This window comes from Trachypithecus francoisi, unplaced genomic scaffold (assembly GCF_009764315.1).
Source record: "Trachypithecus francoisi isolate TF-2019V2 unplaced genomic scaffold, Tfra_2.0 Lachesis_group10, whole genome shotgun sequence".
In the NCBI taxonomy this organism is placed as follows: Eukaryota; Metazoa; Chordata; class Mammalia; order Primates; family Cercopithecidae; genus Trachypithecus; species Trachypithecus francoisi.
This window is the reverse complement of record NW_022681455.1, coordinates 116,354,642-116,498,820: the sequence shown is the minus strand read 5'-3', so window position 1 is coordinate 116,498,820 and position 144,179 is coordinate 116,354,642. Positions and strand designations below refer to the sequence as shown.

At 38.5% G+C, this 144,179-nt stretch overlaps 2 long non-coding RNA genes across 3 annotated transcripts; one reads left to right on the top strand and one right to left on the bottom strand.

Annotated features, from left to right (window-relative positions):
- Positions 1–40,585: 40,585 nt before the first annotated feature.
- LOC117088076 lies at positions 40,586–93,147 on the bottom strand. Its single transcript, XR_004438988.1, has 3 exons — positions 92,868–93,147; positions 50,564–50,605; positions 40,586–40,908 (listed from the first exon to the last, which is right to left on the bottom strand). It is a non-coding gene; the product is annotated as an uncharacterized LOC117088076 (long non-coding RNA).
- Positions 93,148–108,425: 15,278 nt separating this feature from the next.
- Positions 108,426–136,675, top strand: LOC117088077. 2 transcript variants are annotated; one of them, XR_004438989.1, is made up of 4 exons: positions 108,426–108,603; positions 122,018–122,153; positions 134,598–134,746; positions 135,468–136,675. It is a non-coding gene; the product is annotated as an uncharacterized LOC117088077 (long non-coding RNA). The 2 variants fall into 2 exon arrangements; XR_004438990.1 differs by lacking the exon at positions 108,426–108,603 and adding an exon at positions 115,867–115,938.
- Positions 136,676–144,179: the final 7,504 nt, after the last annotated feature.

Here is a 144,179-nt window from a genome sequence, read left to right as displayed (position 1 = left end):
TGGGCATTTGGGTTGGTTCCAAGTCTTTGCTATTTTGAATAGTGCTGCAATAAACATATGTGTGCAGAAAACATTAGAATGTTTTTACCCCCGGTCTGTCACTATGTAGGTGACAGTCCAGTCCCACCAGTATAGACCTCTGTACTATGTTTCTCTCAGGTATCTCACCCACCACCTCTTGAGTTTTGCTGAGATGATTTTAAAACTTCAGTTCCCATCTCTTAGTTTTCTCTTTTAGATTTTCTTATTTAAAATACACTTAATATGTTTATTATACACACACGTGTGTATATGTGCATGTGTGTATATATATCCAAGTCATATTATCCTCACCATTTTAGATTACTCAACCCATTTTCACTATACTTGAATAACTTATATGGAACATATGAATGTACCAACTGAATCCCACATTCTCTCTCTCTCTCTCTCTGTATAGATATAGATATAGATATAGATATAGATATAGGACTAAGAGAATAATGATTCCTTGGCTATATGTAGGATCCTCTGAGTTCTGTCATTAAGCTAAATAATAAACCACATGTTGTTCTCATATTTTGCACTTGATATTTGGGACCTTACTTCCAACGCTGTTTGGGAGTCACCAAACCTTTTTTAATTTTACATTTAAGTCTTTCTTCCACTCAGGCAAAAGTTCTATTGTTTCTTTCATTAACGTCTATTCTCTATTTATTCCCTCTTCCTTTTAATCATCAGCCAAATACCTTTCTCCTCTCATTTCCATTTATTTTTGTCTGTGTTAGATATTCACTCCATTTGGCTTTCGAATATAATATTTTAATTATTTTAAAAAGTTGTAAAATCCAGAAAGTAAGTTTTGTTGTTACTGATCTACTTGGTCTACTTGAAAGCTTCTTTTTTTCTGCGCTAATGCTCTGTGTTATTTCTCCATTGGTTTTCCCTCCAAATGAATCATCTCTTTTAACTATTCAGTGTGGCCATCCTAAGTAACGTTAAATGAGTAACATGCAACCCCAGCTGTATATCAGAAGCACAGGAGAAGATTATAAGATATGCTGATGCTTGGACCCAGCTCTGTTCTAAAACATCTGCCCTCTTCTGCCAGCAAAAGCAAGGCCGGGGTCATGGGCCCAGATAATTAAGTCCTCTGAAGTCCCTTCAGAGATATCTTAGGAAATCTCACCACCAGAGACAACACACCCTTCAGGCTCCCTCTGTGTGCACTGCGTGGATCCTGAGTGGGAGTTCTCACAAAGGAGGGGTCAGATGTGAGTTTCAGGCCACTGTCTTTCCAGAATCCTGCTCCTTAGGTGTGGCTGCGCATGCCACATGCCACAGACAATGCCCTACTCAAACGTATTCAACAAATCCTTTTTTTTTGGACTAAAATAGAGTTATATACTCTTTTTTTAATTGACAAATAAAAATTGTATATATTTGTGGAGTACTACATGATGTTTTGAAATCTGTATACATTGTGAAATGGCTAAATCAAGCTATTTAACATGCACATTATGTCACATACTTATTTTTGTGGTGAGATCACTTTAATAAATCTAGTGTCTTAGTGATTATCAATAAATCTTTTATTATAAATTAGATGTGAGTCATTCCTATCCTACAGTCCTTGAATCCTGGAAATATTCCAATTCCAAAGTGATATAAGGATTGTTTTAGAAATTAATTTAGATTATAAATCAGGCTGGGTGCAGTGGCTCAGGCCTGTAATCCCAGCACTTTGGGAGACCAAGGCAGGTGGATCACTTGAGATAAGGAGTTCAAGATCAGCCTAGCCAATATGGCAAAACCCCCAAAAAATTACCCGGGTGTGGTGGCACACGCCTGTAATCCCAGCTACTCAAGAGGCTGAGGCAGGAGAAACGCTTAAACCTGGCAGGCAGAAGTTGTAGTGAGCCAAGGTCATGCCACTGCACTCCAGCCTGGGTGAGAGCGAGACTCCGTCTCAAAAGAAAAAAAAGAGAGATTACAAATCAATACTGATAGTTCTTTGCTTATCCTTTTACTTCTTATTATAAAATATATTCTTTTCTGCTTATGTGTTGGTGATCTCCACTCTATGAGATTGTCTTAACCATTGTTAAATTCCCAAAGTCCTTCATGACACTACACATAAGTGATCAATTGCATTTTCCATTGAACACCAGCTAGCGGCATTGAAGGATTTTGTAAGACAGTACATGTAAAACGCTTAACACTTTTTGCACAGCTTAAATAGTAATAAATAAACTGGAGCCCTTGTTTCACTTGAATCAAACTCCTACTTCTTTCAAACAGACCTAAGCATTTCACACTATTTTCTCTTTGCTATCCCATCATCCCTTTCACTAATGATGATCATGGAGAGTTAATATTCAATATATATTCATCTTATTTCACAGTAATCCTCTATACTATCTTCCCAGCTCTTTCTCAGTATGCTTTAAGTGTAATATAGTTATTTAAGAAGAGAAAAGCACTTTGCATTTCCATGCCAATTATTTTTACAGTGGTCCCTAAATTTTGTAGACATTAAAAAAGAATGTCAGATTAAACTACGTTGTATACATGCCACACATGAGCTTTTCTATAGTGATGGTGCAGAATGTCAATAGAACCAAGGTTGACAGTAACTAGGTAATTCACAAAGCTGACTCTAAAGGATAATAAACTACTCTAAAACTTCCTTCTGGCCACATCTTTCTGAACTAAGCAAGGTGGGATTTTAAAAAATTAAAATGAAAATAAATTATATACAATATTTTTACTGATTTTCTGTCTGTTAACATCTCAGTAGAAATCTTACAGAAAGTTAAAAAAGATGGCTCAATTTATTGATATTCAAAATATCTCTCTGGCACTTTGTGATAATTATGTGAACTACTAATGGCATTTAAATTGTATTTAGTCGTTAGACTTCTTTAGAGATGTAGCTCCAGAATCCAAAGTGCTTTACGAAGAATTGGTAAGCCCCATTATTCAGAAAGAAACAAAAGAATTCGTTTAATTTTATGTAACTGTGTATTTATGTTTCTACCTGTATTTGTGAAGGGAGGAGGTCAGAATTCCACTAAGTATAATTTCACCAGGAGCAACAGTGGGATTATCATCATAAAATAATAAAACCATCATTTACTGAGCCCCTACAATAAGCCTGACACCATTCTAGATAGTCCTATCACACTAACGATAGCACAATAACCCTATGAGCCAATGATTATCAATTAAAATTTACAGATAAGGAAATTGAGACTCAGAGAGTTTTAGTAACTTGCCCAACTTTGCACAACTACCAAGTACTAGAGCCTCTGTTTAAAGTCAGGTCAAACTCCAGCACTTTCCACTGGCTAAGCTAACACATGTCTATGTATATAAGACATCTTTAATGTCCCTACAGCTGTGGCAACTAAAAAAAACTTACAATCGGTAACTCTCTTTCTATCAAAAGTTTCCATGCAGAAGTGCCCAAGCTTGTCTAGGCTACTGCAAAAGGGGTGCCTCCTACTCAGCATACCTGGAATAACAGGGAGGGAAGAAAGGAAGAGGAGGCTAATGGAAGGAAATATGGGAAAAGGAGGAAGTGCTGTCAAAGAAAAACAACATTTTTTTCCCACAACTTCACCATAACTTCAACTAGCCAAAAAGTTTTGCCCATCTAAAACCACACTGGTATAACATACCATTAGCACATCAGTTTGTGGTAATTGCTTCCACAGTGTTCAAAATCATTTATAAGTCATTCAATATTCTCATTGCAGGATTGACTCAGTCAATAATTTGCTCTAGAAATTTTCTTTATATAGTTGGTACAAAGCTCACCTGTTTGCAAACTCCTATCTAAAGGATTACACGTTTCAAGTCATCAGATGTGGAAATAATGAATCTGGGAAGGAAATGATATCCAATTATACTTTTGCATCATTTGGGAGCTCCTAAAAATGTTGACTGGAAAATCAAGGTTCTTATGACATATCTTGATTATAAAGTTGGTGGTGTTGGGCAAAGGCTGAGCCTCTGAAACCAAGTGATTGTTACCTAAACAGTCAGTTGCTTCAATTGGGACTTAACTTACATTTAAGTTAAGCATTGCAATCACCCATATAACCTGCAAATTGTCATCATGGAGAATGATCCTTTGTGCTCTTCCTAGACAATGTTTTCTACTCCAAGAATTAGTAACTCTTCAGTCTTCTGCCCTCAATTACTGTTGATTAGTTTTGGCTATTCTTGAACTTCATATCCATGGAGTCATACAGTATGACCAGATTCATGACTGGATTCCTGAGCCCATTATTATATCTGTGAGATTCTTCCATTTTATTATGCATAGCAAACAGTTTATTATTCCCTTATATGAATATACCACAATGTATCTATTCTCCTGTTGATGGACTTTCTAGATTTAAGGTGTAATGAATAAAATTGCTGTAGATAATTTGTACTCACCTTTGGGTGAACTCACTTCTCTGTGGCGTATACCTATGAATGGGTTTGTTGGAACATAGGGTAGGCCTAAGTTTAGCTTTAATAGATACTTCCATATAGTTTCCAAAATTGTATCAATTTATACTCCTTGAGATTTGTTTTATGGCTCACCATCTATCTCTTGAAAGCTCCATGTCACTTGAAAATAATGTGTATTCTAGTTATAGGATGTCATATTTTATAAATGTCAGTAAGATCAAGGAGGTTGATAGTGCTACTCATAACTTCTACTCTTTGACTAATATTTTAATGTAGTCATTGTTATAAATTACTGAGAAAACATCTGAATATGTCTACGTGTAATTTTCTATTTTCCTTGTAATTCTATTTTTGCTTCATAGAATCTGAAGTTCTAGCATTGGGCACATATATAGTAATTATTATTATGTCTTTGTAATGAATGGAATTTCTTCACTTAAAAATGTCCCTCTTTATCTATAGCATTCTTCCTCGTCTTGAGGTCTACCTTGTCTGATATTAATATAGTCCTTCTTTTTCATGTTTATTGTTTGCATAGCATATCATTTTTCATCCTTTTGTTATCACTCTTCCTCTGATTTTATTATGACAGAATGTCTCTGTAGACAGTATTTAATTAGATCTTCCTTTTTTCCTACTAGCTGACAATTATAACGTTTCAGCTGGCATATTCACCGCATTTACATTAAAGATAACCTTAGCTATAGTTTGATTTTGGTTTATCATTTTACTATTTGATTTCTAATTGTCCCATCTGTTTCTCTCTTCTCTGTCTCTTCTGCCTCATTTTGAGTTAATCAAATATTTTTGATACTTCATTTAATTTCCTTTATTGGCATTTTGGCTATGTATCTTTGCATCTTTTTCATGATAACTTAGAGGTTACATTACGAATAATAAAATTTGAATTATAATGTTAATATTGTACCATCTCACAGGAAATGCATGAATGTTCCATAGTATATGTCTATTAACCTCCAGTCACTACTTTTTGTGCTGTTTCTGTGATACATGTTCCATCTTCATACTTTATAAACTGAAAAATTTAGTTATAATTTTTGCCTCACACAAATATGAAAAATGCCATTGTCTCTTACACAGAACGCAATAGTATCTTCTCAGTTGATTTTCCACTTTCATTCTAGTCTCCACTTTTAAGTTACATTTTATACAACAGCCAGAAATGTTTGCTTTCAAATGTAAATTGGATGGTGCCAGCTTCCCAAGCTTCATTTGCATCAAGGGCTTCCTAGGTTGAAATAAAAACCCCTGGAAGTGGCTTAACAGTAGTCTGATAGAATTGCTCTAACAAACACCACATTTAAGACTGCACGGCTTAAACAATAGAAATTTATTTTCTCGCAGTTCTGGAAGCCAGAGGTACATGATCAAGGTGCTGGTAAATTCCATTTCTGGTGAGACTTCCTTTCCTGGTTTGCAGATAGCCACGTTCTCACTGTTTTCTCACATTGTCTTTCTGTTGTGAGTATGAAGAGAGAATGAGAGGGCTCTCGCATCTCTTCCTCTTCTTAAAAGGACACCAGACCTACAGGATTAGGACCACCTGCTTCTGGCCTCACTTAAGCTCAGTTACCTCCTTATAGACCCTGCTTCCAGAAACAGTCAGAGATTGGGGCTTTAACATATGAGTTGGAGGATGGCAGATACAATTCCGTCCCCAGTAGACCTAAAATGGTGTGGCCTGAACCTAAGGAAGGATGGGTCCGTCTCACTTGTACACAACATAACACACAGGCACAAAGACAACACACAGGCACAAACACAACAGCTTGTGCCTACTAAAGAGCCTGTATCAATACAGGATGGACCACACTAGGCCTATCTGTGTATGTGTAACCTTTGATTCTCAGATTCTGCCTCTTTAAGTAATTTATATGCTGAAAAAAAGGAAATCGTATTTTGAACAAGTAAAATTACAATACAATTTAAACCTAAGCAATGATCCAGGCACCACCAGAACCTCTGTGTGAGGCCTGAGTACACTTACAGTTTTGCACATTCAGGAGGACCTTCAATGCAAAGTCTTAATGTACAACTAGGAGATCCTCAGGATCCCCAAAAAGAAGACCCAAGAGAAGGAGAAATAGCCAACTAAAAGTAAGTGAGCTAAAGGGCTATATTCAAGCACTGAGTTTTGTAGAAGATTCAATTAACTTTGGAGATAAAAAGCAAAGGAATTGGTACAAACTTAACCTAATTGCTGGGTACCTCAAGAAATCTGATTACAATGAATATATTTACATATGACATTTACCCAGAAACAAGAAGAGGAATCATTCACTAACAAAATTTGCAAATTATTTTTTAAAACACCTCAACAAAAAGGCTGTGTCTCATACCTCCTAGGCCTGTCTGAAAATGAAAAGCTCCATTCTCTGATAATAAATAACAATTCTGGCTATTGTGTAGATGTGCCCTTTTATTCATTATTTTAATCTGGACGTTTGCCTAAATTGTCAATGCTTGTTTTCAAGATGTAAGGGCAAATGTAGCATTGCTTTATTCCACCTACCCAAATGAGACGTCTCTTGATCTGTAACCATTTGTATGCATTTTCTATTGCTGCTCTAACAAATTACACAGCGAATATAGGGACTTACAGTTTTGCAGGTCCGAAGTCTGATGCGGGTCTCACCAGGCTACAGTAAAGGTATTGGAAGGGCTGTGTTCTTTTCTGGAGGCTGGACAGATTTCTCCTTGCTCGTACAGGTTGTTGGTGGAATTCACTTCCTTATGGTTGTAGAACTAAGACTTCCATTTCCTTACTAATAGTTGGCTGAAAGCTGTTCCCAGCCTCTATAGGGTACCCACATTCCTTGGCTGGTCTCCCCCGTTCCTCCATCTCTAAAGGGAGTAAGAAAAATTCCCTCCCACACCTCGAACTTCTCCCTCTGTTTTTATTGCACCTCTTTATGACCAAACCAGGAAAATGTGTTTTACTTTTAAGGCTGGGTGTAATTAGATTAGATGCACCTGTATAATCCAGGCTACTCTCCTTCGCTCAAGGTGCATCCCCTTGATCACATCTTCAAAGTTCCCTTTGCCATGGATGGTAACGTATTCACAGGTTCCAGGGATCAAGGTGTGAACATCTGTGGAGGGTCGTTATTCTGCCTGCCACACAATTATGAAAAGGACTTTGTCGTCTACGTATAGGGTATCTCACTGCTGCAGCGTTTTCAGACTCTCTCCTCTCCTTTCCCCTGGTTGTATGCAGATTGCTCCAAAGTAAAGAGCAATCTGCAAACAATTCTGTCCATTATTATGCACAGAAAATCAGTGTCAATCCACAAGGGCTATCATTTTCCCCTGTACTGTCATTTTAGCCTCTGAAATTTGGCAGACATCTGAATGGTGTGACTTAGACCCTGTTCCTCCAGGAAGATCAGCTTTTGTCACCACTGCAGCTGTCAATCCTCCTCAAAGGGTCCAATTCTATGTTTGTATTTTGTCACAAAGTAAAAAAGGTGAGAGAACACAGCAATAACTCTTCGTGTTGATTACCTCTGGGAAAGGTGCTTCAAAAACAACTTCAATTCATGCCAAATAATTTTAATGAATGAAGGAATTAATGGATGAACATTATAAAGGGAGTGGAGAGGAGAATGAAAGATTCATCTTTAAAGTAAAATAGGTTTTAAATAAACAGTTTGTTACCTGATCTTCTACCACTTGAATTGCTATTAAAATTGTATGCAAAGATTTTGTTTTCATGTTAAGAAACAGAGCTAGGCTGGGCTTGGTGGCTCACACCTGTAATCCCAGCATTTTGGGAGGCCAAGGCAGGCAGATCATAAGCTCAGGAGTTCGAGAACATCCTGGCCAATACGGTGAAACACGGTCTCTACTAAAAATACAAAAATTAGCTGAGCTGGGCGTGGTGGCGGGCACCTGTAGGGCCAGCTTCTTGGGAGGCTGAGGCAGGAGAATCGCTTGAACCGGGGAGGCAGAGGTTGCAGTGAGCCAAGATTGCGCCATTTCACTCCAGCCTGGGTGACAGAGCAAGGCTCCATTTCAAAAAAAAAAAAAAAAGAGCTAATAGATACCCTTTCTTATGTCTGAATTCTTTCTAGCTATATATAAAGATGAACCTTGTAATTCAGTTAAATTATAGAAAATGGGTTCAATATGTATCCCTTTACATTGGAGCAATCTGCATATAATGAAGGGCATGTAAAAAGGGGGAAAATGTCTCCTTTCCACAATTGTGACCTCATTTTCTTAGCGTTTGTGGCTTTGCCTGCATCTGCTCCATATGGTGGTGTGATTTAGTATATAACTTGCAAACTCAGAAACTATGTTTAAACTCAGATGTTCCTATGACTAAAGTTTTCACCTGTCACCAAGATTACCTTTTCTTCTTTTTCTCCCTAGCAGTTTTTATTTGACATACTGTATAATAAACTTATATACTTGCTTAATAATAAAAGTATTGCCATTCCATTCACACGTAGAGAATTGGTAGCTACATTGGCAGATAACAAAGGGAGGTTCCTCACCCTTGGAATTAGCATCAGCTCTGCAGGTCGTGCAGTACGGATAAAATAGTATTGACATGACAAAGTGAAGACGAGGGCTATGACATTTATTTTGAAGGAAGCATTATTCTTAGAAGGTTTTATTTGACTCCTTCACCTTCCTTTCCACCTTAGGGGAAAAAATGTTTATTTAATTTTTTTTTTTTTTGATTGTCCACATATCTTCCATTGCTCAGTTCAATTTTCTCCCCTCAGGTGAACTGAACATAGCAACAGGAAAGACCTGGTAATAATGTGACAATTCTGAGTAAAGCAGCCACAAGAAAGTAGTTGGTGTGTGTTTTTCAGACGCACGCTCACAGACTGACCTCCCTGCCAGATTTGACTGCAGTGGGAACAACCAGTCACCTCTGACAAAGAAGGCAGACTTGTGTTAAATGTTCTACCTGAAATAAATGCCCAGGAAAAATGAGTAACTACCGCCAAAAAAAGCTGTAATACTGTGGTAGAGCTCAGAAGCCATGGACTTTCGTCCCAGATAAGCTGATGGCCCTGTGGCCTGGAGTAAGTTCTGAAATTCTCAGTCCTCGTTACTTATCTGCATAATGAACATTCTCCAGTAGAAGAATTATAAGCTTCCTTCTGTCTGGAACATCTTATAATTTTAGTTATTAGAATGTAATGGCCATCCTCCAATGAAATAAAATATGCTCGGAATTCAAAGGCACAACGAAGGGATCATAACCTAATCAGGGAACTGGTTATGTTTTCTAGGTGGTATCTTGAAGTGCAGTCCACACCTGCATCTCAAGAACAAAGAGAATGGCTGAAGAGGAAATCCCTATTTCAGCCTCTCATCCATTCTATAGATAAAAGGAAAACCTGAGAGCAGCAGACAGTCAATGCCCCTTCCCAAACAGCCTCAGGAATGAATATTTAACTCACCTTGCCCATCATTTGTTGAACTCCTTGTACAATAATGTGCTGGCTGGTACAACCACAACGAGAAATTAGTCAACAGTCTTAATATTAAGATTAATCTAATCAAGAGACGAGGGAAATATTTTTAAAAGACTACTAGTAATACAATACTCTAAGGATGATCATTAATAATTGCTGGCACAAGTAGTGTAGGGATCAAATGTACCTTATTTTGACACAATGTCTACATTTCCAAGGAAATAGTGTCTGTGTACTAAACCCATGCAGTGAGAGAAGATAAAATTAACTGCCTCTGAATAGCTGACACTGAAACAAGACTGAAGCTTTTGTGCTAAATAAAGACATCAATTTGTCCACTCTTTATACATAAGGTAAAAATCATGACGGAATGTAAAGGGAAATAAAAGTTAATGATTTTGGAACAAAGCTGCATGATGCAAGTGATCCATAGGGAATAAACAGACCAGGAGCAAGTTGGAGGGTTCTGCGAGATGAAGGTCAGTTTCCAGTCCATTCTGCAGAATCAATACAGTTCCTTGGACTTGCAATAGGTCTCATAAGTCATAGATTGACTGGGCCATGTATCAACTTCCACAATGCATAGCTCTCAATGCCTCTCATTGGCAAGCATTGCTGAGCAAAAGTCTGTGATTAGAATTTGCAGCTGGAGTGGAATGCTGCCCACATATAGACTGGCAGCGAAACTAGAGTGGACAACCAACAGCAAGTAAAGTACCATCGCTTTCAGAAGACCATATGTCAATTCCACAATTGATTTCCAAAGACAAAACTGAAATTGCCATCAGCAGGTTTCTCTGAACATCCATTTCATAGATGAGGTTTGTCTCAATGAAAACTGACATTATGCACAAGTCCACAGGTCCAGAGAAGCATATTAATGTACAGCCTTCTTTTTGATACGGTTTTCACATGAAAAAAATATTTGAATAAATAAGGTAAGAAACAAAGAAAAGGAACAATAAGTGCCAGGAAATATCATTTATTCCCCATAGTTTGACTGAGTCAGGCACTCTTCCAGGTGCTAATAGTAAGTTTAAAAGAAATAGTAAAAAAATCCCTACTTTTTAAGGTAGAGCTCAGGAGACGGAAAGTAAACAAATAAATCAGCATGTCATAGATGGTATGTGAGAAGGTGACAAGCACAATAAAGAAAACAAAGCAGGGAGGACAAAGGTCATATTTAAAGGAGTGGCGCTTTATCGGGTTTCATTGCTCTGAAAGTGCTCACTGCCCCGCGAAAAAAATTGCTTCACCTCAATGTTTGTAGTTTGACCTCTTTGGGCTAGCAGTCAAAATCCATGCAAAGTAGGTATGCTTGGGAAACAATCCCCAATCCCCTGTCTCCATCTAGCAATCGATCTGATGGGCCAGAAACAAACAAACAAACAAACTCTGACCTCTGATTGTAATTATAGATAACATTGACATCACACTTTCTAGGATCCAGCCATCATCCTAAGTGCTTATATACGTTAACTAATTTAATTTTCGTGTCACTTCAATAAAGTATGTTTAGTTTCATCCTTATTTTTCAGGTGAGAAGGCCAGGACAATCAAGTTCAATCTGTGAGGAGTGGAGTTGAGATGTGAATCTAGATGGTCTGGTTTCCGGAGACTGTGCTCTTAGCTGTCAGTGCACAACCTCTACCAATGCTCTGGTCACCTAAGTGGTGCTGATCTCCAGCCCTGTCCCTGCATCACGTATTCTACCTGACATCTCCATTTGGACAGCTAATGGGCAACATGAGACTAATGCATTCAAAATAAAAGCTTTGATCCTTAATACATCCCTCCCCACCCCACCCCCAACTACTTTTCCTCCTCTGCACACCTGCTCCCTGCCCAGGCTTCCAGAAGTGTCTTAATTACTAGGACACCATTCACATAGCTGCTGAAGCTCAAAACTTAAGTCTTGACTTTTCTATTTCTCTCACATTCATTACCTGATTTGTTCAACAATCCTCCAAAATATTCCTCAAATCCAACACCTCTGATCAAATTCAGGCCACTGCCAGGTCACACCTATAAGACAGAAGCAGTCTTCTAGCTGGTTTTCCCACTTCCCTCTTTTCACCAAGAGTCTGTTATCCCTGCTAGCAATCTGTGTGATCATTTAAAAATGTTAGTCAGATCATGTTATGCCCTGCTCTGATCACTCTGATAGCTTTTTTATTAGTCAGGATTCTTCAGAGACACAGAACCAATCAGTTGTATATATGTAGAAAGAGATTTATTTTAAGGAATTGGCTCATACAATTGTGGGGGCAGGCAAGTCCAAAATCCACAAGACAGGCTAGCAGCCTGGAAATTCTGCCAAGAGATGTTGTAGTTTTGAGTTTGAAGGCTGGAAACTCAGGCACAATTTCTATGATGCAGTCTGGAAGCAGAATTCCTTCCTCTTTGAGAGACATCTGTCTTTTCTCTTATGGCCTTCAACTGATTGGATAAGACTCACCCATATTATGGAAGATAATCTTCTTTACTCAAAGTCTGCTAATTTAAATGTAAAAAAATCTAGACTACTGTTTGACCAAACAACTGGGCACCAAGCCTAGCGGAGTTGACACGCAAAATTAACCATCACAGCTTCTTATAACATTGAGTATAAACTCCATTTCCTCTGGGCATCATTCTATCCTTCATTCTATGGAGAAAGGTCCTTTCTCACTTTCTCCAATCTCTGGGTCACCTGGCCTTCTTGTTGTTCTGGATATGTGACACGCTCCCTTCTATCTGCCAAAAAGGTCTTTTACTGCTGTTTCTTTTACCTGTAATACTCTTCCTCTAGACCTCCATATGGCTCCCTCTCTTGCTTAATTTGGATCTCTGCTCACGTATCACCTCCTCAAAGAGGCCACGCCTGACAACCTTATCACAAACAGGCCAGGCTCCTTGTTTGCTTGCCTGCTAGGCCCTCTCTCAATCTGCCATCATAGTACTTACCAGTGCCTGGAAGCACATCACTTGTTTGCTGTCTCCCTCTCCCCACTAGAAAATTAGCTCCAGTTTTGTTTGTTGTCCAGCACAATCATTGCTGCTCTATTGTAGGTGTTCAATGAATGGAGCTGAATGAATGAATGAATAAATATTTTTTAATCCTTCTGTAGAAAGGAACTGTGGAAATATTAAGAAATCTTAGAATCTCTTTTTAAATATTTATGATGTAAATGAATTTATAAGTGATATTTCTTATTTGACATAATTTATAGTCCATGCAACATTTTTTAAATATTTTTTCTTGTTTTCTCTTCTGTCTGTGGCTCTTGCTAATTTTTTGTGAGTGATTTTTTTAAATGTTCTCCTCCTAGAACATTATACCTGAATCAACCTACCTAACAAAAGCATGCTGCACGGAATAACCACCTTTTAAAAAAACAGTAAGCTCCCCTCCACCACAGAACTTTGGTCTCCAGGCTAACTAGATTATAGCTCAGTCCATGCCACACACACCTCTTTCTTCATCTACGTATTGTGAATTGTTGTAGCCCATTACATAGTGAAAAGACAGCATTCAAGCTGGGACCGGTATTTAGACAGAAGGATGAAAAAATTAGTGGAGCCAATAATAAAACTTATTCGTAGAGTGACTGATAACTAATGTTCATTGTTTTCCAGGAAATTGCTCATCACTCATTTTAACGAGCGATCCAAGAGGATTTTGAATGTTCTTAATTCCAGTTTGCAAATTAGGTAACCAAGAAAACAAAATTAATTCTATGAAATTCTGCACTAAGTCAAAGAAATATCTTCTGGAATTTGAGGGAAATGAATGCACATTTACTGTTCAACTCCTCTGTGTTTGGCAGAAAACGCCATTACTTGGCATTCTATATGCTGTATCTCAGTTTTTCGCTACAATAAATAGAGATCCAGAGAGTTCAGTGTTCACTTGCGGTTACAAGAATAGCCCTTTGCAGAGGTAAAATTGAAACACAGAATGTTCTGACAAGAAACCCGTGTTCTTCTCAGTCGCCTGGCTGCCCTGGGGTAGAATCCTGAAGATTCCAGGAACTCAGCACTTCATAGGTGGATGCTGGATACCTGGCTTAAAACTACAACCTCTTGTTCTCAGAAACATTTCCAGGAGGGTTTTCACTACCAGACTATACTGTAAGAATCTCTAGCATCCAGCGAGGCCCTCAGATTCTACCTCTGTAAGCTGCGTGATGAGTGAGACGGTGTAGCCTCTGAGGAACCCAGGAGTCCCATTTCTCTGGTACCAGGGCTGTGGCCACAGGACAAAGCCTCTCTCCCCAGTGGTGAAGACTTGGGGGCTCAGCATTCAAAATCATTCGAATGTGTTGTGAATACTGATCTTTCATCTTTCCTCCGGGAATTTAAAAAAAAATGCATATATACATAAATGCAGTGGGCATTTTATTCATTAAGTGGGTATTTAGTACATAAATACCTCCGTGAGCCTTACTTTCCTTAGTTGCACAACAAGACTGGGATTCTGCAAAGTCCATTCCGGCTCTAGGGGTCTGTGAGCTACAATTAGTCAAAACCTTGTTGTTTTCCTCTCAAATTTCCCTTCACTTTATTTATTTTTTTCTCAATTAAATATAATAATACTCTATTGGAAACAAACTTTTTCCCCACATTTAAGAAACATTTAAAACCATCTTGTCTTTCCCTTTGTGCCTCCTCCTCATGCATCCCAGCAGTCTCCACTTTAGATGCAGCTGTTTTGTGCTGAGTTTTATTTCCTTCAGCTTTCCTCTTTTTTTGAACAGCAGGTGCCAGAATAACAAGGCAGTATGAAATTTACAGAAACAATGTGTTTATACAGTCGGCCACCTTATCTAAAATGTAATGCTCTTCAACCCTCAATCAGATGTCTTGCCATACACTGCAAGGTACAAAGAATATTGTGCAAGGCTAGTCCTTATTATTTTTTGCACCAAAGTATGGGGCTCCAAAATTACTTCAGTAAAGTATAAAAATTTCTATGAATCCATTTGCAATATCTTTAATGAAAATGAAAACACTCAAACTGAAATTGTTTCCTATTTACACAACAGGGTGTTTAATAAGGTCTCAATTAAAAACTAGTCATGGCATTAAGAATCTTTTTATTTAAGCATATTAAAAGACTTGCTTCATATTGGAATTCCTCATAGAGCTGGGCTATAAAATGTAATTATTCTTTGAACAAATAAATGACATTTCAAGATTACCACCTTTCCTTGTGAAATTTGCTTTGTTTTTTGTTTGTTTGTTTTTGTGAGAGCCCTCTTGCAGATAGATTGTTCTATTTTAATTAAAGTTGAGCAGAAAATGTTTTCCTTTCAAAACATATATCTGAAGCTATAAAAACTTCCTGCTTGATTCTACTGAAAGATGTGTATGATCCTGGATTTGGGGTATTAGCCATTGCTTGTTTCCCACAGGTGAATGGTAAAAAGCTAATAAAGTAGTTGTACTTTTCTGTTTTCCTGTATCTGACATTTTTGGATCTCTCTTCCCCTGTGATGACATGACCCCACCAAAATGGAGTTGGATTTGTATGTTTGAGTAAAGGCAAAATAGAAATAGTCATTTCCTGGGTTCAAATTCAACCAATGCTCCTTCAGTGTAGACACATTTGTTTTCAAACTTATTCCTGCATCACAGGTTTCTTATTAGCCATGATAACTTTCAACAAAGTAAGTTCTCTGCTTGGATTTAGCTTTGGGCAGAACCCACAGTAAACAGGGGGAAACAGATGGCCTAATAATGCATCAAATTCAATACATTTACTGTCACCGATTCCTCACTAGGCATCCTGGTGAGCAACAGAGGTAGAGTTGGGAAAGACACATTTCTTATCCTCAATGAGTTCATTATCATTTTAGGAGACCAGAAATCCCTCTCTGATCCAAATTCTCCCAAATGGCCTACCATAGGGTCTAGGATTCCCACAATCCCCATTCTTTAGGAGTGAGGCATTGACGGCTATTGTGAGAACACCAGCAGACAAGCTCACTAACACTTGCCAGACCCAGGAAGGTTCACCCTCAACAATCTCAGGATTTTCTAACCCACTTATCGCCAACCCTGCTGACAATTAGAACCACCTGAAGAGATTTGTATACATTTGATAGGCTTGATATATGTTAGGGTCAAGGTCTGGTTCCAGCCCATGCTGAGTGAGGTCCGAGGGGAGTGGGTGGATGAATGGCAGATAGCTGAAAGAACACTCAGGGGGTCGTAGGTAGGTGAAATACAGCTTTATTCAGCAGCTCTGTCATCAGCAGCTCTCTTACACTGTCGGCTCTGTCTCGGCTGCTTGCTCCAGCTGCTCCCATGCACACCTACGCAGCCAGCTCTCCCTTGCCCTCAGGGTCAGCAGCTTAGCTCTTTCTCTCTCTGGGCTACATGGCTGTGTTTACATTATACATGAAATTGTGCGCCTACATTCCAATCCCCCTGTATCACGCAGGATGTATACATCCTACCTCAGCCCATCCTTGACCAAAGCACATCCATTACTTTACAATAGGGAGTCCAGGAATCTATATTTTTCAGCCGGGGACACGAAAATCTCAAGTTTGTTCTCTCACTTTCTCTTATTTCCCTTCTTCCTCTTCTCCCCTTCTCTCCTCCTCCTCCTCCTCTTCCTCCTGCTCCTCTTTCTCTCACTCTACCCTCTCTTGCTTCTGTTCTACCTCCTCCTGCTCTTTCTCTCCCTTCTTCTAATACATAAATAACAGAAATAAAATACGGTCAAAGAAGTGTTCTCCTAAATTATAGGTGAAGATTCTATGTGTGATGGCCAGAAATATTTTGCATCTGCACACTTTAACATCCTTTTATGCCTGTCTTAGTTACTAGGCATAATCAGATCACATGTGTAAAATGCTGAAAAAAAACCTGGTAATTGATTATATACAGATACCAGGCATAAGCTTTGATTGTTTTAGTGTGGGCACTTTACCATAGACAGAAACAAGGGTATCTTGGAGTGCTTAGGTGGTTCTACACCCAGGAAATTTGAGGTATTTGTAATACTCACTACATTTACATTCTAACAAGCAGTTGTGGCTCTTTAAATACCTTCTCTGTTACTTCAGACACACTTAGCTTATATATGTGTGTACAGTATTTTAACAACCCAAGTTGAACACAAAAATTAATGATCACAGTCAATTAGCACACGATGTGTCCATCAGAAAAGCCATGATGAGGATAAGAATGACACAATGGACTCTGGGAACTCTAGAGGAAGGGAGGGAGGAGGATGAGGGATGAGAGACTCCGTATGGGGTATAGTTCACACCGCTTGGATGAAAACTGCACCAACATCTCAGAAATCACCACTGAAGAACTTTCCTATATAACCAAAACCCACCTGTTCCCCAAAAACTATTGAAATAAAATAAAAAAAAAAAATAAGCCATGAATATATGGCATATTGAACACAGGAAATTAATATGTCCTACAATTACATTTGATTACTGTCAAATTAACTGTCACAATAATGTACTTTGAAAGGAATGATTTTTTGTGTGTTTTAAGAAGAAAAACAGGAAATATTAGATTTATCTTGGGGAATGGTTACTGGATGTTAATTATGAGAGAATAATGATCACAAAGCAGATAAAGGAATAATGTGCTAGAAGAAAGACATCTTTTTTATTTTTTTGAAAAATATCTTTTAATAAAATAGGAAAAATTATAAGGTTAAGTTAGATGTATGAAAACGAGATTTTATTTGTGGTCCTGCATGTTTAGAAATATGCTGTATACTAACCTTTGTTAACAGAACCAGTAATAACTAGAGAAAAATATACACACTAGCACTATGTTTCTATTGGGAGCATATTTGGGGGTGTAAAAATGAAGCTATACAATTTTTGACATTTCTGTCCTGCATTAAGAGAATCGGGAATTTGTTTTTCTTAGGGAGAGTTGTTTCCTGCTCCTGTTGTTTCCCTTTGAGCTCTTTCTTCAGACTCAGCAGAGACCTCAGAAATTGATGTCACTTTTATTCCTAACTCTAGTTTGGGGTATTTTCTCATTTCACATTTATGCCACACAAGAGCTAGAAAAACCAAGATTCTAACTTTTTTTTTTGGAGACAGAGTCTTGCCCTGTTGCCCAGGCTGGAGTGCAGTGGTGTGATCTCAGCTCACTGCAACCTCTGCCTCCCAGGCTCAAGTGATTCTCCTGCCTCAGCATCCCGAGTAGTTGGGAGTTAAGGCACACACCACCACACCTGACTAATTTTTGTATTTTTAGTAGTAATGAGGTTTCACCATGTTGGTCAGGCTGGTCTCGAACTCCTGACCTCGTGATCCTCCCACCTCGGCCTCCCAAAGTGCTGGGTTTACAGGTATGAGCCATTGCGCCCGGCCACTAATTTATTTTTTATTTGAAGTCTATGTTAGTTCATTCTCACACTGCTATAAATAACTACCTGAGACTGGGTAATTTATAAAGAAAAGAAGTTTAATTGGTTCGTGGCTCTACAGGTTGTACAGGCTTCTGCTTCTGAGGAGGCCTCAGGAACTGACTGTCATGAGAACAGCATGGGGACAGTCTGTCCCCATGATCCAATCACCTCCCACCAGGTCCCTCCCCCAACATTGGGAATTACAAGTCAACATGAAATTTGGGTGGAGAAACAGAGCCAAACCATATCAAAGTCCTTCTCTCCCAAAGTCTATGCAAATGGCTGTAAGCAGACAATCAGCAGCTTTTTTTTTTTTTTTGAGACAGAGTTTCATGTTTCGCTCTTGTCGCCCAGACTGGAGGGCAATGGTGCGATCTCGGCTGCCTTAGCCGCCCAAGTACAAGCGATTCTCCTGCCTTAGCCTCCCAAGTAGCTGGGATTACAGGCACCTGCCACCACACCCACCTAATTTTTTTGTATTTTTAGTAGAGAAGTACTAGTAGAGAGTAAGGCTTCACCATGTTGGCCAGGCTGGTCTCAAACTCCTGACCTCAAGTGATCCACCCGCCTCAGCCTCTCAAAGTGCTGGGATTACAGGCGTCAGCCACCGCTCCCGGCCCAATCAGCAGCTTTTTAAGTCATTCTGTGGCTTCTGAGAAACGGGACTGCTGCAATTGATCACTTGGCCCCTAAATACCAAATCCACTCAGAACAAGGCAGAGAGACGAGTGAAGCACGGGGGGCCTCACAGCTTTCTTGGAGTATAACTGAAATACAAAACACTGTTCATATTTAATATATATAATTAGACGCTGAAAGACTTTAAATGTCATCGTGCTGTGGGCCACGTCCTCCCAAATTGTTATGTTGAAGTCCTAGCTCCCAGTACCTCAGAATGTCTCCCTGCTTGGAAACAGGGTCTTTAAAGAGATATTTAAGTTAAAACGAGGTCGTTAGGGTGGGCTTTGATCCAATTTGACTGACAAGAGGAAACTGGGACACAGACACAGAGGAAAGTCCATGTGGCCAGGCAGGGAAAAAGACAGCCATCCACAAGCCAAGGAAAGAGGCCTCAGAGGACTTGCTGCCGCAGAACCACAAGAGGATACATTTCTGTTGGTGAAACTACCCAGTGTGTGGTACCTCATTAGGGGAGCCCTAGCAAACCAACACTTACAGATATACCCAGAAACAGAGCTCACCATCTTCCCACACACAGGGGAGATGTTGCCTTGTATACGTGATTCCTCAGATCGGAGAAAGGTTCCACAGGCTGCTGGACTCTTAACTCCATGTGACAGTATTGACAGTATCTTTAGCGTGACTTCTAGAAGAGTCATCCGTGAATAAGCCTCTTGATAAAGAAATAACATCCAAATAAAATAATGTGTATTTTCGCAAAAGCCCTCAATTGCCCGTGAAAACAGTTCTCATCACTTTTCCAACAGAGGAATATTATAAGGACCAAGTTGAAAAATACTTCACTGTGTGAAGTAGCTTTGGTTCAGCTGCAAACCTAGACTCTCACCTCAGTACTAAATCGGAATTGGCTATGAAGGATTACAAATGAAATGTTGTCATTGCTGAAGCATCTTATCTGCAACAAAAGACAAGAACTGGTATTTCTTAGTATTATTGTGTTCCAGCAAGTGGTTTATGTCGTTGGGTTCCTGAATGCCTTTCTGTGCCTTGTTAAATTTATTGCTTTTCTGGCATCTACAATAGAAAAATCACTTCAAGAAGATAAGCTCTGGGCAGTACAATGACAAACTTCTGTACATATATACTTTCATCTTTTTTCTCTGAACCCATTGAATTTGCTCCGAAAATTAAAAAGTATTACCATTATCCTCCCTCTTGTCTATATCATCTCTTATTTGGATTAATTCCGTTTATATATTTGTCTCAAGATTTAATTTATTTGGAACTTAAACATTTAATGAAATACAGACATCATTTTTTCTTGATTTCATGTTACAAAGTACTTGGCTTAGCATACAGGAGGTGCATACACAATTTTACTTTTACCCATATTTCAATCTTTGGCTCCATTCTTGTTTTTATGTCTATATCTACCCATCGAGGAACCAAAAACAATGCAAAATATAATGCAATATCAGAACTATGAAGGAAAACAAAGAACATGTTTACAGGTGAAAGCATCCCACACAACTATTAGAGTTGGGTAAAAAGTCTGCCTCTGAACCTCCTAGAAAGCACAGTATGAAAGAAAACACATTTGTTTGCAAAGCAAAAAGTGTAAGTAAAGAAAGAAAACCTGTATGACCTTAAGCAAACTAAGTAACCACCTTGTGCCTCAGTTTTCTTATATGTTAAATGGAAATGAGAGAAGAAACTTTTTCATGGCATGTTACAAGCATTAAATTAAATGCACCAGTATTAGTAAAGTATTTAGAACAGTGGCTGGCACAAAGTAAACACCATTTAAGTGTTTTTAAAATAAAAAATGAAATAAATGCTAAGGGAATTTCTCAAGGAATGCAGTTTTACCCAGTACCTAATTTTAAAAGATAGTTCTCATCAGGAACTTCACCTTATCTATAGGACAGTGAGAGGTAAGGCAAAACGTTCTCTGATGACTCCTCTATTGCAAACACATTTATGGGATTCATGAAATGTTTTCTTGACTTATCCCTCAATAAGCACTAGGAACAGAACGCTGAACTCAGGGAAAGCAATTTTGTAGCAGGCCAAGATAATATGTTCCGAACTTGCAATGTTCTGGTGATCAGGCTTTAGCTCTAGATTATAAAGAAATGAATGGGCTCATTTCATTCAAATAACACTTTATAAATATCAGTTTTCTTATCTGGGCATTTTATAAGTTGTGCAGTGGAAGCACGGAGTTACAGTCTCAGCTAGGGCTGAAGATACTGCATCCCACTGATAAAGCCAGGGATGCTTTTATAAAGCCAGTATAGCATTTGCTGGTCAATAGCAGACATACTTGTTTTCATATCCTGGCTATACCACTGGATGGCTATGTGACCTTGGGCAAATTATTCCACTCTTTATATCCTCGGTTCTCTGAGTATCTCCAGTCTCATAATAGTGCCTCGAAAGTGAAGGAGACGATGTACCGGTAGCATTAACACACTGCGTGATGACAAGTGAGGACTCAGCCTTTTGCTAGCTTTCTGCGTTAGGCTCCTCAGCTGTAAGTAGGAGTGGTAATGATACCTTTCTCATAAGACTATTTCAAGAATTCAATGCAAGCACAAAACACAGTGATTAACGTATGTGAAGGGTCTAAGGAAGGTTATCTGTTACCATGCTTTATTCAATCTTCTCTTAAATGCTGCACATAATACATTTTAATTGAATTCACACTTGGTAAAAACGGCATTATGGGGAGCAGGGTTTTAGAAAAGATTTTTCAACTGTTTTCACAAACGAAATGCAAGTTATTCATATAAACTTTTTTTATTATAAAAACAGTACTTGTGCATTTTACAAGATTAGAAAATAAAAAATAAAAAATAATATTCTCAAGACAGAGATTACCACAAAAACGCTCTTAGAGCATATTTACCTACATTTTTCCTACAATATATGTAAGCAATATTTTTAATAGTACAAGATCATACTGTGCAAACATTTATAATATGCTTTTTCAGTTGACTATCTTGGTCTTTACAGATCAATACATTTTTATCTTATACCTAAACACAATGAAATGTTCTCAAATGTCCTAATTATGTTTCTTATAGCTAGTTTGTCCAAATCAATATCCAGTATAGAACCAGTACAGGTGCTTGTGCTTCAATAATTGTTTTTGATCAGTTCTATTTTAGTCTAATTTATGTACAGAAAAAGTTAAATATCTTAAGTGTACAGTTTAATGAGTTTTGACACATGTATAAACCTATGAAACCAACATGCAAATAAAGATGGAGAAAATTTCGTCCCTCCACACTTTCCGTGTGCCCCATTTCAGTCCAGTGAACCCCCAGAGGCAACTGCTCTTCTGATTTCTATCACCATAAGTTAGTTTTGACTATTCCTGAACCTCGTATAAATTGAGTGATTCAGTGTTTACTACTATGATTCTACCTTCTCTCACTAAACGTAATGTTTTTGAAATACTTCCATGTTATTGTATGTATTAGTATTCCATTCCTTTTTATTGTTAAGTAGAAATATACCATGTTGGTATACCAAGGTTTGTTTACCCATTCTTTTATTGAGGGGGGTGTAATAATGATCCCCTAATTCTTTGACACTCTTCCATTGGGAAATGAGGTTTATGTCTCCAACCTCATACTTAGGTTCTGTGGCTGCTTGACAATAGAAACTAGCAGCTTCTACTTCCTGTCTCCCGGGACACTTGCTCCTGGAACACTGCCACCATATTATAAAGAATCCCAAGCAGCACTGTGGAGAGGCCCACCTAAAGAGGTCTGGATGGAAAAGAACTGTAGCCTCTAGAAGCACTCAATTATTTTTTCAAAATTAATTTTTTAAGTAAGATTATTTCAATTGTATTTTTTACATTTACAGGTCCCTCATAAAATCCACCATTTCATAACTCATCCAACCCATCTTTTTATTTAAATTCTTTAACATATTTATAACAGTTGTTTTCACGTCTTTTTCAGCAAATTTCATTATGTGAGTCATTAGTAGTTCTACCTTTATTGAATTATCTTCTATTTTATAGGTCAAGGTATCTACCTCTTTACCTATCTTATAAATATCCCAGTCATAGTGTTTTAAAGAACAGTGGAGAATGAAATAATACCTTTTTCTTTCTTTCTTCTCTTTTTTCTCACAGTGTACAAGAACTTTCTTCAATCAGACAGTCAATGTGAAGTCTGTTCTTTTAAATTCTACTTACTTTGATTTGAGTTAGGGCTGGACTGCAGCTGCAGCTTCTCGGAACTTATGACTGATTTCTAATGTGATTTAGGACATCTCAGTTTGTACTTCACCTTAACCCCGACCCCCAACTTTCTTCACTACTATTGCTACAACTGAGGGACAAATAAAGCCCTATGGTCTTCCCAAGATATGAACCTGAATGACTTCGATTGATAGCTTAGTTTGTTACGATTCACTTACGGATGCAACTTTGGCAGAGCCCTGAGATCTGAGCACCATGAAATGGCCAAAATTTATTCTACCTTCTAGCCCTGCCTCCATAACCATTTCTGCTACTTTCTTAGGGAAAAAATGCTCAGGAATTGGGATGTGTTGACCTGAAAAACAATTTTTGCATTTGAGCAATCACAGATTTCATTTTCTTTTGCTGGCTCACACTGCTGTCAAAGCCTGGTTGGTTTCTCCTCCTCCCTTCCTCTTCTATCCATGACAAGTTTACTGCTCCACATAACCACAGTAGGGTTGGACATTTGCCCATATGTGTGGAAGCATCTGTGGCTCTTTGCTCATCCCTCTCTGAAATTTAGCTCATTAAGGTTTCTATGCATCCACTGCTCTTTTATAGCATTATAGAAAAGTGGGGTTTTTTTCCCCTTATTGCTACATTCAGAAATAGTGGTCCTTTGCATCATTCACATCCTAACCAGAAACTGAATTCCAAAACAATTTTCCTATTTTAAACTTTGGCTGGGGTCAATTGTGTGATTTATAATGTTTGCATTAAAGAAATCCTTTAAATATTAAGCAGAGAGTAGAAGGGTATTGGATATGCAATTGGAATTTCTGAAGCATCAATCTACCACTTATTAGTTTTGCAATCCTCTGCATGTTTTTCAAAAGGGAGAAAGTGATTGACAGTGAGATATGAAGAGACCCAGGCAAAGAACACAAATCACTTTAAAGTAAAAGACAAAGGACTTAGCCACATGGTGATGGCTATACTACGCTAGAGACTCCACAGCACTCTTCCCTCTAAGAAGTAGCTTCCATGGCCTTCAGCACCTAGGACAGTGATTCTCCACCAAGGACATGGCCTGTCTGTGGAGAGGATATTCTTAGTCAGGTTCTTTAGGAAAGTCAAGCTGGGTCCAAGGCCATTCTACCACTATGGACTTTATTTTCCTGTGACTGCACAGAGAAGCACCTGTCTTTCTCACTGTGTTACGTGCTCTGGAGAAGACAGGGAAAAACAAGTGAGTCCTTCTGGTTGTCTGGGGATGTGATGTCCATCTTTTATCACTTCACTACTAGCCCTGTCCTGGGAACATACAGTGCAGTGTAACAAATCAAAGACCACTTCTTTCACCCCAGGATTTGATCATCACATATGGAAATAGACTTCAGATCTTTCTTTAGCTGCACCTTAACGAACGTGTAAGATATTTAAACTCTCTCAGCATCTAACTGTATATATGAAATGTGAGCAGGTTTTTTGTATATCTGTTGTACCTCAAGAAAGCTGTAAAAAAAAAAACTCAGCATCAAATGTCTCACAAATAAAGTGGGCTTGATAACAATAATACTTAACTCACTGCTGGCAAAGGTAATACGTGTGAGCTTTGTTTGAAAAATGTGGACAACTCATCATGTTGAGATGTAAGGGGATGGAGATTTCATAGGACTTTGGGTTTGAAGGTGACACAATGATTGTATTACTCATTTGCAAACAGTATTATTTCAATGAAGCCTTTTGGTAATACTAATAGATTTGACTTTGCAGGTTCTTAGATTTCAGAGGCAGTTCCTCTCCATTTATGAGAAGACATTCAATATGAGGGTTGTAGAAGTAAATGCAAAGAGATAAGGGGAGAAATTTGATCTGCTCCAGATTTGGTCAAAGTTTTTGGTATGGTAAGATAGTTTACTTTATGCTTTATGTACAGTACACCCCCTTATCGGCAGGGCGTATGTTCCAAGACCCTCAGTGGATGCCTGAAACCAAGCCCTATATGTGCTATGTTTTTCTAGTACATACATACATACCTAAGATAGGGTTTAATTTCTAAATTAGGCACAGTAAGAGATTAACAACAATAATTAATAACAAAATAGAGCAATTAAGTAAAATAAAGGTTACTTGAACACAAGCACTGCAGTACCATCATGGTTGATCTGATAACTGAGAGGGCTCCTAAGTGACCAATGGGTGGGTTGAGAATTCCACATGGATACTCTGGGCAAAGAGATTATTCACATCCCAGTAAGATGGAGCAGGACAGTGTGAAATTTCAGCACCCTACCCTACCCAGAACAGGTGGAATTTAAAATTTATGAATTGTTTATTTCTAGAATTTTCCACATAATATTTTCAGACCGTGATTGACTGTCGGTAGCTGAAACCATGGAAAGTAAAACCTTGGATAAGGGAAGGACTGCTATAATTGGAAACTGTTGAAGGATTTTAAGAGAGGAGTTTCCTACTCTCTAGCTTTTTTCCTAAGACAGAAGTATTTTTGTCATGATTCTGTGCCATACCTATTCTTTCTGCATCTCACAGCAACAACATTTTAGAGTTAAATTAACTAAGTTTAAATTGTATTTCATATTGACAAAAGTTTGATATTGCTATTTCTTGAGGTTTGTACATTTACCTAACTATTGTAATATATCTCTAAAAATCATCATTTTGTAAGGTTACATTGAAGGGCATTTATTTTGCAATCTGCTTTCAACATGTAATATTATAGAGAAAAATGTAGAGACACCCATTCACCATGCTATCTGAGGAAGTATTTCATGTCCTCCAGCTTCAAATAAGTTAAACTCTGAGATGTAAACTGAAGTAGATTCAGGCACTGAAGACGTTAATATCTATGTGTTGATTCACAGGTTCAAGTACATGCTTCTGTAGAGAGATCACTGTTAGATGTTGTCGGGTTTTAGGTTAGTCCCTCTCCTCCTGGAGGTTACAATCTATTAGAGAGTGGTGGTGATGTAACCAGGGTGGAATCACAAGTGGATCCCAGAGGCTATTAATTTTTTCTGCAAATGAATCCCAGTATATCTTTGTTCTTTTGCATATAGATGTCAACGCAAAAATTGCACAGGATAAAATCAAGTAGGCAAGGAAGTCTTTATTCAAAGCTATTGCAATGGGAGAGAGGCCAGAACTAAAATCTGAATTTAACTCCCCTGAAACAGAGTAGGAGAGTTTTTCAGAGCTGAAGTGTAGGGGGATCACAGGCCATCGGTATTTGTTCACTGGTCTTAGCCAAAGGAAAAGTGAATTTTCTCTAATCTTCATGATAGGAGGTAGTTTTACAACTTGGAGCAAAGTGCCCAGGGAAGTGAGACTTGTACCCTCCCACAGAAACTGGAGATAGGGTTGCTATCTCCCTTGATGCTTACATTTCAAAGAGATGGCTCCTGGGTCCTTGCGGAAGATATTCCTGGGTTATAGAAACAGGCTTTTTAAAGGATTTACATGTTAAAGAGGCAGAGAAGAATCTTGCCCGACTGCAAGTTTTCCAAAGAAAATTCTCTAAGGAAAGGGAAGTCAGTGCCTCAGTCAAGAATAAGCCTGCGTAATGTTTAATCAAGCTGAGGAAAACCTTTAGGGCCTCTTGGTCATATTCATGCTTGAAAGTTTTTCATAAACCACATTATAGTCACATTTTATGTTAATTCAATAATAAAATACTAACAATACCAGCACTGAATAGAACTTAACAGTTTGCAAAGCATTTTCCTCTAGGCCATTTCTTTATGTCTTCACAGCCACCCAGTGAATAGTACAGGTTGAGTATTCCTTACCCAAAATATTTGGGACCAGAAGTGTTTCAGATTTCAAATTACTTTGGATTTCAGAATATTTGCATTTAACCTGTTGAGTATCCTGATCTGAAAATCCAAAATGCTTCAGTGAGCATTTCCTTTGAGTGTCATATTAGCACTCAAAAGTTTCCGATTTTGGAGCACTTTGGATTTTGAGTTTTTGGATTAGAGAGGCCCAACCTATATATAATTAGTATATTGAACACATATATGAAAAATGTGATTCTGAGAAATGTTGAATGAATGAATTAACAGAATCAGGTAGCTGGTGAATGGCAGAGGATGTGTTTCAGGTCACCTGACTCCTATACCCTTTCCAACCTGCACTTTTTTTTTTTTTTTTTTTGAGACAGAGTCTCACTTTGTCGCCTAGGCTGGAGTGCAGTGGCGTGATCTCGGCTCACAGCAACCTCCACCTCCCGGGTTCAAGCAATTCTCTGCCTCAGCCTCCCGAGTAGCTGGGATTACAGTCGCCCATCACCAGGCCTGGCTAATTTTTTTGTATTTTTAGTAGAGATGGGGTTTCACCATCTCTACTACCATCAGGCTGGTCTTGAACTCCTGACCTTGTGGGAAACTTGCCTCGGTTTCCCAAAGTGCTGGAATTACAGGCGTGAGCCACCATACCCAGCCTCCAAACTGCACCTTTTATTTAAGGAAATAGGTGACAGATTCTTCTGAAACAATGGAAAAAATTGCTCTATCATTGTGTTTTGTGAATTTAGGTTTCTATATTTTGTTTGTTTGTTTGTTTTCTTTTTTTGAGATGGAGTTTCGCTCTTGTTGCCCAGGCTGGAGTGCAATGGCGTGATCTCGGCTCACTGCAACCTCTGCCTGCCGGGTTCAAGCAATTCTCCTGCCTCAGCCTCCCGAGTAATTGGGATTACAGGCATGCACCACCATGCCCAGCTTATATTTTGTTGTTTTTTTTTAATTTTATTAACGTAGTAGATAACCAATGTAGATAACTTTGGGAGATAATAAGTAGAGAGATAGGAATGTCAATTCCCTATAAAATATGAACCTAATAAACCCGTTACCTTAGAAAAGGTAACTCATGAAAACAAATTTTTATTTATTATAAATACCTAATAGGTCAATTATTTCTTCTCATGCTTACTAAAAATATTTCCTAGAGCTTTTGAAGTTCCTAGGGCAAAAATCTCCTACAGAATATGCCCTAAAATGTAGCACAAATAAAGGAAGGTGGAGATTTTTAATTCAGGTGTGAGTTTTAATTTCATGAGCTGTTTAACAGATTCCAAATGGAATTTCTCTACAGCCAGAATCAAAGACAAAGGTTTTCTTTGCCATTATTTCCAGTTAACTTGAAAATAATTTGAATGAAGGAGAGAAGGGCTTGTCTAAACACTAATGCCTGGAACCACTTGAATTATTTGCACCAGCTTTCTAAGTGTTCCCTAGTTCACCAGCAGTCAGCCCAAGGTCATTCCCTATGCAGAACTGTCATGGCCTGAACTGCTCTCTTCCTTTTTATGTGCTGAGCATCTTCACACTGGAGATTTTCTCCATTTCTCCTTCATCATTCTTCTTTCTTAAAATTTATTGCAGTTTTGATTTCCTGCCATGGTAATGGGTTATCTTTTATGACTGTGCAGATGAGCGCTTTCATTTGGGGAAACTCCACACCATTCCTGTCGGCCTCCGGATAGCAGCTTAGAAGCTCTGTTCGTCGAGTTTCTTAGCTGTGTCAATAGTTTAGAACGCCTTGTCATCTAGTTTACAGGGTCTGAAGATGTTTTCCGTTCCTAATCAGTACAGGTCTGGAATGTTATTAAACAGCTCAGCAAGTTTTACAACTGGGCACAGAAGAGGAAGGCATCTATAATTATCAAAGTTGTTGAAAAGGTGCGATGGGACAGCTTCAGTATACAATGTTGTCATATTCTGGTATCACAACATACTTGGTGCTTGACCTGGATAGAGTTGGAGACCATTACTCTAAGTGAAGTAACTCAGAAATGGAAAACCAAACATCATATGCTCTCATTTATAAGTGGGAGCTAAGCTATGAGGAAGCAAAGGCATAAGAATCATACAATGAACTCTGAGGACTTGGAGGGGAAAAGTGGGAAGAGGGGTGAGGGACAAAAGACCACACACGGGGGGCCGGGCGCGGTGGCTCACACCTGTAATCCCAGCACTTTGGGAGGCCAAGGTGGGCAGATCACAAGGTCAGGAGATTGAGACCATCCTGGCTAACACGGGGAAACTCCATCTCTACTAAAAATACAAAAAAATTAGCCAGGCGTGGTGGCAGGAGCCTGTAGTCCCAGCTATTCAGGAGGCTGAGACAGGAGAATGGCGTGAACCTGGGAGGTGGAGCTTGCAGCGAGCCAGATAGCGCCACTGCACTCCAGCCTAGGAGACAGAGTGAAATTCCGTCTCAAAAAAAAAAAAAAAAAAAGACTACACATTGGGTACAGTGTACACTGCAAGTGACGGGTGCATCAGAATCTCAGAAATCATCACAAAGGAACTCATTCCCAAAACTACTAATATAAAGTAAAATTTGATGCTGGAAGTTATTCTCTAGTGACTCTAGTCACAATGGTTCTCAACTGGGGGTGATTTTTTTTTCCATGGTAAAGGATTTAAAATCCTTTAAATGGCATTTACCATTTAAAGTGGTAAATATAAATGATAAATAACTCCAAGGATATTTGGCAATGTCTTGAGACATTTTGGGTGGCCACTGGAGGGGACACAGCACTGGCATCTAGTGGATAAAGACCAGAGAGGCTGCAAAACATCCTCCTGTGAACAAACAAACCCTCCATGACAGAGAATTATCTAGTCTAAAATGTCAATAGTTCCAAGGCTGAGAAACTCCAAAAATCAGCTATATTTTCATACCACTATTTTATTACAATATTATAAATAGCACTCTTCATAGCACTAGTATGTCTCCTATTGACATAAGATCTGGGGAGTCATGTTGATATTGTGTTCGGCTGTTCTTGCATTTCTATAAAGAAATATCTGAGACTGGATCACTTATAAGGAAAGAAGTTTTATTGGCTCAGAGCTCTGCAGGTTGTGCAGGAAGCATAGTGGCATTTGCTTCTGGGGAGGCCTCAGAAAGCTTTTACTCATGGTGGAAGGCAAAGGGCAAACAGGTACTTCACATGGCGAAAGCAGGAGCAAGAGCAAGGACTCTGTGAACTCAGAGCGAGAGCTCACTCATCACCAAGGGGATGGCCCAATCCATGCTTGAGGGATCTGCCCGCATGATCCAAACACCTACCACCAGGCCCCACCTTCAACATTGGAGATTACAATTCAACACGAGATTTGGGCAGGGACAAACATCCAAACTATGTAGAGATTTTTCTTGCTAATTTTTCTGTGTATATTTCCCCATTTTGCCTGAATTAGTCACTTCCATTTTTTCATCACACTGAACTGTGTGCTCAATAAGAATTGTTTTAACGTTATTAGTTCCACTACTGCTGTTTTAAATAGGAAATAGGAATATTTCTATTTTAAATAGGAAAGAAACTGAAGTCAAAAATGGGCCAAAAGGTTACAGTACAACATGCGAGTCATACTGAGATCTTGGTGTTTTGATGTAAAAGTCAGTGTCTCATCCTTTCTGGTGTTTTGAATCACTTTAGGAAGGGCAATTTGGAATGGTGGTTTGTTTTTAAACATCCAAGTGAACAAGGCATCTTTTCTTCTGTACTCCTTCTGTTTCGAGAGACCATTATATTTCTTGCCAATATTTTCCTAATAGCATTAAATTAGATGCCTGGTATAAAAGAACTATACCCAATTCTCCAGTTTATTTCTCAGGAACATAATATGTCCTGTGGTAGTAGAAAAAAATAACCATGCAAATTAAGACTTCATAATAACCACCGAGTAGGTAAATCTTTATTCTCATAGACCATTGGTAATTTGCTCTAAGAAATTTGTAGACATAGTTTATGCATCTCATCATTCTTTTTGTCTTTTTTCATTTTAATCAGACATGCTCACTGCTAATGAACCACAGTTTAACCTTGAATTTTGGTGACCCATACTAGATGGTGAATTTTTCCTGGAATCTTACTAATGTTTATCTTGATTGAAATTCTTAGAAAAGGTTTCTTTTTTCTTTCCATGTGATATATGTAATTAGAAGGGTTAGTAGCCAGCAATGGACCATCTCTTCTTGAATCAGACAGTAAGGTACAGTTTAACAACTTCACTGTGGAATAAGCCAGTAGGATACAACTTTCTAAAAACTGAGCAGAAGCACCATGGGATCCAAACACCATTTTGGATAAAACTTCCTGTTTTACTTTACACATATATTTCATATTGCATTTGCTTAGTGTTTTGTGACTTAGAAAGCATTTTTATTCTTAATCTGTACGACACTCCTTTCAGGTATATAGGGAAATATATTCCTAATTCAGCATACTTGCTTCTTTATTATGCAAATTTATCTCTGAATAACCCCCAACCAGACTGTAAGCTTTTGTAAGGCTGGAAGAACATTTTATACTTCTTTGCATCACATCAATGCCTTTAATAGGAAAAAGTAAATGTGCTTTTGTTGATGTATCCATTGTAAAAATGTAATAGAGGAGAACTCAAACTACCTAGACAGCATGCCAGATTTGGCAAAGTCTTTTAGGATTAAGCAAATTCTAAATTTTAAGGACCTCAATTAATCAATTCTCAATGTATGTTTAAAGACGTAAAATTCAGAGAGTTGATATTATTAAATATAAGTCTGTCCATGCCTGGTTAAAATTCAGCTTTGTTTCAATTCTTGAATTTGGTCTGTTCCTTGTAATGTCAAGGGTAAAATCATAGAGAAAGCTCCCTGTTATTTACAAATATAAGAAAAAGCAAGAATTGGCTGCCATCTAGTCTCTCCAGGAATTGCTTTATTATGACTTTTTAAAATTTTATAAGAACATATAAATGTATAAAGAGATAGTCAATCTGGAAACAAGCAAAGAACCAATGCTGTTAGTTTTTCTATTATCATCTAGTGTTTTTTAATAGATACAATTTCTAACTACTTAAAATATTTTGCCACATTTGAGAGACAGCACAGTGTCAAAGGCCATTGTGTTGGAGTAAAATGACATGGATCTAGGCCCTATTTGGGATATTAAGCATTTGTCTCTGTCTCAGGGATTCATGATAATTATACTTCTTCACATGATATTTATAAAAATCAAATGAGATAATCTATACGATTGTACTGTATCAACTGTAAGAGCATTTTTAAATGTTAGCTATTATTACTTGGAAATTTGGAGAAATTGTAAAAAAAAAAATGCTTTTCATAGATTTATTCAGTTACTACTGCTACATAATAAATTACTCTAAAACTTAGTGGTGTAAATCAACAACCATTTTATTTTTCCACACTTCCGTGGTTCAGGAATTTGGAAATAGCCTCACTAAGCAGCTCTTGTTTGGGATCTCTTATGCAGTTGCAATCAGATGCCGGTTGTGACTTGCAGTCATCTAAAAGCTTGACTGGATGAACTGCACAAGATGTGACTATTCACATGGCTGGGAGTGAAGCTGGTAGTAAGCTAGGACTGTGGCTAGAGCTACAGGTAAGAGTTTCTTCTTGTACATTCTCCAGTATAGGGATCTCTGGATAGTCATTTAATACATGAAGGCTAAATTCCTCTAGAGTGAGGATCCCAAGAGAACCAGATAGAAACGGCATCATCTTTCCTCCCTTAGCCTTTGAAATCACTCAACACCACTTCCCCTGCATCCTAACTGGTTACAAGCAAGTCACTCATATCCAAGGGGTGAAAGGAGAGATTCCCATCTTTTGATGGGAGGGCTATCAATGATATCGCAGACATGTTTTAAAACCACCTCTTGTCATTAAGAAATTCACGGTAGACAGAGAAATAAAAGAGAGTATATTTTGGAAAGTGAGTTGGACCACATATCGACCAACTATATTAGGAATACTTTTCTGTTTCTAATTATATTCTGTACCAACATCACTATTTTGGTGGTTTGGTGATAGTCGGGGGAGGTTCCCAATTTTTGCAAAGATCCATCAGACTCTACATGAAAGTGACCTTTCCCTAAGTATATTTTTTCCCACCTAACAGGATCCACAATACCTTCCTGTAGACCTACATTTTATTAATTTATTTGAACTTTGATGGCTTTTCATCATCAGGAATTCCCTAATCCATAGGCAAATATTCCTAACATTTTAAGAGTTTAATTACCTAGTGACTTGATTCTATTATTAGCATATATCCCTTTCAGAGGCCAATTATCCCAGTAGATGATTAGGTGTTATCTCAGGCAGCCCAGGTGGGGATTTTCCCAGTCTGCTTTGTGGCAGTCCCCCAGGTACCTCACAATCACATCTTCTCCGTCTGGCACGCCTATGAGCTGACTTCCAGGTGCAGCTTGCTCTTCCAGAGAAGGATTAGCTTATTTGCATCCATATGTGCTTTGTCATGTAGAAGGATTGGCAGGGAAAATTGCTAGTGATACGATTTCCTGCCCCCAGGTGAAGCCAAACCTCTCACTGTGAAGTCCAGTGGGCATATTTTCAGTAGGTAGCCTGCCAGACAGAAAGCTCTACTGCTGCAATGTTCCCAGCAAAAAAAACAAAAGCATGTCTTTCCTGTAAGAGCCTCAAATTTTCCAGAATTGGATTAAGGAAGTTGATGGAACTGATGGTCCTTGGAAGAAAATATGTCAATATGTATGTTTCATAAAAGACCCAGGAGAATACAAGGAGTATGTCTCCTAGTGACGTAAGATCTGGGGAGTCATGTTTTTGTGGTGGTGGTGGTTGTAAATCCTGATGGGCGCGATCTTGGCTCACTGCAACCACCACTTCCTGGGTTCAAGCAATTCTCGTGCCTCAGCCTCCCAAGTAGCTGGGATTACAGATGTCCACCACCATGCCTGGCCAATTTTTGTATTTTTAGTGGAGAGGGGGTTGCACCATGTTGGCCAGGCTAGTCTCAAACTCCTGACCTCAATTGATCTGCCCACCTCGGCCTCACAAAGTGCTGGGATTACAGGCGTGAGCCACTGTGCCCAGCAGCTAAATCCAGATCTTTAGTCAGCCCCTTGTTAGAGCTTTCCTGACTCTTCCTGTATACAGACATACTCCCTGTATTCTCCTGAGTCTTTTATGAAACATACATATTGACATATTTTTTTCCAAGGACCACCAGTTCCATCAACTTCCTTAATCCAATTCTGGAAAATTTGAGGCTCTTACAGAAGGAGGCTCCTTCTCCTGGCAACCATGGTGTCAGCTCTCATGCCATTTCTGAAGACACATATCTACTACCAAAAACTGGCTGGGCAAACTTCCACAATGTCTGGCAAGGAGGGAAAGACTAAGAATGCTGACACTGTCACAAAACATTGTATAGTGTTGGTATACAAATGGTATACAATCCTACCATTGTGTAGTTGGTTGGTGTAGTGTTACCTTACATTGGTTGGTATACTGTTACCTTACATTGATTATCAAAAATGATCATAATGACCACTCTCCAACATTACTTACAAGTCATGGTAAAAAAAAAAGTCAGTTAACACGGCAGAAAGGGTTTGGGGGTTTGGACATTAACACAGTATCTGATTTGATTTCAAATTCCTATCCTTCCTGGCTGTGAAACCTGGGACAAGTCATGCTGCATCTCTAAGCCTTGATGTCCTCAAACATAAACCGAAAATTATATTAAATGATTGATGGTATCACTGTCAACACTCAGTGACGTGGTCCATGTGAGGTACAGTGCTCCGTGGTCAAATGGATGCAGATCAATCAACCAATCACATGATCACATGATTCCTGATTGTGTCAGAGGATGAAGTATGTTTGGAAATGACCACGATTATCTAACTTAGTAGGAACATTAATTGTCACCATAGTTGTTTGAGTTAAATAAAATTTACTGTTTCACATTTTAAACATCATAGCAGTTGATCTGAGAATAATTTTTATTCCTTATGCAATTGGTCGAAATTTAGTTAGGCGAATGGAAATGACACTAGGTATTTCAAGCTGATCAGGAATTAATATACGGAATTATTAAAGTCTTTCAAAATGAATGAAGGAGTCAAGAGAGAAACTGTCTCTAGTAAGTTCAGGAATTTTAAGGCGCCTCTGCCAGCAAATTCGTTTGCCTACATCCCTGAAGTTGACGATACGGGGGAGAACATTCTGAAATCTTGGCAAATTGTCAGGTCTGCCATTTGCTAAAACCCTCCCTCTGTCCACTATTGCTACATGAGAATTATTGGCTCTGTTTCTTTTCCACCTTCCAAGTCTCTGTGGAATACCCCTCACTTAGACCCAAAGGACAAACAAATTGATAAGCATTCTTTGGCAAAACATGTACATGTGAATTAGTTATCAGTTTAAAAGTTTGCAGATTTGGACATGCTGTATTATAGATATTTTGCTAAAAATTAGAGTCCTCCTTTGCACCACAAGGTTCCTCCTTCAGAAAAATTCCACAGGGAAAGAGCAGACTGAATTTTTTTTAACATAGGTAGATACATTGATTTTTTTATTACGTATTCTTCAAACTATTGCTTTGTAGTTGACAGAGAGCTGCTACCGAAAGCTTTGCTCTGAGTGGGGTGGCTGAGGAAACACAGCACCCTCACAAAGCAGTATTCTGCTGGCCTTTCTGAAGGATAGATTCTCGGAATCTACAGCTCCTGGGCTTTGCTTTCACTGAAAAAACTGTGAGATAATCAGCTCTGAGCTAACAACTCAAATCCAGCAGGCATATGAGAACTGCATCTCAATCTGTGTTGATCGTTTGATCAACTGCCAATACGGTGCCTTTTAATCTATAAGACAGTGAGAGCAATTCATTAAACAAAATTCTACTGGCCAGGCACAGTGGCTCACGCCTGTAGTCTCAGCACTTTGGAAGGCTGAGGCAGGAGGATCACCTGAGGTCAAGAGTTTGAGACCATCCTGGCCAACATGGTGAAAACCAGTCTCTACTAAAAATACAAAAATTAGCCAGACGTGGTGGCAGGTACCTGTAATCCCAGCTACTCGGGAGGCTGAGGCACAAGAATCGCTTGAACCCAGGAGATGGAGGTTGCAGTGAGCTGAGATTGCTCACTGCACTCCAGCCTGGGCGAAAAGAACAAAACTTCATCTCAAAAATTAAAAAATTCTACCACTTTAGGTCGTTTTCCTCTTAGGAAGCACTCTCTGTATATGGGGAACTGGGGTGGGGACAAGGCATAGAATCTATAAATATTCTCTTTTTGACTTTGATGAATAAGATTTTCTTATTTAACTTGTGCTAACCTCTCAGGGTTAGAAAGATGAGTCCTTTAAGAAGAGAAACGCTTTGTGAAAAAATCTGTATCCATGTTAGACGAAGCCACCTTCTTTTTCAAGCGGCCCATGATGTTTATTAAGGCATTCCACTGTGCTCCTCCTTCTGTCTGCTCTTTAAACATAATGTACAATCCACTATGTTCTCCCAGATTCTCTAAGGAGACTGTTCCTTTCCCTATTTCCTTATGTTCTTTATGTGTATCTATAACGAATTAACTGTCTCCTTGGATTGTCCTTGAAGGGCAAAAAGAAACTTAAGGAAACACGCCTTTGTCACTGGGAAATTGTAGTCCAATATAATTTGGCTAGAAGTAATGATTGTAAATGAAGTTTTGAGCCACTGAAAAGATGTGGAACCATTTCACATATTTGTCTTTGCGTTAAGACATCTGAACCAGTCTTTAAAGCCCTATTAATCAGCACTTCTTTCCATCCCAGCCCTGACTGTTGACCCCGAGCTGGCAGTGGAAGTTAAGTCCTTATGTGAAAGTGATTTAATGTTACTTCTGCATGGATAAAGGCACAGAATCGTGGATAAAGACAGAAGTGGAAATCTGAAAGCTCCCACAAAGGAGAAGTTAAAATTGCTAAAAATTTTTAGTGCTAGATAATATTGTATGTGTATTTCCAGTCCTGTATAAAATATAGGCAACTGAAGCTCTATAAAGAGTAGATATTATATATGCATATATATCCTTTATATGTCATCTATATGTATTTATTGCATACTATATATCTTATATATCTTCTTTATATAAAATTATCCATAGACTCACATTACTAAAGAAAATAAATTTGAAGCAATAATATTACTCCTATACTTTGGCTTTTCTTTGAGATTTTTTGAGGCGTTTGCCACATATTTAATGTAATCTATGTTTTCTGTATGACAGGTTCAGATTTGGGGCTCATGGGAACTCCAGAAAGTCATATTTATCAAAGGGTATCCATTGGCCTTCACCGTCCATGAAAGAAGTGACCTAAAGCTAATGGGACAGTTGTGAGGCACATAGTGTGTCTGAATGCATGGTAGCAAGAATGCTGTGGGGGAAGAGAGAGAGAGAAAAGGAATAGCCTTGCCGGGCGCGGTGGCTCAAGCCTGTAATCGCAGCACTTTGGGAGGCCGAGACGGGCGGATTACGAGGTCAGGAGATCGAGACCATCCTGGCTAACACAGTGAAACCCCGTCTCTACTAAAAAAAAATGCAAAAAACTAGCCGGGCGAGGTGGTGGGCGCCTGTAGTCCCAGCTACTTCGGAGGCTGAGGCAGGAGAATGGCGTGAACCCGGGAGGCGGAGCTTGCAGTGAGCTGAGATCCGGCCACTGCACCCCAGCCTGGGCGACAGAGCAAGACTCCGTCTCAACAAAAAAAAAAAAAAAAAAGAAACAGCCTTTATTCTCTCCCTCATCTTGCTTCACAGTATTGTGTTTTTCACCTTCATTCAACTCCTCTAAACTTGTGTCCATATTTACTTTTCCTACTGGATTATAATATCCTTGGGGGCAGAGTTAGTTTATCTGTTTTTTCCTGAAAGCACTTTGCAAATGCTCCTTGTATACATTTCAGCCAATAACTCAGGAGCAGAAAGTGACTTTATTATTTGTCATACTTAAGCTGAATGATGAGTATGCTTTGTAAATCGTCATGGTTAGAGGAAAATTCAGAGAATTCGATTACCATGGCACTGTTAGAAACCTGATGTAGTGGGAGTTGAATGACGGCCTGCAAAAAGGTTCGTGTCCAAATTCCCAGAACCTTCTGAATGTGACTCTATTTGGAAAAGGGTCTTCACAGATGTAATTAAATGAAGGACTGTTAGATGAAGAGATCCTCCTGGATGACCTGGATGGGACCTAAATTCAAATGATGTTCCCTTATAAGAGATGCATAAGGGAGATTTATGTGTCAGAGAAAAGAGAAAGAGGCACTATGATCAAGGAGACAGAGATCAGAGTCATGCAGCCATAAGCCAAAGTCCACCAAGGATCCAGGAGAGGGTAGGCAGCAGATTCTTCCCTGGAGCGGCTGGAGGAAGCATTGTCCTTGATTTTGGACATCTGGGCTCTAGACTATGCAAGGACAAAGTTCTATGAAATCACCAAGTCTGTGTATTTGTAACAGCAGTCCTAGGAAACGAATACATCTTAGTTCTGAAGAAGTCTCCCTAGAGACCACCCACCCTGCATCTGTAGAATCTGGGAGGGGAAACGGAGCTGTGGGCTTCCTGGTGTTTCCCTCTCAAATCCTTCTTCACCAACACCACATTAGAGGACCACTGCTCCACACAGGTTCTGGGGATGGGGAAACGTATCCTCATTGAAACCAAGACTTTAGCTGCTGCACTATCCAGAGAACAGCTCAGCCTGAGAGTTGAGGATCAGGGCGGGGAGGTACTCTCTCTCATAACCTCCTGCTTTTGAACTATCTGCTAGAACCCTGAATTTGTCATCTTTGGGAATGTTATCCCTGTAAGGAGACAAGGTACCCTTACACAACAGAAACTGTTTCAAAATAACATCAGAACAAATTTATGACATTGCAATAGAGGCGGAAGGTATAGTGAAAGAAATATGTGTATGTAACCAGATGTTTCTTGGAGAAAGTAAGCCTTTAGCTGGACTGTGAAAGAAAATAGAGGATTTGAATAAGTGACAATTGAAAAAGTATACATTTTAAATGGCAGTACAGGGGGAAGGATAAGCAGGAGGGACAGAAACTAGTATTGCTTGAAGGGAAGAGCAAGAAAACCATGCTGAATGGTAATTAGGGCATTCGGTTGCCATCAAAAGAATTTGGATTTATTATTCTGGGGATGCTTTGTAGTTTGGTGAGCAAGGTAACCAGGCTACAAGCTTTCAAGGAGTTATCACCAGCAGGGTGGACAGCATTGTAGATCCCCTACCACATTCAAGTTCCCCTCCTCAGGAAATGTTTGCTGACTTGTTTAGGCAAGGAGGAGGGTCCTCATCTTCATCTCAGTGTGTTACTCCCTGTGTGTTACTCTAGCCTACAGTGGAATATCTCTCTATGTGATCTGGATTCCTCCTAAGTCCAAAAGGCCCCCAAGACAGCTGGGTGCAGTGGCTCATGCCTGTAATCCCAGCACTTTGGAAGGCCGAGGCGGGTGGATCGCCTGTGGTCAGGAGTTCAAGATCAGCCTGGACAACATGGCGAAACCCTGTCTCTACTAAAATTACAAAAAAATTAGCCAGGCGTGGTGGTGGGTGCCTGTAATCCCAGCTACTAGGGAGGCTGAGGCAGGAGACTTGCTTGAACCCGGGAGGCAGAGATTGCAGTGAGCCGAGATCGCGACACTGCATTCCAGCCTGGGCAACAAGAGTGAAAGTCCGTCAAAAAAAAAAAAAGGCCCCCAAGAGAAATGTGTGTCAAGTACAGGCAAGTACAGAGCACAGTGTGGGCCTGACTTCTAGTAGGTACTCCAGCACCCCTTCTATCGAACAAATCGAATTTTAGGAGTGACTCCTGTAGAAGATTAAAGACCTGCACTCCAGCCCTCCCAGTTATTGTCTCCTCTTAGCCAGGAGCTGTACAAAAGGGTATTTTAATAATTTTCACACTTGGGCACACTACGGCAATGGTTTCTAACTCGCCTGGCTCTCCTAAGGGGAGGCGTATCTTCCTTGAGTCAATGTAAGGTTGAGGAAATGCATAGACAAAGAGCAGAGAATTGCCCCTGTTTGGTGAGGACCTGACTATATTTTTTGACTTGGAAATGCTGAGCCTGTGTTTTGTCTACCTTCTTCTAGGTGAGGGATGGAAGGAAACTTCCTTGAACCAAAGATTTACAGGAAGGGTTGGTAGGAAACATGCTAATTGCAGTAATTAGCATGTTTGAGACATGGATGAGAGGTTCCTCTTACAAGGGAATGTGTGGGAGTGGGGGCGGGGAAGGGAGGAGAGAAAACCTAACAGTCGCCTTGTGTGCAATCCTTGCCTTGTAAACTACTGGCCACAGATGAATGGAGAAGACATTTGTTACAATGGACACATAAAGCATAATTGCTACCTTTAAGGTAGTGGATGAGAGAAAGGAAGTGCGTTTAAGCATCTGTGCTCTACGTTGTATTCTCTTGCTTTTATGTATCTTAGCAGTTTGCAGGTACCATCTCCGCAGCCTGGAGAGCTAGCTTTATTTTTTTCCTCTCTTGCCATGGTTACCTCTTCATTCTTATTAATAATTCAAATGCATTGCCTAACAACGGGTTCTCAAATATCAGGATGTATTCAATGCTCTAGAAAAACAGAGAATAGTTGAAAGATGAGAAAATTTGATGCCAGCAATGCCACATTTCACCCATGTCACTGCCCATGCTGGGCGATGATATCTGAGTCTTTCTGCCTTCCTAGTTGGAAACTTTAGGGCATATAAATATTTATTTTAGAGCCTGGGCTTAACCCATCCCTATACAGAGTGATTTGAAAAGCAATCTGTCTGAACACAAGAGAACTGTGTCTTATCCAGAAAAATCGTGTCCTTATAATAGTCCTGTGTCATCTTCTCATTGGAGGTAATCCAGGCTTGATTCTCAGTGTGACAGAAATGGCTGTACACTTTTCTGCCCATTGCCTTTGTCTTGTCCTGGAATGGGAATTAAAAGACCATTGGTTTAAAGTGTCTATTTACCTTTTAAAAGAAAAGCAGGTTTTCTTTATATGTCTCACAAAATCACACACACAAAATGGTTCCGCAAAATACAAATATCCATATAATGCAGTTAGTAATGTACATTAAGCATAGTACAAATGTTGCTACTATAAGCATTCTGATAGCTGTCTTTTAGTGAATATGCATAAGCATTTCAGTTGGTTATATACCTGCAATAAAATTGCTGGGCTAAAGGGTGTGCATATGTTCAGTATAGTAGAAACAAGAAATCACCCAGATGTCTATTAATAGCTGCATAAATAAATATTCATACAGTGGAATATTCTAAAACAGTAAGGATATTTTGTTGTAGAATAGCAAAAATAAAACTACCAAAAGTAGCACTGAGTAAATAAAAGCCAGGTAAAAATATACATTAAATAAAGTTTTTTAAACCAGGAGAACAAATGTATAATTTTAGAAGTCAGGGAAGTGCTTAACTTGAGGTGATGGTAACTAGGAGAAGGCAACTAGTGAACAGGAGAAGGGGTGGCTGGTAAAGTCTCAGATCTTGATCTGAGTTGGGGTAACAGGGGGATGTTCAGTTGTGAAAATTCATCAACCAACAAAGAGGACAAAAAGCAAGATAATTTAACTAAATTATCTTTTAATCAGAGTAATTGCTTAAGAATATTCCCAGATGGGGAGTGAGATCCTTTTCATGCTAAAGTGAAAAGTGTTCATGTTGATGTCTACCGAAAGATTCCAAAGTGTTTAAGAAGAAGTTAAAACAACACTATCTGACAAGTTTTAGGGAGACAAATAACATGCTTTCACAAAAGACAGAAGAAAACAATAATTCAGAGTAATCTTGTTAAGACAATAGATAATGCACACTTCCAGTTTGTAATGACAATTAGGTTTATAGTATATGTAATACTTACGGGTATAATAAATATTTGCTATGGAAGGTAAAGTGCATCAAATCGAAGTGAGTGAGATATCAATTTTGTTTTAATCTTAAGAATTTGAGGAAAGAGTAATTAGCAGTTAGACTTGAAGACATGGGAGAAAGATGATAAAATCAAAATAAGGAAACAATAAAATAAATGATAGTAGAACATTTTCTAAAATAACTTGCATATATTGTTTTCTGGAGAGACAAAGCAAAACAAAGCAGAATCCAGAGCACCTTCATAGAATATATATTCAAATTTTAAAACTTTAAAATCCAGGTGCAAGGCCATGAACATTTACAAAATGTGGCTTGATAAATGTTATTTATTTTATTTATATTTATTTATTTCTTTTTTTTTTTTTTTTTTTTTTTTTTTTTTTTTAGACAGAGTCTCACTCTGTCTCCCAGGATGGAGTGCAGCGGCGCGATTGCGATTCTGTGCCACCTCAGCCTCCCGAGTTCAAGTGATTCTTGTTCCTCAGCCACCCAAGTAGCTGGTATTACAGGCATGTGCCACAAAGCCTGGCGAATTTTTTTTTTTTTTTAAGACAGAGTCTCGCTCTGTCTGCTAAGCTGGAGTGCAGTGGCACGATCTCCACTCACTGCAACCTCTGCCACCTGGGCTCAAGCAATTCTCCTGTCTCAGCCTCCCGAGTAGCTGGGATTACAGGTATGTGCTACCACACCTGGCTAATTTTTGTATTTTTAGTAGAGACAGGGTTTCACCACGTTGGCCAGGCTGGTCTTCAACTCCCGACCTCAGGTAATCCGCCCACGTCGACCTCCCAAAGTGCTGGGATTACAGGTGTGAGCCACCGTGTCCAGCCTAATTTTTGTATTTTTACTAGAGATGGGGTTTCACCATGTTGGCCAGGCTGGTCTTGAACTCCTGACCTCAAGTGATCCACCTGCCTCTGCCTCACAAAGTGTTATGATTACAGGCATAAGCCACTGTGCCCAGCCAATAAATGTTTTAAAACCAAGCAACTGCTGAAATTAAGCAGAGATTTTTAAGAAGAGCCGTTGAGAATTCCCTTTAGAGCTCTCAGAACTACAGTAGTCCCCCTTATCCTCAGGGAATACATTCCAAAACCCCCGTAGATGCCTGAAACCCTGAAGAGTACTCAACTCTAAATATACTTCGTTTTTTTCCTATACCTACATACCTATGATAAAGCTTAATTTATAAATCAGGCACAGTAACAGACTAACAATGACTAACGATGAAATACAACAATTATACAATATACTATAATAAAAGTTATGGAATGTGGTCTGTCTCTCTCAAAATAACTAATTGTACTGTACTCATCCTTCTTCTTGTGATCTGTGAACCTGATAACAGAGATGGCCACTAAGTGACTAACAGGCAGAGTGGTGTACGCAGCGTGGACCCACTGGAAACAGAGTGGGACAGCACAAGATTTCATCGCGCTACTCAGAAGGATGCGCAATCGGAAACTTACGAACTGTTTATTTCAGACATTTTCCATTTAGTATTTTCAGACCACAGTTGATTGCAGATAACAAACCATTACGGAAAGTTGACTGCAAATAACAAACCATTACAGAAAGCAAACTGTGGATAAGGGGAAGATCCCTGTACCACCTAAGTCTGATCCTTGTTTTCTATTTTCAACATCACAGTAGATCCTTAAAATGCTAATTACATTATGAAAAAAACAAAACAAATGGAGGCTTGTCCTGTCTCTTTCTACTCCAAGATTTAGAGCCAGCTACTTTTGAAGGTGCCTAGATTTCGTGTGTGTGTGTGTGTGCGTGTGTGTGTGTGTGTGTGTGTGTGTGTGTATTTAGACGGAGTTTTGCTCTTGTTGCCCTGGCTGGAGTACAATGGTGCAATTTCCGCTCACCGCAACCTCCACCTCTCGGGTTCAAGCGATTCTACTGCCTCAGCCTCCCAAGTAGCTGAGACTACAGGCATGAGTCACCACGCCCAGTTAATTTTTTGTATTTTTAGTAGAGACGGGGTTTCTCCCTGTTAGTCAGGCTGGTCTCGAACTCCCGACCTCAGGTGATCCACCCGCCTCAGCCTCCCAAAGTGCTGGGATTACAGGCGTGAGCCACCGCGCCCGGCCGAAGGTGCCTAGATTTCTTTCACTGAAGAACACAAAGGTCACTGGTGCCAGCTACATCCCTGAGATTGTTTCACTTGAACAGTGTTTGGAATGAGGGTCACAACAGGGTTAGCTTGACCTTTTTAAAATCATGGGGTCAGGTTTGCGTTTCTCACTTTAACTCCAACTATACTAACTCTTCTCTTACCTGTTCTAGTGTCAGTTTTAAAAATCAATCTCAGCTGGGCATGGTGGCTCACACCTGAAATCCCAGCACTTTGGGAGGCCAAGGCAGGCAGATCACTTGAGGTCAGGAATTCAAGACCAGCCTGGCCAACATGGTGAAATCCCCTTTTAACAAAAAATACAAAAATTAGCCAGGCGTGCGTGGCAGCGCATGCTTGTAATCCCAGCTACTCGGGAGGCTGAGGCAGGAGAATCACTTGAATCCGGGAGGCGGAGGTTGCAATGAGCCGAGATCACGCCACCGCACTCCAGCCTGGGTGACATAGCAAGACTCCATCTCAAATATATGTGTGTGTATATATATATCTTTCCCAGTTTGAGCAACCTTTCCTTTTCTAATCCCATCCTAGAAACAATGATGTTCTGGGCCATATGTTGTCATACCAAATATGCATTTAAAACATGTTGGCCAAAGCGTTAGGAAGTATAATTTCTGATTTTTTAATATGTAACTGCCATATGCTTTCTTTTTTGTCCTTCAACTCAAGATGGATGACTTTTGTACCAGGTTGTGAATGGCTATCCTTGTCTGCATGAGTATAGCACAAAAATGCTAAAAAGAAAATACATTTTATTCTTGCCCCAAAGGAAACATTGAGAATTTAAGGGTATACATCACTATTACAGTATTGCAAATAGAGTCTGCATGTACTTAGTGCTCATGATAAAAGAAAAAATAAAGCTAAATTTGAATATCCTGACAAGATCAGTAAGGACATTTATTTTTTTAAAATACAAAGTTATATTAAGAAATACATACATAGAAAACGCACATTACCAAAATCTCTCCACTGTTACACATTGAGACATATCTGGTTCGATGGATTTGCTTTAAAGAAATAAAACATATTGAAATAGAATTAGACACAACTCAGTTTACATCTTGAAGATGCAGACATGAAAAATAGGTTGGGAAGGTGTGGCTCTCGAAGTCTTAAGACCTCAAAAGGAGGGAGGAGATGGGGTGAAGTTTAGAAAGTGTTTTGTGTCAATGATAATAGCTGGAGTCATATTGATAAGTCTTTGACACTGTTAACCAGTTATCAGAAAAAGTGTTCAGCCAGAGAACTTACATACGTCTCAGACTTGGTGTCAGCCTGCTATTTCTTTTGCAGGTGAGGTTTTTAACCACAACAACTAAGACAGGATATATTAAAGTACATTGACTCACCCAGTTCCTTTTGGCCAGCACTGTCACATGAGGGCTAAAGATGAGCCCTGAGCAGGATGGAGATCACTCTCCAGGAAGCTTTTCTGCATCAGCTTGGGTTGCTACATGTTGTGGCAGGTGGCTGCACAAACTTCTCTGTTTGTGCCTTACCCACCACCATCAAGAGCTAGGCCCACCTCAAAAGGGTGAGATAATTGGATGGGGATGAATAATCAAAAGGATATCAGCAAAAAAATTAAAAACAAGTAGAAATCTTCATTCCAGAAATAGATACCTGAAATATGTATATGCTTAGGAACTATTTTATTTCCTACCTTCTCTGATGAATAATTAGAGATATAAAGCTTGTAGGTGTTAGAAAACCATGTCATTGAAGATAGTCCTTTGTGCCTTAAGAAAAAAATAATACCCATTCAGAAAGTAATAAATTCAAAATACCACCAGCCCTGCAATGACAGTTAACCATATGCATAAATCCAAAGCGAAGTTTCAGAGTCCCCTGGCTGTCTTCATCAAGAATCAAGCCTTTTTTTTGAGAATTTAGTATGATAATTCACTCTTTGCTGATTTAATTCTCTTACTGCCTTTTTGAAATGGAAAACGAAAGACGCAGTGCAAGCCGATTGAGCTCTCAAGGAGTGTTCTCAACTGATCTTCTCAGTGCCTGTCTCTGACAGTTCGATTCTTTCTAGATGCAGAGCCAAATCAAGATTAGATACACAGGGTGTTTATTGGGGGAAATTCCTGTGACAGATAGAAAGGAATGGAGTAGAAGAAAGATGGAAGGGCCTCAGATGGTGACGCAGGATGATAGCTGTGAAAGAAAAGAGGGAAGGAAGAATTCCACATTCCACATTCCACAGCCTACTTTTGCAAAAACTTCAACCAGGCCAATGAAGTGTCCCTGATCAAAAGCTGCTTGCTAAAGGACTTCGGAGTTAGGCAAAAATGGGCCAATAGTAATAGCCCCCACCATGCTCATTGACTGGAAGCAGCCCGGGAGAAGCATGGTCTCAGCATGAATGCAATGGAGGAACCCAACTGGTGGCAGCTGGTGCTGTCAGTCAACTGTGCTATCAGCGGTGGGTTCTCTTGATGGAGATCTTAGCAGTGCACTTCCACAGCTCCTACATCATCTCAGACATATGCCACAGTGTCATGGGAATTCTGGACCAAATCGTGTTGTATGCTGAGAAATCTCAAACGTGACAAGACGTTAATGAAAATTTTGTAAACTATATTAACTGAACCTCTGCTTTCTGAAACAGACTATGCAAAACATAATTTAATATTTGCTAGATTATTCATTGTCTTTGTTTGTGGGATGAATTATTAGACCCGTAGGTAACACAGTAATGTCCTCAGGGACTACTGACCCGTGTCAGCCCTTCTGCTAAATGGTGTAAGTCTAATAACTCTGCTCATAACATTTTTGTCATTTTGTAGTTTCATAATCCGCCCCTCCCCAACTCTCAGACGACCATCTGTTACTGCTTTCCACTATTAAGTGTTCCTACCTCTACAAGTCCCATCTGTTTAGGGTTAATTTTTTTTTCTTATGGAAAATTATAATTGAACCAAAAAGCAGAAAAAAAAAAAAACAATACAAATGAATGGATTCCCATATAACCATGAAACAGCTTTTGCAATTTTCTTTCATTTGTACTCCAGCCACATACCCCTCCACTAAAATATTTAGAATACCCAGACATCATATTAACGATCTTTAATATTTCAGTATGTATTTTTTTCAATATTATATTTTTTTTAAATAAAACCACAGTATCATTGTTTTAGCCTGTTTTATGCTGCTATGACAGAATATCTGAGACTGGGTAACTTATAATGAACAGAAATGTATTGGCTCATGTTCTAGAGGCTGGGAAGTTCAAGATGGAGGGGCCAGCATCTGGCAAAGGCCTTCATGCTGCGTCATCCCAAAAGAATGGACGAGAGAGGGCCAAACTCACTTTTATAACAAACCCATTCTCACAGTAATGATTCGACTCCCCCAATAACAACATTAATCCATTCACAAGGGCAGAGCCCTCAGACCTAATCACCACTCAGAGGTCCCATCTCTCAACACCGCTGCACTGGGGATTAAGTCTCCAACATGTGAACTTTGAGGAACACATTCAAACCATAGGAATCATTATCAAAACATCTCTACAAAATTATTTATCACCAAATATCCAAGCAATATTGATATTTCTCCAATTAGTTCTTAAATTTTACATTTGCCTTTTCAACAAAAAGCTGGATCAGATTCATATAATGCAGTTAATTGACATGTCTCTTAGGTCTCTTTTAATCCATGTTTCTCTTCAATCCCTTTCTGTCTTGTTTTGCTGGTAATTTATTTGTTGAATATATCTGATCAGTTGTCCTATAGAATTTCCATCTCATGGATTTTGCTGATTTTACTCTGTGAATTCATTTTAATATGCTGTTCATTATTCTTTATTTCTTATAAAATGGTTGTTAGACCTTCATCTTTGAACAGATTCTCCAGTAGATTCTTCAGGATTGGTTCACTAAAAAAGTTCCCAAAATTTTCTTTTTTTTTTTTTTATTTTTATTTTTATTTTTATTTTTTTTAATTATACTTTAAGTTCTAGGGTACATGTACATAACGTGCAGGTTTGTTACATATGTATACTTATGCCATGTTGGTGTGCTGCACCCATCAACTCATCAGCACCCATCAATTCATCATTTATATCATGTATAACTCCCCAATGCAATCCCTCCCTCCTCCCCGCTCCCCATGATAGGCCCCAGTGTGTGATGTTTCCCTTCCCGAGTCCAAGTGATCTCATTGTTCAGTTCCCACCTATGAGTGAGAACATGCGGTGTTTGGTTTTCTCTTCTTGTGATGGTTTGCTAAGAATGATGGTTTCCAGCTGTATCCATGTCCCTACAAAGGATGCAAACTCATCCTTTTTTATGGCTGCATAGTATTCCATGGTGTATATGTGCCACATTTTCTTAATCCAGTCTGTCACAGATGGACATTAAAAGTTCCTAAAATTTTCAAAAGTTCATAAGTTTGACTATAGTTTTATACTTGAATGACAGTTTGGCCAAGTATAATGCACTTTTCTCAGTTTTTTTCCTTTAAACATCTTAATTATGTTACTCCATTGTCTTCTGTCACAAAATTTTGCTATTAAAAAGTCTAATGTCAAACTTACTATGGTTCCTTAATATGTGACTTGGTGTTGTTACTTGGATGCTCAAAGATTTTTCTTTATCAATAAAGTCTAATGGTTTTACTATAATATATCTCAGAGTTGAGCATTCTGATCAATTTTCCCATGTCTGTGCTGTGTCCTTTCAATATATAAGTCCACATATACCTTTTTTCTTTTTTTCATTTTTTTTCTTTTTGAGACCGAGTCTGTTGCCCAGGCTGGAGTGCAATGGCATGATCTCGGCTCACTGTAATCTCCGCCTCCCAGGTTCAAGCATTTCTCCTGCCTCAGCCTCCTCAGTAGCTGGGACTACAGGCACATGCCACTACGTCCGGCTAATTTTTTGTATCTTTAGTAGAGACCGGGTTTCACTGTGTTAGCTAGGATGGTCTCAGTCTCCTGAACTTGTGATCCGCCTGCCTCAGCCTCCCAAAGTGCCGGGATTACAGGCTTGAGCCACCGCTCCCGGCTGTCCACATATACCTTCATTTCAAAAAACTTTCCTTAAACTATTTTTTCATTATTTGTTCTATCGCATTGTGTCTATTTTCTCTCGAACTTTACGAACATTGAAACTTCTCTGCCTATTTTATATCCAAGCACGTCTTGAGATGATGCTTAAATTGGTTCTTGGAACATAGCAAGGAAGCAGGATAAAGGTACGAAAAGTGAGAGCCTTCTAGGAAGATCCAACTACATGTACAAGAACAGAGAAGCTTAATTTGAGTAACAATAACTGTTGAATGAAGTTCCATCTATGGCAAGGCTAAAAGTTGTAGAACAGAAATCAAACTGGAGAGTGACAGGATGCTGTTTGTTGTCAGATTACACTTTGATGTCAGATAAGTACTTTTTGAGTTTTCTCTGAAACCTAATAAGGATTTTAAGGTGTAAATAAATATTTTAGCCACATCACATTGGTGTCAGTGACGAGAACGTCTTTGAAACAAGTACATGAATTTTAAAATAGGCAACAAAAAATATAAATACCTGTTTTGTGCCTGGAAACTGTAAGTGATTTATATGAGTTTTGTCATTTATCCCTCACAACACACATTTAACAGTTTTTACTGTTCCCATTTTTCCAGATTAAGCACACACACTGAGTCATAGCACATGAAAGCAAATTATCCATGTCACATCAAAAAAGTGGTCACCTGGGATCAGAAGCCAATAGCAACTAACACTACGTCCTATATTTGTTGCATGAACTATGGTTAATACTGGAATCAGTCATACAAAAAATGAGAATAATACAAAGATTTGTGGATAAAGTAAATTTGTATCTAGAAATAGTGTGGATATGGAATGAACTGGACTATAAGATTGAGGGAGAGGGAGAGAAAGGCATGCACAATGATTCCAAGGTTTCAGGTGAACAGCCCGGGGCAAAATTGTCTTGCAATAGGTTGTCAAGAAAATAGAAGGTAAAAATGAAGACAACAAATATAGACCTTTTTGCAAAGAAACTTGACAGAGGAAAAAGAGGGCAAAGACGGTGGGTATGTATATATTGGATGGAAGATGTTTTGTTCTAAATAGGAGAGACAACCATAGTTGTCCACTAAGTGCTTGTAGAGAGGTTGGAATTGGGAAACCACAAAGGTGGGGAAGCGGTAAGGTTGTTGGGGAACTGGTAGCAGATGGTGGAGGAGAAGAAGAAAAGAGGATCTAAAACACAAGCAAAGGAATTAGTATCACACACAAGCAGAAAATAATATTCTCTTCTACAGAGAATATAAGAAAATATGTTGATCTCCTAAAAAGCACCAGGCATCCTAGTAAGCTCTTACAAGCACACACACTACTCCACTAATCTTTACAACACAACGTCTCTGCTGATGTTATTCTCCACATTTTATGAATCAATGTGGCTAGTAATTACCAGAGTCAGGCTTCAAACTCACTCTATTCTGATTACGTCTACTGTTAGTTTTTGGGAAGGAATCATGACACAGGGAGACACCTGAGTTCAAGCTCCGAAACTCACATTCACTCTTACCTTGGACAATGGAGTCACATCTGAAAAACCCCAATTTCTCATCTGCAAAACAAATAAACAAGAATTAGGCTTTCTTCCTGTTAACAAACTTTCCTTTTTTGGTGATTTTTTTTTTTTTTTTGAGACAGAGCCTCACTCTGTTGCCCAGGCTGGAGTGCAGTGGTGTGATCTCAGCTCACTGCAACCTCTGCCTTCCTGGTTCAAGCGATTCTCATGCCTCAGCCTCCCAAGTAGCTAGGATTACAAGCGCACACCACCACACCTGGCTAATTTTTATATTTTTAGTAAGGATGGGGTTTCACCAGGTTGGCCAGGCTGGTCTCGAACTCCTGACCTCAAGTGATCTGCCTGCCTCGCCCTCCCAAAATGCTGGGATTACAGGCATGAGCCACCTCGCCTGGCCCCACAAACTCTTATATGAACAGACCATATGTTTCGCTCATGAAAAGTATATTCTGATAACGTGTTCATTCATAAGTTTTAATTTGCTTTTGTTTTAGGTGAAAATGACTCCATGTCTACGAATTCAGTTTACCATTACCATTACCACCACTAAATCTTAGGAATTATTTTGATAAAATACTAGAAGTTACATTAAACATAATAGTAGAATTGAGTCATTTTTATTTATTATTCGAAACTTGTATAGTACAATTGCTAAAGAGTTATTTTACTTTCCCAGGAAATTTTACCACTGAAAGCTACTAAAATATTTTTTTACCTGTGAAAATATTACTTTATTAAAATTTTGAGTTAACCTTTCAGAATTATTGTGAGTGTGTGCACACATGCATAAGGTAACACCTATTCAGATTTTACCCAAAGAAATCCCTCCAGGGTGTGTTTATATGAGATTTTACCAAAGTTAAAATAAGCATTCTTTATTAGCAAAACCAAACGGAATATTTCTTAACTATTCTAAAGCTTCTAAAAAAAAACCAAAAAACAAAAAGAAACACTAAACTTTGCACGTAACAGAAAGCAGAAACTTCTGCAGACTAGCATCACCTAAAGCAAACCTTAAAAGATGAGGATAGTGCAGCAAATGAGTAATGAACCATACAGAACTTGCTTTGAGAGGCACCCAGTTTGAAAAGAGCGTTGTCAAACTGACAGAGCATTTGTCTCAGTAAATATTCTTCTTCATTCCTAAACCATTCAAGCATAAGAAGGTGAACACAGACAGCAATCTAAAAGCCTCTAATGAATATTTGTAACACACAAGCTGAGAAATTCTTGATCTACCTGCCCTTTGTGAAAAATAACAAAAGCTGGAGAAATGGGGTTAAAAATGAGGGAGAGGCTTCCACTTTCAGCAATGATAGGCCAGTCTGCAGCAAAATGAATCTTTCACCAAGAAAATCTTTAAAAGATGAATAAAATATAGAAAATATCATGTTGATGATACCAGAGACCTACCAAGGCAGCCAGGACTCAAGGAGCCAATTTGTTGGAGAGACATGAGGCCCAGAAAAGTGAATTCAATATTCTGGGCCATTTTCTCCTCAGACATTTGATGATTCATAAGATATACAGAGCAAATAGATTTTTTTAATATCCAGAATAAAGACGGAACACGCCCCAACTTGTTTAATGAGGCCAGACTAACTTTCCTATGAAAACCAAAAGAGGACATTGCAAGAACAGTGACATTACAGACTAATATCCATCATGAACATATTGCAAAATTGATTGCAATAATTGTATAACTATATACAAAGATAATATACCACAATCAAGTTGAATTTATGCCAGAAATGCAAGGTTGTTTCCACATTGGAAAAACCAAACAATGTAATTTACCACAATAGAAGAAATGAAAAATACAAAACATTCTTCTCAATAGGCATCAGAAAAGCACTTGACATTCATTATACAATTTTTTCAGCAAAGTAGAAATAGAATATAATATGAATTTGATATTGGGGATCTATGAAATACCTACAGTAAACATCACACCTTTTGGTGAATCATTAAAACCTTACATCCTAAGATCAGGTGACAACGTACCTACTATTACCACTTCTATTCAACATTGTAATTCAGGTTCTAGGCTGTGAATTGAGGTAAGTAAAACAACTACCAAAGCATAGGAACTGGAAAAGTAAACATACCTCTAGTTAGTCACAGACAGCACAGTTGTTTATATGACATATTCAAAAGCTGAAAAGCTCTTAAAATTAATAAATGAATCTGAAAAGGTTACTTACTACAGTCAGTATGAAAAAGTTTAATTGTTATACACCAGAAAGAAATAGAAATGAGTTTCCTAAGTGATAGTTATAAAAGCATAAAGAATACTTAGGGATTAGCCAAATAAAATATATTCAATATTTCACAGAAAATTGAAGACATTATTGAGAGAAAATACAAAAGATCTAAACAAACAAGACACGTGTCTATGAATTTCAAGACAAAATCTTATAGAGATAATAATTCCTTCTAAACTGATGTACACATTCAAGGCAATCCAAATGAAAATCCCAGCTGGATTTTTATATTGTAGAAATTGAAAAGCTGATATTAAAATGTACATGTAAATGTAAAAGCTCACAAATACCCAAGACAATTTTGTAGATAGAAAGTGGAAGGATTCACACTACTAGATATTAAGATATATCATAAAACAACAGTAATTAAGATAACATGACATAACACAAGGATAGAAAACATATTCCAATCAAACAGAAAAGAAAGTTCAAAAGGAAAGCCACACCAATATGGACTCATGGATTTTAACAAAGGAGAGACTTCAGTAAAGTGCAAGGAAGAATTGTGCTTTCAATAAAAGGTGCTAGATCACTTGGATTTCAATGTGGAGAAAATGATTCTTGAGTCTTCCTCACACAATACACGAAAAGAATTAAGAGGTTTTGAAGATCCTAACAGTAAAGGCAGAGTAAAAAAAACGTTTACAATAAAATACAGGAGAAAATATTATCGATCTTGGGAAAACAGAGAACAGGAGAAAATATTTTCAAAGCAAATCTCACCAATGACTCACCTAGAATACTTCCGTGTGAGTGTGTATTCAACCAAGACAAAAATATAGACAACACAAGAGAAAAGTAGAGATGCATTTGATCAAAACAAAAATATTCAAGAGGCAAATAAATAAATTAATATATATTAAACCTCATCAGTCATCAAGGACTTGCAAATAAAAATTAAAACCACAATGATATACCACTGTACAGAGACTGCAATGGCTAAAAGAAAAATACTGACATTCCTAAAATGTTGGCGAGGATGTAGAGCAACTAGAAATATCACACACTGCTGGAGGGGGTATTAATTGGTGCATTCACATTGGAAAATTCTTGGGCAGTATCAAACTAGAATTATTTTGAGCATATTGTAGGACTGAACAAATGAGTAATAGATTTATATCATGGGTCATGTTTCTTGCTATAAAAGAAAAATCTTTGGGAGGCCAAGGCTGGTGGATTGCCTGAGCTCAGGAGTTCGAGACCAACCTGGGCAACACAGTGAAACCCTGTCTCTACTAAAATACGGGAAAAAAAAGAAAAACAACTACTGAGCATGGCAGCAAGCACCTGTAGTCTCAGCTACTTAGGAGGCTGAGGCAGAAGAACTGCTAGAACCCAGGAGGCGGAGATTGCAGTGAGCGGAGATCATGCCACTGCACTCCAGCCTGGGTGACAGAGCAAGACTCCGCCTCTAAACACACACACACAAAAGAAAAATCTGTGCTTTCAGCAGTTTTTTACTAAAAGGGCTGAAACTCAATGACATTCCAGTAGAACTAGGTCCTAGATCTTGGTTTTAAAATGTCATTCTTCTTTGGAAGGAAACTGGACTCCAAAGGAAAATGATGGGGTAGCCACTACATAAGCCTGGAATAAGTGCATTGCCAGAAAACAAGGCAGATTTCAAAAATTGATGGAGATATGATAAAAGAACACAGAAGGAAGTTTGAGGTAGTTTCCACTGACTAGATCTTGATAACTTGAGCATTAAATAAATAAGATTATAACCCATGGACTGAAATAGGAATCCATAAATCCATTCTGAGAGCAAATAGATACAAACTAATTGTGACAGAAGGAAAAAGCTCTTCCACACAAGACGATTCCAATAACAAATAGAGAAAAATTGATGGAGTTAGAATACCACCATTTACAACCATCAGAGTAAAAACTGATTCAGGCAAAAATCATGAAAGGTTGCTAAATTTAAACTAAATTTTTTAATAAAAAGGATGTTTACACCTTCTTAAAGTATCTCCCTACACCTTTTAGTTACAAAATAAAAGAGGCCTACAATGGAGAAAAGAGGTAACCAAGTAAACAAAATTAATTTAACAAAAAGAGGCAAAAGCATCAACAAAAAGAGCCATTATGAGCTTCCCAGTGTAACTGCTTGAGAAGAACATAGCACTTATGTAGTATTCAAGCCCAAAAGCATAATCTCAATTTATTCATGAGGAAACATCAAAGAAATGCAAATTGAGGAATATTCTATAGAATATCTGGCCTGTATTTTTTAATGAAAGACACAGGGCTGGGCACGGTGGCTCATGCCTATAATCCCAGCACTTTGGGATGGATCACCTGAGGTCAGGAGTTCGAGGCCAGCCTGGCTAACCTGGTGAAAACCCATCTCTATTAAAAATACAAAATTTAACTGGGCTTGGTGGCCCACGCCTGTAGTCCCAGCTACTCGAGAGGCTGAGGCAGGAGAATCACTTGAACCCAGGAGGCGGAGGTTGCAGTGAGCCAAGATCGTGCCATTGCACTCCAGCCTGGGTGACAGAGTGAGACTCTGTCTGAAAGAAAGAAAGGAAGAAAGGAGGGAAAGAGGGAAGGAAGGAAAGAAGGGAGGGAGGGAGAGAAGACAAGAGAGGAGAGGAGAGGAGAGGAGAGGAGAGGAGAGAAGAAGACAAGAAAAGACACAAGTAGGCCAAGGACCTCTATATCAAAGGAAGCTAAAGAGACGTAACAATGTATACCTATGTTACAAGCCTGCACATTCTGCACATGTACCCCAGAACTTAAAGTAAACTTTTTTTAAAAAAGAGATATAACAAATAAAAGCAGTATGTAATTCTGAACTGGATCTTGTACTAGAAAAATATAGCTAAAAAGGATATTATTGGAGCCATAGATGCAATTGGAATATAACCTATAGACTAGGTAACAGGGATATTTGATGCTAAATTCTCTTAAGTTGATTACTGAGCTGTGATTGTGCAAATAAATATCCTCCTTCCTTAAGAAATATATACAGAAGTATTAAGGGGTAAATAGCCTGGTTTCCTCATGCATGTAACCTATTCTGAAAAGATTCAAAATATATAATGTGTGTAATGTACAGATAAATGATAAATCAATGATTGAATAATAGATAACAGAGAAAATATATAAGAAATATTTTTCATTTCAACCACTTTTTTCTCTGACCCAGTTTATGTCTTCTGTTTCCTAATTTCCATTTTCTTGTTTTTCTGACTTTCTTTAATGCCTCTTACTAAATTTTTATTTAAATTTTTTCTCTTTTAAGACCATTGTAATTTATTAGCCATTTCTGACATCGTCAGGTTTAATTTCTTTCCTAAGTACAGACAACTGTGGTGAAAACCCTTCTTTTTTGTCTATTTTTTTATCTTAGGTTTTGACTATCTGATTTTAGGTGTTCTCTTTTTAAAATTTTTCAAATGTTAGTTTGGGGTGTTATGGTACAGCTTTATTCTGTTTCAGGGATTGTTTTGCCAGAAATTTTCATCAACTGAAATGTGTTGATTCTTAATTGCTGTCTTCTTACACTGGTTTTGATGGAATTGGTCCCATTTTCAAGTTTTTTAAAGGCATTTTGTGTGAAAAATTCCTACAAGAGTTCCTCTGCTGTTAGAGTGATGAGCTGTACACTCCTTAATGAATGACATGTTTCTGGTGGTTATGATAGGAAAGGGAAACAGTTGGCAAATCTTTTCATTCTCTTTCATTTCAACATTATCATTAAGTTATTTCCCCATTTACCAGTATTTCTGCAGTATATTCCCAGGAAGTCAAAATACATTGTCATTCTTAACTTTAGTAATTTTTAAAATATGTATTAAAGAATTAACATGAAAGATGAAAAATAAAATATATATTACAAATATTATATATAAGAATATGTATTAAAGAATTAGCATATCAGGCTAAACAATAAAATATAAATTATATAAGATATAAAGTATATATATTAAAATATTATAAAATATAAAATATATACTTATATTTATATAATAATATACATTTATGCTTACATTTATAGAATAAACATATTATATTTATATAACAGATATATAACTATAGATAATAGACACATAACTATATTTATATAATAAATATATAATTAAATATTAATATAAACACATTTATATAACAAATATAAAATAATAGATATTTCATATAACAAGTGCACCACATATTTATTCCTTTATTTTTGTTAGATCACAGCCTATTTTTGTAGGTTCACAGGTTCACACTTGAGACTGTGAATAAGTCTGATACATCCATTTTCTAAGTAATTACATGTCTTGATATTAACTTCAGTCTGTAAGAAACTTTGTTTATTAGAGACTTCAAAGTTGAAACCCACTCCTTCAGACTCATTGTGGCACTATTCAATTACTTCCTAGGACCTTGTTTTGTGGTTGAGGTTTCTGAAATTGTTCTAATTCCTTTTCCTCTTTTCCGTGATCATTTTTTCCTCCTTTGCAACTTTTGTGGGCACTCCTATTTAATCAATGAAATGCTTATGTGACAGTCTTTTCTATTAATTTTATTGAGAACTTGCAGCACATATATAATCAGAACAACTAGGTCCTTCTGCTCTCAGTGAGGACTTCATGTTATTGCTTTGATCATTTATTCTTTTCCTTTCTTCCTCACTTCCTTGAACATCAATTATTGTGCATTAGAACTCCTAGAATAAATCTGTAAAACAACATTTTTAAGAAAAAGGAAGATGGGCATTACTCTTACTAAATAGGTAGAAAGAATTTCACTTGCGGTAGACTCAATAGAATAAAATACAGATGATCCCTGACTTAACGATAGCTCAACTCACGACTTTTTGACTTTACAATGGTGGAAAAGCCATATGTGTTCAGTAGAAATCCTACTCAAGTACCCTTACAGCCATTCTGTTTTTCATTTTCAGTTTAGTAGTCAATAAATTACATGAGATATTCAACACTTTATTATAAAATAGACTGTGTGTTGGAAGATTTTGCCCCACTGCAGGCTAATGTGAGCCTTCTAAGCACTTAAGTTTAAAGTAGGCTAGGCTAACATAGGATGTTCAGTAGGTTAGATGTATTAAATGCACTTTTGACCTACAATATTTTCAACATACAATTAGTTTGTTAGGAAGTAACCCCATAGTACACTGAGGAGTGTCTATAATTATAAAAGTAGCAAAGATTAAGTTTTATGTGTGAGGACTTCAGAGAATGACAGGTCTTAACATGGCAAATTTCAAAAATATATGGTAAAATTAAGTATCCAACTGAAAGCAAGGTGGTATTAAGAAGTGTCACCTCTCCGATGAGGCAAAATGTGTTTCTTTAACTTTTCCAGTTTTTGTGTTAAGTAAAGTCTCCTTGTCAGACAAACTGTTCACAAAAATATATGCAGAGACAGAAAGAATGCATCATGCATTTCATCCACTGGCAGGAAAATGTCAGCAAGATGAGCTGGCAAAATGGTTTTTAAAAACCTCAACTCTTAGAGGTGCCCGAATGCAAAGATGCAATAGAAGCAAATTTTAACCTCTACTCCTTCCTCTCTTTCACCACTTCTTTAATAATAATGGGGGCTTGTAACATTAATAAGCAACCATGATTCATAACCTAGGGTAAGTCACATTTTCACTGCATAGTCACTTACACAAAACAAATGTCATCTCTTCGTTGGGCTCCCATTTACATAATGTTTCTTTGACGTGGAATGTTGGCTGTGTAAACAATTACGATACAAATAAAAGAATATTTTATTCTTACTGGAAGAAGTTATAATTATCTTACCAGAAATTAAATTAAAGACTCCTCAAATTGCGAAGTTTTGTTTTTTTTTTTTTTTTTTTTTTTTGAGACAGAGTTTCACTCTTGTCGCCCAGGCTGGAGTGCAATGGTGTGATCTCGGCTCACTGCAACCTCCTCCTCTTGGGTTCAAGCAATTCTCCAGCCTCAGCCCCCTGAGTAGCTGGGATTACAGGTACCTACCACCACACCCAGATAATTTTTTTATTATTTTCTAGTAGAGACGGGATTTCACCATGTTGGCCAGGCTGGTCTCAAACTCCTGACCTCAGGTGATCCACCTGCCTCGGACTCCCAAAGTGCTGGAATTACAGGCATGAGCCACTGTGCCTGGCTTGTTTATTATTATATGAAGTCAATATCATAAATGATTTTCATATGGAAATATCTCAAGTTAGTAAAAATCAAGCACAGAGCCCAGAACCTGGCACAAGGCCAAGGGTGCCCAATAACTATGAGAATTGTTGTGTAACGAATTAATGTGTTAAGAAAGAAACATAATAAATGCATTGTCTAATTATTTTTCCCTCATGGTGGACAATGTAAAGATGTTTTTTATAGCCTAACACATACTTTACCAATTTGGGTCTGTTCTTCGAAATCCCCCAATCCAGTTAAAATATTGGTTTTTTAGTGAGATACCAGAAATACAAATAATATTCAGAAGAAAAGAAGCAAGTGAAGCATTATAAGCCAGCTAATCTCCATATAATCAAACCATTAAGTTACTCCTGGGTGAATATCCTACTCTAAATTGAAATATGATCTCTGTAGAGCATCATTCTTTCCCTCAGGGTATATTGGTTGACTTACAGGGGCCTTGAAATAATTGAGGCTTTTAGATTTTACTCATCCATATGTAAACAGAAAATAACATTTTGAGCCAGGGCTTTACATCTTACCTACGCCTGGTGATAAGTAGATGATTCAAAAATGAAAAATAGCATCCTCTGAGGTAATGATCTCCCTGTTCATTCATTCATCCATTTATTCCTATTCAGTAATTAATGGGTTATTATCTGCTCACAGTCAGTTTCTGAAGACGCAAAGTGTGTAAAAGAAGACCCAGTTTCTTTTCCCTAGTGGAGAAACAATTTTAATCAGATAATTAAAAAAGAAATGTACACATATAAACAGCATGGAATATGTGCCCTGAAGAACAGGTGCACAGGGGTATGAAATCATGAACTGATGAACTCAACCTACGAGTTTGGGAGGGCATCTCTGATGATAGACCCTTGAGTGGAATCTGAAGGGCAGCCACACATAAGGGTGTGAGGATAGCCAGTGTCAAGACTGCAGGCCAAGCCTGCGTGATACCTGTCCAAAACCACATAAAGAATTCCTGCATGGAGTTGCAAGTTGGACTAGCTGATCCTTACATTTCCTTATGAATACAAGATTATGTGTTTCTTTATGTACCTGAGGAACTAATTTTGTAAAAATGCAATTGATCATTATTTGTAGATTGTGCCTTCGTGGATTCGCCTACTTGCTAAAGTTTATTTGTAACCCTGACACCAGTAATCTGGGTGCTTTCATTGCCGTTTGCAGACATACATACACAGAGCACTAAAAATTTGAGTCACCCAAAAGGCACGTTCCCAGCTGAGGTCCATCAAGGCAACTACTCTGCCTTGTTGTTTCAGCTCTCACGCAGAGATAGCCAGAGGATGGAGCTGTGGAGCAAACACAGGAAGCTCTGCCTCTGGGCCCAGTTGGACCAGGTTTGACGGCCAATTTTGGCACCAGTGAGTTGAGCGGCCTCTGCAAGTCACTTAACACTTCTGAACCTTATTGTCTGTTTCATAAAATAAAGAAAATAGGCCGGACACAGTGACTCACGCCTGTAATCCCAGCACTTTGGGAAACTAAGGCGGGCAAATCACGAGGTCAGGAGATTGAGACCATCCTGGCAAACACGGTGAAACCCTGTCTCTACTAAAAATACAAAAATTGCCAGGCATGGTGGCGGGCGCCAGCTACTCGGGAGGACAAGGCCGGTGAATCGCTTGAACCCGGGAGGCAGAGATAGCAGCGAGCCAAGATCGCGCCATTGCACTCCAGCCTGGGCAACAGAGCAAGACTCCGTCTCAAAAAAAAAAAAAATGAAATGAAATTAGATTCTACCAAGATGAATTGTTTGTAGGATTTAAGATTAAAATCTATGTGGGAGATATACATTTTCCCTTGGTGCAATGGTTCATCGCAAAATCCTTGTTTGCTGCAACTTTATAGAACATAACCACCAGGAGTAATGAGAATTGACTGTAACTAAGTTACTATTGGACTATAACCCAAAATAGAAAATAAATTTCCCCGTGTCCACACTAATATAAATAAGTGATTAAATACATAAATAAATGGGGAAAAAGAGATAAATTTCCTGTGCTGAAGAATTCCAAATAATTTATGTAGATACACCGTCCTCAAGGAGGTGGAGCCTATATCCCCACTTTTTAAGTGTAGATTGTAATAACTTCCTTGAGAAGAGTTTAGTTTCAATCTTCCACATGTGGCTAACTGCTTATTGCAGCACCATTTATTGAATAGGGAGCCCTTTCCCTATTGCTTGAGTTTATCAAGGTTATAGGATATAAGATCAACATGCAAAAATCTATCGCATTTCTACATGCTAACAACGAACACGCAGAAACTGAAGTTTAAAATGTAATACCATATACGATTGCTTAAAAAGTAAAATACTTTACGTGTAAATCTAACAAAACATGTAAAAAAAAAAAAAAGAGTTTAGGGCCAGGTGCAGTGGCTCACACCTGTAATCCCAGCACTTTGGTAAGCCGAGGCAAGCAGATCACTTGAAGTCAGGAGTTCAAGACCAGCCTGACCAACATGGTGAAACCCCGTCACTGCCAAAAATACAAAAATTAGCCAGGTGTGGTGGTGGGTCCCTGTAATCCCAGCTACTCAGGAGGCTGAGGCAGGAAAATCACGTGAACCCGGGAGGCAGAGTTGGCAGTGAGCCGAGATAGTGCCACTGCACTCCAGCGTGGGTGACAGAGCAAGACTCTGTCAAAAAAAAAAAAAAAAAAAAAGACTTTACTATGAAAAGGGGAAAAAAGAGTTTTAAAAACCTGACAAACACTACACTATCTCAGGTGATCTAGGTCAATATCAGCAGTGACAAGTCATGTTATAGTGTATACCCTTGGTATGATGTGATGAAAATGGCACTTTACCTCTGGGATCTACTACCCCCAAAACTCATAACCTCAGTTTAATTATTATAAAGACATCAGACAAATCCCAGTTGAGGAACATTCTACAAAATACCTGACCAGTACTGTTAAAAATTTCAAGATTATCAAAAACAAGCAAAGTCTGAGAAACTGTCACTGTCAGCCAGGTGGAGCCTAAGGAGACACAACCGGTTGGGCACAATGGCTCACGCCTGCAATCTCAACACATTAGGAGGCCGAGGTAGGAGGATCGCTTGAGCCCAGGAGTTGGAGACCAGCCTAGACAACAAAGCAAAAAACCTTGTCTCTATAAAACATTTTTTTAAAAATTAGCCGGCTGTGGTAGCACATGTCTGTAGTCCCAGCTACTTTGGAGCCTGAGATGAGAGGACTGCCTGAGCCTAGGAGATTGAGGCTGCAGTGAGCACCACTACACTACAGCCCAGGCTACGGAGCAGGGCCTTGCCTTAAAAAACAAAAACAAAAACAAAAAAAAAGGAGACAGGACAACTAAATGTAATGTGGGATCTGGATTGGGATCCTGAAACAGAAAAAGTATGTTAGGTAAAAACTAAGTAAACCCATATTGGACTGAAATCCCAAGCTAAGGAATCCACAATGAATGAAGTATGGACTTTAAAAATAAGAATGTATTAATATTGATTCACTAATTATTACCAATGTATCACACTAATGTAATAAAGGAAACCTGGGGTGGTGTATATTCTATCTCCTCAATTTTTCTGTAGATCAAAAACTTTTTAAAAATTAAATTCATTATAAAAATGATTTTAATAAAGAATTATTTGTAGGCGACACATTTTTGAGTCTATTAGCAAGCCACAGAGTACCCTAATGTGCCCTTTGTGTCTTTTATTAGTCTATTTATTTGTGATTTGTTTTGTTTTTTATGTAATATGAAGACTGGATGAAAGTAGACCAGGGCTAGGGTAGCTGCTTAGTGATGTCACTAAGGATCCCTGTTCTTCCATCTCACAGGCCCACCATCCTTTGCGTGCTACGTTCATCTTCCTGGTGGCAATGTAGCTCTTGCTCCTTCAAGCACTATCTGTTCTCCAAAAGAAGAAACGGGTAAGGGGCAGAAGGGGAAAGGGTGAAGACCAAACTAGTTCTGTTCCTTTCTTAGAAAAGACTTTTCTCTTAAATATGTGCCTCATGGACCAAACCAGCTGGAAGGAGTTTAGGAGAATGGGCTGTGTAGGGGATTGGGGTCAGCCAATTAAGAATGATGTTCACAGGGTACAATAATAAGAAAAGGGAGAGCTTTTGAAAGAGAGACTGGGGCTGGGAGCAGTGGCTCACACCTGTAATCCCAGCACATTGGGAAGCCAACATAGGAAGATCACTCAGGCACCAGGACTCTGAGATCAGCCTGGGTGACACAGGGAGAACCTGCCTCTGCAAAATACAAGAAGAAATTAGCCGAGCACGGTGGTGTGTGCCTGTAGTTCCAGCTACTTGGGAGGCTGAGGTGGGAGGATGAACCATGATCCTACCACTGCATTCCAGCCCGGGTGACAGAGTGAGACCCTGTTTCAAAAAGAGAAAAATAAAATAAGACAGACTGCAGTCTGGAAACAAACTCATGGTGCTAGGACTAGTTGGGAACTCTGCTTATGGTGTAAAGGGGCATATTACTTAAATCTTTTGGCGGTAGATCAGACCAGACTTCCTAACAAATTAGGTGTGGGTAGGCTTTTTTTTTTTTTAAGAGAGAGATTAGGTTTTTGAGTGAATTTCACGTCTCCTCAATTACAATGCATTCAAGGTTTTAAGGGAGATTATGGATCAATGTTAAGTTGATCCACTGATTTCCCAGAATAATTTGTTCCACTGGTCTGCTTTCCCCACACTGTTCAAAAACAAAAGATGTTCTTTTTGAAGTCCTGCTTTTTTCCTTCCTGTTTTTTTATTAACTGCTACACAGAATAGAAACTTTGTGAGTAAAGGATTCATGTCTCAAAAATTAGCTAGAATACAGCAATTACTCAAGAAATAATTAGTAAGTTGAATATTTTATAAATAAGACCCAAGATAAAATTGTACTAAGGGTCAAATCATGTTCATTTAGAAGTGCTCAAAACTATGTCATGGAAAGGACTTTGAGATCTGAAAGGGCTCGCAAACACCTCATGGCATTCCTTTCCAGAAGAGAAACATGAGACAAAAGAAAATAAATGAAGAAATAAATAAATAAATAGGTTTGAATCAGATGTCATAAATATGAATTAGGTCAGTGATGCCCAGACAGACATTTCTTAAAAACACGCACGCAAAATAAGACTCCTCATGAAGTTGGCACAAAACTTCTCAACTTCTCAACGGAATTTTAGCAAATCAAGCCCAACAATATATAAAAAGGATAACACACCATGAACGTACGTGACTTATTCCAGCAATGCAAAACTGTCTTAACCTTCAAAAATCTATTAATGTAATTAAACACATACACAGACTAATGAACAAAACCCACATGATCACTTCAATAGGGAGACAGAAAGCTTTTGGAAAAAAAAAAAAAATCTCGGAACAGATGCTGGTGAGCCTGTGGAGGAAGAGGAAAGCTTTTACACTTTCTGTGGGAATGTAAATTAGTTCAACTATTGTGTAAGACAGTGTGGTGATTCCTCAGAGACCTAAGGAATACCATTAGACCCAGCAATCCCATTACTGGGCATATACCCAAAGGATTATAATCATTGTGTTATAAAGATACATGCATGTGTATGTTCATTGCAGCACTATTCACAATAGTGCAAAGGCATGGAATCAACCCAAATGCCCATCAATGATAGACTGGATAAAGAAAATGTTGTACATATACATTATGGAATACTATGCAGCCATAAAAATGAATGAGATTATGTCCTTTGCAGCGACATGGATGGATCTGGAAGCCAGTATCCTCAGAAAACTAACGCAGGAACAGAAAACCAAACACTGGATGTTCTCACTTACAAGTGGGAGCTGAACAATGAGAACACATGTACACAGGGAGGGGAACAACACACACTTGGGTCTGTCAGACAGAGGGGTGCAGTGGGAGGGAGAGCATCAGGAAAAACAGCTCATACATGCTGGGCTTAATACCTAGGTGATGGGTTGATAGGTGCAGCAAACCACCATGGCACATGTTTACCTAGATAACAAACTGCACATTACGCACATGTGTCTCAGAACTTAAAATTAAAACACACACACACACACAGAACGTGCAAGAAAATAAAACTCTCAGAAAACTAGACACAAGAAAACTTCCTCAATCTGTTAATGAGTACTTATTTTAAAATCCTGAGAAATGTGCAAAAAAGTTGTCAGAACTAACAAGTATTTTAGCAAAATGTCGATACTAGCAATGGATAACCAGAAATTGACCTTCTCAAAAACACTACTTACAATAATATCAGTGCAACTGGCCCTTGAACAATGCAGAAATTAGGGGCATGAACCCTCTCTCCCTGCAGTGTCAAAAGTCCACATACAACTTTTGACTCCCTCAAAACGTAACCACTAATAGCCTACTGTTGACCGGAAGCCTTACCAATAACATAATAGTCAATTAACACATGTTTTTTATGTTTTATGTGTTATATACTGTATTCTTATAATAAAGCAAACTAGAGAAAAGAAAATGTGTTTAAAAAGATCATAAGGAAAGAGAGTATATGTACTATTCACTAAGTGGAAGTGGACCATAATAAAGGCTTTTTACCCTTAGAGATCTCACATTGAGTAGGCTGAGGAGGAGAAAGAGGAGTTGGCCTTGCTGTCTCAGGGGCGGCAGAGGTGGAAGAAAATCTGTGTATACATGGACCCACACAGTTCAAACCTATGTTGTTCAAGGGTCTGCTGTACTTAGGAATAAAATTGGTAAAATATGTGTAAGATCTGTACACAGCAAACTACAAAACATGGCTAAGAAAATTAAGTACAACCTAAAAAAAAATAGAGAAATAGCTCATGGTCATGAGAAGAGGTAATATTTTTATGATGTAAATTTTTCCCAAATTTATCAATAGATGATATAATCAAATCCCAATCAAAATCCCTAAAGAAATTTTTGTGTAGAATTGACAAGCGAATTATTAAGATTAGATAGAAATGCAAAGAAATAGATTATCAAAACAATTTTGAAAAGGAAGAACAAAGTCAGGGAGTTAACACTATTTGATTTCAAGCGTTATTACAAAGATATATTAAGATAGTGTGGTATTCATGAAAACATACGGGCAGATCACGAGGTCAGGAGATCAAGACCATCCTGGCTAACATGGTGAAACCCCGTCTCTACTAAAAACTACAAAAAACTAGCCGGGCGAGGTGGCGGCGCCTGTAGTCCCAGCTACTCGGGAGGCTGAGGCAGGAGAATGGCGTGAACCCGAGAGGCGGAGCTTGCAGTGAGCTGAGATCCGGCCACAGCACTCCAGCCTGGGCGACAGAGCGAGACGAGAAAACATAAACACATAAATCAATGGAACCCAAAACATAACTCAAAATAGATCCATATAGATGTGGCCAATTCACTGTGGAACGATAATCTTTTCAACAAATTATGCTGAAATAACTGGATGGCTAGACTAAAAATAATAATATTAATTCAAAAAACATACATAAATTCACTCAAAATGGATTATCTACTTAATAGGATTTTAAAACCATTAAAATTTAGAAGAAAACACAGAAGAAAATCTTAATGGCCTAGGACTGGGCAGACTTTAAAATATTACACAAAACGTAGAAACTATAAAACTAAAAATTACAAAACTGGACTTCAAACTTTTGCTTTGCAAAAGACACGAAATGAAACTGTCAAAAACAGACTGAGGGCGAAGATTTGCAAAGTATATATCTGACAAAGGACTTGTAACTAGAATATATAAATAACTATTACAGCTCAATAATATAAAGACAATTTAGGCTTCACCAAAATTAAGAACATCTTCTCTGTGAAAGACTCTGTTGAGAAAGAAAAGACAAGCTACAGACTGGAAGAAAATATTTTTAAATCCCACATCCAGACTATATAAACATTTCTCAAAACTCAAAAATAAGAAAATTAGCAACCTGATTTTTTAAATAGGTAAAATATTTGAACAGACACTTCACTGAAGAAAATATACAGATGGAAAATAACTCACAGAAATATGTTCAACACTATTATTCATTGAGGAAATGCCAATTCAAATGATGTGGTAAGATGATGATATACTCAGTAAAATAGTGTTTTTTTTTGTTTTTTGTTTTTTGTTTTCCAGAAAAAGCTTTATCCTATCAGCATTTGGTAAGGATGTGAAGCAACTGAGCTCTCGTACACTACTGGTTAGAATGTGAAATGGTACAACCGCTTTGGAAAACAGTTGGCTGGTTTTTTTAAAACCTAAACTACATTATCGGACCACACAGCCTTTCTACTCCTAGGTGTTTACCCTAGAAAAATGAAAGTACACATTTACTCAACAGTTTGCACACAGTTGTTCAGAGCAATTTCATTTGTCATAACCAAAAACTAGAAACAACCAAAATGCCCGTCAGCAGGTAAATGGATAAACAAATTATGGTATATCCATATAATGGAAACTATTCATCAAGAAAAAGAAACTACTGATAAATGCAACACATGACAAACCTCACAATAATTATGCTAAGTGAAAAAAAAGCCAGACAAAGAAAGTTCATATACTGCAAGATTCTATTTATATTGACTATCTGGACTAGGCAAATCCATAGAAACAGAAAGTAGATTATTGGCTGTTAGGGGCTGGGTGAAGTAGAATGGGAGGTGACTGCTTGGCAGGTACAGGGTTTCCTTTTGCGGTGATAAAAATCTTCTGGAAGTAGATGATGGTGATGGTGGCAAAACATGGTGAACATACTCAATGCCACTGAGCCGTACACTTTGAAATGTTAAAATGGTGAATTTTACACTATATGTATCTAAACACAAATTTTAAACAGAACATATACTGCATGATTCCATTTACATAAAAGTTTAGAAAATTCAAGATAATCTATAATCATAGAAAGCAGATCAGTCATTACTTAGACACTGTGGGGGTAAGTGAGGAACATGGAGGGGCAAAATGAAACTGGGGTGGGGAATGATAAAAATGTTTATTATCTCAATTATGGCAATGGTTTCATGTGTGTATGTATGCATAAACCAAAACTTAAACTTTACACTTTAAATGTCTGAACTTTACCTTACATAAATTAAAAAAATAAAGAGTGGCCTGCCATTGAGAGCAGTGCATAGAAAGACACTGACCCAGAAAAAATGCAGCTGTCATCAAGGAAGTGAAAAAGAGATATGTTTCAGGCATGTCTTTCCTCAAAACATATCTAGAATCCACCAATCTCTCTTTATCTCCATGGCTACCACACTTGTCCAAGCCTTCATCATTTTTCTTCTGTATTATTCCAAGAGTCTCTCAAAAGTTCTCCTGTTTCCAAACCTTGCTGTTCCCATCTAATTTTAGCACAGATATCAAAGTGATCCCTCTAAAACTTAAGTCAGATCATGTCCTTCCTGTCTACAAAAGCTCTAATGGCTTCTCATCTCATCCCAAATAAAAGCAATTCTTGAGCGGGCTTGGTGGCTCACGCCTGTAATCCCAACACTTTGAGATGGCAAGGCAGGCGGATCATTTGAGGTCAGGAGTTTGAGACCAGCCTAACATGGTGAAACCCCATCTGCACTAAAAATATAAAAGCATAGCTGGGTGTGGTAGCTACTCAGGAGGCTGAGGCACGAGAATCGCTTGAACCCAGGAGGCAGGGGTTGCAATGAGCCGAGATCACACCACTGCCCTCCAGCCTGGGCAACAGAGCAAGACTCTGTCTCAAAAAAAAAAAACAGTTCTTAACAATGATCTTCAAGGTCCCACATGGTCTTTCCCTCCCTCTGTCTCGTTTCTCCATACACAGCCCCATTTGTGTCACCGGTGGTCCTCATACCAGCCTCCTCGTTGATTCTGGAATATGCCATAGGCACCCCTACCTTAAGCTGTTGCTCCTTCTCTTTTTCCTACCTAGGATTCTCTTCACTCAAACACCTGTGTCATCTTTCCCCTCTCTTCCATCAAGTCTTGGAAGCTTCTCCATGAAAACTTCCCTGGCTGCCCTCTCTGTATTTTCAACTTTCCGTGCACACATCCTTCCCTGCCTTATTTTTCTCCCGTGCCTTTATCATCATTTAATGTAATCTTCTTTATTTGCCCTGTTTGTTACTTGTCTCTCACCACCATGTCACTCTCAGTTACTGTTAGAGTGTCAGCTCCAAGAAAGCAATTATTTCAGCCTGTATTTACAGTTGTAATCTCAGATCCTGGAACATGCTCAACACATAATTGTTGGAGTAAAGAATTACTAAATGAAAGACTAAATGAATGAACAATAACTAGTGAGTTGAGGCTGAAAATTCAGAGAGCGGTAAGGTGATCCAGGACTCACAGGACACATGCTGAGGCCTAAATCTCATTCTAAATGCAGTGAAGAGGCATGAAAAGTATTAAGTGGGAAAAATAAGATCTAATTTATATTATAAATTTATACTTTATAGCAAGAGAAACAACTGGGAGAAGCAAAGAGGAGGCAGTATGTTATTTGTGGCTCCAGTAAGGTGACGATTGAGAGGCTGTAATAAAGAGGTACACTGTCAAAATGGTGTGATGCCATTGATGATGGCAGCAGAGATTGCTTTCAGGATGAGGAAATCCTCTTTAAGGATAAGTAAAGGGGCCAAATGCTGCCTGAAGATGGGGGTGGGAGGCAGAGACTAAAGATGACCCATTGCATTTAGTGACATGGAAGGCACTGCTAACCCCAGCATCGAGGGATAGACATTAAGGCCACTCACAGAAAACAGACCACAGGAAACCAACCTGAGAGTTCATGGGAAATCAATAATGTGGATAATTTAGCTTTGAGAAGAGATGGTACTGGTTTTTAAATCAAAGATATATTGATCTCACATGGAGGTTGGAGAAAAACAGCTGGCGTATCAAACCCTGGTCCCTTCATATGCCATCTTGCAAACAAACCTCAGTCCAAATTTTTCCTTACACTAGCCAAATGCCCTTGAGAAATAGAAAATAGGTTAACCTTCCCTAAGTAAGTCATTCTATTGTTTAACCCTAGCTTTCTCAACTAATGCCCCTAAATCCTAGGTAAATCCTCCATATTGCAGACTATTTTAGGACCATAATCTTTTCTCACTGCAGGATCAAACCAACTATCTCTGCAAATTTTGTCAAGTTTTGTTTTGCCTTTTTAGTACATTGAATATAAAAGTCCAAATAAGAGTCTGGAAGGGTAATTCTATGTGATTATATTTCTTTATCACTGATTTCAAAAGCCCACATCAACCATAATTGACCACGTTTTTGAAAATGTTCCCTCATATTGCTTATAATTTGTTAGTTGTGTTTCTCATATTTTTTTCTATAAATTTCCTGGATCTGCCTACTTACTTCATTTGAAGGTTACTCTCAGATATGCTTTCTTATATAACATTCAAATCATCTCCTCCGAGCTTTGATGTTACCAAAATTATAGTATTTCAAAAAATGAAAGAAGCAATGCCACAGTAAGCAATGATAGAGGTGTCCTGAGATCACTGATCAGTATATTCTTGTATTTTACTTTCCTCACCCATATTTTATACTGTATTTGTTACCTCTATATTTTACTATGTTAGGAAGTTCAACAAATTAATTTACTTTCTAATTAGAAGGCTCAACCATGTAAAAAGGAGATATTTTCAATATCTAATTTTCAATATTCAATATTTCAATACTTAAATAATAATTTGAATCAAATAAGAATAATATGCAAGTCCTCTTTCTATTGTATTCATTCCTGTGCCTGGCACATAGTACATATTTAGTGAATTTGAATGAAGAATGAATGAAGGCATTTCACAAACTTTTGGCAGAGTGTGTGATGGTGTAAATATTCTGATATTAAAGGGGTAATGGTGTGATATGATTTGACTGTGTCCCCACCCAAATCCCATCTTGAATTGTAGCTCCCACAATTCCCATGTGTTGTGGGAGGGGCCTGGTGGGAGGTAATTGAATCATGGGGGCTGGGTCTTTCCTGTGCTGTTCTCATGATTGTGAATAAGTCTCACGAGATCTGATGGTTTTATAAGGGGGAGTTGCCCTGCACAAGTTTTCTCTTTGCCTGCTGCCATCCACGTAAGACGTGACTTACTCCTCCTTGTCTTCCACCATGATTGTGAGGCCTCCCAGCTATGTGGAACTGTGAGTCCATTAAATCTTTTTCCTGTATAAATTACCTAGTCTTGGTTTATCTTTATTAGCAGCATGAGAATGGACTAATACGCAGTGGTAGGAGGAAGTCACTGTGTGCATTTCATTTAGAGGTGTGTGATTTGTTTGAATTGGTGCTGTCCTATAGAAATGTCTAAGATTATTATAATATACATTATATTGCTCAAGACTATATCCTTAGCTACATATAGCCATTGATCACTTAAAATATGGCTTAGTGCACTTGAGAAACTGCACCTTTAACTTTATTTCATTTTAATTAATTTCAAATTAAATAGCCATATGAGGCTACCATAGAGGACAGTGCATCTTTAAATGAATCAGTACATGCTTGGTCTGGATAAAGTATTTGGGTTCTTTTTAAAAATAAAAGCATTTTCCTGATAGGCCTATACAATGTTTAAAAAAAACAAAAAAACAAAAAAAACAACTAATTCAAACGCCAGTTTGGGGTGTTTAAAACTGAAAAGTTTTAAACATCAGAGTCAAAGACAGGCAGGAAGAGACTCAGGTCGCCTGGAGAAACACAGCCTTTGATGGTCACTCAGCCCTGTTTGCTCCTCCACCTCAGTTGTTGGTACCTCTGCCTCGGGATTTACCAAGTTCACATGATGTTTCTGCAAGTGCTAGGGCTGAGTCTTAGCAATCTGTGTGTATCCATCTTCTAATGTGCCTGGCACAGGGTAGCCCTTTAAGTATGCAGTGAATGTATACATAGCAGAAGGTAAATGCTACTTTTTTCATTAGGTACCAGTAGGTCTATGGTGCATATTAGTGAAATATCACAGGCATATACACAAATCCATAATTAGGCTTACCACACATCCCAGGCTGACCTAGACAATGCTAGTTTAAACTTACTGTCACCATGTCCCCATCTGGCTCACACTGTCTTTCATTCTCAAAAGTATCACTTCGGATTATATCAAAACCCTACTCTTTATCAACTTTCCACAACTGTATTTGTTTGGATTGCTACATTTTGAAGCAATCAATACATTACTATTATTATCCTTGAATTCTCCTTAGACTAATTTTTTTTTTTTTTTTTTGAGATGGAGTCTGGCTCTGTCCCCCAGGCTGGAGTGCAGTGGCGCGATCTCAGCTCACTGCAAGCTCCGCCTCCCGGGTTGACGCCATTCTCCTGCCTCAGCCTCCCGAGTAGCTGGGACTACAGGCGCCCGCCACCTAGCCCGGCTAGTTTTTTGTATTTTTTAGTAGAGAGGCGGTTTCACCGTATTAGCCAGGATGGTCTCGATCTCCTGACCTCGTGATCCGCCCATCTCGGCCTCCCAAAGTGCTAGGACTACAGGCTTGAGCCACCGCACCCGGCCGACTAATTATTATAAATACATTAAAAGCATTTCTTGACTCACTGCAGTATGTTTTTATTAACTTAATAAGTTAAGTATTATTACATAATAATACAATAATTTATAGTAATTATTATAACCATACTTATAACATTGAAATATAAAATTAATATACTGAAACAAGATTAAATAACATTTTTAAATTAAATTATACTCAATAAAATAATATCTAAAAAATACTGAAATATAAAAACCACTTGATTTCACTAAAAGCTAAAGATCTTGATGTGTCATAATTTAAAAAGAAATATGGGCCGGGCGCGGTGGCTCAAGCCTGTAATCCCAGCACTTTGGGAGGCCGAGACGGGCGGATCACGAGGTCAGGAGATCGAGACCATCCTGGCTAACACGGTGAAACCCCGCCTCTACTAAAAAATACAAAAAAATTAGCCGGGCGAGGTGGTGGGCGCCTGTAGTCCCAGCTACTCGGGAGGCTGAGGCAGGAGAATGGCGTGAACCCGGGAGGCGGAGCTTGCAGTCAGCTGAGATCCGGCCACAGCACTCCAGCCTGGGCGGCAGAGCGACACTCCGTCTCAAAAAAAAAAAAAAAGAAATATGTACAATATTAAGACTGAATGATGAAATTAAACCCTCGCTGGCATCCTGTGTGTTTCAAAGAGCACCAGAACAGAGTTGAGAAACCACATGAAACCAGCCACCGTGTGTGCATACTTGAGGCTGCCCTTCACCTGCCCCTGCCCAAGTTACCTGACAGATCAAACCAGAATTACAATTCCTGCATTAAACATTGTTCGAACTAATTTGAAATGTAACTGCATAGTCACATCAATATAATCAAAGAAGTGTGTTTTTTACAGATGAGGTATAATCATTTTCTAATTACTAATTCAGAACTCTCTATAGTTTATTAGAAAATAAACCTTAAAATTGTTTGGTGAATTACACAGTGTGAATTAGCCCAATTGCCTTCTGGGAGTCTTCAGGTGACGGAAATAGAAATAATTCACTGTGAAACCCTGCACTCTAATCAGTATTCTGAAACCAGAATTCACACCACCATGCTTTATACCTTCTCATATTCACTACCAGTTTATCTAATCCCAGTTCCAGAGGAGAATGGTATTGATTCTAGTGGCTCTGCATGGTTGCTTTGTTGTAATTGCCAGCAAATAACCAACCTTTGTAAATACCTCTTATTCAAGAATGGCTACGCGGCACAGCAGTAGTGGCTCACACCTGTAATCCCAACAGTTTGGGAGCTGAAGCAGGAGGATTGCTTGAGGCTAGGAGTTCTATGCCAGCCTGGGCAACATAGTGAGACCTTGTCACTATAAAAAACAAACAAAAAAAGAATGGTCCCTCTGCATAGCGAAGTTTCAAGTCTAGCTAAATAGCTCCTGAGAAGTCAGTTAAACAGTTGCTTATATTTAAATGTCACATGGGCATTGAATGAGCAGTAGGAATACTTGGGTTCTATCTCTTATACCTCTCACTGAACCTCCCTCTCCCACTTTCCTTGTGTACAATATTGGAATAATTCCCCCAGAATAACATATCACACAAGGTTAGAAGGGCCAACAAATGAAATAAAATATGTGGAAATGCTCTATGAGACTCACTATGCACATATAATTAAATATGTTAAGGTTTTTGTTAAGTAGAATTGTCTTGTAATGATACATGTCCTTTCTCTAGGAATCAGAATGCACAATGGAACTGATGAATATTCATTGCCATCTCTCTATATGCAAGATATGGTTCCAGATGCAGAAGATAATGCAAACATTATTGTGTTTGTTGGCCTCAGCCTCTAAAAGCCTCATAATTTACTAAGAGGAAGCTCAGACTCAGTAAGAATATGCCTTGCCCAACATCTGTTACAAAATAAATCTCATATCTATCTTGTTGAAAGAGATTCTCTATATTTCACATATGTCCTGTGAAAAGAAATTTTAATTTCTTTCTTTTTTTAACTTTTATTTTAAGTTCAGGGGTAAAAGTTCAGGTTTGTTACATAGGTAAACTTGTGTTATGGGGGTTTTTGTACAGATTATTTCTCCACCCAGATATTAAGCCTAGTACCCATTAGTTATTTTTCTTGATCCTCTCCTTCCTCCCACCCTCCACCTTTTGAAAGACCCCAGTGTGTGCTGTTCCCCTGTATGTGTCCATGTGTTTCTCATCGTTTAGCTCCCACTTATAAGTGAGAACATGTGGTGTTTGGTTTTCTATTCCTGTGTTAGTTTGCTAAGGATAATGACTTCCAGCTCCATCCATGTCCCTGCAAAGGACATCATCTCATTCTTTTTTATGGCTGCATAGTATTCCATGTTATATGTGTACCACATTTTTCTTATCCAATTCATCATTGCTGGGCATTTAGGTTGATTCCATGTCTTTGCTATTGTGAATAGTGCCACAATGAACATATACATGTGTATGTGTCTTTATAATAGAACGATTTATATTCCTTTGGGTATATGGGTATACATCCAGTAATGGGATTGCTGGGTCAAATGTTATTCTGTCTTTAGGTCTTTGAGGAATCACCACAGTGTCTTCCACAATAGGTAACCTAATTTACACTCCCACCAACAGCGTATAAACATTCCTTTTTCTCCACGACCTCACTAGCATGTTATTTTTTGACGTTTCGATAATAGCCATTCTGACTAGTGTTAGATGTTGTCTCACTATGGCTTTCATTTGCAAGAAATTTTGATTTCAAAAAAAATTATTTTGAAGCATATTTTTACATGTGTAAATCAATTTAAAATATCTATTCTCATATATTACAATATATTTTATGCCTATATATGTAGATTATATTCTAAAACATGTGTGCTAGCATGTATTTAGTCCATAAACATCTAGTGCAATTAGCATCTTCTTTTGAATTAGGCTATTTTATTATTCCATTTTTTTCTCTATTTACTTTACAGAAAGTGTTCTTTGACTATTTTAAGTAGTTATGCTGGAGATTTAAATGTTCATGCTTTCCTTAGTACTGTGTAATACAGAATAGTACATTTTTCCTGGTACTTTAAAACACTTTAACTTCTTTTACTCTGCTTCCATTATTTGCATCCTGCCACCCATGATTTAAAATCTACAAGATATTAGGTTCATTGTTTTGTGTTGTTGATAGTCATTAATATTTATCCACAAGTTTACTCTTTTGGGCATTGTTCATCACTTCCTGAATCTCCATGTTTCCATCTGGGATCATATTCCTTCTGTGTGTATAACCTCCTTTATTACTTCTTTTAGTTACAACCTTCTGATGACAATTACTTTCAGTCTTCATTTGTCTGAAAACATCTATCGTGCCTTCATTTTTAAGGAAAATTTCACTAGCGTATATGGATTATGAGCTAGTAGTTATTTTCATTCACTACTTTAAGGTTATAATTCCTGAATAAAGAAAATGTGGTATATATACACCACGGAATTCTATGCAGCCATAAAAAAGAATGAAATTACGTCTTTTGTGGGAACATGGATGCAGCCAAAAGCTTTCATCCTTAGCAAACTCATGCAGGAACAGAAAATCAAATACCACACCTTCTTGCTTATAAGTGGGAGCTAAATGGTGAGAATTTATGAACACAAAGAAGGATACAACAGACACTGGGTTCTACTTGAGGGTGGAGGGTGGGAGGAGGGAGAGGAGCAGAAAAGATAGCTGTTGGGTGTGGGCTTAATGCCTGGGTGATGAAATAATCTGCATAACAAACCCCTGTGACATGAGTTTACCTGCATAACAAGCCTTTATTTGTATCCTCGAACCTAAAATAAATGTTTTTTTTTAAAGAAGGAAGGGAAGGGAAGGGAAGGGAAGGGAAGGGAAGGAAGGGAAGGGAAGGGAAGGGAAGGGAAAGGGAAGGGAAAGGGGAAGGGAAAGGAAGGAAGGGAAGGAAGGGAAGGGAAGGAAAGGGAAGGGAAAGGGAAGGGAAGGGAAGGAAAGGAAGGGAAGGGAAGGAAGGGAAGGAAGGAAAGGGAAGGGAAAGGGAAGGGAAGGGAAGGAAGGGAAGGGAAAGGGAAGGAAAGGAAGGGAAGGAAGGAAGGGAAGGAAGGGAAGGGAAGGAAGGGAAAGGGAAAGGGAAGGGAAGGGAAGGGAAGGGAAAGGGAAGGGAAGGGAAGGGAAGGGAATGGGGAAGGGAAAGGGAAGGAAAGGGAGGGAATGGGGAAGGGAAAGGGAAGGGAAAGGGAAGGAATGGGGAAGGGAAAGGGAAGGGAAAGGGAAGGGAAAGGGAAGGAAGGGAAGGGAAGGAAAGGAAGGGAAAGGGAAGGAAGGGAAGGGAAAGGGAAGGGAAAGGGAAGGAAGGGAAGGGAAGGGAGGAAGGGAAGGGAAGGGAAAGGGAAGGGAGGAAGGGAAGGGAAGGGAAGGAGGGAAGGGAAGGGAAGGAAGGAAAGGAAAGGAAAGGAAAGGAAAGGAAAGGAAAAGAAAAACAAATGAAGTTATTGTTCCATTGTCTTTGGGCTTTCATCATTTCTGTTGAGAAGCTGGCCATCACCATTCCTTGGAAGGCATTCTTCATCTAAGACTTTGTTAATATGACTCTTAAAAAAAAAAAAAAACTTTAAGTTCTGGGATACATGTGCAGAACGTGCTAGTTTGTTACATAGGTATATGTGTGCCATGATGGTTAGCTGTACCTGTCAACCCATCATCTAGGTTTTAAGCCCCACATGCATTAGGTATTTGTCCTAATGTTCTCCCTCCCCTTGCTCCCCACCCCCCGGCAAGCCCCAGTGTGTGATGTTCCCCTCTCTCTGTCCATGTGTTCTCATTGTCAACTCCCATTCATAATAGGACTCTTTTTCTATAGCACTTTTTTTGTTCTGTCTTTGGGTTTCAGCCATGTTACTATTATGTGCCAATATGTGGCTTTTCTCTCATTTTATCCTGCTTAGAATTTACTGAGCTTCTTGAAATTCTGGGTTCATGTTTTTGAAAATTCTCACTCTTCATCTTTTCAAGCAGTGCTTCTAGCCCATTTTTTCACATCTCCCCATGTGGGACTCCAATATTTATGTATTAAGCCTTTTGAACATGTACCACATTTCACTTATGCTTTGTTCTGGTTTTTTATTAGTGTTGCTGTTATTATGATTAGTTTTCCTCTTTGTGGTTTACTTTGGTATTTTATTCCACCCTACCTTCTAATTTTTCAGTCCTGTATTTTGCTCTTCAATCTGCTGTTACAATTCTCCACTGAACATTTAGTTTTCAATGTTATATTTTTTGGTTTATAATATCCATTGAATATTTTAACAATTTTAATTTTTTGTTGACACAGTCTATTCTTTCATCTATTTTATTCATTGTTTTCTCTCTTTTCTTGAACATATTTTAATAGTTATTTTAAAGTACTTTATGCTAACTCCAAATCTGGATCATTTCTAAGTCTGAGCCTCTCACCCACCTTTTTCCATCATAATAGGTCACATTTGATTGCTTCTTGGTGCATACAGGTTTTTATTATACATTGAATATGGTTTATGAAAGAATCGTTTACAATCCAGAGATTATATTATCTTCCACCAGAGACAGATTCCCATTTCATGATAAAGTAATTAATTGATTGGCTCAAAACAATTGTAAATTAATCTGGGTTGGAGCTAGGCTGCAGTTTGCATAAGACTTTCTCTGTTTGGTTCACTTGTATTCCTGAGGCATGGGTTTCTAAAATTTTAGATCAATAGCCTGATGGGTCTGTTTCCTCAGCCCCAATAATCTCTGTGGGAAATCTATCTTGCCTTCAGGGTTTCCAGCCTAGCCCTCTAACACAAAATCCCTAATAGTCTCAAAATCTGCCCCAAAAAAGTATTTCTGGAAGGGCCAGCTTTGTATTTCCTCCCAGATGGATCTTTATTCCCTTTGAACATCAAGACTGGAGGACTTTTCACTCTATGTCTCAAAATATTTGGAGCTAGATCCCCACCTCTCATTACGTGTTAGGATCAGCGCAAAATTCCCATTGAAAAACTCACACACACAGCTACAAATCAGTATCTCACCTCTGATATATTCTCTCCTCTCTGGCATTTCAGTTCAACTAATCCAGGTTGCTTCCATAGCATTCTGATACCCTCAAAATTTGTAAATATTTTATTAGGCATTTTTATTTTACAGTGATCACACTTGCCTGCTGTGAACCATCACATTATTCTTATAAGTGAAAAGTCATATTGATCTCTTTCTAATCCTGGTCCAATATATTTTGCACATGTCCTTTAAGTCAGTTTTAAAATTAAACCTTGATTTTTTCAAAACTTCGGAGTCCAATTTTATAATGAATGATATCTTTAACCTCAAATTTTCATTGATTGTTTTTCAGGAAATTTTTATTATTTCAGCAGGTTCTCTAGTAGAGAGAAACTGATACCGGAAGTATTTTTGGCTTTGCGCTCATTCCATATAGAATGCTTACTCACCAGATCACCTGAAGGGTTGTAACGTTGCCCTAGACAAGATATGAATCATAGAATTATATTAAGAGTATGTGATGCCTTTTCCATCAAACTTAAAACAAAATAGAATATATCATGTATGCATCATTAAAAATTGTGTGGTGATGCCCTCCAAGCATCTAAGAAAGAAAACTAAATACAGAGAGGTAAAATAAATTGCCTGAGAGTACAGAATTACCTAATGGGAAACTCAAAAAGTAAATTAATTCTGATTTCAAGGACTATCTTTTTTTTAGAGAACTGATTCACTTAACAAATGCCCCCCAAAAAAATCAACTGATGATTCAATCCTATTGTGGAAAAGTAGTAACTCTGGATCCAGTTTCCTCAAATTATTCATTTCAAAACTTCAATTATAATCAACAAATTGAAAAGATAAGAGAAAAGCACATGCTTGCCAGCAAAAGAAATAATCAGCAGAGTAAACAGACAACCCAGAGAATGGGAGAAAATATTTGCAAACTATGCATCCAACAAAGGACTAATATTCAGAATCTACAAGGAACTCAAACAAATCAGCAAGAAGAGTCAAATAATCCCATCAACAAGTGGGCAAATGACATGAACAGACATTTCTCAAAAAAAGAAACACAAACGTCTAACAAATGTGAAAAATGCTCAACATCACTAATCATCAGGCAAATACAAACTAAAGCCACAACAAGATACCACTTTACTCCTGCAAGAATGGCCACTACTGAAAAGTCAAAAAACAACAGATGCTGGCATGGATGTGTTGAAAAAGGAATGTTTAAACACTTCTGGTGGGAATGTAAATTAACACAACCTCTATGGAAATGTGTATGCGGATTTCTTATTCAGCAATCCTACTACTGGGTATCTTCTACCCAAAGGAAAAGAAGTCATTTTCTCAAAAAGACACCTGCACATGTATGTTTATTGCAGCACAATTTACAACTGCAAAGATATGGAACCAACCTAAGTGCCCATTGACCAATGAGTGGATAAAGAAAATGTGGCATACATACACCATGGAATACTACTCAGCCATAAAAAGAATGGAATAATGTCTTTTGCAGCAACTTGGATGGAGCTGGAGGCCATTATTCTAAGTGAAGTAACTCAGGAATGGAACACCAAATACTCTATTTCTTACTTATAAGTGGGAGCTAAACTATAGGTATGCAAAGACATAAGAATGATATAATGGACTTCAGAGACTCAAAAGTGGGGGTGGGTGTGGGACAAGGGATTAAAAACTACATACTGGGTACAATGTATACTACTTGGGTGACGAGTGCGCTAAAATCTCAGACTTCACCCACTACACAATTCATTCATGTAACCAAAGCCACTTGTACCCCAAAAGCTATCAAAATGAAAAAATAAATTTTAATTTTAAAAGAGAGAGCAGTACATGCTGTAATCTCTGTAACAAGTCAGATGAGCAAAATCCTGAAACAAGAACACTATTCAAGATGCTAGAGCATTTCTACTAATTAAGAACAATAAAAAATTTGCTAATTCATAAAGAGTTATTCAAAAAAGAAGCCCCCCTCTTTGGTGTTCGGAGTATATTTAAGAGACCACAAATGAATTATTATCAGATGCTCCAGGGGCAGGTGCACAAAAGGAACTTTAAATAGCTGAAGACACACAGGTAACCAAGGGCACTACTTGAACAGCTTCATGTACTCTTTTCAGTACAACTATTTGTCTAATCAGATAAAATAAATTTCAGGTCATGATACAAAAATTAATATTCTTTACTTTGTATTATCTAGAGGATTGCTTGTGGAAATGGCACAAAAGAAAACCAGATAGCAGGTTTTAATTCCAGCTTTGTCAGTTGCTAACTGTGTAAATGTTAGCAAGTCTGGGTTTTCTTTTTAGTTTCTATTTACTTCTTTGTAAAATAGAAATAATGAACACATTCCCTATTTACTGTGTGAGACACAAATGAGAGTGAATCTATGAAACAACTTGTGAACTACATATCACTACACATAACTGACAGGTTAATATATGAGTAATTCCTTATCTTCATAGAGTTGTAGACCTGTCCAACACAAAGTCACTTTTATTTGTATTGCTTTTTCCTCGTTTGTACTACAAATACACAAGTAGTAATCAAATCCACTGGAATACAGAGATTTCAGTAGGGTTGGTCATTCTGCCTATGTCTTTTTGCAATGGATTGAATATTTGGGCCCATCCCCTTCCCCCTTCCGCCAAATTCCTATGTTGAAATGCCAGCCTCCAATGTGATGATATTAGAAGGTGAGGCCTGTGGGAGGTAATCAGATTATGAGGTTGGAGCCCTCTTGAACGAGATCAGCACCCGCACAAAAGAGACTCTGAAGAACTCTCTCATCCTCTTTCTGCCATGTGAGGGTACAATGAGAAGTCAAGTCTGCAGCTTGGAAGAGGACCTTCACCAAAGCTTGAATGCTGGCGTCCTGACCTCAGACATCCAGCCTTTAGAACTATAAGAAATAAATTTCTGTTGTTTATAAGCCAAGCAGTCTACGGTACTTCATTACAAAAATCCAAATAGACAAAGATGCTCTTTCTGGCAGAGTAAAGAGACAGTTTCCTTGACCAATACTAAGATCTGAACATTTCACTAATGTTAAAATAACTTGTTCTCATTAATACTAGATCAACTATATATAAATATGTTTGGCCGGGCGCGGTGGCTCAAGCCTGTAATCCCAGCACTTTGGGAGGCCGAGACGGGTGGATCACGAGGATCCTGGCTAACACGGTGAAACCCCGTCTCTACTAAAAAATACAAAAAACTAGCCGGGCGAGGTGGTGGGCGCCTGTAGTCCCAGCTACTCGGGAGGCTGAGGCAGGAGAATGGCGTGAACCTGGGAGGCGGAGCTTGCTGTGAGCTGAGATCCGGCCACTGCGCTGCAGTCCGGGCGACAGAGCCAGTCTCCGTCTCAATAAATAAATAAATAAATAAGTTTACACTGAGTGTGCAATGACTGCTTTATGACATCATCAGTTGGAACTAAAGTACTTGTAGCTGGCTGCTAAAAATAGGTGCTACTTCAATACAAGCTTGTGAAAAATAAAGTAGAAACAGCAAAGGGGAGACCTTGGAAAGACACGCAGTAGAAACAGAGCAGAGGTCTCGGGGAGGGGTTGATGTCATTTTATTTTTAGGTTCTGCTAACAACTGGGATGAATTACTTCAGGGAAGGGTTCAAACCATGAAAACTTAGTACACTTTCTCCCTCTAGGAGTATTATTGAAGGTTTACTGAAAACTTTACCTGTTCACAGAATGCTAGCTATTCTGTCTTTAGAATCTCAGAAATACCCGGAAGTAAGCACAAATTTTCTTCAAGAAAATTATCTTGCTATTATATTAGAAGATAAAAAGTAAATTCATACGACTTTACACTGATTTGTGATTGTAAAGATAAAATATCAACCATTTCTGAGGCCAGCTTTAAGCTGTTCTCAGATACCTTCTTCCTCTTCCTCCTCTTTGTCTTCCTCTTCTTCTTCTTCTTCTTTTTTCCTCTTCTTCTTCAAGCCTTAGAAATTAGAATCAACCATCTGGTTTTGCTTTGGGGGTGGTGTACAATTCCTACTGGAAGTACTTCACTGGTGGTCAACTCTCCAACCATCTGCTCTTCCCTTGGAGCTTGTGGAAGTGCCAAGCTGAGCCAAGACCTGAAGGACAGTCCACCCCAGAGCCTCCCAAATCTGCAGGAGACCTTGCATGAGTACAAAATAAACACTTGCTCTTTTAGGCCACTGGAATTTGGGGACTGCCTAGCATTTCGTTGCTTCTCAAGGGGTCATCAGTCAAAATCTTAAAGCATAAATCTTCAGTATTAACTTAAAGAAGGGGTAGTAAGGAACATTCTATTACAAACTGGAAAGAAGGCAAGCCACATTGTGAAGGAGCAAAGTATTTGGTCAGTGATCATGTCTGATAACCATCCAGTTCATGTACCTAATTATATTGTAGCTCTATGGGAAGTAATTAGAAAAGAGAATGGTAATGGCATGAGTTGGTCATTATTGGATGGATTTGACAAAGTACTTCAAGAGAGATCAGCTCAGAAAAGAACTTCCATCTGCAAGCAGGAATAAAAAGTAATAAAGAGAGACCAAGATTCTAGCGTTTGCAAAGTCAGAAGCAGCACCATCTCCAGCTAGTGAAAGATTAAAATGTGAAGCCTCTTTCCCCGTCATTCTCATCTCAATCAGTTTTCTCCCGCGTTGACATAACGGCAATATTTGACACTCTTCACTTGGCTTCCCAATCACCACACTGTCCTGTTTCTTCTCCTTCCTCACTGACCTCTCTCTTCAGTTTCATTTATGGTTCTTCCCCATCTCCCAAACTTCTGTGAACACTGTAGGGCCACCAAGCTTTATCCAATTATGTCTTCTTTGCCTATGTATACACTCACTCCTTGGAGAACTCATGGCTTTCAATATTGGATGTATGCTGACAATTCCCAGCTTAAACCCCAAACTCTGTCTGTCTGACATCTTAAAAAAAAAAAAAAAAAAAAAAAAAAACCAGGGTCTCACTCTGTAGCCCAGACTGGAGTACAGTGGCAGGATCTCAGCTCACTGCAGCCTCAACCTCCCCGGCTCAAGCAATCCTCCCACTTCAGCCTCCTGAGTAGCTGGGTCTACAGTCCGCACCACCACGCTCAGCTAATCTTTTGAACAGTTGGGGTTTTTTGGTCATGTTGTCCAGGCTGGTCTCAAACTCCTGGTTCTGTGCTCAAGCAATCTGTCCACCTCGACTTCCCAAAGTGCTAGGATTAAAGGTGTGAGCCACCATGCCCAGCCTTGATATCACTATTTAGATTGCAAACAGGAACCTCAAATTTTCTGTGCCCAAAATGGAATGCCTATCCCCCACTAACCAAACAAACACCCAATCCCCTACATCTGCTCTTCCAACAGGCTTCCCAATTTTATTAAGTGGAAATCTCATCCTTCTCGTTTCAATGCTTTAAACCTTGGTTCCTGCTTGTCTCCTCTCCTTCTGCCACAGCCCATGTCCAATCCATTAGCAACCCAATTAGCTCTAATTTTCAAAATATGTTAAGAATCTGAGCCCTTTCCACTACGTCTTCCATTAACACTTCAGTGTAAGCATCTCTTTCCAGGATTACCATCACAGCCTCCTAACGTGTCTCCCCATTTCCTCCCTTGGCACCTCCTGGAATCTGTTCTCAACATATCAGCCAGTGTTTCTTTCAAAACACAGGTCTGACCCTATCACTTCCCAGGCTCGACACTGTATGATGATTCATTCCTAATTGACACAGAGGAAAAATCCCACATCCTGTTTTTTATTCCTCTATATCCTTTTGGTCTCCAATTTCACCATTTATTCCTCAACCTTCCCTTACTCTACTCCAGCCAGAGTGGCCTCCTTGCTTTTTCTCAAACATGCCAGGCAGGCTCCCACCTCAGGGCCTTTGCAATTGATTTTCTCTTTACTTAGAACATTCTTTCCTCTTTCTGTTCCCTTCTCCACATTTTTGCTCAAATGCCACCTTCTTTTGTCTCTTTTCTTTGCTCTGGTGTCCCCAGCAACCAGAAGAGTGTCTGGCACATAGCAGGCTTCCATTACATGTTTTCAAATCTACACACACAAAGAAAACACACTTAGTATCAACCATCCTTCTCAACACATTCAAAAGATATTAGCCTAGAAATGTTAGCGCAGAGACTGAGTGCAGGTTCCTCGTGGCCAGATGACAACCCAAAGCAAGGGGAGGTGCCTAAAATTCCCTAACCTGTGTGGGTTAAAGCAGTGAGTCTGCATTGGAATCCATGGCTGAAGGGCTCTTTCCACTCCAAAGCACTTCACATACACACACACACAAACACATGTACAGGTATACACGTGTGTATACATAACTAGTTTGTAAATGTCTTCAGAACCAACCTGCCCTGGGTGACCCTGGGACAACAGACAGGAGCCCCTCAGGTCCTTGTTTTCCATATAAACTCAATATAGAGGCTGGAATCAATAATACTCAAAAATACCTAATTTTCCTTCCAAGACTGAAGAATAAGATATCCATTTTATATTCCAGCAGTGCTTTCAGAGTTCAATAAAGAGATAGACATTTGCACCCTTAAGCAAATATCCGTCTCTGGATCAGCTTAAACATGTCACAAGGCATGCATTTGGCTCAGCAAATCAGCTACTAATGACCCCGTTCTTCCTACACTGCTTTTTCCTGAAACAGGAAAATTATTCTTCCGAATATTTCAAGATTCTCCACACTCATGTTTTAAGATGTTATTGCAAATTGACCTGCACTAGTTTTGAGATTAGATTTTCATTTCAGAATTCATATTGCCATTTAAGGAAAACTAAATCCTCTTATAAATCGTGTGTCAACAACCTGAATACCATCATGGCTGAATGTAACCAACTTAAAAAGATAAGTGTGTTCCTAGAGCAGAGTAAAACGGCTAACACCATCTCTTAGATGATATGCTGTGATAGACAGGTACTCAGCATTACTTGGAAGATCTCAATCTTCAATCTTATCTTTTCTCCTAATGGATTCCCCCACAATAAAATAGGATACAGAATTCAGGACTAAAGGAGACATTTTAGTCACTACTTCTCTTGCTGTTTGTAATGCTTTATTTTTTTTCTGTGTTTGCAGCTCAGTATATGTTTTCGTTTAATGTACTCGGATATCAGCAAATCCAAACTCAAGTGCATTTCCCATTAGGTAGGATGCTATCTAGAGACACCCAGACTTCCTTTAGAGTTAGTCATCCAAGCAGATCCAGTTAAAGTCCATCCAGTTGTGCCGACCATCCTGCATACAAATCCCCCTTCATACACCGGCTGCACTGTTTGCCATGAACACTGCAGTGCCAGAATCAGTGACCTAGAAATGCACATCCATTGCAAGTAAGCTGTAATAAGCAATCCTCACTTGCACCCTGTAGTTGTTATGGTAGTATGTGCCCAATATACTCCGTGCCTAAGAAGAAAATGCCACGTGAATATCCATTTGTCCCAATTCTGGGCTCAATTAGAGTAATTATAAATCAGAGCCCCTGGTGTGAATAGAATATATGATGCTCAAAATGATGCTCATTTGGAGGTACCATTATATTCATCTTATAACCGTCCAGTCCACATAAACATCTTTCCTTTCCTTAGTCCGGGGAAACAACCCACCAAACTCTCTTTCTCAGTTGAACTAGGGGAAACATTTTACTCTAATTCTCTGCCTTGGTGTTTTCACCTTTAAAAGCTCAAACATTTTCCTTTTATGTGCATTCCTGCACTGCTGACATTCACCTCCTTGTGTTATCTCTTTGTTGCAGCAGGGTCGTGGCATCTAACCTTTTAAACAATCTATATAAAGCTGCAGCAAGTTTGGAGAAATGAACCGATGTCACTGGTAAACAGGACTTGAGAAGTTCATTTTCTGTTAGCTAGTGAAGTCCATTGAATGCTATATTTCCTTTGCACTGTTCTCAATCATTTATTTTACATATCAAATCTGAACTGAAATTTGTTGCATTTCTGTGGCAGCTGGAAGGAGTTTTACATACAAATTCCTGCTGTATTTATTGCCTTGCCTTATGTATCTAGTGACTGACTCCAGGAGAATCAGTTCAGGAAATTTTACTAGATGCGGTCTTGAAAGGAGCCATTACCCACAGCCTTTCACCCCGTGTTTGCTTTTTTGTTGTATAACCAAAGGAATCCCCAAAGAAAAACTCTTTTAGTAACAAGTGGGCTTTGAGGAATCACCAGGCTGTTTTCCACAATGTTTGAACTAATTTACACTCCCAAAAAAGGGATAAAGAAAATGTGGCACATATACACCATGAAATACCTTAAAAAAAAGAACAAGATCATGTCCTTCGCAGGAACATGGAAGGAGCTGGAGGCCATTATCCTTAGCAAACTCATGCAGAAACAGAAAATGAAATACCACATGTCCTTACTTGTACGTGGGAACTAAATGATGAGAACATGTGGACATATAGAGGGAGACAACATACACTGGAGCCTACCAGACAGTGGAGGGTGGAAGGAGGGAGAGGATCAAGAAAAATAACTAATGGGTACTAGGCTTAATATGTGAGTGATAAAATAATCTGTACAACAAACCCCCATGACACAAGTTTACCTATATGACAAACCTGCATATGTACCTCTGAACTTAAAATAAAAGTTAAAAAAAAAAAGAAAAAAACAAGAGGGCTTTTGTTCATTAACCCAGTGGTGCATAGCAGTGGGGTAAAGGCAATAAACCCTTGCCCTTTTAAATTACATTTTAATCTTACACACATGTGAATATTGGCCCAAATTAATTCTACTTTCTTCAAAGATATTTGGCCATTTTTTAAACCCCTGTAATATATTTTTTAGCACAGGGTACTGAGAAAGGAGCAAATATGGAAGGAAATGCATGAATAAATGAGTGAACAAATTGTGTCTGTGTTGACTTCTGGGATGTTTTCGTTTCTCATTTTCTTCAAGGAATACTCAATTTCTTTACTCACTGGTTTTGTGGGAGGGGGTGAGTGAGATTGTGTGCACACACACATACAGGTACGTGATTTTATATTTTTACTTCCCACTATAATTTAGTTCTAATCCACAGGACTCCCTCATTTTACTTTGAGTGACAGCTTAACAGCCTCATCATCCTCATCCTCACCTTCGGTTCCCACCAGCCCCTTCTAAAGCCTCTGCTCAGCTTCTCTGCAGGTTTCAAAAGCAGAAGCAGCCAAGCAATGGACAACTTGCGATTCACATAAAGTGTGACATGAGCTCAATAGAAGGGATGAGAGCATTGCAGAGAGAGAAAGATGGCTATAAAAATAGTTCCTAGGAAACTTTCATTATATGCAGTCATCACTATGCTAATATTTTTCCATTGTATAGCCTTTTTGTCCCCAAATTATTTTTGTAGAGATCAATTAATTAAAACTCAGTGTTTTAGTCATATCACTTGATTTAGTTTGTGCTGACTCTCCTGAAAATTGTCATAGGAACAAAATAATAGAGTTGCAATAGCCATATTTCTGAACTAATTTGAGCCAAGTCTCAATTTCCCATTTCCTGAATTTTATTCCTATTAATAAAAGACACTGCATTACAAAAGTCGAGTGGGAAGAGGAAACACACTTCTATTTTGCATCTGTCGAAACAGGACTCAGAGTTCTTTAACACAATAAGAAAAGACAAAGGGCTCAGTCAACCAGGTATGAAAACTGAAAACATTCTTATCCCCAAGCCAATCTGGATATCTCTTTTCCTTAAAAAGCAAAGAAAGGGATATAAAATAAATTTTTAATTTTACGGCACAGATAGTTGTTCCATACAAACAATTATCCATAAACTTCCAAATGCCATGTCTCCTCCACCATGAAAAACTCCATTTAAAGTTGCTGTCTTTTAAATTTTTTTAAGAAATAGAAACATGAACTCAACAAATAAATAGCCAAATTAGGATGAATTGAATGTGTTTGAAATGTTGAGAATCTATTTACATTTTAATAAGATATTTCCTCCAGGCAGGTCTTGGATAAATCTCCATAGAGATGAGGCTAGGACACAGAATTAAGAAGAAAGAGGCGCCCTTGACAATTTGGAGGGAAAAAAAGATAAGCAGAGTGGTGTTTAATAGAAACAGATGTGGATGTAATCCCTTTAGGAAGAAAAAGCTGCACAAATATAACATAGAGGGGAAATGGCTTTAGACAAGTATAATGGAGAAGCCTGGGGAGCTTTGGAACTCAAGCTAAGATGACTCCGAGTCTTCTAATTCAAAGCCCAACAACTGGTGTGTTAGGTGGATAACTTGAAGAAAGACATGGTGTAAAGCACAATATGTTATTTATAAGAAAGATTAATGGGTGTTTCTGAAAGTGGCAATAAAGGGTTGAAAAAGGAGGGTTTTTCAGCCTCAAAATGTATAAAGAATCCATAGTCGTGGGCCTATATGCCAGTCTATGCATCTCTGATCTGTAACAGTTGACAATTGTTTTCCATTCTGGCAGGAAGCATTGGAGGTAACATTAAGGAAAACTTATTAATTAAAGTTTGAGCACTAAAGTATGTTAATGGAAGACACAGGATTTATCTTCATTTTTTAAAATGACCACCTATAGTTCTACAATGTTTTGCGTAGCTTAGAAGATTATGAAATAGACCTACAGTTACCATTCTACCATAGTCACCAGCTGATAAAGGGTTAATGGTTAAGTGACAAGGAGAAGTTTGGGGAACACTGGGTAGAAGAAAATGTTTCCCAGCACACATCAAGTCAAAACAGCACTCCTTCACTCTTCAGGGTATTCTACCTTTGAGAAAATATTTCCTTTCCTTGTATTTTATATTTTCCTTAATGTTAAGGAAACAAGACTTTGGGACTCAAGTCCTTCATCTTCCTCTTCGAAGGAAAAGAGATGGGCAGAGAAGCTGTCAAGAAAACCCTTTACACAAAGTACTATCCAGCCATAAAAAAGAATAAGATTCTGTCATTTGCAACAATATGGATGGAACTGGAACTCATTATGCTAAGTGAAATAAGTCAGGCACAGAAAGACAAACATCACGTGTTCTCCCTTATTTGTGGGATCTAAAAATCGACACAATTGAACTCATGAACATAGAGAGTAGAAAGATGGTTACCAGAGGCTGGGAAGGGTAGTTGGGGGATAAGGGGTGGTAGGGATGATTAATTAGTACAAAAAAAAAAAGTTAGAAAGAATGAGTAATACCCAGTATTTGATAGTACAACAGAGGGACTATACTCAATAATAATTTAGTTGCACATTTTAAAATAACTAAAAGACCATAATTGGATTGTTTATAATCCAAATTGCAAATGCTTGAGGGGATGCATACCCCATTTTCGATTATGTGATTATTACACATCACATGCCTCGATCAAGACATCTTATGTGCCACACAAATATATACATGTTCTACATACTCACAAAAAATAAAATTAAAAAAAGAAAACCCTTTACCTGCAAAACCTAAAATAAAGAGTAAAAAGTAATGATTCTGACTCTTCTATATCTCTTCTATATCTCAATAACTTAACCCTACATCCCAGACTAGAACTCGGGCAGGACTCTAAGCCCATCTCTCAAAGTTGAACCCCATCATGGAAAGTTATTATGAAAAATTGTGCACAGTGAATCAACTAATCCAAGGCTGTGATCGTTTTAAATAACTCTCTATAAAGGCTCAGAAAATTTCTCTACCCATGAACTTCTTCTACATAGCTGTGATTATAATGTGATACAAAAGCAACATCCTTCAGTTACCACAGCTGCCAGGAGAGAGTGGCAGAGCTGCAGAGTGTGGGGTAGACCCTGCATCTGAATCCATCAGCAAGCCATGCTTTCTGCCCCTCAACACAGGCACAGCAAGAAAAGAGTCTTTAAAGGAGAAAGACAACTGCAGGGCCTGGTAATCCGAAATGTCTCCTTAGCTAACAAGCATTTTGTGAAACATAGGAAAGAGGAGCAAAGACTTACAGCACAAATTTATTTTTTTAATCCAAGTCAATTTCAAGGATACACAGATGCAGAGTAAATTATCTTCACATGATAAGTATTACCATTATTATTGTTGTAAAAGGGTTCAGAAACTCCAAAGAAATTTTTAAGGTTGTTATAAAATTTCAAGTTAAAAACGTCATCCATCCTTTCAAAAACATAAAGTGGATGTTATCCGTTATAAAGTAAGATATGGACATCCAGGGTGGAACGAACTAGTCAAAGAGCACTATTTCCAGAACCTGTATTAACAGAGATTATCTCTCTCATTTAGATTTTTTCTGAAATATTCTAAGTTGCTTTGAAGCAGCCCTCCTATTTCCATGGTAGTTTGTTTAATTAATAGTATTGTATGTCTGCTGTGCCTAGCACTTGGCTACTTACAGTAAATCCTTGTAAGGAAAGTAAATGGCATTTAAGATAACAACCTATCTGTGGTGGCTCATGCCTGTAATCCCAGCACTTTGGGAGGCCGAGGTCGGTGGATCACAAGGTCAGGAGTTCAAGACCAGCCTGACCAACACGACGCAACCCCATCTTACTAAAAATATAAAAATTAGCCAGGCGTGGTGGCAAGCACCTGTAATCCTAGCTACTCAGGAGGCTAAGGCAGGGGAATCGCTTGAACCCGGGAGGCAGAGGTTGCAGTGAGCTGAGATCATGCCATTCCATTCCAACCTGGGCAACAAGAGCAAAACTCTATCTCAATTAAAAAAAAAAAAGATAAGAGCCTATCAGCAAGAGCATAGCTGAGGACGCACACACACACACACATGCACACACACCATGTGTGCATCTGTGTAACAGCCCAAGTGTGATGTCACACAGGAGTCGAGTGGGAATGAGAAAGGTTCCTTCCATAAGGCACCTTGTAAAACAAAAGGCAGGGTGTGTAGTGAGCCTGAGAAAGATCAAAAAAGATTTCTGCTGCATCCATGTTGCTACAAAGGACATGAAATCATCCATTTTTATGACTGCATAGTATTCCATGGTGTATATGTGCCACACTCAGCAAACTATCGCAAGAACAGAAAACCAAATACCGCATGTTCTCACTCATAGGTGGGAACTGAACAATGAGATCACTTGGACACAGGGTGGGGAACATCACACACCAGGGCCTATTGTGGGGAGGGGACAGGGGGAGGGATAGCATTAGGAGATATACCTAATGTAAATGACGAGTTAATGGGTGCAGCACACCAACATGGCACATGTATACATATGTAACAAACCTGCACGTTGTGCACATGTACCCTAGAACTTAAAGTATAGAAAAAAAGAAATAAATAAATAAAAATAAAAATAAAAAAAGATTTCTGTCACATCCGTGGCAGGAAACAGGAGCTGCTGCACTGAGAGGAGGTAACAAGGTTGGTTTTAGACATCTTCAGTTAGTGGCTGGGCAACCAGCTACTACCCAGAGCCCTGAAGCTGCCATTCTCTGATCATCAGAAACTTCGAGCTGGAGAGCTGAGAGTTTCCTGCAAGGAGGAGTGCTTGAAACCACGAGAGTGTCAGCCCAAATGGCTTATTATCTCACAAAATGAGACACCACAACATCATTGCCACCCCATAAAGAGACTTTCCTTCATGTTTATACAGTCTAGGGAGCTTTAAAAGTTTAACACTTGACTGCATATATGCAATATATGCACCTTAGATTCGCTTATTCAGGAAACTGTAGCTTCCCTCAGTGCCTTTTTTTCCACTCCTCCTTCTCCACTTTCTACTAACAACCTTATTATGAATCCCACCCTCAGAAAAAGAGCTACGCCTAGCCAACTTGCCTGACTCATGTTCCCCACATAGCTTGCGAGGAAGTGACCAGACGATTGATTTTTTAGATTCAGGGGATATGTGTGCATGTTTGTTACATGAGTATATTGTGTAACAGTAGGGACTGACTTTTAGAGTATCCATCACCCAAATATTGAACATTGTACTCAACAGGTAATTTGTCAACCCTCAAACCCTCCCAGCTTCCTCCTTGTGGAGTCCCCAGTGTCTACTATGTCCACCTTGATGTCCATGTGAACTCATTGTTTAGCTCCCACTTATAAGTGAAAGCATGTGATATTTGATTTTCTGCTTCTGAGTTAGTTCACTTAGGATAATGGCCTCCAGCTCTATCCATGCTGCTGCAAAAGACATAATTTCATTCTTCCTTATGGTTCCATAGTGTAGGATATTTATTAAATACATATTGTGGTCTGTAGAAATCACTAAGGAAAATATCACGTACAGAAATATAATCAAATATTTTAATTGAGTAGTTACAGTTACTGGCTTCTTGTAAAGATAATTTTTCTCTTTCCAGAGAAATACTTCAGCCAGGATTCCTAATTCATATTAATCCTTCCTCAAAAATTAGTTGCTGTTGTCTACAGCCACACCACCCTGAACGTACCTGATTTCAGAAGCTAAGCAGGGGTCAAGGCTGCTTAGTCCTGGGATGGGAGACCACCTTGGAATACCAGATGCCCTAGGCTTTTAAAATATATATACATTTGCTCTTAACAAGTGGTGCTGTTCAAGTGAGAAAGGACCTCTGATATCACAGTGGGGTCTTTGTGGCCTGGCACTTTTGTGTCCTTGACATCTCCCTTCCCCCAGTCAGTGGAGAGTCTGTGAGCACCATGTTGCTAAGCAACCGGGAAGCGCTCTTGGACAACGTGGACCTATCCTGTCCAACCAAGGCAGGGGAAAATCTCACAGACAGCAGCAGGACACAGCCTGCACACCAAGCTCAGGAGGAGCTGGGCAGACTCCGTTTACACAGGCAAGATGTTTTTAAAAGAGATACAGAACCAAATGAATAAGGAAAATATCAAAGTGCATATAAGTACCTCCCACCACATAGCCCATACAGACGGCATAGCAACAACTGAATTATCCTCAGAAAATGTCATGCTGGGGGGAGTATCATCTTGTAAGAACTCAGATATCCAATTTGTTTCTGAAGCCTCCTAGGCTCTGCCATTTTTTTCAGCAAACACTCTCAGTAGGCCTTAAGCACAGAGGCAGACAGAACTGGCAAAGCGTCTCCTCCCAGACCGGGTCTTCCCGGTCACCTCTGCCACACCGCTTGTGCTGTCTGAATTTGGTGTACATTTACTCTTGGTGGTGGTGGTGTTGTATTTTATTTTGCTTCCGTGAGTGCTTAATTTATGCTTTATTCAATTAAGCAAGTTTATGTTACAACACTGCACTGGTGCAAGTAAAACCCATTACATTCCTTTCTGCTTCCATCACTGGCAGTAGCCATCACTATCATTTTGTGCATTAATTTTGCTCCTTTCTCAGCACTTTTCCTTCCTCCATGTGGGAGCCAGTTTTCCATCTGCTATTATTTATATTACATTAGAAGAACATCCTTTCACCTTTCTTGTAGTATAAGTCTGCTGCACAATTTTTATTTGTCTGAAAAAGTTCATGTTGTGTGTCTGAAAGTCTTTATTTTGCCTTTACTTTTGAATGATATTTGCGGTTGGATTTCAGATTCTAAGTTTACAAGACTGTTTTTCTTCCTCTTCTTTGAGCAGTTAGAAGATGTAATTCCATTGTCCTCAGGCTTACACAGTTATTGACGAGACATCTGAAACTATTCTTATCTTTATTGCCCAATATGTAAAGGGTCTTTTATCTCTGATTGCTTTTTAAGACAATTTTTTTCTTATCACTGGTTTTCAGAAATCTGTTTTTTAAATTCCTTTTTGATGAATCTGATTATGTTTATTTCCTACCATATTTCTATGTCTTTAAAATGGTTCTAATTCTATAATATTATATACATATTTTGTATTCCACTTTTTTCTTTTCTTTTTTAAATTGATACATAATTGTACATATTTTTGGAATACACGTGATAGTTTTACACATATGTCCAAGTGTAATGATCAAATGAGGGTCATTAAGATACCTATCACCTCAAATGTTTATCTTTTTCTTGTATTGAAAATGTTTCAAATCTTCTCTTGCAGCTATTTTGAAATATTTAATAAATTACTGTTCATTATAGTCACCCTACTATGCTATCAAACACTAAAACGTATTCCTCCTATTTAACTGTATGTTTGTACATGTTAACCCAACCTCCCTTCCTCTTCCCTTTCGGTACCCTTCCCAAGCTCTGCTAACTATCATTCTACTCTCTACCTCCGTGTGATCAATATTTTTGCTTCCACATATAAGTGAGAACATGTGATATTTGTCATTCTATGTCTAGTCTATATCCTTTAACTTAATGACCTTCAGCTCCATCCATGTTGTTGCAAATGACAGGACTGCTTTCTTTTTATGGCTGAATAATATTTTGTGATATATATATATATCATGATATATGTGTATATAAATGGTATATGTATATGTACCATTTTTTCTTTATTCATTAATATGCAATGGACACTTATATTGATTTCATATCTTGTTTGTTTATAATGTGACTCTGTCTGTTTCCTTTTTCACAATTATCCTGCTTGGGTTCATTAAAACTTTTGGATCTCTGGTTTTACAGTGTTCATTAATTTTGGAAATTTTTCAGCCCTTATTTATTCAGAAATTATTTCTGAGCCTCTGTTTCTGAGGACACCAATTAAACGTATGTTCAATCGTTTGATGTTGTCTCACAAATCACTGGGATTTTGTTCTTTTAATGTGTTTACTTCTTTCTGTGCTTCATTTTATGTAATGTCTTTTAGGACATCATCAAGTTGACTGATCTTTCATTTTTGAATGGCTGCTCTAAGTCTGACTCAATAGAATTTTCATTTTATATATTGTACTTTTATGCTCATTTTTTCATGGTTCATTTTCATATCTTCCATTTCTGTCCTAATTACGTTTAAAGATTTTAAACATAATGATTTTAAATGACTTTTCTAAAGTCCTTGAGCTAATTCCATCACCTTTGCCATTTCTAAGTAGGTTTACATTCCCTAATATTCTCTTGGTTAATAGTAATTTTATATTTATATAATCTATGTATACACACTTTTATATATACAGATCTACAATATGTACATATGTAAAATATATAACTATATTTTATTATATTTGTGATACATAACTATATGTTATTATAAATAACATGTTGCATATAATATATAGTACATTATGTTGTATATAATAAAATATATATTTACTTTTTTGCATGGTTTTTTTTTTTTGGTCTTTCTTAAAAGAGTGTCGGCAGACAGTTAAGTAACTCTCCTTTTTTTTTGAGACAGGGTCTCACTATGTCAGGCTGGAGTTCAGTGATGCAATCATAGCTGACTTCCGCCTCTGAACTCCTGGGCTCAAATAATCCTCTCACCTCAGTCTCCCAAGTAGCTGGGACTACAGGCACATGCCACCAACAGTTATTTTTGTTGCCGTTGGTTTTATTTTATTTTTAAAAGATTTAAGAGACAGAGTCTCATTATGTTGCCCAGGCTGACCTCAATGGATCCTCCCCCATTAGCTTCCCAGTTAGCTGGGACAAGTGCACACCACTGCAGCCAGCACATACCACTTTACTTTCAAGCTTTTTTAAGCTTTACTAGGGCTGGATTAGAATAGCCTTTATTCTAGGACTAGTTTCACCTTACTGCTGAGGCCTGGCCTCTCAGTTGTCCTAGGGAGTAATGCATGGAACTTGTCTCTCTGACTGTATAAGTATTCGAAGTCGGTGAGCTTGCCTCTCCCAGTTGTTCTTTATGCCACTCATGGAGTTTCATCCTATATATGCGAAGTCCAGTATTTAGCAACAGACTCAAAATTCTAATTTTTCTGTTCTAATTTCTGGAGCTATTTTCTGCATGATTCCCACTTTTCCAGTATACCAGTTCTACCCACGTCATCCTCCCCTAACTCTAGTCTCTGTCTTCCCAACTCAGTGAGAATGTTATATCTGCTTGAGTTGTCCTTTCCTGTGTCACTGTCCACAAAGGATCTCCAGGTGATTAGAGCCATAGTAGTTCTAGAGCTCACATCATTTATTTTCCTTTTCTCCGGATTGCGGTCCTTCACTTCGGTAGCAGTTTCACTTGTTTTTCTGGTTTCCTAATTTTTACAGCAAGAGAACAAGTTTTGAAGTACCAGTTACTTCAGGTAGAAAGCCTACAGTCTCATTGGGTAAGGAGTTAAGGACAATTTGAACAGGTGCTTCTGATCCTGGGTCTCTCATGGGTTTGCAGTTGACACGTTTGCCTGGACTACAGTAATAAGAAGTTTTAAATGGAGCTGGAGAATCAGTTCCAAGGTAGCTCACTCACTAATGTGGATGGCAAGCTATGGTGCTGGTGGTGGTTCCTCATCTCATGGATGACTCTGTCAGACTGTTTGAGTGTCTTCATGGTACAGCGGCTAGCTCCTCCCTGAGCAAGTGATCCAAGAACTGCCTGTGGTTCGGAGGGATTTTTGTTGTTGTTGTTTTGTTGTTGTTTGTTTGTTTGTTTGTTGAGACGGAGTCTTGTTCTGTTGCCCAGGCTGGAGTGCAGTGGTAGGATCTTGGCTCACTGTAACCTCCACCTCCCGGGTTCAAACGATTCTCCTGCCTCAGCCTCCCCAGTAGCTGGGACTACAGGTGGGTGCCACCACAGCTGGATAATTTTTGTATTTTTGGTAGAGATGGGGTTTCACCATTTTGACCAGGATGGTCTCGATCTCTTGACCTTGTGATCCACTCTCCTAGGCCCCCCAAAGTGCTGGGATTACAGGTGTGAGCCACCGCGCCCAGCCTGGAGGGATGTTTTCTTAATATTTGTGGGTACCTAGTAGGTGTAGATGATGCAGGAGTTTTTCTCAACTCCTTTGTCAGGCTTGCAACAGGGGTGCCCCATTTATTCAACCCACCACACTCAACTTCTTGCAGTAAGTAAGCAAGTGCAGGAGCTGACTGGCTGCTTTGGGTACCAGCAGGATCTGTGCGGGCCCTGCGGTAGCACCCAGGTCAGGAGGTCTGCAACCCCTGATGCCCCAGAGGGCATGTTGCAATACTCTCTTAGCTCCGCCATCCTGTGGACAATAGTATGTTATCAGCTCAGTGGGCCCCTTGCCTCATCACATGGGGTGGCTGCCCTCCACCAGCAAGGGCAAAGGGCTAGTGTGGTAGCCTTTTTTGGGTACCTGCACGCGGTGGGTCCTAAGTTCTTGTCCAGCGTCCAAGAAGAAATTAGGTCACACATACACTTCAAGGATGGTGGAGGCAGAGTATTTTATTGAGCAATAGAAGTGACTCTCAGTGGAGAGGGGAGCTGGAGAGAGGACAGGATGGGCAGATAATCTGAAGTCTAGCCATCTCTGGGGCTTTTCTCCAAAGTTAAGCCATCGCTCCTGAAGTCTAGCTGGCCCTCTAAAGTCAAGTCACCTCTCTCTAGTCAAACCACTTCTCTCCTCTACCAGCTGAGTCTGGGGTCTTTACAGGCAAGGATAGGGGGCAGGGTGGGCTATAGGTAGTTTCGGAAGAAGCGACATTGAATTGGTAAAAAGACATTATTCAGAAAGAACCAATCAGGAGAGAGTGGGCAAACAGGGATAGAAGCTCTCACTGTGGGCCGTGGGTTTAAGGCTTTTCAGCTTGAAGGTGGGGTTTTATCGGTGACCCATCCTGTCCACCTAGAATTTCTCTGCCTCCCGCCTCTATCACATATATATATGGGGTATGTGAGATGTGCCTGTGCTTTCTGTGTCCACCAAAATACATAAAACACAGGACGAGAACACCTTAGATTCTTAGTCAATAACCAACCACTGACACTCTCTTTAAACCACTCTGGATTGCACACAGAAGAAATCACGTCCTCCAAATTCTTCAATTAATTTCTTATTATGAAAAAAACTGACCAAAGTTCAGTTTAATAAAAATGAGTGCAACCTCCAAGGAAATTTGAGCAGCATTTTGACAGTCACTGTCCTCCCTTGCTTTTACAAGAGGTTGTCACATGATTTCAGAGATTGCTACGGAAAATGCTCCCCCAGGGGTCTCAAGAAGGCCTAAGGGGATTTTGTGGACACACATCATTAGCACCACAGATAACTACAGCCCTGATACAAAACTCCATTTGCACATCTCAATGACCTGAGCCATCCTTGCTGCTCATTTGCCCAAGGCTGAATCCAGCAACTTCTTTGACTTCCTTCTAAGAGATCTGCTGTTCTGTCCCACCACCTCAAAAAAATAATTTTCTTTAAAAAAAAAAAAAAAAGACCCTTTCCAATGAGGGGGTATACCAAGTACTAAGAAAAAGATGGTTAAGCAGATGTTGGCATCTTTGTTGCTGCAGACATGGTCAACATAAGAAAGAAGAGACTGCTTTTGCTTCTAAGTGGAGATGACTTGCAAGTCACAAAGATGAAGTCTCACTCACTCTGTCTCCCAGGCTAGAGTACAGTGGTGCAATCTCAGCTCACTGCAACCTCCACCTCCTGGGTTCAAGCGATTCTCCTGCCTCAGCCTCCCGAGTAGCTGGGATTACAGGTGTGTGCCACCACACCTGACTAGTTTTTGTACTTTTAGTAGAGACAGGGTTTTGCCATGTTGACCAGGCTGCTCCTGAACTCCTGACCTCAAGCTATCTGCCCACCTTGGCCTCCCAAAGTGCTGCAATTACAGGCCAGGTATGAGCCACTGCGCCCACCCACAAAACATTTTGTTTGTTTGTTTGTTTGAGATGGAGTCTCTCTCTGTCGCCCAGGCTGGAGTGCAGTGCGCCATCTTGGCTCTCTACAACCTCCGCCTCCCAGGTTCAAGTAATTCTTCTGCCTCAGCCTGCCAGATAGCTGGGACTACAGGCACATGCCACCATGCCCGGCTAATTTTTGTGTTTTTAGTAGAGACATGGTTTCACCATATTGACCAGGCTGGTCTCGAACTCCTGACCTCATGATCGACCTGCCTCGGCCTCCCAAAGTGCTGGGATTACAGGTGTGAGTCACCGCACCAGGCCAAAACATTTTTTAATATATGCATTTCCTTAGATCTTTGTGTATTCGTTCCAGAAATTTCACTTCTCTTCCAAGTGTAGAAGACTCATAGCTCTTGGCAATAAACTCGGCATTTAACATGCAGAGTTATAAGCAGGAAGTCAACAGAGGGGAAGGATTCATGCTTAACTTTTCTGGCTTATACAAAAGGGAAAGCATATATTTCCATTTAACTTCTCTTGATAAGGATTAGAGGAACAAACAGATGCAAAGTCCAGCAGTCCATTCACAAGCATTTACTGCTGCTTGCCCTATACCATTCACTGTGCATAATGCTGGAGACAGATATTGAGCTGCCTGCATTCAAGAACCATAGACTAGGCAAATGCACTAACAATTAGCATACTTGCAACTATTCGGTATACACTAATTGCACCCACCGTGTGGTAGACTTTTTGTTAGATACTGGGAGTTCAGGACAAGATAAAGATCCTGGCATTAACATGATCCAAACAGAGTAAATCAGAAATGGAATGGGAACATTGGGAGAGGCAATGAAACAATTTCTAGGATTGTTTAGGGTTAAAAATGTTTGTATAGCATGTGTTTCTAGTTTGATGGTCTGAGATTCGATCATTATGATCTTACAGATTCGATGCTAAGACATTTTTAAAAGAAAAAAAGAAGGTCATGATTTGTCAGCCTTATGTGTGTTCTCATTAATGCACTCTGGTACTTATAATGACAATTTGTAAATAATCAGGACTCTAAACATTTAATTATCACAACCTTTCTTTACTGTCCTTATTTTCACAGTCTATAGCTATGTTGTCTAATCCGGCAGCCATACGAAGCTATTTAAATTTAAATTTATATTAACTAAAAGTTTAAAAAAAATTCAGTTCCCTGGTCTTACTATTCTCATTTGAATTGTTTGATATCCACTGTAATATGGTATATTTTCATTATCACGACAAGTTCTGTTAGACAAAACTAGTTTATCAGATTCTAACATAAGAAAATAAACTTCCAACTCAAACCATATTGTTGCCAAACATGTTTCCATAACATTTTGTTTTTTATTAATAAGCTAGCTTTTTTTTTTATTATTATACTTTAAGTTCTAGGGTACATGTGCATGACGTTTATATCATGTATAACTCCCCAATGCAATCCCTCCCTCCTCCCCCCTCCCCATGATAGGCCCCAGTGTGTGATGTTCCCCTTCCCGAGTCCAAGTGATCTCATTGTTCAGTTCCCACCTATGAGTGAGAACATGCGGTGTTTGGTTTCTCTTCTTGTGATAGTTTGCTAAGAATGATGGTTTCCAGCTGCATCCATGTCCCTACAGAGGACGCAAACTCATCCTTTTTGATGGCTGCATAGTATTCCATGGTGTATAGGTGCCACATTTTCTTAATCCAGTCTGTCACAGATGGACATTTGGGTTGATTCCAAGTCTTTGCTATTGTGAATAGTGCCGCAATAAACATACGTGTGCATGTGTCTTTGTAGTAGAGTAATTTATAATCCTTTGGGTATATACCCAGTAGTGGGATGGCTGGGTCATATGGTACATCTAGTTCTAGATCCTTGAGGAATTGCCATACTGTTTTCCATAATGGTTGAACTAGTTTACAATCCCACCAACAGTGTAAAAGTGTTCCTATTTCTCCACATCCTCTCCAACACCTGTTGTTTCCTGACTTCTTAATGATTGCCATTCTAACTGGTGTGAGATGGTATCTCATTGTGGTTTTGATTTGCATGTCTCTGATGGCGAGTGATGATGAGCATTTTTTCATGTGTCTGTTGGCTGTATGGATGTCTTCTTTTGAGAAATGTCTGTTCATATCCTTTCCCCACTTTTTGATGGGGTTGTTTGTTTTTTTCTTGTATATTTGTTTGAGTTCTTTGTAGATTCTGGATATTAGCCCTTTGTCAGATGAGTAGGTTGCAAAAATTTTCTCCCATTCTGTAGGTTGCCTGTTCACTCTGATGGTAGTTTCTTTTGCTGTGCAAAAGCTCTTTAGTTTAATTAGATCCCATGTGTCAATTTTGCTTTTGCTGCCGTTGCTTTTGGTGTTTTAGACATGAAGTCCTTGCCCATGCCTATGTCCTGAATGGTACTACCTAGATTTTCTTCTAGGGTTTTTATGGTATTAGGTCTAACATTTAAGTCTCTGATCCATCTTGAATTAATTTTCATATAAGGGGTAAGGAAAGGATCCAGTTTCAGCTTTCTACTTATGGCTAGCCAATTTTCCCAGCACCATTTATTAAATAGGGAATCCTTTCCCCATTTCTTGTTTTTGTCAGGTTTGTCAAAGATCAGATGGCTGTAGATGTGTGGTATTATTTCTGAGGACTCTGTTCTGTTCCATTGGTCTATATCTCTGTTGTGGTACCAGTACCATGCTGTTTTGGTTACTGTAGCCTTGTAGTATAGTTTGAAGTCAGGTAGCGTGACGCCTCCAGCTTTGTCCTTTTGACTTAGGATTGTCTTGGCAATGCGGGCTCTTTTTGGTTCCATATGAACTTTAAAGCCGTTTTTTCCAATTCTGTGAAGAAACTCATTGGTAGCTTGATGGGGATGGCATTGAATCTATAAATAACCTTGGGCAGTATGGCCATTTTCACGATATTGATTCTTCCTATCCATGAGCATGGTATGTTCTTCCATTTGATTGTGTCCTCTTTGATTTCACTGAGCAGTGGTTTGTAGTTCTCCTTGAAGAGGTCCTTTACATCCCTTGTAAGCTGGATTCCTAGGTATTTTATTCTCTTTGAAGCAATTGTGAATGGAAGTTCATTCCTGATTTGGCTCTCTGCTTGTCTGTTACTGGTGTATAAGAATGCTTGTGATTTTTGCACATTATTTTGTATCCTGAGACTTTGCTGAAGTTGCTTATCAGCTTAAGGAGATTTTGGGCTGAGACAATGGGGTTTTCTAAATATACAATCATGTCATCTGCAAACAGGGACAATTTGACTTCTTCTTTTCCTAACTGGATACCCTTGATTTCTTTCTCTTGCCTGATTGCCCTAGCCAGAACTTCCAACACGATGTTGAATAGGAGTGGTGAGAGAGGGCATCCCTGTCTTGTGCCAGTTTTCAAAGGGAATTTTTCCAGTTTTTGCCCATTCAGTATGATATTAGCTGTGGGTTTGTCATAAATAGCTCTTATTATTTTGAGGTACGTTCCATCAATACTGAATTTATTGAGCGTTTTTAGCATAAAGGGCTGTTGAATTTTGTCAAAAGCCTTTTCTGCATCTATTGAGATAATCATGTGGTTCTTGTCTTTGGTTCTGTTTATATGCTGGATTACGTTGATTGATTTGCGAATGTTGAACCAGCCTTGCATCCCAGGGATGAAGCCCACTTGATCATGGTGGATAAGCTTTTTGATATGCTGCTGAATCCGGTTTGCCAGTATTTTATTGAGAATTTTTGCATCGATGTTCATCAGGGATATTGGTCTAAAATTCTCTTTTTTTGTTGTGTCTCTGCCAGGCTTTGGTATCAGGATGATGTTGGCCTCATAAAAAGAGTTAGGGAGGATTCCCTCTTTTTCTATTGATTGAAATAGTTTCAGAAGGAATGGTACCAGCTCCTCCTTGTACCTCTGGTAGAATTCAGCTGTGAATCCATCTGGTCCTGGACTTTTTTTGGCGGGTAGGCTATTAATTGTTGCCTCAATTTCAGAGCCTGCTATTGGTCTATTCAGGGATTCAACTTCTTCCTGGTTTAGTCTTGGAAGAGTGTAAGTGTCCAGGAAATTATCCATTTCTTCTAGATTTTCTAGTTGATTTGCGTAGAGGCATTTATAGTATTCTCTGATGGTTGTTTGTATTTCTGTGGGGTCGGTGGTGATATCCCCTTCATCATTTTTTATTGCGACTATTTGCTTCCTCTCTCTTTTCTTCTTTATTAGTCTTGCTAGCGGTCTGTCAATTTTGTTGATCTTTTCAAAAAACCAACTCCTGGATTCATTGATTTTTTGGAGGGTTTTTTGTGTCTCTATCTCCTTCAATTCTGCTCTGATCTTAGTTATTTCTTGCCTTCTGCTAGCTTTTGAATGTGTTTGCTCTTGCCTCTCTAGTTCTTTTAGTTGTGATGTTAGAGTGTCAATTTTAGATCTCTCCTGCTTTCTCTTGTGGGCATGTAGTGCTATAAATTTCCCTCTACACACTGCTTTAAATGTGTCCCAGAGATTCTGGTATGTTGTATCTTTGTTCTCATTGGTTTCGAAGAACATCTTTATTTCTGCTTTCATTTCGTTATGTACCCAGTAGTCATTCAGGAGCAGGTTGTTCAGTTTCCATGTAGTTGAGCGGTTTGGATTGAGTTTCTTAGTCCTGAGTTCTAGTTTGATTGCACTGTCGTCTGAGAGACAGTTTGTTATAATTTCTGTTCTTGTACATTTGCTGAGGAGTGCTTTACTTCCAATTATGTGGTCAATTTTGGAATAAGTGCGATGTGGTGCTGAGAAGAATGTATATTCTGTTGATTTGGGGTGGAGAGTTCTATAGATGTCTATTAGGTCCGCTTGGTGCAGAGATGAGTTCAATTCCTGGATATCCTTGTTAACTTTCTGTCTCGTTGATCTGTCTAATGTTGACAGTGGAGTGTTGAAGTCTCCCATTATTATTGTATGGGAGTCTAAGTCTCTTTGTAGGTCTCTAAGGACTTGCTTTATGAATCTGGGTGCTCCTGTATTGGGTGCATATATATTTAGGAGAGTTAGCTCTTCCTGTTGAATTGATCCCTTTACCATTATGTAATGGCCTTCTTTGTCTCTTTTGATCTTTGATGGTTTAAAGTCTGTTTTATCAGAGACTAGGATTGCAACCCCTGCTTTTTTTTGTTCTCCATTTGCTTGGTAGATCTTCCTCCATCCCTTTATTTTGAGCCTATGTATGTCTCTGCATGTGAGATGGGTCTCCTGAATACAGCAGACTGATGGGTCTTGACTCTTTATCCAGTTTGCCAGTCTGTGTCTTTTAATTGGAGCATTTAGTCCATTGACATTTAAGGTTAATATTGTTATGTGTGAACTTGATCCTGTCATTATGATATTAACTGGTTATTTTGCTCGTTAGTTGATGCAATTTCTTCCTAGCCTCGATGTTCTTTACATTTTGGCATGTTTTTGCAATGGCTGGTACCGGTTGTTCCTTTCCATGTTTAGGGCTTCCTTCAGGGTCTCTTGTAAGGCAGGCCTGGTGGTGACAAAATCTCTAAGCATTTGCTTATCTGTAAAGGATTTTATTTCTCCTTCACTGATGAAGCTTAGTTTGGCTGGATATGAAATTCTGGGTTGAAAATTCTTTTCTTTAAGAACGTTGAATATTGGCCCCCACTCTCTTCTGGCTTGTAGAGTTTCTGACGAGAGGTCTGCTGTTAGTCTGATGGGCTTCCCTTTGTGGGTAACCCGACCTTTCTCTCTGGCTGCCCTTAAGATTTTTTCCTTCATTTCAACTTTGGTGAATCTGGCAATTATGTGTCTTGGAGTTGCTCTTCTGGAGGAGTATCTTTGTGGCGTTCTCTGTATTTCCTGAATTTGAATGTTGGCCTGCCCTGCTAGGTTGGGGAAGTTCTCCTGGATGATATCCTGAAGAGTGTTTTCCAACTTGGTTCCATTTTCCCCCTCACTTTCAGGCACCCCAATCAGACGTAGATTTGGTCTTTTTACATAATCCCATACTTCTTGCAGGCTTTGTTCATTTCTTTTTCTTCTTTTTTCTTTTGGTTTCTCTTCTCGCTTCATTTCATTCATTTGATCCTCAATCGCTGATACTCTTTCTTCCAGTTGATCGAGTCGGTTACTGAAGCTTGTGCATTTGTCACGTATTTCTCGTGTCATGGTTTTCATCTCTGTCATTTCGTTTATGATCTTCTCTGCATTAATTAGTCTAGCTGTCAATTCTTCCACTTTTTTTTCAAGATTTTTAGTTTCTTTGCGCTGGGTACGTAATTCCTCCTTTAGCTCTGAGAGGTTTGATGGACTGAAGCCTTCTTCTCTCATCTCGTCAAAGTCATTCTCTGACCAGCTTTGATCCGTTGCTGGCGATGGGCTGCGCTCCTTTGCAGGGGGAGATGTGCTCTTATTTTTTGAATTTCCAGCTTTTCTGCCCTGCTTCTTCCCCATCTTTGTGGTTTTATCTGTCTCTGGTCTTTGATGATGGTGACGTACTGATGGGGTTTTGGTATAGGTGTCCTTCCTGTTTGATAGTTTTCCGTCTGACAGTCAGAAGGACTGTCTGTTGGTCTGTTGGAGATTGCTTGAGGTCCACTCCAGACCCTGTTTTCCTGGGTGTCAGCAGCAGAGGTTGCCGAAGATAGAATATTGCTGAACAGCGAGTGTACCTGTCTGATTCTTTCTTTGGAAGTTTCCTCTCAGGGGTGACTCCACCCTGTGAGGTGTGGGGTGTCAGACTGCCCCTAGTGGGGGATGTCTCCCAGCTAGGCTACTCAGTGGTCAGGGACCCACCTGAGCAGGCAGTCTGTCCGTTCTCAGATCTCAACCTCCGCGTTAGGAGATCCACGGCTCTCCCCAAAGCTGTCAGACAGAGTCATTCGCGTCTGCAACGGCCCCGCTCTTTCCCCTAATGGACTGCAGCTGTGCGCTGTCCGCAGAGGTAGAGTCTACAGAGACAGGCAGGTTTCCTTGAGCTGCTGTGAGCTCCACCCAGTTCGAGCTTCCCAGCGGCTTTGTTTACCTACTTAAGCCTCAGCAATGGCGGGCGCCCCTCCCCCAGCCTCGCTGCTGCCTTGCGGATAGATCGCCGCAGACGGCTGTGTTAGCAGTAAGGGAGGCTCCGTGGGCGTGGGACCCTCCTGGCCAGGTATGGGATATATTCTCCTGGTGTGCCTGTTTCCTTAAAGCGCAGTATTGGGGTGGGAGTTACCCGATTTTCCAGGTGTTGTGTGTCTCAGTTCCCCTGGCTAGGAAAAGGGATTCCCTTCCCCCTTGCGCTTCCAGGTGAGGCGATGCCTCGCCCTGCTTCAGCTCACGCTGGTCAGGCTGCAGCAGCTGACCAGCACCGATTGTCCGGCACTCCCTAGAGAGATGACCCCAGTACCTCAGTTGAAAATGCAGAAATCACCGGTCTTCTGTGTCGCTCACGCTGGGAGTTGGAGACTGGAGCTGTTCCTATTCGGCCATCTGGCTCCGCCCCCCCAATAAGCTAACTTTTTTAACTCTAGTGCACAAACTCAACATTATTAATCTTACAATCATTACAATAGTAATTAATGAATATGTTTCTCTGTTAGATCTGTTATCTACCCAACAGCACCACCATATGAGGCCACCAAATTTAAAGTAACACTTTTGATTTTTTTAATATTCGATTTGAAAACACCATTTAAAATTGAATACAATAAAATTAAACCAACAGCCTATTTCCTTCAGGAGATTCTCCATTGAGGCCACACTAAAAACATATCCCTTTCTTCTTGGACACTTACAAACCACTTGTAGCAGAAATTTTGGAAATTCTGTATTTTCACAGCACAATGTGCTTCTAGATTTTGTTTCCTAGAGTGAGAGGCATTGGAGGGAGTCGATTTCTATATATTTCTTCAATTAAAGGAACTTTGAGATTCCTTTTTTAAATTCAAACTGACAAAATATCAAGTACAAACAGTAGTTTAGTTGCTATTAGGTAAAAGATTATCAGACTTGATGATGGTTGAGCTCAATGCTCCTCTTTGTGTATTTTATTATAGTTATTCATATTGGATAAGAGAAAATTCAACATAATTTCAAATATCCACTGGACAAGGGAAGCAAAATACTATTGTGCAGCCATGGCCTTTTTGTGAATAGGCTTTTTCTCTGGCTTCACCTGCAAAAACATCTTTTTTTTTTTTTTTTTTTTTTTTTTTTTTTTTTTTTTTTGAGACAGAGTCTCACTCTGTTACCAGGCTGGAGTGCAAGGTGTGATATTGGCTCACTGGAACCTCTGCCTCCTGGGTTCAAGTGATTCTCGTGTCTCAGCCTTCTGAGTAGTTGGGATTACAGGCACACACCATGCCTAGCTAATCTGTGTATTTTTAGTAGAGATGGTGTTTCACTATGTTGGTCAGGATGGTCTCGATCTCCTGACCTCATGGTCTGCCTGCCTCAGCCTCCCAAAGTGCTGGAATTACAGGTGTGAGCCACGGCACCTGGCCCAAGAACATCTTTTTAACAAAGATTTAAGATGGCCTTACCTAATTTCCTTAGCAAGCAAAGGCAATTTTTCTATCCTGTGTTTAATCTCAGGTTACCTAGATATTCTTACATGTTTCCAAGTTACTCACTTAAGTTTAGAGGTATATATATACTTGGAAATATGGCAAAACCTCTCCCTAGTATGTTCCTAGTATATTATTCCCTAAGAATAATATCTGTGCTCCCAAAGTAAATCTTATAATCTAGAATTACTTCTGGAACATCACCAGAGCAAGGTAATTTGTAGTTTGGCCACCATTTCCAAACCAACAAGTCAGCAAATCAAGTTTTCAAGTCTTAAAAATCTTTCACCCAAGCAGAAAGTAGTTTTACACTTCTGTGTTGAAAACTGGTGCTATTCTTGGATCTCTTTAGAACATTTTGTTGGGAGGAAATGAGGCAGCCTTCCAAGATGAAATACGAAAAACCAGAAGTTGATTAAGGTTAAGGTAATGTAGAAAATGTTAATGTAGAAAACATTTTTTGAGAAACTTCATTTGTGTTTAAACAAGCCACATGCTTTCGAATGAGCTCCTGCTACCTCTTCCATTTCCCTCTCCCTTTTATCTCTCCCCTCAAACCTGCAGATCTAAATTTTTCACTGCTGTAAGTCTAAGGTACAGAGAGGTCTGAAGCTGTCTTAAAACATAATTCACATACTTAGCCTGTACGTTTACCGCTTTACCTATAGATGCATAATTCATAGGATTATCTTTTGAATGCCGTTTCTTTCTCAAGACATTTTCCCCTATTTTTTGGTACCGCTTTCTTCTAGATTCCATGATTTCTGATGAGAAATTAACCCAGAACCTATATCCACTGAAAATGTCTTTCAGGAGGAAAGAGGAAATCAAAATATTCTCAGATGAAGAAAAGCAGAGAATTTGTCATCAGGAGACCTGCCCTAAAAGAATGGCTGATGGAAGTTCTTTAAACAAAGAGGAGATATTGAAGAAAAAAATAATAATAAACTTGAAGTACCATAAAGAAAAAGGAGCATAGTAAGCAAAAATATGGGTAAATGCAATAGGCTTTCCTTCTTAATACCTTTTATAAATTATGTTTGATGGTAGAAACAAAAAAATTATAACGCTGCTTCATATGACTCTTAATGTGCCCTGTAGAGAAAATCTTGAAGACAATTATAAACAGCAGAGAGTAAGGGACTTAAAGGAAAGTACAGTTTCTATGCTTCACTCAGACTTGTGAGATGATGACACCAATAGACTGTGATAAGTTATGTATATGTAATATAATAGCTATAGCAATCACTAAAGGAAGTTATGCAAAGATATTTACTCCTAAGCACTATAGATAAAATCTAATGAAATTCCAAAAAAAAAAAAAAGTACAGGTAACTCGCTTCAAGTCAGTAAGGAGAAACAGAGAAAGAAAAGCCAGAGAGAATAAACAAAAATATAAAGTAAAATTGCAGACCTAAGCTCTAATATATCAATAACTACGTTAAAAGAAAATGATCTGTAATTGTCCTGGTTACCTAGGACTGTGGGGCTTCCTGGAACACAGGACTTTCAGTGTTAAAACTGGAAAAGACTTGGGCAAACCAGGATGAGTTGGTCACTCTAGTTACATTTTTTTTAAATCAAGTTTCTACAAAAATACCTTAAAAAGCATTTCCTGCTATGCCACTGTAAACTTTTTTTACTAAAAAAAAAAAAAGGTAAATGTCTAAAAACATCAATTAAGAGACACAGATTGCAAAGTGGATGTAAAACATGATTTCACTATATGCTATCTACAGAAAGTCACTTAAAATTTGATATAGGCAAGTTGAAAGTTAGAGAATGGAAAAAGATGTACTACACAAACATTAATCAACAGAAAACTGGAATGGTTATATTAAATATAAACCATTTTATAATGTAGATTTTAAAGCAGATAAAGTAGATTTTAAAGCAAAGAAAATTTCCAGAGACAGAGAAGATTTTTATATAATGCTTAAAGGGCAAATCAGCCATTAAGACACAATCCCAAATGCGTATATACCAAACAACAGTGGAAAATATGTAAAGCAAAACCAATAGAAGTAAAAGAAGGCATAAGGCAAATGTACAACTGTAGTTGGAGACTTCAACACCACCTTCTCAACAATTGATAGAACAAAACAGAAAATCAGCAAGGATAGAACAATACAACATCATCAACCAAAATAATCGAATTGACATTTATAAAATACTCCAACCAACAATAACAGAGTATACATTATTTTCAAATGCCATTGGACATATACCAAATTAGACTGTATCCCGGGCCAAAAACTCAACAAATTTAAAAGAATTGAAATATACAGAGTGTGTTCTCTGACCAAAATGGAATTAAACTGGATATAAACAGAAGGACAACAGGAAAATCTCCATACCCTAGAAAACGAAAGAGCGCATTTCTAAATAACCCGTGAGTCAAAGGGGAAGTGTCATGGGAAATCAAGAATACACTGAACTAGATGAAAATACAAGGTCAGGCGCAGTGGCTCACGCCTGTAATCCCAACACTTTGAGAGGCCGAGGCGAGGAGATCATGAGATCAAGAGATCGAGACCATCCTGGCCAACATGGTGAAACCCCGTCTCCACTCAAAATACAAAAAAATAGCTGGGCATGGTGGCGGGCACCTGTAGTCCCAGCTACTCGGGAGACTGAGGCAGGAGAATTGCTTGAACCTGGGAGGCAGAGTTTGCAGCCAGCCGAGATTGCGCCACTGCACTACAGCCTGGGCAACAGAGCGAGACTCCATCAAAAAAAAAAAAAAAAAAGCCAAGGCGGGCAGATCACAAGGTCAGGAGATCGATACCATCATGGCTAACATGGTGAAACCCCGTCCCTACCAAAAAAAAAAGAAAGAAAGAAAGAAAAGAAAAAATACAAAAAACTAGCTGGGAGTGGTGGCCAGTGCCTGTAGTCCCAGCTACTCCAGAGGCTGAGGCAGGAAAATGACGTGAACTTGGGAGGCAGAGCTTGCAGTGAGCCGAGATCGCACCACTGCACTGCAGCCTGGGCAACAGAGCGAGACTCCGTCAAAAAGAAAGAAAAGAAGAAAAGAAAAGAAAAGGAGAATGAAAGAAGGAAAGAAGGAAGGAAGGAAGGAAAATGAAAATACAATATATCAATATCTGTTAGCTAAAGCAGTGCTATGAGGGAAATGCAAAGCATTAAATTACTACATTATAAGAGAAAAAAAAACTTTCCAACCAATAATCTAAGTTCCTATCTCAAAAACCTAGAAAAACAAGAGTTAAACAAGCCCAAAGCAAGGAGAATAATTAAAATATTAAAGAGCAGAAATGAATAAAATTGAAAACAGAAAAAAATAGAATCAATGGAATAAAGAGCTGAGTTTTGAAAAGATTAAAATTGACAGATCTCTAGCAAGATTGACAAAGAAAAAGGAAGTTATAAATTAGTAATTCCAGGAATGAAAGAGAAGATATCACTGCATATTCTGCAAAGATCAATGGATAATAAGGGACTACGCAAAACAATGCTGCACATATAAATTTGACAACTCAGGTGAAATGGACCAATTTTTAGAAAAGGCAAACTACAACTCACTCAATATGAAATAAATAATTTGAAAGATGTTATAACTATTAAGAAACGTGAACTTATCATTTAAAAACTTCTCTTAAAAACATCTTCAAGCCCAGATGATTTCTCTGGAGAAGTCTACTGAATGCTTAAAGAAAAATTAACACTGTGGGAGGCCAAGGCAGGCGGATCACAAGGTCAAGAGATCAAGACCATCCTGGCCAATATGGTGAAACCCCGTCTCTACTAAAAATACAAAAATTAGCTGGGCATGGTGGTGCACACCTATACTCCCAGCTACTCAGGAGGCTAAGGCAGGAGAATCGCTTGAACGAGAGAGGCAGAGGTTGGAGTGAGCTGAGACTGTGCCACCGCACTCCAGCCTGGGTGACAAGAGTGAAACTCCAGCTCAAAAAAAAAAAAAAAAGAAAAGAAAAATTAACACCAATTCTACACAGTCTATTTAAGAAAATAGAATAATAGGTTACAGTACAAAAAAGAAACCTACACACCAGTATCTCTCACAAATACAGATTTAAAATTATTAACAAAATATTATTAAGCAGAATTAAGCAATATATAAAAAGAATTATGCCTCATAACCAAGTGAAGTCCTTTTCAGGGATACAAGATTGGTTTAATATTCGAAAATCCATCATTGTACTCCACCATATTAACAAGCTAAATTTAAAAATCACATGAGCATATCAATTGATGTACAAAAAGCATTTGACAAAGCTCAAACCCATTAATGATAAAAAGTATTCTCAGAAAAAAAATAAAATAAAACTATGAGCAGCAGAGAACTTCTTCAACCTAATGAAGAGTGTCTTTAAAAAGTACAGATAACATTTTACTTAGTGGTGATTGCTTTCCTAGTAAGATTGGGAACAAGGCAAAGATGTTCACCCTCACCTTTCTTCTTCAACGTAGTGCTGGAAGTTCTAGCCAGTGCAATAATGCAAGAAAAGAAAAAGCCATAAGATTGGAAAGGAACAAATAAAACTGTTTTTTTTATAGATGGCATAATTGCTTACATTTTTAAATCCTAAGGAACCTATTAAAAAACACACACTACACACGCTTGTGGAAAGTGGGAGCTAAACGATGAGAACTTATAAACACAAAGAAGGAAACAACAGACATTGGGTTCTACTTCGTGGGGAGGGTGGGAGCAGAGGGAGGAGCAGAAGGGATAACTATTGGGTACTGGGCTTAATGCCTGGGAGATGAAATAATATGTACAACAGTTTCCTGTCACATGTGTTTACCTATGTAACAAACCTTACATGTATCCCCAAACCTAAAATAAAAGTTAAAAAAAAAAGAAATAAGTGAGTTCAGCATGATTTCAAAATACAAGATAAATATACAAAAATAATTATATTCTATATACTAGCAATGAATAAGTAGACACAAAATTGAAAATAAAATACCATTTAGAATTGTTTCCAAAAATGAAATACTTAGTTTTCAATTTAATAAAACATGTATAGGACTTGTACAGAGAAAACTGCAAACTATTGATGAAGAAAAGTTAAAGAAGACTTCAATAAATGAAGAGACACATCATATTTGTAGATTGAAAGACTCAACATAGTATAAATACATCAATTCTATCCAGAAGGTTTAGTGCAACTTCTATTAAAACCCCAGCAAGACTTTTTGTATATATAGGTAGTTTATTCTAAAATTTGTGTAGAAAATAAAAAGAACTGAAAGACATTACTGAAAAGAAGAATAAAGTGAGAACAATCATCCTACCTGATTTTAACACATTTTTTAGCTTCTTGAGTAAAAGAGTAAATGATTTTAACACTTATTATATAGCTACAGTAATCAAGATTGTGTGGTATTGACAGGCCATAGGTCATAGGTCATAGGTCATAAAACAGGATAGAGAACCCAAAAAATACACCCAAACAAATATGCTCAAGTAATGGCAAAGGTACAATATCAACTCAATGAAGGAAAGACAGTCTTTCTGAACAAAATGATGCTGGAGAAATTTCACATCCATGAGCAACAGAAATGAGTCTCAATCTAAGTCTCACATCTTACACACACAAAAAAAGTCTCACAGTGGATCATGGCTGAAATGTAAAATGTAAAACTATAAAGCTTTTAGAAAAAAAAAGCATAAGAAAAATTCTAGGCGAAGAGTTCTAAGGCTTGACACCAAAAGCACAATCCAGAAAAGGAAAAATGTATAAACTGGACTCCCCCAAAAATATTTTTCCTCTAAAAAAGATCCTATTAAAAGGATAAAAACACAAGCTACACACTGGGTAGAAATATTTGCAAAACCACACATTCCACAAATGGCTAGTATTGAAAGCATATAAAGAACATTCAAAACTCAATAGGGGAAAAAAAAAAAGAAGCAAACAACTCATTATTCATTTAGATAATAGGTAAAAGACATAAAGAGATGTTCACCAAAGAGGCTATACAGATGGAAAATACGCAAATGAAAAGATGTTCAATATTAGGCATTAGGCAAATGCAAATTAAAACCACAATGTGAAATCACTACGCAGTTATCTGAATGGCTAAAATAAAAAATAGTGACAACACTAAATGTTGTGAGAATATGGAGAAATTGGGTCACTCATACATTGCTGGTGGAAATGTAAAATGATACAGCCACTCTGAAAAACAGCTTGGCAGATTTGTGTGTGTGTGTGTGGAGGGGGGTGGGGCGGGGGTGGTTGTTGTTGGTTTTTTTTGTTGTTGTTTGTTTTTGGTTTTTTTGACAGGGTCTCACTCTGTCACTGGAGTGGAATGGAGTGGCAGGAGTGCTGGCTGCAGTGCAGTGGCAGGATCCCAGCTCACTACAGCCTTGACCTCCCTGGCTCAGGAGATCCTCCCACTTCAGCCTCCCAAGTAGCTGGGACCACAGGGTGACAGCCAGTCAGTACTCCTGGCTAATTTTTATTATTATTATTATTTGTAGAGACAGGGTTTCACTATGTTGCACAGGCTAGTCTCAAACTTCTGGGCTCCAGCAATCCGACCACTTGGGCCTCCCAAAGTGCTGGAATTATAGGCATGAGCCACCATGTCCAGACTTCCCTAGCTTGGCAGTTTCTTTAAAGAACTAAACATACAACTACTTTATGACCAGTCTTGGTTTTGGGGGCATTTATTCCAGAGAAATAAAAATTTATGTCCACTCATGACTAGGCATAGTGGCTCATGCCTGTAATCCCAGCACTTTGGGAGGCCAAGGCAGGTGGATCACTTGAGGTCAGGAGTTCAAGACCAGCCTGGCCAACATAGCAAAGCCTTGTCTCTACTAAAAATACAAAAAATTAGCTGGGCATGGTGGCACATGCCTGTAATCCCAACTACTGGGGAGGCTGAGGCAGGAGAATCACTTAAACCCTGGAGGCGGAGGTTGCAGTGAGCCAGGGTCACGCCCCTGCACTCCAGCCTGGACAAAAGAGCAAGGCTCCTTCTAAAACAGAAAAAAGCTTATGTCCACTCAGAAACCTGTACATGAATGTTTATAGCAGCCTAATTAGTAATCGCCAAAAATTAGAAACAATCCGGGTATCTTTCGATAGGTAAATGCTTAAACTAACTGTGGTGCATGTGTACAAAGCAATGCTACTCAGCAATTAAAAGGAAAGAACATTGATACATGCCACAACCAGGATTAATCTCCAAAGAATTATGCTGAGTGAAAATAAGCCAATTCCAAAGGGTTGCACAGTGTATGATTGCATTTACATAAAACTCTTAAAATGACAAAAGTGTAGAAACGGAGAAGAGATTAGTGCTTCCCAGAGGTTAAGAAGAGGGTGAGGATGAGATGGAAGCAGATGTAGCTATAAAAAGGCAACATGAAGGCAACTGTGGTGATGGAAATGTCCTGTAGTTCACCTGTATCAAAATCCTTATCAGGGTTGTGATATTGTGCTATAGGTTTTCAAGGTGTTACGGCTGGGGAAAAATGCATAAACAGTACATGAGATCACTCTGTATTATTTCTTACAATTGCATGTAAGTCTATAATTATCTCAAAATTATAAGTTTAATTTAAAAAATTAACAGGATGGCCGGGTGCAGCGGCTCACACCTATAATCCCAGCACTTTGCGGGGCCGAGGCGGATGGATCACCCAAGGTCAAGAGTTCAAGACCAGCCTGGCCAACATAGTGAAACCCTGTCTCTACTAAAAATACAAAAATTAGCTGGGTGTGGTGGCGGGCGCCTGTAATCCCAGCTACTCAGGAGGCTGAGACAGGAGAATCACTTGAACCCAGGAGGTGGAGGTTGTAGTGAGCCGAGCTTGCACCACTGCACTCCAGTCTGGGCAACAAAGAGTGAAACTCCATCTCAGTAATAATAATAATAATAAATAATAATAATAATAATTAACAGGAAAGACAAGAGGGACAAAATGATCAAAACCAAAAAAGAAGACTCAAATATCATCCAGATATTGAATTTTTTAAATAATAACTTTAAAATAACTATTCATAATATATTCAAAGTAATAGAAAAAAAGATGGAAGAAATGTGTTTAAAAATAAGAAGCTGAGATCTATAAAAGTAACCACTGGCATGTTTCAAAACTAAAAAGTCTAAAATTAAGATCATGATAGATGTTTTAAAAGTTTTTAAATAACAAATTAAAGTGATGTAAGATTATAGAAGGCATAGCTCATGTTAATGCATGTCACTTTATTGTACTTCACAGATACTGCAGTTTTTACGAATTGAAGGTTTGTAGCAACCCTGCATTATTGGCACAATTTTTCTGCAATATGCTCACCTTGCATCTCTGAGTCACATTTTGGTAACTCTTCCAATATTTCAAACATTTTCTTCATTATTGTATCAGTTATGGTGATCTGTGATCAGTGATCTTTGATGTTACTATGGTAACTGTTTCAGAGCACCTGGAACTGCATCCATATAAGATAGCCAACTTAACTGATAAATATTAGGTGTGTATTCTGACTGCTCCATTGACCAACCATTCCCCCATTTTTCTCACTCTCCTTGGACCTCCCTACTCCCAGAGACACAACAATATTGAAATCAGGCCAATTAATAACCTGACAATGGCCTCTAAGTGTTAAAGTGAAAGGAAGAGACACACATCTCTCCCTTCAAATCAAAAGTGAGAAGTCATTAAACTTAGTGAGGAAGGCATGTCAAAAGCCAACATGGGCTGAAAGCCAGACCTCTTGTATCAAACAGACAAGGTGTGAATGCAAAGGAAAAGCTCTTGAAGGAAATTAAAAATGTTACTCCAGTGAACACACAAATGATAAGAAAGCAAAATAGCCTTATTGCTGATGTGGAGAAGGTTTCCATGGTCTGGAAAGAAGATGAAACCAGCCACAACATTTCTTTAAGCCAACGCCTGATTCAGAGCAAGGCCCTAACTCTCTTCAATTCTGCGAAGGCTGAGAGATGGGAGGAAGCTGCAGCAGAAAAGTCTGAAGTTAGCAGATGTTGTTCATGAGGTTCTTTCCTTAGAAAAACACTGTCTCCATAACGTGGAAATGCAAGGTGAAGCAGCAAGTGCTGATGAAGAAGCTGCAGCAAGTTATCAGAAGATCTAGCTAAGTTAGTTGATGAAGGTAGCTATGCTAAACAGATTTTTAACATAAATAAAACAATCTTATATTGGAAGAAGATACCATCTAGGACTTCATAGCTAGAAAGGAGAAGTCAATGCCCAGTTTCGAAGCTTCACAGCACAGGCTGACTCTTTTGTTAGAGACTAATGCACCTGGTGACTTTAAGTTTAAGCCAATGCTCATTTACCATTCAGAAAATCCTAGGGCCCTTAATAATTGTGCTAAATCTACACTGCTGTTCCTTCTCAATGGAACAACAAAGTATGGATGACAGCACATCTGTTTATTGCATGGTTCACTGAATATTTTAAACCCACTATTAAGATCTACTGCTCAGGAAAAAGGATTCCTTTCCAAATGTTACTGCCCATTAACAACGCACTCAGTCACCCAAGAGCTCTGATGGAGATGTACAGGAAGATTAATGTTGTTTTCGTGCCTGCCAACACAACATCCATTCTGCAGCCCATGGATTAAGGAGTAATTTTTGCTTTCAAGTCTTATTATTTAAGCAATACATTTTGTAAGGCTATAGCTGCCATCACTAGTGATTATTCTGATGGATCTTGACAAAGTAAATTGAAAACCTTCTGCAAAGGAGTCATCATTCTGCCCGTCATTAAGAACATTTGTGATTCATGGGAAGAGGTCAAAATATCAACATTAACAGGAGTTTGGAAGAAGTTGATTCCAATCCTCACGAATGATTTTCAGGGGTGCAAGACTTCAGTGGAGAAAGGAACTGCAAATGTGGTGGAAATAGCAAAAAGCTGGAATTAGAATTGCAGCCTGAAGATGTGACTGAATTGGATAAGGAGTTGCTTCTTATGAGTGAGCCAAGAAAGTGACTTCTTCAGATGGCATCTACTCCTGTTGAAGATGCTGTGCACATTGTTGAAATGAAAGCAAAGGATTTAGAATATTACATACACTTAGCTGACAAAGCAGCAGCAGAGTTTGAGAGGACTGACTCTAGTTTTGAAAGAAGCTGTGCAGTGGGTAAAAAGTTATCCAACAGCATCGCATGCTACAGAGAACTCTTTCATGAAAGGAAGAATCCATGGATGTGGCAAACTTCATTGTTGTCTTATTTTAAGAAATCTCCACAGCCACTTCAACCTTCAGCAACCACCACCCAGATCAGTCAGCACCCATCAACATTGAGGAAAGCCTTTCCACCAACAAAAACATTACAACTTGCTAAAGGGTTAGATGATCATTAGCATTTTTTTACAGCAAAATTTTTTTAGTTAAGATGTTTACTTTTTTAGAGATAATGCTATTGCACGCTTAATAGAATACAGTATAGTGTAAACGTAGCTTTTATATATACTGGGAAACCAAAAAATTCATGTGACTTATATTATTGCAATATTTACTTTATTATAGTGCTCTAAAACCAAACCCGTAATATCTCTGATATCTCTGACACCTGAAAGGATGTCTGAAAGACATCAAACACAAAGTACACAGGAAAGGATTTTAGTGTGGGTGGCATCGTAATTAGAGTCACATAAAAGTGATCAGACACGATGGCATAATTTGTGTATTCACTAATGTGTAAACAATTCTATTTTAAGCATTTATCTCCACAGTCTCTATGCCTGTACTGGTAGATAGGTCAAAACAAAATAGTCAACTAAAGCACTCAGTGGAAAAATGAAGGAAATAATGTAAGATACATATGGGCCATAGTCAAAAGGTATAAATATGTATAATTAGATTATCAAAACCTGAAGTGATAAAGAATGGGCATGGCAATATTTTAAAGACAGTAGCTGAGAATTTACAATACTCATGAAAGAAGTCAACCCACAGTTTCAAGAAGCTCTTTGAATCCCAAGCAGTATAAATAAGTAAAAGGACCTTAGGAAAGTCATGATCTAAAACATAATAAACAAACTTTTTTGTAAAGAATTAGATATTAAATCTGTTAGATTTTGAAGTTTACCTACAGCCTCTGTCACACGATCTTCTTTATGTTCTCAAAAATTCTTTAAAATAAAAATTAAAAAAAATCTTGGGTCGCCGGCTATACAGTAGCAGGTTGCCTAAACCACAGATTGCCATCCACTGTCTAGAATATTCAAGGCATAAATATTTGTAAGAGCCAAAAACTAATAGATTACCTAAAATCCCATCAATAGTAAAATAAGTAATTTGTAGTGTATGTTAAATTCATACAATGGAAATTCATATATAAATGAGAACGCAACTATATCCAAAAATATGGATAAGCCAAATCATAATGCTGCTTGAAAGACATCAGACACAAAGTACACAGGAAAGGATATTAGTGTAGCTGGCATCCTAATTAGAGTCGCATAAAAGTGATCAGACACAATAGCATAATTTGTATATTCACTTATATGTACACAATTCCATTTCAAGCATCTATCTTCACACTCCTTCAGATGTTCTCTACTGATTAATGTCCATGAAGTTAATCGGGGAATGGCTGTTTCTGCCTCCACCCACTGCTGATTATACCTTTCTCTGCATAAATATCTATGTTTCTCTCATGACATTCGAAAAGGAAAGCAATCAATGGCTGTTAATCTTTTTATACCAGAGTAATAAAAATTCTCTCTGTAATCTTCAGCATGAGATGTTTTGATGCTCAAGTTAATTAACAATTTCAAGGAAAAACCCACTCATAACAGTTCCTAGATATAGGATTTAGGTGTCTGTCCTAGACTATAGTGCCCTTAGAATATAAAACATGTCAGGTCAAAATCTGTTTTTAAATATACCCTCAATATTACTAACTCTAAGGGGAAAAGAGCTTCATTCTTCAACCATGGACACCACAGAGTTAATCTGTGGCTCAGCTGCACACAAAGGTTATCCCAGAAAGTGGTATGTGTCTTACCTGGGGGTTAACTTCTTTATTCCAGCATTATTCTGATTGTCAGTAAAAATTCATTTACTAATAATTAAGGAAGCCTACCTGCAATCCTGAGACCTTTGCTTTTTTACCTGTCTTTTCATACACTTTCTCTTCTTTGGATACAAGCAGATACATGCAGAGATCAAACACAACAACACAAAGCCCCTTGATAAAAATGGCTGTCATTCTCCTGCTAGAATGACTTTCCCTCTTTCTCTACCAAAGGGCTGATATGATTTCCCCATCAAATATGTCAAGTAAGTCTTTGAAGGCATCCATCATTTGCCAACATGAGGTCTGCCATTCAAGAGTGCTGCTTTCAAGAAGAAAGTAGAAACTTCTAGAGTTTTAATATAAAAAGCAGAAAGACCCTGAACATGCTATCTGAATCCTATCTGAATCTCAGTCTGGATTTGCATAAGATATAGAATATAGGAAAGCAGTTTCTACAACAGCTTTGAAATGGGGAAATATTCTTTAATTCCCAAAACAAGACTAATGGCTCCTTAAGCTCAGAAGTATGGAGTAAAAAGATGAACTCCATGAATTTAAATGTTATTCCTTACAGATTTTCAGGAAACTGGATCCTATAGGATTTTCTGATAACCTGTTTGAAGCAAAAGCTGTAAGCATCTCTGTTTCTTTTTAAACTAATCTGTATAGAAGGCAAGCCTATATTTAGAATCGGTCATTGGATATAGGAATAAAGATATTAAAATGGTCTAGAGACTTCTCAACAGCTAGATGTTTCATCTTACCATTTTTGTTCTTTATTTGTTTTATTTTCTTGAGATAAGGTCTCACTCTGTTGCCCAGGCTGGAGTGCAGCGGCATGATCACAGCTCACTGCAGCCTCAACCTCCCAGGCTCAACTGATCCTCCCACCTCAGCTTCCTGAGAAGCTGGGACTATAGGCATGTGCCACTATGCTGGCTAATTTTTCCCATTTTTTGTAGAGATAGGGGTTTCACTATGTTGTCTAGGCTGGCCTCAAACTCCTGGGCTCATGCAATCTCCCCACTTTGGACTCCCAAATTTCTGGGATGTGCCACATGCCTGGCCTCATCTTACCACTTGTTAACAGGAAAGGCTAATTAAGAGCTGCCTCAGATAGTTGTTACACACAAGTCTCATTTCTGCTTAGCTACGATTCATCAGATACATTTCTTTCTGTGTACAAGAGCTTTCTGTCAGGAAGAATGGAGTTGGGTTTAGTAACCAGAGTTCAGACTGCTGTGTTTTCTACCTTTCTTAAAGGTCCTGAAATAAATAGATCAACTCCCCTTGCTGTTGTCCTCTTACATTTTCTAGCAGAAACTACGGAGAGACACATTATCTGAGATCCATATCAAGCACATAAAAGATTGAAAAAAATAATGCGATAAATGTAATTCTTAAATAACAGATAAATGATAAGTTCCAAATAGGCTAGAGTATGACTAACAAAAATTGAAAATAATCGAATATATGGGAGAAATACTACTGGTTTGTTTTGAGATGACAACAGGAAAATAGATTATTCAGAAAACATTCAAGGACTTCTGGTTGCTTGAGAATAAAGTAGTATGCATGCTCTATGAAAGCAAGCATTCAGATGGTTATGTAGAAAAAGATTACATATTTGAATAAGTAAAAACAAATTCTATATATTGAAGAATTATAACATAAAGTATCTTCATTCTATCTGTAATATTTACTCTTAATAGAATAGATCTACATGAAACTAAATGTAATAATAGAAGAAGAACTATAATATAAAAAGCAGTGACAGATATATATATATACACACATACATATGTGTGTATTCCTATTAAATATATATCTATTCTGTATTTATATATATTCCACATGTGCATGTATAATTTATTTAGAAGCAAACTGTACTTCTAAAACAATAATGAAATATTTTATGATATCATAAAACATCAATATACTAAATGAAAAAAGGCTACAAAAATATTGTTAAATGATTCAACAGAAAAAATTATAAAATTATTACACATCATATACAAAATATTTATAATTATAAATATGTAAATATTTCATGAAAGCAGTGCAAGATTATATATCAAATTATGCTCATTGTTCTTCTCTAGGTGGAAACTTTAGTTTTCTTTTAAATAATTTTATTTTCTATTAAAATTGACATTTATTATTTCCGTAATTAAAAGCAAAAGTTACAAAAAAAACCTTTGAAATCTTTCCTGAAGTGACTTTGAAAGGCTAAAAAAAATGTGTCCCAATTTGTTCCTATTTTCTAAAGAATTTATCTATTCTTTTTGGTTCAAATTTACATAGATAATCACTTACATCTTCAAAAAAAATACTCTTTCAATATTTCACGTTGTATTCACTGGGGTTTTTTAGTATTTTATATTGTGTTTTCTCCTATTCAGCTACTTGCCTTCAAAAGAAGCAGGAAGATGGGGAGGAGGAAGAGCTGCAGGTGGTGCGGTGTCACCTCTGAAAGCACCACCCTGGAGGCCCCGTGGTTTATAAGGACAGTAGTTAATAGTTTCTGTCATCAGAGAGGTCAGTGTGTTCTGTTCCCATATTGTTCAGTTCAATAGGCCTATTACTTGGAAATCAAGATGCATTATACCTATGATTACAAACATGTCTGGAGACGATGACATTCTAGATAACTCTCCAACCACAGAGTGCAAGAAAGTTTCCCAAGCTAGAGTTTTTTCATTAAATGTGCACATTTATTTGCATTTACACTGCCATTGTGTTCCTGAATCCTATAGTTTGGCTCCCCAAAGATGAACAGAGGACATAAAGATTACATAACGTAATAGGAACTCTAAGGAAAAGTAAGGTTGAGTTAGTGTGCACGACAGTAGCAGCAGGCCACACCACCACTGTTTGAAGTCAGCCACTTCTTTGTCAACAACTGAACATCAAGTGTGTTTTATCAGAGAAAAATGGAAACTCTTCTTGGATGCTTTTCCAATCAGTCAATACCAAGCACATTTATCGAATAGCATCTATATATGTGCCAGCCACTGTTGCTGGTGCAGTCACTTATGGTGAATTATTCTATCTCTGTAACATGTTATTTGGAGGCAAATTGGCACTATTCACAAAGAACTTCGGGCTTAATTAGCATCTAAAAATTTTAAATACCCATAATTGTATATGGCCAAGAATACTACCCATGGTTCATTTGCATGTTGTTCCTATTGTCCCTAAAATGTGAGGACACTTAACAATAACTACTTTATGCCACATGATGTTGCACACTAAACTGAGAGCAAAGATCACTCAGCACTGATGCAACTTGGCACTGAGGACTTTTAAGGTCAGAATGAACCACTAGACAGTGTAACACCCTTTTATCCCATACCCATGAACGTCCCTTTTGAGCCTGCCTCCTGCCCAAGCTCTTGCAGCTTCATCCCAGAGCTACCTGGCTCCATTATCTCGGTCCTAGGTAGCTGTTAAAAGAATCATTCTTCAGAGGCTCAAAGGGCTCATGGGTTATATACAACAGGCCAACTGCATTTCAAATATTAAAAAATCTTGTGCACTCTGATCAAATTGATATTTTCTCCCTCCCTACACATCAGTAGCACTAAAAATGAAGTTATTTCCGTCTTGAGATTCTGAACCTCATTGTCCTTTAACATAATAGCACTTTCATTAAATCCTTCCTCAGGTTCATTGACTGCCTTCTATTAAAGTACTTTAAACTTGTTTTCTTTTTTTTTTTTAACTATAAATAAAACAGTTACCCAAATCCTAACTCTGAGGAATTTCAATAGTTCTCCAGCACTTTCATCTTGCAACTCTGTGTCATATTGTAAAAAAGAAAATGAATTAATGCTCTGTAAGGGAAGATTTCCCCTTCAAAGGAAAACTATACATTGTCTACACATAAGCAGAATTATGATTCTATGGAAGATATTTTACATATCTGTAAGCTGTAGATAACTGATAGTGATGCAAAATAATTATTGTCCGTAGAAACTCTGCTGAGTCAATTGACTTTCCTCCCTTCTGTGGAGAAGCTAGGATTCTCTTTTGAACCTATTAAACATCTACTCAGTTCCTTCGTTAATTAATGAGTTAAATAAAAGCTTTAACAACTCTCTTATATCTGTATGGGAGTCATGATTTTCCCTTTTTTTGAAAATTATCATTTAACAGCTGCAAATAAGGAAAAATAAGCATAACTAGGGTATTACACGGGGGAGTGATAAAAATGAGATGATGAAAAGGGACATATCCAGCAAAAGGGGATCTCATGCTCTTCAAAGCATGAACATGACATACATTTGGAGGAATGAAAATGAAAAAGTATTCAATAATTTTCTCTGAAAGTAATATCACTTTTACATTCATATTGGAGAGTCTTGACAGAAGGGATTAAAGTGTGGTGGTTACTCTGTGAAACCATTGTCAAAGTAAAATTACATCAGACAAAGTTAAACAGGTAAGGAAGATTTTACTTAAGTCTATTGTAATGGGAAAGAGAGACCAGTACTAACCCAGCTCCGCTGAAACAATACATGGCGAGTTTTTAAAAGCTGAGATGTGGGATATCATAAGGCCTTCTGCCTCTTACCCAAAGAAAAAGTAAACTTTCTCTTATCTTCATGACAAGAGGTAGTTTTACAACCTGGAGCAAGACTCTCACTGAAGTTTAGGCTCCTACCCTCCCCCTACTCCACAGAGACTGGAAGATAAGGCTACTATCTTCCTTGATGATTACATTTCAAAGGAATGACTACCAGATCCTTAAGAAAGACAATCCTTGATTGTAAAACTGGCAAGAGGCTGGGAGAAGATTTACATCTCAAAGAGGTAGATAAAGAATTGATTGCAAGTTTTCTAAATTAAATGCTCTAGGAAAAGCGAGGTCAGGGGCCTAGAAAGAGAAAGAAATCTCTCTCATTAAGACCATCTTGGTCAAGATTCATATCATCTTCATCTTATTTGTTATTTCACTAAAACTTTAAGTTAGCAAAGCCTTTCTCCTAAGTCACTTCGTTTTAATTTCCATAAGCATTAATATTCATTTTGCAGATGAATTAACTAAGAGTGAGAAAGGCCAAGTCACTGGCCATAGGTCTCAAGTTCTTAAAAGTAACATGCAAGACTTAAACCCAGTTTCCCGACTTTTGGTTCAGTGCATTTAAAATGCCAGTTATATGCTGCTGACGCAACCCCAACTCCACAATGCTGAGCTCACTTACAAAATGATTGGAGTTTCCCAAATAATGCATTTGAGATTAATAGAAAATCATGAGTGTGGCATCTAGAAGACAAGTTGTGACAGCTTTGTGGGGTGCCTGTGCTGAAAATAGGGCAATCAAGGAGATAAACGGAGTGAGGTCTTACGGTTTTAAATACATGGGTAGTTTCTGTTTCCTGGTTACACTACGATTGTTGCATCCAGAGGCACAGTCCGGGTCTTGAAGGGGCATTCAAGTTACAGTAGGCTAAATAATGCCCCTTCAAAAGCTATCCAGGCATTAACTCCTGAAATCTGTGAATGCTGTCTTATGTGGCTAAAAAGGGGTCTTTGTCTATGTGACCAAGTTAAGGATCTTGAGATGGGGAAATGATCCTGGATTATCCAGGTGAGCTCTAAATGCAATCACATGTATCTTTTTTACAGGAAGGCCAAGGGAGATTTTACACAGAGAGGAGGTGATGTAAAGATGAAGTAGAGAGATATTTGGAGATCCTAGCCTTAAGGACTGGAGGTATGCAACCAGAAGTCAAGGAACACCAGTATGCACTAGAAGCTGGAAGAGACAAGGAAATTATTCCTAGGTCCCCCAGGAAGTCCAGGATGAGTGCAGCGTTGCTGACACCTTGATTTTGACCCAGGATACTGATTTCAGACTCTGGGCTCCAGAATTGTAACAGAATAAATTTCTGATGTTTTCAGTCACCAGGTTTGTGGTCACTTACTACAGCAGCCACCAGAAACAAATGGGGATTTGGTACCAGGAAGTGGTGTGCTGCTGTATTAAATACCTAAAAATGTGAAAGTGGCTGTGGAATTTGGTGATGGACAGAGCCTGGAAGCATTTTTGAGGCACATGATAGATAAGTTGCTTTAAACAGACTATTAGTAGAAATGTGGACGTTAAAGGCACAATTGGTGAGAGCTCAGAAAGAAGTGACAAGCACAGTAGAGAAATCCTCTATCATCTTAGAGCAGGGATCCCCACCTCCAGGCTGCAGACCGGTACCAGCTGGTGGTCTGTTAGGAATCAGGGCACATAGCAGGAGGTAAACAGTGTGTGAGCCAGCATTACCACCTGAACTCTGCCTCCTGTCACATCAGCGTCAGCATTAGATTCTCACGGAGTGCAAACCATATTGTGAACTGTGCATGCAAGGGATCTAGGTCGTGTGCTCCTTGTGAGGATCTAATGTCTGGTGATCTGAGGTGGAACAGTTTCATCCCAAAACCATCCACCACCCCTATTCCACGGGGGGAAAAAAAATGTCTTCTATAAAACCAGTCCCTGATGTCAAAAAGGTTGAGGACTGCTGTCTTGGAGAACGCGTATATTGCCAGAAGCAGATTAGTAGAAATATGAACAGTAAAGATGCTGCTCAGAGGGCTCAGAAGAATATGAGAAAAGTGTTATTAGAAATTAAAAGAAAAGTGATCTTTGTTATATAGTGACAGGGAGCTTCATTGAATTGTGACCTACCATTGTATGGAAAGCAGAACTTATAAGTGATAAACTTCGGTATTTAACTGAGGAGATTTCTAAGTGAAGTATTGAAGATGCAGGCTGGTTTCTTGTGTTGTTTACACTAAAATGCTAGAAGAAAGAGAGAAATGAAGAAAGAATCATTAAGCAAAAAGAGCCAGGACTAGATGATTTGAGAAATTCTCAGCCTATCCAACCGCAAAAGATGTTAAAATTAGCAGATCATTGTTAATAACGTGTGCTCTGGAGAGAAGGCCCTGGGTAAGGCCAGAAAACTTTCTGTCCACTGAAGATAAAACTGATAATATTTTATGATTGATTGTATATAGTTTGGGAGAGAGAAGGGTTGCGGACTAGCTCAAGGTTTGGGGTTGGAATAATTGAAAGGAAAGAGCTGACACTTCCTGAGATAGGTTTACAGGGGAAAAAAACACACACACAGGAGTTCATTTTTTATCATGAAAAGATTGATATTTCTATTTGTTAAAAGTGGAGACTTTGTCAAAACCACAATGGGATACCACCTCACACCAGTCAGAGTGGCTAATACTAAAAAGTCAAAAAATAATAATAACAACAGATGCTAGCAAGGCTGCAAAGAAAAAGAAATGCTTATGTACTGTTGGAAGGAATGTAAATTAGTTCAACCATTGTGGAAAACAGTGTGGTGATTCCTCAAAGCCATAAAAACAGAAATACCATTTAACCCAGCAACCTCATTACTGGGTATATACTCAAAGTCATATAAATTGTTATAAAGACACATGCACACGTACGTTCAGTGCAGCATTATTCACAATAGGAAAGACATGGAATCAACCTAAATGCCCAGAAATGGTAGACTAGACAAAGAAAATGTGGTACATATACACCATGGAATACTACACAGCCATGAAAAAGAACAAGATCACGTCCTTTGAAGGAACATGGATGGCACTGGAGGCTGTTATTCTTAGCAAATTAACACAGGGACAGAAACCCAAATACAGCGTGTTCTCACTTATAAGTGGGAGCTAAAAGATGAGAACACATGGAAACATAGAGGGGAATAAGACACACTCGGGCCTATCAGAGGGTGGAGGTTGGTTGGAGGGGATCAGGAAAAATAACTAATAGATAGTAGGCTTAATACCTGGGTGATGAAATAGTCTGCACAACAAAACTCCAGGACACAAGTTTACCCATGTAACTAAACAGCTGTACATGTACCCTTGAACCTAAAATAAAAGATAAACAAAAACAAAATCACAGTTTCCAGGAGAAATAATAATAAATAAAAAGTGTCCTTTAACGCCCCCAAAAGATTATACCAGCTCACCAGCAATGGATTCAAACCGAGATGAAATCTGAATTGTCAGAAAAAGAATTCAGAAGGCTAATTATTAAGCTAATCAAGGAGGTACCAGAGAAAGGTGAAGTCCAACTTTAAAAAGTCAAAACTGTAATACAGGATATGAAAGGAAGGTTCTTCAGTGAAATTGATGCATAAATAAAAAACAATCACAACTTCTGGAAATCAAGGACACACTTAGGGAAATGCCAAACACATTGGAAAGTCTTAGCAATACAATCAAACAAGCAGAAGAAAGAACTTCAGAGCTTAATGACAAGACTTTTGAATTAACCCAATCTATTGAAGACAAAGAAAAAAAGAATTTTTAAAAATGAACAAAGCCTCCAAGAAGTTTGGGGCTATGTTAAACGTCCAAACCTAAGAATAATTGGTGTTCCTGAGGAAGAAGAGAAATCTGAAAGTGTGGAAAACATATTTGAGGGAATAATCGAGGAAAACTTTCCTGACCTTGCTAGAGACCTAGACGTCCAAATACAAGAGGCTCAAAGAACACCTGGGAAATTCATCATAAAAACATCATTGCCTAGGCACATAGTCATCAGGTTATCTAAAGTCAAGACAAAGGAAAGGATCTGAAGAGCTGTGAGGCAAAAGCAAGAGGTAACCTATAAAGGAAAACCTATCAGATTAATGGCAGATTTCTCAGCAAAAACCCTACAAGCTAGAAAGGACTGGGGTCCTATTTTTGCTTCCTTAAACAAACCAATTATCAACCAAGAATTTTGTATCCAGCAAAACTAAGCTTCATAAATGAAGGAAAGATATAGTCTTTTCCAGACAAACAAATGCTGAACAAATTTGCCACTATCAAGCCAGAACTACAGGAACTGTTAAAAAGTGGCACTAAATCTTGAAACAAATCTTCAAAATACACCAAAATAGGATCTCCTTAAAGCATAAATATCACAGTACCTATATAACAATAACACAACAGAAAAAAAAAAAGAAAAAAACAAGATATTTAGGCAACAAATAGCATGATGAATAGAATACTAACATTAAATGTAAATGGCCTAAATGCTCCACTTAAAATATACAGAATGGCAGAATAGACAAAAATTCACCAATCAAGTTTCTGCTGTCTTCAGGAGACACGTAACACATAATGACTCATATAAACTTAAGGCAAAGGGGTGGAAAAGGATATTCCATGCAAATAGACACCAAAAGAAAGCAGGAGTAGCTATTCCTATATCAGAAAAATCAAACTTTAAAGCAACAGCAGTTTAAAAAGACAAAAAGGGACATTATATAATGATAAAAGGACTAGTCCAACAGGAAAATATCGCAGTTCTAAATATATATGCACCTAACACTGGAGCTCCCAAATTTATAAAACAATTACTACTAGACCTAAGAAATGCAATAAATGGCAACACAATAATAGTGGGGGACTTCAATACTCCACTGACAACACCAGACAGGTCATCAAGACAGAAAGTCAACAAAGAAACAACAAAGAAACTATGCCCTACAACAAATGGACTTAACAAATATTTACAGAATGTTCTACCCAACAACTGCAGAATATACATTCTATTCATCAGCACATGGAACATTCTTCAAGATAGAACATATGATAGGCCACAAAACAAGTCTCAGTAAATTTAAGAAAATTGAAATTATATTAAGTACTCTCTCAGACCACAGTAAAATAAAATTGGAAATCAACTCCAAAAGGAACCCTCAAAACCATGCAAACACATGGAAATTAAATAACCTGTTCCTGAATGAACTTTGGGTCAACAATGAAATCAAGATGGAAATTTAAACATTATTTGAACTGAACAATAATAGTGACACAACCTATCAAAACCTCTGGGATACAGCAAAAGTGTTGCTAAGAGGAAAGTTCGTAGCATTAAATACGTCCATCAAAAAGTCTGAAAGAGCACAAGTAGACAATCTAAGGTCACACCTCAAGGAACTGCAGAAACAAGAATAATTCAAGTCCAACCCCAGCAGAAGAAAAGAAATAACAAAGATTAGAGCAGAACAAAATGATATTGAAACCAAAAAAATACAAAAAAAAGAATGAAACGAAAAGCTGGTTCTTTGAAAAGATAAATAAAATTGATAGATCATTAGCAAAATTAATCAAGAAAAGAAGGGAGAAGCTTCAAATAAGCTCAATTGGGAGATATTACAACTGAAACCACAGAAATACAAAAGATTATTCCAGGCTACTATGAACACCTTTATACACATAAACTAGAAAACCTAGAGGAGATGGATGAATTCCTGGAAATATACGACCCCCCAAGATTAAAACAGAAAAATATAGTACCTCTGAACAGACCAATAACAAGCAGTGAGATTGAAATGGTCATTTTAAAGTTGCCAATAAAAAATGTCCTGGACCAGATGGATTCACAGTTAAATTCTATCAGACATTCAAAGAATTGGTACCAATCCTACTGACACTATTCCACAAGATAGACAAAGAGGGAATCCTCCCTAAATCATTCTATGAAGCCAGTATCATCCGAATACCAAAACAGGGAAAGACGTAACAAAAAAAGAAAACTACAGACCAATATCCCTAATGAACATAAATGCAAAAATTCTTAACAAAATACTAGCTAACCGAATCCAACAGCATACCAAAAAGATAATCCATCATGATAAAATGAGTTTCATATCAGGGATGCAGGGATGGTTTAACATATGTAAGCCAATAAATGTCATACACCACATAAACAGAATTAAAAGCAAAAATCACATGATCATCTCAATAGATGCAGAAAAAGAATTTGACAAAATCCAGCATCCTTTTATGATTAAAACCCTCAGCAAAATCAGTGTAGAAGGGGCATGCTTTAAGGTTGTAAAAGTCATCTACGAAAAACACAGCTAACATTATACTGAATGGGGAAAAGTTGAAAGCATTCCCTCTGAGAACTGGAATGAGACAAGGATGCCCACATTCACCACTTCTATTCAACATAGTACTGGAAGTCCTAGCCAGAATAATCAGACAAGAGAAAAAAATAAAGGGCATGCAAACTGGTAAAAAGGAAGTCAAACTCTTGCTGTTTGCTGATGATATGATAGTATACTTACAAAACCCTAAAGACTCACCCAAAAAGCTCCCAGAACTGGTAAACAAATTCATGAAAGTTTCAGGATACAAAATTAATGTCCACAAATCAGAAGCTCTGCTATACATCAACAGTGATCAAGCTGAGATTCAAATCAAGAACTCAACCCCTTTCACGATAGCTGCCAAAAAAAAAAAAAAAAGGTACTGAGGAATATACCTAACCAAGGATGCAAAAGACCTCTACAAGGAAAACTGCAAAACACTGCTGAAAGAAATCACAGATGACACAAACAAACGGAAACACATCTCATATTCATAGATGGGTAGAATCAATACTGCGAAAATGACCATACTACCAAAAGAAATCTACAAATTCAATTCAATTCCCGTCAAAATACCATCATCATTCTTCACAGAACTAGAAAAAAATCCTAAAATTTATATGGAACCAAGAAAAAAAAGAATCTGCATAGCAAAGCAAGACTAAGCAAAAAGAACAAATCTGGAAGCATCACGTTACCCAACTTCAAACTATACTATAAAGCCATAGTCACCAAAACAGCATGATACTGGTATAAAAATTGGCACATAGACCAATGCAACACAGTAGAGAACCCAGAAATAAACCCAAATACTTACAGCTAACTGATCTTTGAAAAAGCAAACAAAAACATAAAGTAGAGAAAGGACACCCTATTCAACAAATGGTGCTGGAATAATTGGCAAGCCACGTGCAGAAGAATAAAACTGGATCCTCATCACATTATACAAAAATCAACCCAAGATAGCTCCATCTTGCACATAAAGTGGGGAAAGGACACCCTATTCAACAAATGGTGCTGGGACTTAAGTCTAAGACTTGAAACCATAAAGATTCTAGAAGATAACATCAGAAAAACCCTTCCAGACATTGGCTTAGGCAAAGACTTCATGACCAAGAATCCAAATGCAAACGCAACAAAAACAAATAGATGGGACTTAATTAAACTAAAAAGCTTCTGCAGAGCAAAAGAAACAATCAGCAGAGTTAATGGACAACCCACAGAGTGGGAGAAAATCTTCACAATTTATATCTCCGACAAAGAATTAATATCCAGAATCTACAAAGAACTCAAACAAATCAGCAGGGGAAAAAAAAAAAAAAACAACCCCATCAAAAAGTGGGCTAAGGACATGAATACACAATTCTCAAAAGAAGATATACAAATGACCAACAAGCATATGGAAAAATGTTCAACATCACTAATTACCAGGGAAATGCAAATCAAAACCACAATGCAATACCACCTCACTCCTGCAAGAATGGCCATTAAAAAAAAAAAAAAAAAGATGTTGGCATGGGTGTGGTGAAAAGGGAACACTTTTACACTGTTGGTGGAAATGTAAACTACTACAATCACTGTGGAAAACAGTGTGGAGATTCCTTAAAGAACTAAAAGTAGATCTACTGCTTAATCCAGCAATCCCAATATTAGGTATCTACCTAGAGGAAAAGAAGTCATTATACAAAAAAGATACTTGTACATGCATGTTTATAGCAGCACAATTTGCAATTGCAAAACTATGGAACCAGCCCAAATGTCTGTCAGTCAATGACTGGATAAAGAATTTGTGGGCCGGGCGCGGTGGCTCAAGCCTGTAATCCCAGCACTTTGGGAGGCCGAAACGGGCGGATCGCGAGGTCAAGAGATCGAGAACATCCTGGCTAACACGGTGAAACCCTATCTCTGCTAAAAAGTACAAAAAACTAGCCAGGCGAGGTAGCAGGCGCCTGTAGTCCCAGCAACTCGGGAAGCTGAGGCAGGAGAATGGCATAAACCCGGGAGGCGGAGCTTGCAGTGAGCTGAGATCCGGCCACTGCACTCCAGCCTGGGCTACAGAGTGAGATTCCATCTCAAAAAAAAAAAAAAGAAAGAAATAGTGGTATATATATACCATGAAATACTACTTAGCCATAAAAAGGAATGAAATAATGGCATTCACAGCAACCTAGATAGAATTGGAAACTGTTATTTTAAGTGAAGTAACTCAGGAATGGAAAACCAAACATCATATGTTCTCACTCATATATGGGACTTAAGCTATGAGAACACAAAGGTGTAAGAATGATACATTGGACTTTGGGAAATCGGGGAAAAGGGTGGGGGGTGGGCGAGGGATAAAAGACGACACCTTGGGTACAGTGTACACTGTTCAGGTAATGAGTGCACCAAAATCTCAGAAGTCACCACTGAAGAACTCATTCATGTAACCAAACACTCCCTGTTCCCCAAAATCTATTGAAATAAACAAAATTAAGAAGTTAAAAAAAAAAAAGATGCCAAATACTGACGAGCAGGTGAATACAAAGAAGAGTGGGAAATGACCAAGGGATTAAGCAACCTGGAAGTCGCTGGAGATATTAAAAAGAAGTTTTGTTACAATATTAGGGATAAAAATTTGACATGATGACTTCATGAGGGGGATAGGAGAGAGAATTTGAAGACCATGTATATAAGAAATAAAATTAATTTGACTGAAAAGTCCATTAATTTTACCTTTTAAAAATCCACAAGTTTTTTCAGAATAAGAGTCTCATGAATCTAAAATTTTTGCTGTGAAGTTTTTGCTGAGAGGCACCAGACTCCAGGGGTATGGAGGAAACAAGTAATCACTGGATTCTTTGATTAGAGTTTGTAATTAAAGAAAGGGCTAGCAAGTGCATGGAACTTCAAAAGATCTAAAGGGAAAGCAAATGTGATTGTTTTAATCTGTTTGGTCTGTGAGGTAGATGGAGAGAGAAGCGAGCAAATGGACTTCTTCAACAGGTGAAGGCACTGACTTGAGGAAAGAAGTGAATGTTTCTTCCTCAGAAACCATGGAGATAAATGAGCAAGTCAAGACACAACAGGGTTTCTCAGTCTTAGGATCACTGACATTTTGAGCTGGATAATTCTTTGTTATAGGTTGTTCTGTGCATCACAGGACATTTCGCATCCCTGACCTTTACCCGCTAGATGACAGGAGTGTTCTCTCCCTTGTCATGACAACCCTAAATATCTCCAGACATTGCCAACTGTCCCCTGGGGGACAAAGTCACCTTGGTCGAGAACTGCTGATATAGAGACATGTTGAGGAAGAGAGAATCTCACTGTGTATGCTTGAGTACCAGGAGGAATTAGAATGGCAACTGCACACAAGGTGTGAGAACAGGCTGGATGATCAAGAGAAAAGAAGGGTGGAAGGAATTCTTAATATCAATAGGTACTTTACCCTATTGTGGCTTTGTTCTGTGTTAACTTAGCTCACTGGGACTGTTAACCAGAAAAGAATCCCCTTTCTCTGGACAGTTCTAGATTCACTTGGGCCACCGGAGACATTTTACATGAGACATGGAAGGTGGAAGTGAAATGGATGCCATATTCTCTTGCTACTCGGAAGGCTGGAGCAGAGCTGCAGACGCTGTTGCCAGCACTCCTGCAGCTCATGCTCATTCTAATCTGCTGACTCACCTTGGAGTGAAGCAACACCCAGGCTTTAGCTCCTCCAGATACTGCTGGATCATCCACCTCACCGAAGTGGGAGGACTGCAGGCTATGAGCCTCACCTGAGTTCCATTTAATCCTTGAGCGCTCGAGCCCTTCCTTGAAGGTTCCAATCTGTACTCACTCTCTCCTACTTCTTGTCCATTTTCTTCTCATCCATCTTCTTCCATCTTTCTTCCTGACCAAGCTGACTGCAAGCTGCAGCAACCAACACAGATGCAGTAACTGTGCATAAACTCTTTAACAAGATCCCTCAATTGTCTATAGTCAAATCCCTACAACAAATGCGACCTTCTCCACCATTTATTTCCTGCTGCCTATGTATCCAGAACAACAACCACTATAAATTGTTTTGGTGTCCTTATTCCATAGGTGATGAAACTAAGACTCCAAAGGCTAATTAACTCTATCAAGATCCCTCATTTAGCAAGTGGCAGGCACAGAGTTTGAACAACATCTGCCTTCCTTTAAAATCACTCTCCTTCCACCATGTCCGTCTGCAGTGCTAGCAGCTTCATGAGGTAAGGAGTAGAACTTTTCAAATTTCTTGATCCTGATCTATGGATAAATTACTCCACACTTTTTATTCTAATAATGGTGGTAAGTGAAAAAATACCCCTTCCAAGAAAGCATTTAATGATTTTTAGAGGTTGGAGGTACAAAACTAAAAGATAAAATGTACTTGCTCTTCACAGTTACAAAATTAAGAAGAGTTTCAGTTATCTACTTTCGATTACTGCATAATGCTTATGAGCCACTAACATTTGGTGGTAGCAGATGTCCTGGAAGTTTAGAAGGGACCTTAATCAGCCCATCAGCATTTAGTTTAATCAGGACTAGGAGAGAGTGATCACTGATTGCATGGCTATTACTTGTGCCATGGCAATGCCCTGACTCTTGTTTCCTGCCTCTCACCACCAGAGGCAAAGCTGCTACTTCTTTCCTCCCTGAGTTATACTCAGAGTAAAAACAGCAATCACATTTACAGTACACACAGTCCTGTGGCAATAGATCATGATAAAAACAAGTCTTGCTGATATCATTAAAAGCAGCATGATCACCAAGGCGTTGATGAAAATGTGTCCAGTTCTGTGGGTGAACAACCCTCCACATATGTACCTCTGTGTCTGCTATAGAGTATACAGTCCTGAGGTACAAGGATCAAATCTATGAATTTCTTTCCAAAAAGACTAGAATCATAGAATGTCAACACTGGAAGAGATTTTTTTTTTTTTTTTTCAGATCACCTAATGCATTCCCATTCCATATGGATGAATCCATTCTAAAACTCACCCAGTAGTCATGTATGCTCTTTTGTATACTCTAAAATACCACAGCGTTGGCCAACTCAAAAGGGAGCCCATGTCATCCTCTAACAACTGAAAGCCAGGATGCACCTCCCGCTTTGAGCTTCTGTAGAATGCCTGCTCATTGTTACGACCTAAGGCTCTTAGAAGAATCATTTTGCATCACTCACAGTATGTCCCCTTCCCCAAGTATACACTACACTTGATTTACAATTTAATGCATGCTCTGTTGTTATAATAATGGCAATAATACTGAGACTAATACTAAAGCACGTACTTTCTAAGCCAATTTTTTCCATCAGTAATATTTTTGTTAGATTTATTATTGGAAGCGTTATTAATGATTATTGCTTTTGCCATTTCTTTTTTCATTTTATACTATGGTCATGCTGTGGTTGAGTTCAAAAAGGTAATAATTATTTTAGTAGTCATTTTGAAAAGCCTCTTTTTCGTGCTTTCCACAGAAAATTATTCATTTGAACAAAGTTTTGTTTTCAAACCTATAGTAAATGTAAGATATGCAGTTTTTTTATCTTATAAAAATAAGCTGGGTAATCAAGCCCACTTTGATATCACCATTTTATTGTCTGAGGATATATGAAATTTTAAAACAGAATAGTTTCAACAAAACATAGAAACCATTTTTACAGAAATTATCCAATTATTTCACATATTCTCCACAAATTTCTGTAAGTGCAAGATGGATTTTGGTACGTTATTCCCCTTTTAAGAGTTGGAAAAACTGAGTCACAAACAGCTCTTACTAGTTTTGCAATCCCACAGCCATCTGCCAAAAGTAGAAGGGAGGATTTGAAATGACCAGTCTTCTGCTTTGTAACCAGAGCATAATCTCTCTGGGAATGCCTTATATTTGACCTCAGCAGAGCCTGACTACCCTAAGAGAAAACAGAAAGTATAGATATGGACAATATAAATGACTATCAGAAAAAAAATTTCAGACATTGATAATGTGTGTTAAAACAGAGCATATCAGAATTAAGAACTAATTTACCCATTTAGTTTCTCAGCAACTGGATTATTATCTGTCTTCTGAATAAATCTACTTTTAGGATGACTATGCTCTGATCAGTTATAGGTAAAATGTTTTTAATAAGAAAACTGAAAAGGGATTGTTTCTTTCAGATAAAAGAATGGAAAAGTCCTAGTGGGGGAAAAAAAGCTGGAAGAAATGGGAAGCAAAGTTTGAAAATTCAACTTTATATGGCAATACTCTATGGGAAAAAATACAATTTAGTATAGGACTCAATAAATAGTTATTTTAAATTACATTATTTGTTAAAATTGTGTTCTGGTTTTTTAAATCAAAGTGAATATACTGTGGCAATCAGTGATATAAGAGAAAAATAAATTAATATAGCGAATGTGATTGAGTTAGTGCCAATACCTGTTCATGAGAGGGAGTGCTATTCTGGTACATGAAAGTTGCAAATTGTTTTAATAGGTTCATATACAATGAAAGAGGAATTGTAATACAGATTTTCTTCTGAATGCTCCAATCTGCGCTATTCCAATAATTTCTGTTTCAATGACTGCATATTCATCTTCGTTGTGTATTATCTTTCCTTAAATTCTCTATTTGTAAGTTGGAAGAAGGGTTCGCTCACAAGAAGACTAATTCAAATTCTGGTGAAACCACCTGATCTTCCATCAGCACACTATTTCATTTTCAAAACAATGCCTGTGGGTTTTTTGTGCTTTCTTTGTTTTGTTTTTGCCTTGAATATTCAGGAGTTGGCTATCCAATACATTTATATTTATTTTCCTTGCTTTCCCTTCATATTTGTTCTTTGTTTCTGCATGAGTCATTTCACAGCTAATTAATTTCTCTACCTTCCACATGAGAAGAAGAAAGACAAAATAATGTAAACTATTCTAGTCGTGTCAAAGGAGAAAAAATGGAAAAGGACTAAACTGTTACAATGTCAACGCCTGCTGGTCCCAGTTTCACCTATTACTTTCAGCGTTCCCCTGGGTATGAAAAAACCTTTGACCTGCAACTCTACCTCTATGCCACTCACAGGTGGAGCCGATTCTGCCAAACCTATCTATATATGTGGTAATAAATGCACCAGCACCATGTCTGTGTGGTTGCCAATAGTCTTGCTTCCCCAATCCAAGAAAGTCTTGGGTATGGCATACTTACTGAGCATTTTCCCTTCAAATTGACTCCTGCTAAAGAATGCAACTATGCTTTCTTCTCCTGATGATATTCTGTCTTCCCTACAGGATCTAGGGTCCTCCTTGAACTTGCTATCATGTGGATAGATTTCTAACAATGAACCTAGCCAGCTCCTCCTCCCGCCCTTGACTGTCCCCTTCTTCCAGCAGCCAGTATGTGCACCTGTAACATCAGACACAACTTCGAAGACGACATAACCTTGGGAACTCTGAACTATCCATTGATGACAAATATTTTCACCACCTAGAGATCCCCACAAAGCAGCCCCATGCCATGTCATAGTTGGCTAGGAAAGTGCTCTCTTCAGCCCTTTCCTTATGGACAATGTTGTGGACACATAGCCACTTTATTTGAAGCCAACTTGGCTTTTGTTTGTTCTACTAACTGCCCCCTGCACTTTCCTGCTTCTCTCTCCACCCCTTACCAGTCAACATTCAAAGTCCTATACCATCTTATCTATTTTAGGCCAATTTAATCTCACTTTTTGTTTACCATTTCTTACTCCAGATAATCAAAAGTTGTCAGCAACTATGGTTACTGATGTTAAGTTTCTCTACAGTAAGTTTATTTTTAGCAAGGTTGATAGAATATTCAATAAAACTGGGTACAAAATATCGAGCCAGCCTCCCTGTGGTTCCATGAAAGCTTTGATGAATGTGTAGAAGGCCTGGAGGGAGAACCAGATAACCAAAAGAGTTGGCTGAGCATTGATGTTTTACTTGTCCATGTGCTAAGGAACTTGTGGATACTAAAAAAAAAAAAAAAAAAAAAAATTAAAATGTACAAGATCATGCTGTCTTAATCATTGCTGCAATCCTTGTATTATCAAGTAGATTGCCATAATGGGTTTCTATAAACATTAGTTGAATAAATTAGTGAATGGATGAGTAGAGGATGTTGCACCCGAATTCAATATCAAAATTAACTGAATAAATATCAGTTATGGGAGATCAGTGCCAAAAAAAAAATGAGGTTCTGGCTATACCAGTACTATAAAAATGAAAAGTAAAAAGAGAATCAAATGTAGTGGAAAAGTTGAGGACTACCTAGAGAATTTAGAATTAATTTGCCGAGACGGGCGGATCACGAGGTCAGGAGATCGAGACCATCCTGGCTAACACGGTGAAACCCTGTCTCTACTAAAAATACAAAAAATTAGCCGGGCGAGGTGGCGGGCACCTGTAGTCCCAGCTACTCGGGAGGCTGAGGCAGGAGAATGGCGGGAACCCGGGAGGCGGAGCTTGCAGTGAGCTGAGATGCGGCCACTGCACTCCAGCCCCGGCGACAGAGCGAGACTCTGTCTCAAAAAAAAAAAAAAAAAAAAAAAAAAAGAATTAATTTGACTTAAATTTTGTGCAAAGTTTAGCATCAGGCATTCCTAGCACATGAAACAGAATACATGGTTACCTGTAGGTGCATCAGCGCATGGACCACTAAGGAAGATCGGTTTATGGGAGTGGAGAATGTGTTGGAAATATAGTTAGGTGGATGGATTGGGGCTAAACATAAAGATTGTTAAAACTCAGGCTGAAAAGGACTTGGAAAAACACTGAGCAAGTTTGAATCTGGTCAAGCAGTATGCTTTCTCTATGTATCAAGACATGAGCTTCCTCTCCATCTCACTAAGTCCATTTTCCAAGAGATGCATATTTATTTCTTAGGTTCTATGTTACACATAAGACCCCAGGATAGGCAGGAGGGTAAAGACATAATTCTTATCCTCAAGAGTTTGTGGTAAACAGGGAAAAGAGACACAATCAAGCCCAAGACAAAGTAACATGGGCTATGATGGTGTCAAATGCTGGTTTCCCCAAAGTATCACCAAAGTATGCATTGATAAAACAAAGCTGAGTTACTGCTCGCCATGGTAAGGGAGAACAGTAGGTCAACGGAGCCTTAGTAATATCCCAGAGAGGACAGGGCAAAGTCAAGATCTTTTTTTTTTTTTTTTTTTTTCCAAGATGGAATTTCACTCTTGTTGTCCAGGCTGGGGTGCAGTGAGGTGATCTCGGCTCACTACAACCTCTCTCTCCTGGGTTTAAGCAGTTCTCCTGCCTCAGCCTCCCAAGTAGCTGGGATTACAGGCACGTGCCACCAGGCCTAGCTAATTTTTTTATATTTATTTAGTAGAGACAGGGTTTCACCATGTTGGCCAGGCTGGTCTCAAACTCCTGACCTCAGGTGATCCACCCTCCTCGGCCTCCCAAAGTGCTGGGATTACAGGTGTAAGTCACCGCGCCTGGCCAAGATCTTTAATGAGACTTTTAATTCTGGTTTTAAGCAGATCTTTCAATATAGAGGCCTGATTAGAATTGAGTAAGGATCATAGTTTAGGATTGGTGAACACAGTAGTGCAAGAATTTTGAAGAAAAGGGTTCAAAGAGTCCTTTGTAAACTGTTCACTGATGCACTCTATTAAGTTGACAAGACTCTCTGTAAATCCTTGGAGTAAAAAATAAAATTATTCACAACTTGTATCTTCCTCAAAAAAGAGCCTCATGAAATAGTAAAGTTGTGTTGAAGACAATGACGGAGAAAATACTTGCAAACTATTCATCTGACAAAGGAGTAGTAACCAGAATATCAAACAACTCTATAGGGGAAAATCTAATAATCACATTAAAAAAATAGGCAAAAGGCCGGGTGCGGTGGCTCAAGCCTGTAATCCCAGCACTTTGGGAGGCCGAGACGGGCGGATCACGAGGTCAGGAGATCGAGACCATCCTGGCTAACACGGTGAAACCCCCGTCTCTACTGAAAAATACAAAAAACTAGCCCGGCGAGGTGGCGGGCGCCTGTATTCCCAGCTACTCCGGAGGCTGAGGCAGGAGAATGGTGTAAACCCGGGAGGCAGAGCTTGCAGTGAGCTGAGATCCGGCGATTGCACTCCAGCCCGGGCGAGAGCGAGACTCCGTCTCAAAAAAAAAAAAAAAAAATAGGCAAAGGATCCAAATAGACATTTCACAAAAGAAGACATATGAATGGCAAACAGGCATATGAAAAGGTGTTCGACATCACTGATCAGGAGAGAAATGCAAATCAAAATACAGGAAGACATTATCTCTCCCCAGTTAAAATGGCTTTTATCCGAAAGACAGGCAATAATGAATGCTGGTCAGGTGGGGAGAAAAGGGAAACCTTGTATACTGTTGGTAGGAATGTAAATTAGTACAACTACTATGGAGAACAATTTAGAGGTTTCTCAAAAACCTTAAAATAGAACTACCATATGATCCAGCAATCCTACTACTGGGTATTTATCCAAAGGAAATGAAATCAGCATGTCGAAGGATATCTGCACTCTCATGTTTATTGCAGCGTTATTCACAATAGCCAAGACCTGGAAGCAACCTAAGTGTCCATCAACAGATGAATGGATAAAGAATATGTGGTACATACATGCAATGAAGTACTATTCTGCCATAAAAAAAAAGAATGAGGTCCTGTCATTTGCAACAACATGGATGGAACTGGAGGTCACTACGTCAAGTGAAATAAGCCAGGCACAGAAAGACAAACTTTGCATGTTCTCACTCACTTTTGAAAACTAAAAGTTAAAACAATTAAACTCATAGAGATAGAAAGGAAAATGATGGCTACTAGAGGCTGGGAACGGTAGTGGGAGAGGGGGGAAGTGGGGATGGTTAATGGATACAAAAATATAGTTAGATAGAATGAATAAGATCTAGTATTTGATAACACAACAGGGTGACTACATTCAAAAATAATTTATTGTACATTTTGAAATAACAAAAAGAGTATAATTGAAATGTTTGTAACACAAAGACATGATAAATGCTTGAGGTGGTGTATACCCCATTTACCTTGATGTGATTATTACACATTGTATCCCTATATCAAAATATCTCATGTACCCCATAAATATATACACCAACTATGTACCCATAAAAAAATAAAAACAGGACATGCCTGTAGTCCCAGCTACTCAGGAGACTGAGGCTGGAGAATAGCTTGAACCTGGGAGACAGAGGTTGCAGTGAGCTGAAATCGTGCCACTACACTCCAGCCTGAGTGGCAGGGTGAGACTCCATCTCAAAAAAATAAATAATTTTAAAAAAGGAAAAGAAAGAAAAGCTGTGTTGAAGACAATGAAATAATCAAGTCACATGAATGTAGACCATACGCTGTATCAATGGCTTTGATTCTGAATAGATAAACTTGCACGCAAAGAGCACAGGAAGCAGAAGTGAACAGAAAAGGGCCTAGATCCACGAGGTGGAATCTAAAAAGGTTTCAAAAAGGTGGTCTGTGTGCCAATACCTTATTTCACACTGCATTCTTGCATCAAAACATCTCATGTACTCCATAAACATGTGCACCTACTATATACTCACAAAAAAAACAAAAATAAATTTTTAAAAAATTTGAAATGAGTATGAATTTGCCTAGTGTACAAAAGTGAGAAAAATTTCAAAAAAAGGCAGAATGGTGTGAAAGAAAAGGCTGAAAGAATGCATGTGATCTGAGGGACTATAAGTCGTTTCTATAAGCAGCAGACTTTCCCTGCAGTTCTAAAATAGAAACGGTTATACTTCTACTGTATCACTTGTAATGATTCAGGGTGTATTGTTAGAAATGAACTTTTTCTTGTCTTTAAATGAACTTTAAAAAGTTAAAGACAATTTTTAAAATTATTCCTGAAACCACTTTTGTGTTTTAAGATTAGCGTGAAAACATGGATGATTTGGGGGTGAGGGCAAACTTAAAAGCCAGAGTTGAGACCACTTAGATCTCCCTCTGCATGTGAGGAAGTTTTTGGCAAGTGAACTTGTAAATAAATCCCGAAGGATTATGATTGCTGTGTTGTACAATAAAAGACATGGCCTTGAAGGAGATGTAATCAGAAAATAAATTTAAAAAGCAAAAGCCTGATTTGATGCAAGAACATCAGGAAACCAATCAGCGTGGGATTCTCCTAATAGCCATCACCAAAACCCTGCATTCCTCATTCCCTTGGTGCCCTTGTCTGATAACAGTCAGGGCACCCCCAGCTGGCTCTTCCATCAGTTGATCAAACCCAGTTCCAACAGCCAGTGATGAGCACAGCTCAGATTCGACAAACTGCAAGCCTGCTCACCCCACACCTGAGAGCCTAGACAGATTCCAAACAACCAGCTAATTAAACCTGGAGCACCAAGCTATCATCATTCGAGATTCATGGGCATCCAACAAGCAGAAGAACTAGCAACACGGCATTCGGCAACAGCTGTCACCTGCTATAATGTTCTTTAATTATCTTAAAATCTGTAAGAACTGACAAATGGGTGACAAAATGCAATTTTCTGTGTCAGGAAGCAAGAGACAAGCCTGCGTTACTTTGATGAGAGGAAATACTGCAAAATCATCTCTCTCAGCTCTTCTTATTGGGGTGGGGGGGGAACTGTTGTCACTCAATTCTAGTCTATAAACACTCTCATTACAGGATTCCTGGAGGGACATGTTTCCTTCTTTATAAAGATTGAGTGGGAGAGGTTAGAACGTGCACTGGGCTGTGCCAAGCTTGTCCCCATAGCCTCGGTACTTCTTCCAAAGTCAGCCCCAGCTCCATCCCTAGCCCCAGTTTCACCACGCTACATACGTCCCCCCAAGATGCATTCCTGGGGTGGGCCATTAGCAAAGACCCTCCAAGTTCCCAGGAATCATGTCATGCCTCTTGCCATCGATTTCTCCAGGTTCCTATCCAAATTGTGGCCTGATTACTCTAGGCTGCAGTGATGTGTATGACCTCCATAAGGATTTCCATTAGTCCCTAATTTCTGTCGGTCGTGACACTCTACCAAATGTTCATGATAGAATCGTTTGTTCCTATGGGGCAAGTTTGTGTCTACCATTTGCACAGTTTTACCAGGCTTTATGGGAAAAATATGGGTCAAAAAGTTTCCCTAGGACACAAAATAAATTGCAGAAAGAAAGGTCACTGTGTAGTAGATAGCTCTTAACAACATCATCTAGGAAACCACATCCTCTGTACAGAGTGGTAGAGCGCTCATAAGCCAAAAGCATTGCACCACTCATGGTTCCAGAACATAAAACAGAGAAAAATATGGGCTAGCACAGGGATAGCCCTTAGAGTATGAGGAAAACATGTATTAACAGGGTGCTACAACAGATCATTATATACAATGAAAACATATGTGTGTGTGTGTGTTGTGTGTGTGTGTGTGTGAGTGAGAAAGAGAGAGAGAGAGAGAGAATTTGGTTTTGAAGTTTTGGGGGTTTTTTGGGTTTTTTTGTTTTTTGTCTTTCGAGAGACAAAGGGCATAATAAATCAGCATGCTAGTGTCTGCTACCAGAGTGCTGACAATCTAAAGGGATTGCTAATGATTAGACATGATAAGACATGGCAACATTTGTTCTTAAAAGGTGCATGACAATATTAATGCACGTAACTGATTGCAAGCCATGGTTACATTTTTGAACAGTCTT